Source organism: Ptychodera flava, chromosome 1 (assembly GCF_041260155.1).
Source record: "Ptychodera flava strain L36383 chromosome 1, AS_Pfla_20210202, whole genome shotgun sequence".
NCBI classification, from domain to species: Eukaryota; Metazoa; Hemichordata; class Enteropneusta; family Ptychoderidae; genus Ptychodera; species Ptychodera flava.
In genome coordinates this window covers 44,940,919-45,062,814 of record NC_091928.1, presented here as the reverse complement: position 1 = coordinate 45,062,814, position 121,896 = coordinate 44,940,919, and the positions used below count along the sequence as shown (strand labels likewise).

At 38.3% G+C, this 121,896-nt stretch overlaps 3 protein-coding genes across 3 annotated transcripts; 2 read left to right on the top strand and 1 right to left on the bottom strand.

The window, feature by feature from the left end:
• The first annotated feature begins 318 nt into the window (after positions 1-318).
• Positions 319-29,514, top strand: LOC139138941 (uncharacterized). Its single transcript, XM_070707569.1, has 3 exons — positions 319-685; positions 814-1,372; positions 29,037-29,514. Exons 2-3 carry the CDS (start codon positions 877-879, stop codon positions 29,099-29,101), a joined length of 561 nt encoding a protein of 186 aa, XP_070563670.1. The 5' UTR covers positions 319-685; positions 814-876; the 3' UTR covers positions 29,102-29,514.
• Positions 29,515-49,817: 20,303 nt separating this feature from the next.
• LOC139138932 (sodium/potassium/calcium exchanger 3-like) lies at positions 49,818-62,296 on the top strand. Its single transcript, XM_070707557.1, has 9 exons — positions 49,818-50,061; positions 51,452-51,775; positions 54,964-55,047; positions 56,281-56,384; positions 57,383-57,483; positions 58,525-58,763; positions 59,616-59,837; positions 60,471-60,572; positions 61,461-62,296. The coding sequence occupies exons 2-9, from the start codon at positions 51,565-51,567 to the stop codon at positions 61,853-61,855; spliced, it is 1,458 nt and encodes a 485-aa protein (XP_070563658.1). The 5' UTR covers positions 49,818-50,061; positions 51,452-51,564; the 3' UTR covers positions 61,856-62,296.
• Positions 62,297-66,982: 4,686 nt separating this feature from the next.
• On the bottom strand, positions 66,983-73,151 carry LOC139140526 (uncharacterized). Its single transcript, XM_070709891.1, has 2 exons — positions 72,940-73,151; positions 66,983-68,931 (listed from the first exon to the last, which is right to left on the bottom strand). The coding sequence occupies exon 2, from the start codon at positions 68,902-68,904 to the stop codon at positions 67,966-67,968; it is 939 nt and encodes a 312-aa protein (XP_070565992.1). The 5' UTR covers positions 68,905-68,931; positions 72,940-73,151; the 3' UTR covers positions 66,983-67,965.
• Between the last annotated feature and the right edge of the window lie 48,745 nt (positions 73,152-121,896).

Sequence of the window (121,896 nt, the reverse complement as noted above, 5' to 3'; positions counted from 1 at the left end):
GGTACTTTTGAGTGTCATTTCAGCGACGCTTATTTTCTGTGATATCTATGTGTAGTAATCACCGGGGCTAACTTGGTGTCTCTAGGGGGTTACCATGGATATTGAAATCGAAAGAGATGAATCATTGCTATTCATTAACGAATACACCACTGAGACAAAAATTGATTTCAACAATGTGCCTTCCATTTAGGCCAGGCCCATTCCCTCATTATGCATTGTTAGGCCCTGCCCACCCGTTCAGCCAATCGACGTTAACTATCGGGGATGACGAATAAGGGTGAAAATTGTCCGAAGATTGGAAGAACGGGCAATTTTTTTACGAGGTGCAAGTTTTTGTAGTCGTCGCTTCCCTCCAACCCTCGTGCAAAAACGCTGGGACCAACTTCTAACTGAATAGCCGTATTTTTTTTTTGTTTGAGACGCGCAACTCATCAGAGCCGTCGAACAATTTAATGCCATACGCCCGGCCCTAAATCGAGCGTCGCCTTGGAAACGCTCATTTGCATGCGCGGATGTGGATCGTGGGCTGGCTTGGCCTGTCAATAAATGCGTGGGTGCCGAGGACAATATAACACACCGGGTAACCGGATAGAGCGAGTGTGAGTGCAAGACCAAGCCGCAGACCTTTGCGTCGAGAAGATCACTTCCTTTCGCTGGGTGTCCAAGATCGACTCAAGAAGCGCAAGTACGTATGACCAAGTGTATGTTCAAACTTCATATGCAAAGATTTCTAAAAACACTTTGGGAAAACGGTCGTTGAGCTCCTATTTCTTTTTTCCTTTTCCGTGACCCTTTTCTGTCTTCTTTCAACAGACTAAAGTAACTACCTTAAGACGTCCCTAAAAGACGCAAGTTTTGAAAAAAGGACATTTCGAAATGAACTTTCACTCTTTGATTTTGGTGGCGTTTGCCATCTGCATTCAATGTTCGCTTTCCGCGGACGAAGACACTTTTAACAGTCTTGAAAATGCCAAACCGGACATTGAGGCGGCGGAAAATATGATTTCTGACTTCATCGACAGCGATGATGTGGAAAAGAGAAGTCCAAGAAGACGGCTGACTCCGTCGGTACGCTACGCGGGCTTCGGCAAACGCACCGACGGCGACGGCGCCGATGACGACGACGTCTACACAAGGTGGGCGAGGAAAGGCCGAAACAGGCGCCCACCTGGCAAAACTGTCTTCGGCAAGAGAAAAGAAAGCGAACAGACCGCCGGCAAGAGACGTAAATTCGGAGTGCCGTCAAGTAGACTAGCCTATTTCGGCAAGAGGGATGGCGACAAAGCCAACGAAGTGATAAACGCAGAGATGGACGAGGAGACGAGCGCTAGCGAATTATTAGACAAACTATTTCAAGTATACGATTTGAATGGTAAGTTTTGAAATGCTTTTTTACCCCCCGACAGAAAGCAAGGTTATTTCGTCGTTGAATTTGGAAAACGTGATATTTAGATGCAGTCGTGATGTTCTGTGAAGTTTGCAAAGGCTAATACTTCTGTTTTCTTTGTCACTTTTACAAGATGTTTTTCCCCGCTTCTCATTCCAAGTGCCGATGGCATTACAAATTCACATATATCTATGCATGTAGGCGTAAACTCAAGACATTTTGGGAGCTGGGGAGAGAACATATAGTTCTCTAATTGACTCAGCGGAATGTGTATTTTTTCGGGCTGATATATCGATTGGGGTACTTCAGATGATATGAAGACCAGTAAGTGTTCTGGAATGAATTGACAGATCGACAAAGCAGGCTTCACTTCGATCAGCCTTAATGATTTCTTCCTTTATAGCGAAAATGTGAGAAATAATGAGAGAGCTACGGGCAGGCGACGGGCACACGAAAATTAGTCCAATAAATACTGCGGTGGTTTCTCCTTCCACCCGCAAAGGGTCTTTGCGTGTTTTTTTCTTGGTCTAGTATCCTTAAAACCACGACAACACTGCGCGCATGTTTTTACATGAAGAGGTTTTTAGGCATGCCATTATTCTATTTCGAATTATCATCATAAGCTGTATCGTTGCTACAATCGGAGAGGAACGGACATGAAAGAAGATGAAACGTTACCGGTCGATCTTTCAAAACATTCTTGGGCGAACCAGCGAATAATTCTTCAAGCACGTTTCCCGCGTGTCTCACTTTCAGGAAGTTGTGTTCGTTTCAAACAGCAAAAATGTCAATAAAAATGTCAGAAGGGAGTTCTTGTAAAAAAACAGTAAATTGAGCATTTTAACTAAGAAAGTAAAATTGGAAATAGGATTTTGTATTTTTTAGACAATCTAGTTTTTCCCAAAGCTTGAAATGTTAAAGGATGAATTAATCCTGTGACGTCACAGCTTGCGTGAAAAGAAAATGAACAAAAATTTGTAATATCATTTTTCAATCACGGATGCATTGTATTTCGTCACTAAGTTTCATTTCTCTGCCACAAATATCCAACAAATCCCCGGCGAAGCACTTAAGCGTCTTTTAAAATCGAAGATAACTTTAATCAACTCGAACAGACAGCTTGGGTTTGGAAGTGTCTCTTTCTTGTCTTCCCGTCTTGATTCAGATGTGCCGATTGTATCTTAGCAGAATTTTTTTTTTTGGGGGGGGGGGAGGGCAGTCGACTGTTTTGAAGGCGAACCTCAATCCGACATGACAATTTCAAATATCAACTCATAGTATCACAGGCTGAAGCTGTGTGTATAGATTGAGTTTGCACACAACTGGAAACAGCGTAAGGTAATGTAACGCTCACAGAACTCTAGAAAGCGTCACGAAATCCATCATGTGCTTCTGAGGTATCTCGCTTTTAAACCGAAGGAAATTGTCCATTTCTTTGTTACTCGGTCGCGTATTTGTCATTTGTATAATTGTCTTCTTTTTGTAATAAATAACTCATCAACTCAAAAAATGATGAAAAAATCCTTTTAATAACTAAAATACGTAAAGCAGGTGTTTCTTCAAATCTTGGAGTCTAATTTGCATCTAGTTATATTGCATGGTGTCATCACTTCCATGTCCAATAACCAACGTGCTAATTATTGCAAAGACACGTCTCACGCCAAGTGTTCGCGCGTAACAAATACTACACCATTGCTGCTGTTCAAACGCGTGGAGTAATAGTGTGAACATTTCCAAGTTTAATCACACTGGAAATCACGCTGTAATAATGAATACTAGATTCTGCTTTAGCGAAAAACTCCCCGTGCCGTAAGCATGATTATCTGACGATGAAAATTTCGTCATTCAGCTCGATATTTCTTAATCATAACGCTGTTTTCAACTGTAATCTATATTTTTTGATCGTCATATACTCTTCGTACAATTTGTAGGATTAGTCAGAATCACGCGTTATGAATGAATGAATGAATTATTGGTTAGTGTGTCGTACTTTTCTAGAGACGAAATGCTTACGAGGGCATCAGTATAATTTAAAACCTCTATCCATAAGAGCATCCAGGTTGCCGTTGAAGATCAAGGGTAAACAGTAAACAATGGCAATGTTAAGAGCCATTGAAGCATATATAAAAGGTAGATTATTATCAATATTGAGTTTCTTTCAAGGAAAGTTTGCTGGTATGCAGTCAGCCTTTTACATGCATCTATATATTTTTGTATATGTCTGTTATCCCTTTATGCTATCTATTTTGATCATCTCTTGTCGTGCTCGTTGAACATGATCCATTATAATATCATCTTACACGCCAACTATTTCTCAATTAAGCCAATTTGTGTGACGCATGGAACCTACAAACGTACTTGTGAGTGCATGTGTGTGCGCACGTTTTTACGCGTCTATATGTTTTCTATATTTAGTTTTAAAATAATATTTAACATCTGGAATCTAAACCATTACCGAAAGACCTCTTTCGAAATTTGCTCTGCCTAGCCAAGCAGATTGCGAATTTCATCTATTAAAATATTTGGCAACAAAATGGCAATAAGACTGATTCAGAAATTTTAGACTTTGTTTCACCTTTCCTCACCTAAAGTCGAACTCCCTAATAAATGTACCTTTACATATTCCAATCTTTGACTAATTTTATGCGAGCTCTAATATAAATAAAGCGTCGAAATATTGTCGTAAAATTTACGCCAGTGATCACAAGAAGTTCAATTCATTGGCCATGTGCTCATTGAAAAAAAAATCTTCACTGTTTGCTTTGTTATTCCAAACAATAAATGCAATATTCCAATTTTCTGCTCTTTAACGTGGTCGTGTTGTGTATGTCCGAGTGTGGGCTGACAGTCTGTTACTCTGTAAATTGATTTCTTTCGGTTTAGACCCACGTGGATGTTGGTTGTGGACCAACAGCTCGTCCTCGGGGCTACATTTCTAACTGGGAGCATACCCCCGGGTTGTTGAAAGACAAGATACAATCTAAAGCACCCAAAGTCAGTTGACAACTATCTCGACATCAAACTTAATCCGTCAAAGTACTCTCCCATGGCATTGCGGCGCTAAACCTCAGACGATTCTCGGGTAAACGTTTGAATGCAAATAGGTTACATCTGACGCTTGTATTTTGTCGAGAGCAACATGTGGAACCGAGAAAAAACGATTAAAGTTCATCAGTTCGTAAATTATTCATTTGGCTCAACGATTCGTGAAGCGAAGCAGCTGTGCTTTACACAGAGTTCAGCCGCTGGCGTACTGATAAATCGTTGCTTCGGAAACTATCACCGTTCTCCCCCCTAAATTGGCGATATTTTGATCTAGTTGACAACCAGCAGTCGATGTGTGATATTTCGGTATTCATAATTATATTTTATTATATATCATAATTATTTCGATGCCTTTCGACAATCAACAAGTTAACGACGACCGCTAGAGCTAGTACAATTCAAACTTTGTGTTCTTCACATCGGTATTGACTCGTGTTTAAAATTTCATCTAACTACGTTTTAAACAGGTGTCTTTGTTACCTGTTCGCTACAGTTAAAATGACGAAATTACATTTGAGCGCTAAATGCGTTTTCAAGTGTAGCCGCAGATTGCTTAGTCGCAGCCTATCTACGGGACAGATCAAAAAGTGCTAACCAGCTGTTATAACCAAATGGTGTAAAAATACCACAGTCTGTCCACTTAGTAGTCTTAATTCCATCTGTCGATTCATGGTTTGGAGTAGAGGTCAGAGGTCAAACGTCAGCAGAAACTGTCATGTAATTTCCTCGTCAAAAGATATCAGCTTAGAGTTATTTAACTTAAATCTGGCAAGCTCGATGGAAACTAAACTTGCAAAAAGATCTTCAAGCCGCTAAAACTGAGACACAATAACTGTATGGATTATTAAATAATCGTGAAAAAAAACTGATCCTATCTTAAAATATATCATGTTATTACAGACAATCTTCCATCGGATTTTTTGCGCTTTTTCTGACCAAACTTATCGCCATTCAATTCTGTCTAAATGTGAGATCATCTGATGACTGCACAAAGGGGTCTTCTTTTCAATCTGTTTGAGTTTACCTTGGTCATTTTAACGCAAAAAAAAGTTTGCATTGTCTAGTATATTATATTAAACTGAGCAAACTGGTGGCTCTGAAGTTACGGGGATGCCGATTTGATGAATTGATGTCGAAATGTTCAGCGTGAAAAGTGACGTCACCAGTTTTGCGAGCAGCACTGCAGCAGACAATGCTCGCCTCACTCTCAACGGAAAATAACCAAAGAATCCATAACATATGTGAATGGTGAAAAATAAAACTTAGGAAATTCACACGGATGACGTGAGAAACGCGAAATAAACACAATGCAAAATCAAACTACGTAGGAAACCCCATTAAGGTAGTATGGTCCTCGAAAGTGAAACACTCTAACTTTTGCTCAAAATTTCCTCCATGAAACCTTTCAGCCGTTCTCTTACTTAATCAAGAATAAAAGTCAGGAATCGCGGCGCAAAATTGAACCAAAGAAACAAATTAACTAGCATTTGAGGATTTTTAAATCCACAATGTCCGCCACTCCTGTGTTAACTCTTTGAAAAAACAATCGATGTTTGGAAAAAGCCATGACGGTAAAATTGTTTCGCACTCCAAGAGCTTTTATATGATATCCCACAAGTGGTAGATCAGAAAAGAATTGTACAAATTAGGGAGTCCGAAAATCTGTCCTCGAGGTGCATTCTACCTTAAAGCATAATAAGTTTGTATGCTATCTTTAGGACTGGAGTACTTTCACAGATCTCTAGCAGCCACAGATAGACCACACACACCTAGACAATATTGATTTTTACTTTCTAATCACCATGGATGTGAGTGTCATAATCCACTTCATACGAATAAATCTGCACTTGCACTGAATGGTCATTGTTAAGTGCTAGACGCGAATATCATAGTATGGTGTGATGATAAGTTTTAAGAGGTGTCAGTTGTTTCCTTTGGCCTCTCACAACGAAATGTGTCTATATGCAGAGTGATAAGTTGATTTGTAAAGCATCCTCGTTACGTCAACTGTACAGAGTCATATATATATATATATATATATATATATATATATATATATATATATATATATATATATATATATATATATATATATAATATATAATATATATATATATATATATATATATATACATACTTACATACATATATATACATATATCACATACATATATATATATATATATATATATATATATATATATATATATATATATATATATATATATATATATATATATTATATGTGTGATAAATAGGTACGCTACTTGCATTATTGCGGACACTTTATTGCCACAATGACTTTCGATGTGTCAGGGTAATATAGGCTCCTGTTTGTTGAAGAGTTGACCTCTTAGGTCCAACACCCTCTTAGACGGTTCGATATTCTCTTAGGCGGCCCGATATCCTCAAAGGTGGGCCAATATCCTCTTAACTTCCCGATTTCACTAAGCTTCACTGCCACCATGTGTGAATCACTTGTCAACTTTAGTTTGACTTTGTGGGGAGGGGCAGATTGGGAGGCTGTTGTAATATGACCGTAGTTCTGTCGCCTGAACGAATGAAGTTGAGTGAAGCGTTTCGACTCACCGTGATTATTTCACCATATTGTCACACGTACGAGTCGGACAAAAAATGTAGATCTTAATTTTCTGTCTCTTAGTTTTTCTGACCTGCTCTTCCCTAGTGTAATTTATTTTATTAACAATGACTTCCACAGCCGAGGCCATTTACGGAAGACTGTTAGTAAAAATACAGGTACAGAGTTAAAACATGAAGACAAGACGAACAAACTTTAACAAATACTGAGAACACAATGCTTTAAAACATCCTTAAAACCATCCAAATTCACAGAATAAGGATCAATGTCATTGTATTCGTTTAAAAGCAAATTAAATTGTCTCGGTACTCTACTAAAAAGAGAGTCACGAACACAATTAACTCTACCAAACGGCACATGAAACAAAGTAGTACGCCGAGTTGAAAACCTCAAGTTGGTACATGAAGACTAAAAAATGAAACTAAAGCATTAACATTAAACTTTGCATTTATGCACTTGTATAAAAATATATGATCAAAAATAGTCCTCCTTGATTTTAATGACTGTAAATTGTAAATATTGCACAACGAGTCAATGTCATCACTGTAAAAACCAGTAATTCTTTTATGAAGAAATGTTAAAAATTTATGCTGTACTCTTTCAATTCTATCAGACTGGTGTTTACTTATACTGTTCCAAATAACAGAAGCATATTCAAGCTTAGACCTTACCAAGGTAAAGTACAATAATTTTAAAACATGCTCACTGTTAATACAATGGCTATTCCTCATAATAAAACCGAGAGCTTTTCTAGCACCTTGAATCATGTTATTTACATGGTCACAAAAATATAATTGGTCAATAATAACACCGAGATCTCTCATGCTACTGACTCTACTCAATGCATGAGTGTCGAGTTTGTAAGGGAAAATATGAACATTTCTTTTCAATGAAACTTTTCCTCCTTATCTCATTAAGGAAGTATTTAATGGAAAGAAAAATGTGTCTTAAATTTTGAGACTCTATGCGGCGTTCTCGCTCTTCACAAACAGGCATTACGTTTCACCTTAAAAAAACTTAGTGAAATGTGCGCAGTGCAGCTTGTTACGGCGTCATATGGATGTGCATGCGTGCACTTTTATTGTCCCGAGGTGAATCTATTTAGGACTTTACCCACCGCACAATCATGGTTTAACCCAAACTCATTGTTATCAATGCTAAATTTGGTCCCGTTTACAGGAAATGGGGTGAAGAGGTAAAATTATATGCAAGGTACTATACTACCAATTTACAGCACGTTCTGCTTCCAAAAGCTTTCACTACACATATCAAATGTGGATTTTAGATTGTAATCGACAATATTTGCTAGGATGAAAATGCAGATTATCCACCAGTTAAATTCCATTTAAAATTTCACAGCAGCAATACGCGAAACCCAGTCTACGGTGTCATGGTAGCAGCTGAAGTTTTCCATGATATATATCACTGACGTGTGAAACTTCTGACTCACTGCTACTCATGAATATTTTCATTACAAATTTCCTTTAATCTACCAACTGATTTCTACGGTAAAGCATAGTCTATCTTGAAATAAATAGGAAACTAATTTACATGAGGGTGGATCAATTGTCACTTACGGACAGGGAAAAAGTCACAAACGTACACTGCAGACTTTGGGTGTTGGCCCGAACGAGATGATTGCTTTGAATTCACTTTCGCCAAAACATATCGCTCTACGCTTCGAGTCCGCGCCTTTTTGAATAACTTTTGCTTGTGACTTGGCATAAACACAGGTTACAGGCGTAAAGGTTGTTGATTCTAAACCACTTCTTGCAAATGGTATTCGACACACCGCGTATATAGCTACTTGAGATTTTACATAATGAATGTTAACAGATAAAGAAACACAGTACAGATATCAACATATTTGAAAGAAACGTCATTCAGAGTCAGTCCATGTTCTTTTGAATTTCAACCAAGACCAACCACGATTTGCATACTTTAACGTGGTCTACAAATGCAACACAATTAACAGCAGGACAATTCCAGAAAGAAGATTATTTTTCGATGTGTGTGTCGCAACATCATAACCAATGTTGAATCAATTTTGAGCCGGTGTCTTAATATCTCTATTAATAAACAATGGACAAGTGGTTGTCGACTGATTTTTTGTTTTCTATAATAAATACATTATTGAACATGAAGCTAACAAAGTCTTCGTATTAAAGTATAATCTGTATTATGATCCGAAGGAAATGAATTTGAAGTCGTCCATTGTCTCCTGACTTTGTCATCAGATGGCGAGAAATATTCATTCGTAATGCGGAATAATGCCAAGGATGTATTGAAATTTATTGAAAAGAGTTTAATAGAGAAATTGGCATTTATTTGTTCACACTTGATATGCGTAGGTTTGTTTACGCTATCTCGATGTCTTACTTTTTGTCTGTTTCTTTGTACATGTTGAAATTGATATATCTATCAATGGGGCTATGAGCAATTATTTGTTAATATTTAAATCGGTGAATTCATGCATTTTTATATCTTATGTCACAACGATAAATTAACCAATTAATTAGTAATTATAAATTTAAGAAATGATTGATAACGACAAATATGAAATAAAGATATACACCTAGCGTTAATAATTTAACAACATGACCAATTATTAATGTTTTGTATTCCTCATGTTTATTCTTATCTGAAAAGAATGAAATGAAGTTGATAATATTTAATAACGTGTTATTTTAGCGTAAATGCATGCTAGCGGGTAAAAGGGGGCGGGGACAGATTTGCGATGAATAAATCTTTTTACAAGTTATTGCCAGAGTGGAGCGCAGTTAGATATCAACCATAAAATTTATGTCGTAACTTTAAATTCAAACTTTAGCAGTGACCGGTGTTGGAGAAGGGTCAGGTAATCCCACACAGCGTTGTGTGTTGGTCGACTTTGAGTGATTTCGTGCTGGCTCATTGTACCATGTTCGAATCTCGCTGTGAGCTGATGGAAAATTCAAGGTTGATATCTGCCCAGGCACAAGATACTTTATCGTAGCGATTTGAGTGAAAACGAAATTTCCTTTCTTTCGAAGGTACTTATGGGTTGATTTGAAAGAGTTACGTAATAGACCAAGACTAATGAAATCAGTCGACGCGCGCTCATATCACGTGAGAAGACGCTATGTGCGTAAAGTCCGAAGATTTTCGTGTCAAATTTCATTATAATGGCACTAACTACCATTTTTTGACGCTGTTAGTACTTACGGGATGTCTGTCGTGCGTTTGCAGGGATTATCAAGGATCAGAGAACAAAGCTATAATGTTTACACCTCGAGAAATTAGTACAGTAATAAAGGCCCATTCAACTACTGGATCTTACTCAGGAGAACAGTATTCGTGCAAAGGAGACATAATCACAAAGGTCGAGATTTCTGCACTTCGCTCGAAGACTTGACTCTCCGAAGCACAAGTATTGATCAGTCAATGAAACTTTTCTGCCGAAATGTAAACTCTAACTTTCCATATTTCTCAACTTCCATTCACTGATACTCAAATGTCAGAAAAGAAAATAATGATTTCTCTTCTTCGACGATTGCCCTTGGAAACGTAGCAAATGAAACACTTTCAAAACGGGTTAATTATCTTGACTTAACACCTAGGATTCATCCCCGTGAAGGACAGAGTCCGGTGCAAATTTAACCTGTCATTGATTAAACGGCGAAGCTGAGCTAATGCTTGCCCAGCAATGTACCCTGTTCTAAACTGTTTCCGAGATTTTCACATAAATAATGACGTCCAGTAAATGTACAGTACACAATACAGTCAGCATTACATGAGGTATATGCGCGCCGCGCTGCTATTGTTCGGTCTTTTAAATTTTCTTGCAGTAAAGAACGTCAACTTGTTAAATATGGCGGAAGTCATTTACATCTAAAAAAAGAACACGTTCTAGGTTTAAAAACATTCGGCGTCATCATTAAAAAATATTTACATGTATTCATGTTATATCTATCTATCTATCTATCTACCTATCTTTATGTATTCATGTTCATGTATTCATATCATATCTCTCTCTCATATATATATATATATATATATATATATATTGTATATATACATATGTATGTGCATATACACAGACAGATACAGACTCAGACAGACACAGACACAGACACACACACACACACACAATATATATATATATATATATATATATATATATATATATATATATATATATATATATGATCAAATGACAAAATACCAAAGTTAACATACGTATCCGACGACATTGGTTTTTTTACAAGTGATATATAATAATAGTCAATTGTGTAAAAAATATATTTGACATTAAAATTACAATAACGACACTTGATTGAAGTAGGAATGGGAGAAAAGTCAAAATTGAGTCTCGCAAAGGTCAAGCTTGAATTTTTCATCTCACTCTGGAACTTGTATGCCGAAGTCAACGGCCTATTGACTCTGTTTCGAGTGTCTTCGGCTGTGATCGTTTCCCGTTAACTGATGGGCTTGCTCTAAACCCAAATTATCTCATATAACCTCTAATGGACAGCGATCTGAAGTCCACAGCGAAACTGTTGGACCAGGTGATAACTTAATGAAAGGAAAATAGGCGCGCGATCAAAGCAAACCGACGACAGGCTGAAGTAGAGACGTACATGTGAAAAGCGTACCAGATATCTTGTATCAGAATTTCAAAAATTCTGAAGTCGTTATCGTCGGCGTTAACGATTACCCATTGTCGAGTTGCCGCCATTCACGATTTCGGTGACGTTTTATCATGTGTGTACATTTTTTTTCGGAGTCAGTGAATAGTGTCCCTTCAATCGTAGAATCGTGCCGTGTTCTTTGAGTTTCAGGTCTATTGAGTGAGGTATCACAGGCAGTATTCAAATTAGAGAACAAGAAGTCATGATGTTGTCGTCTGCTCTAAAAAGCTGTCTATTTGCCTCGTCACGTCTTACCTTTTGAACCAATGCGAAAAAACTACATTTCTCGCCGAGCTCTCTGGGATCACACCGTGCAAAGAAGAAGTAACATTCTAGATGAGCAGTGAAATAATAAGTTCGCCTCCTTTATGTTCGAATTCGCTGTCTAGTTCCGCCGACATTTTGTGTAGCTGCGTAAAATGTGATCTGCCAGACGACAACCCAAAATTCCCGCCAAGAATATGGCAGTCGAAACCAATGGGGAGTGGAGACAGTACTTCATTTCTCACAGACTGCAAAGGTTTTCCGCTTTCGGTATTTCAAGTTCGTAAGAGGAGCCGACAATAATGAAGTGCGTGACGAACTACCTATGACGTCACAAATATTCGGTGGATAAAGTTTGGAGAGGGACAAAGTTGCAGATAGTGGATCGCAGTGGGCGTAACAAAAAACTATCACTGGTCCCGATTCTTGGTTTGTTACTTAATATAGAATCGTCAGTGACATTGGATGCTGCCGACAGAAAGTTTGAAAATATGTGTCATTTTGCGCCTGTTCTTTTCGCTACAGCGTGACCCCATGGTTCGGACTCCATGACAAGTAAATTTTTTTTACAATTTTCGCTTTTAATTTCTTTAGTCGGTGAGACATACATGACGACTTCTATGATCAGGTCCCCAATTGTTCGGGGTCAAGAATTGCATGTGTCAACATAAAAACTGTACAGCCCGTTAGGGCTTACAGTTTGCTGCTTAACAGTCATATCTAAGCTTTAATTCGAAGTCTGAAATTGCTCGCCAAAATATTTGCACAGGTTTTGAAATAATATGGAAGAAATTGGACTGGGTAGAGCGTTAACGACGCAGGTTCATCTACCAAACTTCATATAAAACCTTTTCAGACAAAAATGGACTAACACCATGCAATAGTAAATATCAAGAAGAACTAATGCGAGAATCAGGGATTGAGCGGTGCGGCTTTAATATTTGAAAGTCAGAAAATTGATTGACAAATCGGTATTAACATAAAACGAACGCCACACAACATGTTTTAGAGATTTCTTGATGTAGTGTGTGTCAATATGAGTATGTTGATTTGCGCCGAACGAAAGCGCGTACTTAACCAGAAGGGTCCGCGTTATATTAATTGTTTTACTTACCGCGTGATGTTGTTTATAAAGGGCTGTGTTTTACGTGCTTCAGTCTATTTCAGCACGGTTTGCCGGCGGCATCGACCTATCAAGACTCTCAGTATTAGTAAACAGAATATGGCGAGTACCGAAAGATAATCAAGAAAAGCAAGTTACACTAGAAATCTAGACAATCTTGACTCGTCCAGTTTTTACAAGAATTTTCTGACACTGGCAGCGAATTTTTGCAAGTTTTCTTTTTCTTGAGATTTGAAATCTGAAATCTTCATACATTACAGAACAGCTAACAAATCAACGAAAATATCAGCCGCGTTTTAATTTATAGACCTATTCTTCAATCTACATCTGCACTATTTGGAGTTTAACTTTGAAATTCATGTGATTGTATTCATTTTCGAAGTGAAGGTAGTATGCACCTCGAAAGTGAATATTTGCTCAAACGTTCCCCAATGAAATTTTCAGCCATTTTGTTACCAAATCAAGAATAAAAAGCAGGAGTCGCCTTGCAAAGTTTGTCACAGGAGAAATAAATTACATGACATTTACCGATTTTTGAAATAAAAAATGGCCGACATCCCCGTACTTAACTCTATGAGGAAAAGTAAAATTTCGAAAATCTAAGACGATGAAAAACTTTTCTTATTCCAAGACCTTTAAAATAAACTCCCACGAAGGTTCGAATGTCTGTCCGCAAGGCATATTCTATATCAAGCAAAGAAAATGAAATCTCTACCATGTACCAATTTAAATAATGTGATGAATGAATGTTAAACCTAACTCCACTGACCTTTTACTTCGGGAAAAACGCGTCTCGGGTATAGCTTTTCGGAAAATACAATATAAGGTAGTATGCGCCTCGAAAATGAAAGATTTAGACTTTTGCTCACAATTTTCTCAACGAATCTTTCAACCATTCTCTTTCAAAATCAGCAATAAAAAATCGGGAGTCATCATGCAAATTTTGATACTAGAGACACAAATTACCCAAAATTATCCGATAATTGAAATTCAAAATGGCGCCATCTCTGTGTTAACTCTACGGGGTAAAATAAAGTTTTCGATTTTTGAAAAACTAAGAAGATGGAAACTTTTCTTTCCTCAAGAGCTTTAAAATGAATCCCCACAAGTGGTAGGTCAGAAGAGAATTGATAAAATTTGAAAGCCCGAATTTCTGTCCCCGAGGCGCGTTCTACCTTTAACAATACCTATTCTCGTCTACTGCCTGGGAATTCGAAGTTTACACTGTCTTGAGAAAGTTGGCTTATTCGCACAGAGTGAACGCAGGGTGTAGCAGCCATTTTGAATTTCAAATATTGGTAAATTATTAGTGACCGTGTCTTTGATCCCAGACTTTGCACAGGACCCCTAATTTCCCTTATTATGGAAGGGAATGGTCGAAAGTTTCCCTGAGGAAAATTTGAACAAAAGCTAACAGTCTTCTGTTTCGACGCGCACATTATCTTATGTTATTTTATTGAATAACGAAAGCCATGCCTGACAAAGTTAACGTTACACATCGTCCGCTTAGAGTACGATGACAAAATCCAGCCCCATGCTGGAGGTTGTTTTTCATCGATTGAGTATGAAAAGGCCCCCTAGCTAAGCAACTGGTATAATAGGGACAAAGAGTACTCCAGGGTCGCAACGAAGTATTTTGTCAGAGTGTGAGGGTTCTCAGAGATTTTATCATCTGTTTTAGTGCGGGTCAATAAACCATTTGTCAAATGTGCAGCTGTTTGCTGCAGGTGTCGTGGATTGGTATTTCACGTTGAAGAGGTGTTTTCTTTGAATTCTCTCGTCTAGGGTATCAACCAGCCGTCATAATTAGAGAAATCTGCCTTTAGATTCTTGGACGCTGGAGAGAGAGAGAGAGAGAGAGAGAGAGAGAGAGAGAGAGAGAGAGAGAGAGAGAGAGAGAGAGAGAGAGAGAGAGAGAGAGGATATGAAGCGTCCTTAATTGGAGATGATGTATACGGATATAAACGAAGAATGATCGACGTGTAGGGGAGATGAAAATGGTTTAATATAAACAGTAAAACTACAAAAGCATAAGCAAATAACCTCCTGTGCTCTCCTAATATGAAGTCACGTTAAACACACAGATTTACGAGAACTACATCGTACGGTGAGAAAAATCAGGCATGGGTTTCGAAAAATCGAGAGTTTGAGAGAAATAATAAAGTATCGATAAATCGGATGAAAACTGTCAACAAGGCTTATAAAGAAAGTATGCTCATCGCTTAAGTTTCAAAAATATACTTGTGATAACGTAACACAAAGTTCGTCTTGGAATGAAAAAAAGAAAAGAGGAATAAAGATCTCTTTGAAAGCTCCGAGTAAATAATTTTCCCACTACTAGAATTCGATACAATGTTTTCAATACAATTTACATCTTAAGCCAATGAAACCGCTTGTACAAATCATCCGATGAAAGACAAATGGAGGCGTAAGATCAATTATATTGAATATGTCATCGCTTACAGTCAAATTATATTGGCAAAAAAATAGGTAAAAAGTGTGCATGTGTGAATAACGAAGAGGAGATTATTGATCAACACGCATGTAGACATGGTTTCTTTTAGCAAAACAACTTCGGCGATCTACCTTAGCGATTTACATAATTACCGTTCGACGTACTTATTCTTGCACTTGCATATCTAGGGTGTCGTTCTCACAAACGCCTTCGGTTATGGAACTCGACAGTGTTAAAAATGTATTAGCTGTAACATTTGGTACGCGTATTTCATATGTCACACATATCAGTATGCAGACACTGGACATTGTTTTGGAAGGAAACGGTAAAGAGTTAGCTAGGTAAAACTTAATTCACAACATTTGCTTTGAGCTTCGATGGCACTTCGAATTACAAAGTGCGCATCCCAATTCGATACATGAAGCGTCTATTTGCTAAGTAACCTTGACTCGTGATTACGTCATTGATCCACAGTTAATATGCAGGAGTATATATATATATATATATATATATATATATATATATATATATATATATATATATATATATAAGTTGTACTTCAAGGAATTCTGAAAGCTACACTATTTTGCCATCAATGCTGTGATGAAAACTATATTAGATATACGTCAATGGACATACTAGTAAAAACTAGGAAAACGGGTGGAATTAGTCCGAATTTTTGTCAGCATAAATTTTCATTATTTTAAATTTCTATTTAGGAAATGTGGCGCGAAATGCTATATTTAGAAACAAACCTACAAAGTTCGTGTTCCCACGTTATACAGTCTCGTTCTCTAGGACTTTGAATCGCAGAGACGTGAAACTGTGTATATTGTGGACAATATACTAAACAAATACACTGAAAACACTTACAACACTTCAAGGCCATTTCACCTAAATACAAGATGTGCACAAAACTAATGAACAACAGAGAGGCAAAGCTAAGGCAGAAGTTCTGAAGGTCGTCAATTTTGATGCAATTGTGTGATATTGAAGGAAAAGGGACTTGGGGCTGATCGTTAACGCCCATTAATGGGGAAGGGCGAGAGGAAAGCCAGAGTTAACGGGCGAGGTGAACCCACAGACGTTTCTCAAAATTAATCTGTAAATGCGCTCGTCAAAGTCTGTGATACGTTTAATATGACATAACATTATGAAGTGATGCCAAATCATAACGTGATTTCATATGATATCATTATATTATATGATGCATCATATCACATCACCAAAGTTACATACAGTCTGATGTGTTACATATTATGATGTAGACTCTCCACAGTCGCTGTGCCTTGTTTTGTGCGCGCCCACGATGGGCCTGCATTCGGAGACTACGCTGTGCAGCTGTGAGCACGCGCTGCCAGACACAGCGACTGTCCGTTTTTGCAAGGGTATGAATATTCATAAGGGTAGTGACCTCAAAAGAAACACCTATCTAACTGGGCGGAGAGAATATATACTAGTAGCAGGTAGACCTATATACGTGGTATGTTTTTATTTTTCATTTTTCATTTTATTTGGCTATGCTACTTGTCATTTTTGTTTTGAATAACGGGTGTGTGGAGTTCTATAAAGTACCCGGATCAGGCAGAAATCCGACCGGTCGCTTGCAAGAACGTCCAGACCCTGGGATTCGCGTCGCGTCTCTGAAGGGCGTGCGTGTTCGAACAGGGGAGAACGCGAATCGCAGGGTCTCTGCCAGACTAATTATGATGATATGTTTAGAGATGACATAAAGTTATATAACATCGATGTGTCAACTTCGCCAATGTGCTGATTCTATTGGACGAGCGAGAGCTCACTTTGCTTTTGTGAATATAATATGCCGGTGCTAGGGAACGTGTTAGTAGAAAGTGTCGTAACGAATCGAACCGAAGCAAAATGAAGGTGTCATACCGAAACGAAGGGCGGTTAGATGAAAGGAAAAGTCGTATCTGGAAAAAATTAAAATCATGGCCATTACAGGGACAGCGTAGACCTTCCAAATTGTGTTTTAGAACTGCCAGATTGGAACATGTGCAGTACTGTTTGTCATACCAGAGACGTCACTTTTTGTTGTCTGCTTCGATGCTACTCTCATTGGATGGCATGGCCGACTGTACGTGTTGCATATCCTCATTACGTACGGGTTGTTAAGCTTCCAGTTTGACAACACTGGCTCCATTTCTGCATTTCCTTACTCCTTTCTCCCTATCGGTTGCTAAAACAACGGAAAAAAGCACTTTCAAATGGCAGTAACACATATGCTGCTATGTTATAATTGTTGATATAACGATATCAATACCCCTCCGCGGGCTGGTATATACTCGCATTGGGTACAATTAGCTCTGTAAAGTATGAACCGCTATGGGTGAGTGCTGTACATCGCACATTCTATCAAATCTCGTGTATACTCGCCTGCTGTGGGGGTGTTTGCTGAGCTATATGATAGATACGATATATGATGTGATGTTATCTTATTACTGACGACATGTGATGTCGCATGATGTAGAGTAATGTGATGTTATAGAATGCGATTTGATTTTATATGACATTTGTTGTGTACTATGTAATGTTGCGCAACCATATACTGATGTACTTGGACACGATATGATATGTATATGCTATTATGTGATATTTCTTGATTTAAAATGGTGATTTGTTATGCTGCATAACATGTTTTATGACAATACGCACTTCGAAACAGAAACTTTCACACGTTTGCTCAGACATTCCTATCGGAAACTTTAGAACAAACCCTGACAATTAAGAAAATAAAACGGGGTCACTGTGCAAACTTTGGGATTAGATGAATAAAAAAACATTTACCGATGTATGAAGACCAAAACGGTAACTATACCTGTGTTAACCCCGTGGGTTAAAATAAAATTTTCTATTGTCACAAAAGACAGTGAAAGTTTAATTTACTTCAGGCTTCAAAACGAGTTCAAAAGTAATAGAATAGGACAGTATTGTAAAATATTGAGTGTTCCAAGGACTTTACCGAGGCGTATTTAACACAGGAATGGCCGCCATTCTGAATTTCAAATATCGGATCTCTATTGCCCAACATCACCCGGTGATACCTGATTTCTATTCTTGCGTATGTAAGATAATGGTTGAAAGTTTCGCTGAGGAAATCTTGAGCAAAGGTTTCGAGACACGCCTCACAGTTTACTGTGATATATATTTCCGGTACGCTGCTGTTAACTGATTCAATGTAGAAACCAACACTGTATCTTAATAAACTTTTCGAGATCTCCGTATATACATCACCGTCCCTCTAACGTGGGTGGAGGGACGGTGATCGGAGTAATAACCTTCCTAGATCGACAGTGACGACTTTATCGCTAACCTTGCGATCCGAAGAAACGTATGTTTTGAGGGACAAAAATCTGGTAACTTCAAGTGCCGCGGTGTGTAGGAGTGACAGCTTGACAGTGGCTCTACTCTCGTCGGGGGTGGGGGGAGGATTATGCTTAATGTAGCGAGTTTATTAGAGAGCGGAAGTGTCGATGAAGAGGCGTTGAAAATATCTCCTGATGTCACAGAAGATTTACGCTAAGTATTTATTTCAACGTAGTTTTATCCGAGTCGAGAGATCTACAAGCGCAAGATCGCATTGCATAAACGGAGTGTTTGGTCGTGTTTCAAAGAGGGGTCACCACAAATTACAGGTCATTTTTCGATATAGAGAGTCGCTATTTCGGTTTGATTATCAAAACCTTTCCATATAATCTGCGCAAACAACCAAAATGATAAAATATACAAAGTAGAACCTTACCAATTGATGTTTTACAAAGTGATATGAAAAACTGCAAATTTTATAATCAAATATTTGTTCAATGTGACAACTTCACATCACATTAAAATGATTTTTATTAAGTTTTAAAATTCCCCTTGTGGTCGTATCTAAAAAAGTGTTAGTAAGAGAACGCATTTGCAAAGCAACACAGCTTACCAACTACTGTGTTAGCAGGAAAACTGTGAACTTTGATGATTAATGACATCAGCCGGCGATACAAAGGCACGGCAAGACACGTGACATTGTCATGACATCACCTAAACATTTTGTGATTCAAAAGTTGAAAGCTCAGAAACGAACTTTTGTGAAGCTTCGATCTTTTCAAAGCAGAATCAAATTTCACTTGTCGATCCTTTATTTGTCGATTTCCTGAAGTTTAAATCCTGTGAACAGGTCAAATGGAACAAAAAAGAAGTCCCATGTTTTGCTAATAAGCTCCGTCCAACTATGATCTTTGAAAATTTGCCGGACGTCAATACGTGAACACTCGACTTCATTCGACATCACTTCTTTGAAAGCACGATTCATGCTGTAAGTACTATAATCATAATACATAAGGGTGCTCCGGTATTCTTCAAACATTCATTTCTTTTCGAGTACTCCCCCTGCAAATTTTTATCAGATACAGGTAGTCTAGATATAAAATAAACCCAAAATTGGCTTTCTTCTTTAAAAAATGCAGTCTCTACGAATGTGGTCTATGTTTAAGAAACTTAACAGTTTTGTTCATTGACGCATACACAATTTAGGGTGTGATAAGGTCGAAAACTCTTATTTGACATGTTAAAAAGCTCTTCCTGTAAAAATAGGACTCCCAGCTACTCTATCTCATGAAAACCTTGAGTTAATATGCACCTCGGCGAAAACATTGTCTCCCTCAGAGTAAATTTAACCAGAGTAATTCTTATTTCATCCGCGTCAATCTTACACTACCACTTTCATAATTGCAATTTGCAAGACATTTAAAGAGATTTGAATAGGTGAGATGTAAAATAGTTGGATGCAAATTAAGTTGCTATGCTACAAGGAGGAGCTTCAACGAATGAAGGCTATTTAATTTAGAAAGTTACAATCTTACACAAATCAGGGTAAATATACAAGCACTAAGCAGAGAACGGGTACTCGGTGAACGAAAAATTGTTTCATAGTAACACGTATGATATGTCTCATTGTCAAAACATGTTTCTGAAGAATTGGGTATATATGTGATGTATATTCTACCTTACTTCAAAAAGCATAATCTATTTTAGGCCTGGGAGTAAACTTTTAGCATTGGAAGACGTAACGCTACTTTCAAATGATTCCTTGATATTTCAAGTTCAGACATTCAATCTCACTCATCGATTTGGTCGGAGTACGGGTCTGTATTGTCATAACTTAATGGCAGTTACTTTGAAAAGTGCAAAGGGTTAAGTGTTGGCTTACAAGCCATCAACTTAACAGAAGCATTGATTTCAAAATGTTGGGACATCTAAAGCAGTGCTGCATCATTGATCAATTCATTTATCATTCATTCATATATATATATATATATATATATATATATATATATATATATATATATATATATATATATATATATATATATATATATATATATATATAGATAGATAGATAGATAGATAGATAGATAGATAGATAGATAGATAGATAGATAGATAGATAGATAGATAGAGAGAGAGAGAGATAGATAGATAAATAGACAGATAGATGAAAAAGTTAAAAAAAGAACGCTGGCACTCTGATTATTTCGTCTAGTTTAGATGTATTTCTTGTGCACGACGTTTCGCTCAATAGATAGAGTTTCTTTAGGTACATCTTAAGAGAGTGATGAAATATACAGATCTCAGTGTACTTGTAAAGTGCAATGCAACGGTGAAATTTGGTCGATCTAGCGTACACAGGAGTTACAGGAATGTTTTCATTACTCTCTTTAGATGTTCCTGAAGAAACTCTATCTATAGAGCGAAACGTCGTACGCAAGAAGTACATCAAAGTCTAGACGAAATAACCACAGTGTCAGCGTTCTTTTTTCAACGTTTTGTCATCTATTAATCCGTTGCACTATCAAATGGAGATCTTCTGCCTACAAATTTTATTTATCACATTTTAACACCACCTACAAATAAAATGGTACGACCCAACCATATAAATGAGAGTGTAGAGCTATGAAATATATACATTTAGTTCTGTTTGAAGATTGCAGGATGCATAAAACTCAAATGACGGATATAATTGCTTTCTACTTGTAGTAATTTGTGTTTATATATAAGTGTAAAGTCTGGAGTTGTACCAGTAGGAACATATTTGTGGTTTTCTGTGTATAAAGTGTACAGTTTGGGCTTGTATAAATATGACTACATTGATGGTTTCATGTATGAAAAGTTCATGGTCTAATAAATGTCTACTTAGTTTCCATTCGGTAATTGCTTGCTCACCGATATGTTGCAAATTCCAATGATCTTCACTCTTGCCTAAACATGCGACAAAGCGTTTGCTTTTTTACATACGTTGAGCGGAAAACTCAGGGAGATTGCCGAATGCACATTTTAAAACCTAGGTTGTCACCATGGACAAGACGCAACTTGCCAGCAAAACTTAATGACAGTAACACGCTTCATATTAATATTAGCACAGAATGCTAGGAATTGGATCGTTCTGCAACACCCGAAAGAGGTTTTATATGTTTACATCTTGGATGCTTCATATTTGCACAAGCTTCGAGGTAGAATGCTCCTCAAGGACAGCTATTCGGACTCTCAAATTTGTCAATACTTTTATGATCTACCACTTGCGCGACTTCTTTAAAAGCTCTTGGAGTAAGAAACATTTTTACCGTCTTAGTTTTTCGTGAAATAGAAATATTTATTTTTGTCTATGTAATTAACATAGGAATAGCGGCCATTTTGAATTTAAAAAATCCACGAATGTCAGGTAATTTGTTTCGCTAATACCAAACTTTGCACGGTGACACCTAATTTTTATGCTTGATTTTTTTTGTAAGAGAATGGTTGAAAGTTTCGTTGAGGAGAGTTTAGGCAAAAGTGTAACTCATTCACTTTCGAGGCCCAAACTACTTCAAGGTAGGTTGTTCCAAAAATAGAAGGGGAGAAAATGCACGTATCTCTGATAACGTTTGCAGATATATGACTTGTTTGTCAACTTGATTACCGCCAGGTAAATATGACACTTAACAAGTACAAAGTAAATGGTCAGAGGAAGCAAGACAACAACTAATTTCACTACCTAAATACCCAAATTTAAAAATAAAATAAGAACACATTAGTGGCATGCTCGGTCAGTTGACGCGAGAATATTGCTCATTTAAACCCTGAATATGCAAATTTGCGAATTAAATTACAAAACTAGCAGCATATTCCAGACATCCTAGCAAAAGATAAAAAGGGCGATTCGACAAGCTGATTAATTCCTCGTGTCTCACAACGTAGGTTGAGTAGAGTATGTCATAAGCCATACATACCACACGACTGATATTTTCTTTGTTGTCGTTCTCCCTTTCCACACTGTAAACGACATTGCTGCAGAAACGTTTCAGTTCATTGCCTTTGTGTAGAAAAGGCACAAACGTGTCAAAAGCGACAATGCCTAATCGTTGCCAGCTAAACAGACTTTCTTCGAAAGCCGCACTCCAAGTTATCTTCCCCTTCTCGATACGTCCTTCCAGCAACATTCGAACGCCGGCCGTCAATTGATATTCAAATCTGTTCCATGCGAGTGATTTCCTAATGAAAAGGGGATCCATTTGAAATTGGCGTCATTACTAGTATATCATGTAACGTGTACTTCAATACTCGTCCAAACCATCAAACAGGAACTGCGGTTGCAGCTAGATAAACATATTGAAACAGAACGTAATGCGAGGAGATTGCCTATATGTCAAGCTGATTGAAATGATGTGTTTTCTCAAGGAGCATGAACATTTTTTTCTATTAAGATGGAAAATATCAGGGTTTAGAAAACTGAAATTTATAGGGCTACATAAGTTGCCATTAAAAGATTGAATTATGAAATTAATATCATAGTAAAAACGGTGAAATTGTGAATCAGCATTAGCTTCCAAGAAAATACGAATAAGCCTTGCTACCGGTATGCTCAAAACAAGAATTCACTTGCAGTCGAAATTTAGTCGCAGCCGTGAAAATGGCGTTGAGTTGCAACTGTCGCTGTCTAAATGTACTGGCAATGTACGTGTAAGTTGGCGAGCCATTCACACTCTTCTAAACAGTAGGAGTTATGGTTCTCGGAAAATTCTTCGGCATGATACTTCCGATGAGTAAACTGCCCCTTATTCCTGAATCAGGCAGTAGCAGCATGATATTCTTCACGTCCTACTGGGCTCAACACTTCACATCATATATACCGTGTTGAGTTTTGAACATTATATTGCCGATTTCTGGCTCTTTCCAAACTGAATGAGCATTGGTTTTTGCTTAGGACGCCTGAAAAGAAAAACACTGCATGACTGTAGGAAGACTTGTTTCGCCCGAATGTAATGCCGAAACGAATAACTATTACACTGCCCTTACTGACAACAGATGCACTGTAATGTTAAAAAACAAACTTACTCGGACAGACTTCATTCGACAAGTTTAGAAAGAAACGCGAAGGAACAAAAGACATTGGGGAAAATACTTCATTGAGTAGTGAATATTAAATAAGCTTTCAGAACCCCATGGGTTTGAAAATTGACTTGCGAAATTTTATTCATTAAATTGTCTTGTAACAATTTTATATGAATCTTTTCATTGTCATACTCAATTGACCTTTTTTTCCGAGGAGTCGACAAACACTTGTTAACGATCATACGCAGCTCGGCACATTTCAAACAGACTTGCAGCTCTCCAGTGAGTCTGGCTGAAAGAAATATTGTTATATTCTTATTTGCCTCTTTATCCCACCGTGAAATTTCAAACATGGCCGCGAGTCGTGGACAGTTATGCGTGATCTTTTGTGAGGCACGGTTAATTGATGGAGCGAATCGTCGAGAAGAACTTGCCTCGAGCTTTTTTCCTCCAATGTTACCGTCCTCTGTGATGCTTTGCAGCGAGTTTTGTATGACCGACAGAAAATGGTTAACAATATCTCTCTCTGGCGCGCTCGTTGCACAGTCTCCTGTCGTTCGCTTCGTAACAGTAATGCATTTTTATTCCCGCCAGCGCTTACTTGTTATACAGCTCTGTGTTGTCATGTGTCGCTAATTTAAATTATTCTTCAATTACAAAAGTCCTTCGACTCGGAAGCTGGATTTAATATAGAATCGTAGATAGTGTTCATAATTTAAAATGGACTCTTATACCTACAAGAATCTTTCACCAATACTTTGAATATGTGGCCTTCGTTCAAAATTACAAGTAATTGAACTTGTCATCACTTAAGAAAATTAGAAACATTTCTTTGATTCAGATAACACCTCTTAAGCTTCCGTGCCGTAATATACGTTAGCTCTACTTTGGACTTCAACCCTCATTGTACGGAAGGTCGCTTTCGTTATATCTCAAAAACATGAAACGATTAAATATACTGGACAGAGCAAACAACCTCTGTCAGACATGATCATTGGATGAATTTACTGATTAATCAAAAACCAAAGAAAATGTCAGTCACCGATACCCGCTGCGTTTTCGTTTTTATTTTTCATGAGTTCAAGAGTCCACCAACTCTGACGAATATTTCAGCATTGTGCCGAACAGTATTTCTGTCACCTCAGATTATAAACGACACGCCATTGCATGTTTTCATTTTTACGTCCAGTCTTTGTCCTGTTTTCTACGACAGTGACTCCCTTCTTGTTTATCACTAACATAACTTGCACGCGTCACCCGGTGTCACATTGTTAGCGCATCGATTTCTAGCAATCCATGTTATCGATTAAGGAAATGTCAGTGAAGTACTTGAAGCACGGTGTACGGTAACAACTCTCGTCTTACACATGCACTCTGTCGCTTATCTCAGCTCTACTTTGTAGCGTAAGTGGGTTTAATCTTAACACTTACTCTGATAATCACCGTTTCTTTCTCACCTAGCATCTTTTGCAATATATACTCTCCCCAGTTCATGTTTCTTGCTATCAACGTGTCGGCCTATCCTAGCCGGACCTTTTTTCTACGCTTCCAGTTCGGCGGTGCGGCTTGATACAAAGATAAGGACACCAACTGTTATATAGATATCGATCCGCCCGAGATCTATATTCGCTGAGTTCAACTTTTAGGAAGAAATCTCTCTCCTCAGCCGACACATATACAAATCAAACTCAAAAGTAATATATTATCACATCTAATTATCATTAAAATGTGCACGTATATGTTATTCATTGGTATTTGACTATACGTCTCTGTTCATTCCATCTACTAGTATTTTATATAGATTCACCTGCCAAATCTCTCTCTCTCTCTCTCTCTCTCTCTCTCTCTCTCTCTCTCTCTCTCTCTCTCTCTCTCTCTCTCTCTCTCTCTCTCTATATATATATATAAGTGTGTGTACATACATACATACATACATACATACATACATACATACATACATACATACATACATACATACATGCATGCATGCATGCATACATACATACATACATACATGCATGCATGCATGCATGCATGCATGCATGCATGCATGCATGCATACATACATACATACATACATACATACATACATACATACATACATACATACATACATACATACATACATACATACATACATACATACATACATACATACATACATACATACATACGTGTACGTGACAAAAACGTTACATGATTCTTACATCCCAGGAGAGTTCACGCGTAAGTCATTCGTTACCTTCACGGTAGGAGAGTTTGACACAGTTGCGCTTCAGGGTTTGTCACTAGAAAGGCGTGTCATTGACCATAGAGGTTCGTGCATTTACCAAGTTTCAGTTGCCTTGAACATGTCCGTAAGTGTTGGAGACAATCTGAAGTTGCAGACAATTCTCGTGCAATTCTCCTGCTTGTCCGAAAAGTAAATGTATCTGCAAGTGTCCCAATTCTTTTTATCACAGCCAGAATCGCCTTTATTTTGCTATATATGCTCTGTATATGTTGGGCTCAAAAATTCATCCACAGGGTTAATAATACACTTAAAATTTTTTTCCTCCCAGTATCCGCGTCTATGCTATTTTTTGTTTTCGCAAGATATCATCTCACTGGCTCTGAAAGACGTCTCTTCACTAGTGTAAGCTGTGCTAGTGTTGACATGTCCAGCTCCCGCTGAACACAGACTTACGTGAAAGTAGTGGGCAAATACTACTTCCTACCACCATCATTAACAGTGCCTAACAAAGATCTGCCTTTCTTTTATTACATAATTTGAATTAATCCACTAACGCTATTTCGGTGTTGGTCGGTTGGTAGAGAAGGTTCACCACAAAGCCTTTGTGTTCTCGCACTGAGTAGGCATAAAGCTATATATTGGCGGCAATATTCTAGGGTGCATCCAAGAGCCAAAGTAGTATATAAATTATTTTGTACATTGAAATTTAGTCATACATTACTATTACAAGCGATATACTTAGCAGGCACATATCTTGCAATTCGTACATAGTCATGGTGTATCATATGTTTGTAAATAAAACTATGCAAATATTGTAAAAAAAATTCAAAGATGTTAAGCATTTTATGTTATATTACGGTTACATTTAAATATGTTTCGTGTTCACGATCCATTTCACATTGCTAGCTAACTTGACCGTATTTAGTATGGCGCAACATGCTTACTTAGACTCAACATTGGCTCAGTTTGAACAATACACCTCTAACAATCGCAACGATAACTATTACAATGTAAAGCGCAGACCCGTGCTATCCGGCCGTGCTGGCTGATTTCGATTCATCAGACCGATAGACATCTTTTCTGTCGGTGAGAAGGTGACGTAATATCTAAATGATTATTTAATGGAGTAAGCTGGCATGGATTTCAGCTCAGCGTATGCAAATAGGCTGAAGCCTTTTTCTGAATAAAAAAAAATAACGCCTTTCACTGACACATTTATCAGAATGGTAATTGATGGAAATTGTGAAAAATGCTCCGGTTCTCGATTTCTGTATCTCTTTGTTGTATTCCATGAATGTTTGATGAATTGAGCTTAAAGCGTACTGTTTCCGCCTTAACGCAGTATGCACCTCGAAAGGGAAAGACTTAAACTGCCATTCAAACTTTCTCCAGCAAACTTTCAACCATTGTCTTTCATAGTCAAGAGTAAAAATCAGGAGTAACCTGCATATCCAGAGTTACAAATTACCTCCAAGTTGCCGATATTTGAGATTGAAAATGGCCGCCATCCCTGTGTGAACGAATTCCAACGATTTGCAGAGAGTATGGTTCATGCATATGTACGAAGCGATGTCTAATGGTTGATTTTTTCTTCAGCATAGCTTTATTTTCACAGCTGTATGTGTCAAGGTTACCCTTATTTGAGGTTTTTCTTTTCGAAAAAAATGAAACTATGATATTGGGAGAGAATTACAAAAAGTTCGATATTTGCTGAAAATAAAACGATCGACTTCTGGTTAATTTTTTTTCTTCAAATGTCATCCTGAGGAAAGTTTACGGTGCAGCAGTCGATAGAAAGGTCATTTCTTCGGCGACTGAAATTGGAATGAGAAATCAATACTCACATCAAAGTAATATTTTGGACAAAATAGCAGACGTCTTCGGGGCATGCGCGTGAAAGGAAAATCGATTGTGTCCTTCTTTACCGAAAAGACACAGATTTCTGTGACCTATCGCGTGATCTTAGGAGTGACCTTTGACATACCTTTCACGGGTAACATTATCAGTATACTGATTCGTCAATGGTACTTGTAATACATATGATACAGTTAGATGTTGCCAAGGAATCGTGAATATTTTCCATCTCAGCTTCATTGTTTTCATTGTCAACTCAGTTCTGACAAACCGTGTCAATTGTTGGTGTCAGCAAGTTGTTCGTCTGTCACTTTGTTCCCCTGTCTTTCTGTCCATTCATGTATCTATCGAGCTGTCTCTGTATTCAACTATGCCCATCAGTCAGTCTCTCCGTACCAAACCAGCCGCCTATGACCTTGTTACTTACTCTCTCTCTCTCTCTCTCTCTCTCTCTCTCTCTCTCTCTCTCTCTCTCTCTCTCTCTCTCTCTCTCTCTCTCTCTCTCTCTCTCAACTTTGAAGATGATAATTAAATCTTCTGTTGACAAGGTACTCAAGTTATGCTTAAATGAGCATTAAATTAAGTAGGGAATCAATTTACTTCATTAAAAAGACGAGAGTTGTGTAAATACGCACTACACAATTCCTCTACAGTTGAGCATGAGATTGATTGAACCTGACCTTTAAAAACCAGTAGGTCGATACGAAACAGAAAATCTCAAATACATGCTTGAATAATTTGTAGACAGACGTTCGATGCGTCATCGTGTCTGAATGCAGAATGCACCTACCAGGCTTTTGTTTTGATTTCAAACTTGGGAGAGACTGACATGCAATACCCGTATGTTCACTGTAATGGAAGGCTCTACAAATATTAGCATGTCTTCGCCACAGTCATGTCCGCGCATTGTAATACGATTATGGCGCGAGCTCACGCTGGTGCGGCCTGTCTCTGAATTCCCCATTTGCAAGTAATTTCGACAAATCCATCTAACAAAATCCTCATTATTTTATTTTCTTTCCTGTTTTTTCCCTATCTGTAGGTGACGGCTTCATCAGCAAAGAAGAGTTCTTTCTTGTTCAGAGTGTCGTCTTGCAATTCCCTTGACAAGCAGGTCTGCAGGTTTGAGAAGACACAGTGAAAAATCGAATACAGAGAAAAATGTTTATATCCTTAGATGTAGTCTCAAGTTCACAAGAATAAAGTGCTTATAGAATCAACAGAGATATATTTCAATTTGAAGAGAAGACTTTTCTTAGTTCGAATGTAGACGAGACACTGGTTGTGTATGTATTTAATTTAAGTGAATAATTCTCACACAAACATCGACGCGTCACTTGCCTCGATATTTTTACTCAGTCTTTCTCGATCGTACCCTTAAAATACTTCAAAACTATTGGTTTTGATGGTTTATGAATTTCATCTTTTTTCAGAAAATCCGAAATCCTTCTTAATTTTCATCGATTGTATATTTGATTGACTTTGTGGTGACGAAATAAACGCATTTTGTCCATTGCTAATTGCAGCTAGTCTATGTTTCTTCACTGGAATAAAAGGAAAATTAACTTTTGCGATTCTCTAGTTGGTACAATCTTTCCTGTCGCAAGACGAGAATTCATTTCATTTAAAGAGCCTGGCTGACCCATAACTCGTTTGAATTTTAATTGTCTGAATTCGAGTGGCTGTAGAATTTACACGCGTTAAGAAAAAAATCATAGAGACGGCATGAAGAAATTGACGAATCACAAGCGTCTTTTTAAAGAGAGCTGCGGGCATCCCGACAGTACCAGCAGGTTTGACCGTTGTGAGCTGTATTCTGATTGGTCGAATCTCATCTCCTAATGATCTGCTGCCTTGGTTACTGTATTTTGCCGAACAGTTAAACTAATCGGAATTTAGCACATATAATGTGACTAACAGAGGATCCATCGAATATTTGCTTACAGTTCTTTTGGCCTATTTAAACGCTCCAGCCTGGTCATGGTATGGAGGTTTAAGGTGTTGGTTTTGCCGGTAACTGTTTGGCAATGCCCTTATTAAAAATACTTGAGTCGGAGAATGCACAGGCTGTAACGAGTCCACATTGTTGCTGGAATAATTATAGGTGTGGTGAACGCGATGAACGCCAACTTAAAAATCATAGGGACATCGGTTACTATCTATTCACAGCGTACAGTCTGACAGTAATCCTTCGCTATGTTCTTACATTTTGCCCAAATTTCCCTGTACAGTTTTGTTCACTTCGAATCGTGGACTGTTAATGAAGTGCATTGCATTGATACCTTATATAAAACTTATTAGCAATGCCCCTCCCTTTGCCCTGTTTTATTACCCCATCTTTCCGCCAGTGATCGTCATGCGTCCATCTTGTCTGACCGTCTCTCCATTTTGTGGCGGGACGGTCTGACGTACTTGATTTGCATATGGCCACAGAGAAACATATGGACAGAGTGGCAACACTTGCATGCCTTTTGTTCCATGGTCGTCTCGGTAGACTATTGGCTTTTCATATTAAAATGAGCTTCAAAGGTGTTAAACCTTTTGGAGGCTTTGTTTGTGGTTGATAATTACACGAGATTATGCGAAAAATACGACGAGATGGCATCGTACTGCCAGTCGCGTAGCAACCATAGTTACTTTGTGAGCTCTCAGGCCAGAAACACTGCTTCACGCTAATCAAAACATAACACGCCAGCAGTTTCATAAACATGTCCTTCCTTGACGCACGTGTAAAAGACGGTATGACTGACCGTAAACCATTGAGTAAAACCAGACAGTATCGATAAAAGACTTTCAAATTTGGTTCAAATACACTCATTATATATTCATAAAAATATGAGAGGAATTTTTAAAACGGTAAAACTTATTTTCCTGAAGCTCAAAACACTCCCGTTTTCGCCAGCAAGTCAATTCTGCTCAGCACTACACGACAACAACAACACAAACTTTGCCGAACATACTTTCGCTTAAAAATTGGCGAAAATCCGAAAATTACCGAAGGATTCATGGTCAGCACTCTTCGGAAAAGCGAGGCGAGAGCAACCTGAGGCGAGGCGAACATGGATGGGTTACGTAACCGCTTCACGCCTTAAACAATACCCGTTGCCACTCTACCTATCTTTCTCTATGATATGGCCAAAATCGCTGAAAATCGCGAGGCCGGCATTTACGTGCGCAGTTGTTGATAAAGCGTAGTTTTCTTCAATCATGCATGCGTGTATGTGTTTACACGCTTGCCAGGTACAATACTTTGAAGCTATAAATCCAAACGGGGTGAACTATATGTTTAAAGCTTTCAGTGTGCATGTCAAATGTCCAGAGTTCTTTTCTCGCTATAGAAAATTTCGGGATACATTTTGAAACACAATTTACAACTTTGTCTATCATCGTTTACACGCCATCAAGTATTTCAGCCACTTATTCACACCTTGGATAAAATACGCGTGTTCCTGGAGATAATTTGTGAAAAAACCAAATCAACAATTCTAGGCCCGTCTGAACGGATTGCCGTTTCGATTGTCGTGCATCTTTCTCTCAATAATCACTGTTTCGTTTCATCATAATGGGAATAAAAGGCAGCAGTGCGATGATTATAAAGCTTTCTTCAAAATCCCCACGCTCCGAGGATTCCTAATTTCCCGCCATGAATATTGATCTCCGCATAGCGAGATTGACGACACGAGATTTCGCCGAGTCACGTTCAAGGTCTCGCGTACCCCTTGAGGCCGATTTAATGAAGTGGAGCGAATGAGTTTCGCGCATCGGGAAAGATTCTTTGTCTCAAAATATCGTCCACAGCCTGATTTCGTATTTCTATTTCGTCTGTAATCCATATGCTAGGGATTATCCCTCGGTTGCGATAATCACCACACTGCGTCGTATGGCGGCTTGTGTCGATACGCGTCGTCCGCGCAAAGCATAAATACCACGCCTGTAAAAAGTAGTCAGTCTGTCGCGTGCAGCCAGTTGGACCTCACATTTTTCCTTTCTAGCTCGGAGTTTCTTCAAGTCTAACCAAACTAATTAACCGATATAGTGATTACGCGCTCCAACCTTTGAGTCGTATAGAGCGATGCTTGAAGAGCTGCGCGTGTACTTACCCCAGGCATGCCGTCACGTTCGCGCTAACAGGCAGGTTCCACTTCTCGTTTCAATACGAAAGTCAGTAAGGCTCTTTAGGCTGCATAATATCTTAAAACGGCACCAGCGCGGTCCGTCGACTCGGGTCCAGTGACCGCAGTTTTCTGGACAACCCGCCTAAGGGAGCCTTCAGTAATATCAGGGGGGGGTGGGCCGGGGGGAATAAGGGGACTGTCACTTTTAAGAAAATTGTCAAAGAGGGAGGGTAACTTTTTATAAACCTATCTTTAGGGGAGGGTCACTATTAATAGAAGCTGATTTTGCTGCCAAACCTTTGATTGTCTATGTGATATTTCCTAAATAGGAATTCACCGACGAAATACAATGATTCTTTTAAATACATACACATTATCGACAAGCTTCTCAAGCAATGCAGATGCAGTGGTATCCCACATTAAACAAAACTGATGAAAAACAAGAAACAAAAACATATGGGGCAGATGGCAAAGTGTATATCATTTATCAAGGGTCTATAAATGCACAGATATTGTAAGTTTTATGTTTTATGTTGGAAAAATTGTTCATATTCTCTCATAGACTACCATGTATAGTGAATCAATATTTCCACACTTGTAACCACCCTAGTCTAATAAGTACATTAATATCAATAATCAAGCATATATAAATACACAGATTTACCTAGTGTTGTAGTAAAAAAAATATTCGTAGTTTCCTCATAGACTACCATGTACAATGAAGCAACATTTTCAATGAAATCCAAAAATCCAATTTCATGTATACAAATACACGTTTTACTTCCCACTTCTATTACCAAACATATATACATGTACAGATATAGCTTGTTGTGTGGGGAAAATTGCCAATAGTTTGCCTGATATACTGCCATGTATTATGATTTGATATTTTTGGGTGAAGCACAATATCAGCCACATATTGCCTCCTTATAATTACGCAAAATATGGTGATCCTCCCGCATATGCATGACCCTTCAAAAATGCTTGCGTGATAAATTGTGATCCTCCCTCCTAAAACGCCAGCCCCGCCCTCCGTAATTTCTGTCCGTTTAATACCAATTAAAACAATTATTATGGAAATTAGCTGATACTGTTTCAGTTATTCCTGGGGGAATATAGCAGTGATTAGGGATGGTCAAGTTTTGGAATGTCGGATAAGGGGGAGGGTCACATTTTACAGTACAGGTGCACACGGAATTCACCCGGCCCACTCCCTCTAACTACCGAAGGCTCCCTAACAAGGATTTTCTATCCATAAATATTTGATCCTTTGCTTCACAACGGAACATACTTCATGTCTTTGACCACCAAATAACCGCGAATAGAGTCTTTGCAGACTGTGAGGATACCAACTTCATTACGAATTCTTTTTACCTAAATATGTTCTAAAAATAAAAAACACGACAATAGCAAAACTTACGTTAAAGCAGCGTCGAAACTACGAGCCTCTTTACGGCAACAGCTAAGCGCTTTTGCGTAGGTTACGGAGCGGAAATTATGCTCTAGCTTGCAAGAATGCCGTTAAAGGGACATAAGCTGTAACTTGTGGCAAGTTTTTCAGTATTATGCTTCTGCATATCAACAACCGTGTGTGATTCTTATCCGTTTGTCATGCTGAAATTTCGAGTATTCTTTTTGTCAACGCAGCTCGTATGTGTGTAGTGATCATTGTTTATTGCTTACAAATGAATTCTAGTCCGGACCTGAATACAATATTCAACAATAACAATGGAGATTATACTCATATAGGTTGTGTTGATATGCTAAATACTTCGCATTAAATTAAAATTTAGGGATTCAATGCAGAAAGTGTAGGGAAACCACAAAACAAAAGTTCTGCAAAATAGCCAAAAGATACAGCTTATGGAGCTTTAAAACTGTAAGTTACCTAGTTGGATAAATTAATTTTAAATGAAGAATCTGATATACAGGAACAAACGATTCTATGACAATCAAAACAAACATAGTGCCTTTTTCCTGAAAAGTCGACGGTGACGTTTAAACAACGAAATATTCTGATACATAAGACGGTCAGATCACTTCAGTTTGATGATAACGATCGTCCCCTTAAAATACCTTACACGCAAAGTTGGTTTATAACTCCGTATAGTAATAACTTGCTGCTTTTCAACCACTCTAATGTATCTTCTATAGTGAATAACTTTAAGAAGTCATCGTTCACTTTCGAAAATATTTCAGGGATGATTATGTTGACAGGAAGTGAGCGCCTCCTATCGATAGTAAATGACGCGATGTTGATTGGAAAATCTAAACATTGTGGTGTCAAGTTCCATTGATATTGACATTGTTTGACAAGTTCGAACTGTGAGTGTAAAACTATCGACTGCTTGCTTGCTGCGCATTCTAAAAAATCACTCTTTTTGAGCTACAATTTCATTTCCGGTTATCTCCATCATTTTCTCGGATTAGGATTCGGAGAAGATCGACATTCCATCTTCGTGACGTCATCCAGTGGCACCGCATCGTCACTGCAATCTGATTCCAATTGATTTCGCAAATCCACTAGTTTTAATCGTTAGCTGTCGCTATATTTGGAAAACTTGCTTCTCACATCCTCACAAAATTTAAGAAGGATAACAAAATATTGAAATGAAGTGATGGATCAGAGTGACATTTTGGAATATCTTTCTGCTTCTCCTATTGATATTCAATGACGCAAGCGTCAAAACCGAATTCCGCCAAGTTTCTAGTTGTGAGACATGACTCTTGAATATTCTCGGTGCCTTAATACGATTGTGCCACCTAAGTGAGTCATAAAAGTATCAGGCGATCGACCGTATCCTAAATATGGCGGATTTCTACAGGCAAAACGCGTAAGATTATAGAAGAAAACGTAAAGTCTTAGGTTATACGGGAATTCAATGCCAGGAGTGCCTGAAAAGATGACTGAGTTCAGTTAGTTTAACGTACAAAGAGAACTTTCTGCCATGACAACGATTACATTTTTGTTAAGTGTATTTTTGAGATCACTATCTGAAACTCTTACTGTGTTAAGAAGTTAACTTTTTACCCACAATTCATTAAATATAATGTAATTTGCCCCCCCCCCGCTCAAGACAAAAGCGAGAATTGTATACACGTTTCCCCGAAGAAACAGATCTTGCATGTAGGTAAAAGCAGCTGATTATTAATCAGTGTCATTTCACATTCGAAAGTGATATGCTTTAAAGCCCTTTGACCCCTTCACGTACGACCTCAAAATGATATGTCAGTGCAAATTTCCATTCGCAGAAGTAGGCGTGAGCAAGTGTTGTATGAAAGACCATTTTCTTTCTAAAGTTTGCTGTCTGCGCTTACTTACATGGCCCGGAGGGAAGGGTACTGCACTAACGATCAAAGGATGGTGAGTTCTAGACCAATCAAACAACCCGACCCTGGTGTGGCCACTTCTTTCGCTCACTGCTCGATTGGGCAGTGGTGATAGTTTCCACAAATGTAAATAAGCAGCTCTCCCTTTGATAATGGAGTATATAAAACAAGCGCTTTCAATATATGGTTTTGTTGCTACTGTTTTTGTCGACTGAACTGAATGTTCATGCAAATGCTCCCTTTCTATAACATGAAGGCCGAAACCTTCGACCCTTGTACTGTACGTCACTTACAAGTACATCGACTTGTTAATTTTTCGCTTCGTTTCCTGAGAGAAAAAAGACAAATTGCCCGCAGCAAGTCACATGTCACGAACAAAAGCATGAAGCTGACGAAACCCAGATCGGTTGAATGGTAAGAAATTGACCTTTCAATCGAGCCCGAAAAGTAGTGGTCCCAAAGAATGACCCGCCAAAAACCAACAGCATGATAGTGAAGGATCTTTACGGTGTTGAATATTGTCGTCAGAAATTAGAAGTTATAGGTACATACGGGTACTCCTTTTTACAACAACAATACTACGAAAGACAGGACACGTCAGGTTTATACTGATAATACAAACTTTCTTTCATTACAAGGCCCTGAATAACAACCCTTTCGGCATGAAGTATTAATATAGAATGCCAAGATGTTCTCATCGTATTCGAGTCCTGGTCGTAAAAATGTTATTTGTCAGAAAAGACTCCTGATAAGTTGAGTTTAAGTGCAGATATTATGATCAACATCTCAGCGTGGTGAGTTGGTGTCGGCATGGAAAGTATGGAGCCGCCTTCAAAGCAAACCGACCACATTTCGGTTCGCCTTCAGTTAAAATATGTCATGTCCGTAAATTTGCCGCCGTTTGTCGCTCCGTTTAGCTGGACTTTCTGTTACAAAATCAATTTTTGAAATGCGTGCACTCCGAGCATAGTGGGGGTTTCCAGCCTATTTTGACACGTTTCTTTCGTAATAAAAAACTGAAGCGTGACAACGTTTCTGTGTTGTTTACTGGGTACAGAGCGAGGTTACGTTGAACTGAAATGCGCGATGTGGGGACTGTGGCCGAGCTGATGTCGCTTCGTTTCATCACCGTGACGGTCCCTACAAACACAGTCCCTCCACACACCGGTCTGGAAACAACTCCATTTTCATTGTTTCAAACCGCATTGAGGGTAAATATATCAATTTCACAAAATCCGATAATCCCTGGTAGGAGCAAATCAGCTCAGATACATATTAAAACGTGGATTAAAATATGCTTATTTTAGACAAAATGACCGGAATGCATTGCGATATTTATTGCTGTGCTTGTGTGTAGAGACTGTGGTTCCATGATTCACCATGCCGCTTGATCATGCTGTCATCCACCTCAGCCAATATAGTTCCAGGCTGGAATATCATTGACTCCTCTATGAGATAAATGAATGGTCTCACACCATCTTTACCCTCTCCATTTCCTTTCTTGACATCCTCCAATTACTCACATCTAGTCACACCTCTCTTCACGAACTCCTTCAGAAATCTTCACACGGCTCGTTATAGTCTAGACTTTGTTCAAGTCTGTGATTTGTTAACCAATAGATGAATGGGGTAAACGCGATTGGGGTGAACGCGATGAGTGAGATGAACACGAGACAAGGAAAAATTTCACTCGAAATATTATAAAAAATGACTCACTACTGCGCAGACTCAGAGGTAAAGCAAGGAAAACTTGATCTGGGCTGCCAAATTTCTAAAAGGTTTGTATGAAGAATAAGAGGCACAAGAGATACTGTTGCAATTGCTTTTTATTTTTTTAAAAATCACTTACTTGAGCCAAGTTTAGTCATTGTCCAATTCCATATCGTCGTCTACTCATCTACTCTCTCTACATCACTTTGTATCATCTTAATGTTGTGTATCCCAGTTCCTTACTTTGGGTATCTCCACTCTCATTTCTCATCACCTTTCCATCCGTCTTCTGCCTATCTTGATGACCTTGAACTTGATTGTTTTTTTTCTGCCTGCTATGTCCCTATCTCTGTTTCTATTTCTCCTCATCCCCTTGTCCCTATATGGATTCTCTCTCTCTCTCTCTCTCTCTCTCTCTCTCTCTCTCTCTCTCTCTCTCTCTCTCTCTGACTATCAAGCCGTCCATCTGCTTTTCACATCATCTCCTCGTCCCCCTCTCTCCTCTCTCTCATACTGTTTCAAGACGCACGCGTTTGCGGTATTTAGTTGCCTTTCTCAACAGAAGAACCGATCAAGGCCGCTCACGATTTCAATAGAAGTGATTTTAGGCTTGACGGTTGGGACTCAGCACACATAGAAGTGGACATAGCGTCACTCTTGGCAATATCAAGCAATCTTACGTAAAGTCCACTCAAAATATCTCGTTGCTGCTGAAAAACAATCTGTACAATCCTTGAAATCAACCGAACCCGATGTCCGTCGCCTGAAGACGTTTTCATTTCAACAAGACATTTCTTCTTCTTCTTCACTTCCGACCATATCATCCCATATCAAACTTTACAGACCTCAACGTATCTCAATTTGTCCTAGGATATCAATCACTCAAATCACAAAATTGCTGAATCTTTCGGGTGAATCCTCACACAAACCATTCAATTGAGTGACAACGATACAGCTTAATCAATCGATCAGTCAAGCTGGACTCGCCGGGTCATACACAAACCAAAGCCTGAATCAACAAGGTTCATGTGATTGCCGATAGAAACAACCTAGCTCTGATCAAACAAACGGACACGATTGGAATAGGTATGATATGGCACATTTCTGCGTAATTAACACAATGGTGAAAATTTCGGACATTCAAAACTTTACAGTCGCTTCCCTTCTCGTTTTGTCGCCGAGACTTGAATAGCACAGTGTGCGCTAATGACGTCTATTCTGCCCGCCATTTTGGGTAAGGTATCATTCGCAACGTAATTCCCGGCGTTCATTAAATCAGACAAAGTCGATTGTGGGCTCATTTGTCACGTTTCTGCGGAGAAGTTTTTCGCCTGGAATATTGATCAGCTAGCAAACCAGTCAAACCCTGTAATAATGGCAGTGTTCTAGCTGTACATATGTATCACCCTCACCCACCTCATTGACGATTTGTACTTAGTTTATTACCACCGTTGGTATGTGTGAGCAGAGAGAGGGGCGACTTAAGACGGATGTGCGTATTTTTAGGGTTTTTGGCTCTATGATATTTCTAATTAAAATATTTGTTCTTGCAAGACTTCGTTTTACCTCATCATTCTATACAATTTTTGAACGTCAATACACAAACACTGTTGTAATCTGCCGGCGAAAACTGCCTCGTGCACTGAGATATATCACGAAATACGCTCACATTGAGACACCTTGTTTTTCACGTTTTTTTTTCTATCTTATGATCAAGTTGGTACCCCAGCGCATCAAGCAATGTTTCTCAGCAGATTACAACGGCAGCTAACCGTGTACTTGAAGGTTATCATTTTGTGAGATTATCGCTATGATAGTATGAGGAATATCGCATAGCTGTGAAAAGAAAACCACGTCCATCCCAATCTCTTACCTTTTTGTAACGTCGTATTGACATACGAGTGTCAGTGTGTATTGTGCGGAGTCGTAACGTACATGCAAACATGAATCACAATATCTTGCCTCCGTTTGAAAGTAACTGAAGCGTGCATGAGAGAGAGAGAGAGAGGAGAGAGAGAGAGAGAGAGAGAGAGAGAGAGAGAGAGAGAGAGAGAGAGAGAGAGAGAGAGAGAGAGAGAGGGGGGGATGCGAATGTATATTCATTATTTTGTATATTTAAGGAGACGGTACAGTACCGTTCTTTCGGATTATCAATTGAGAATAACAGGAATTCTTTATGCTGTCAGGAAATCCGTGCCCGGCAGATGAACCTTATATCTGAATTGTGAAGTGCCATATTCGCGGTCAAGGGCTCTGACACTTACATCTTGACAAGATTAGGTAAATAATTCCAAGTGACTTTGGGCACTCCATGTGTCGATGGTATAATTCTGAGTCCTCCACTTGTATTTGTTTTGGAAAAAGAAAAAACTCTTAAATGTACTATGATAGGAATCTTAGCGATTTTTCTGTACACACAGAAAATCGCTTTTCACAATTTTGAAAAAAAAATCACATTATTCTGATAGCATGGAAATATTGTGTAATGCTACAGCGCGCTGCTTGAACCAGGCTGCAAGAGGGTGTACGAATTTTTTACCTTGTATTTCTTGGATATCATGTCACAAAACTGCGTTATGGAAGTTCCAACATATATACTTGTATCTTACATTCAAGCGTGTTTCTGCCAGTGGTCGGTAACTTTTCATCGAGCTAAACAACAAATTTGCCTTTTAGTTTGATGTAAGAGAAGTTGAGAAAAAAAACCGAGAATGTTGGCATTTATGTAGAGATATAAGCAACACACGTACACCATTGAACATTGATTGTAAGTTTAAATTTATTTAAGAAATCATGAAGGCAAATTTCACCCAGCAAAACATCCTTGTGCAGATGACTCGAATCACGATTTATTTTAGAGTGGAACATTAAACAAGAACTCTCAAATAAAACGGCTTTTATCGAAGTGAGTTCATATCATGAATGTTGCGATCATTGTTGAATGAAGCATTCGACTATCTCGTTCGGAGTTGCTCGTTTGTCAAAGTCTCTGGTCTCCTTTTTTCTGTACTATTTGTTATTTTGGATTTTGTAGTGGTCCCTCGAAATTGGTAAAGGTGACACTTGCGGGTCTTCAACAACAATTAATAGCGAACAGAGAAATCTTTAGTGGTCTTGCGAGCTTGTTGGGGACGAGAGAGACGCTATATACTATCTGTGTTTTGTGGTCATAACCTCTCGGTCGAATTGAATTCTGGGTTAATACTTGAACGTGTGGGTGATTGCTTCCAGGAAACGCGTGTGACTGTGAAAAAAGATAATACGTCAACAACTTACAGAAAATTATCATTTCACTGCGACAAATTGTTAGTTGGCGCCTTTCTTCGAGATAGAGCCAATGTGTAACATTCAGATGCGCACGCCTTGACCAGCTTTTGACTTCGTATGTACAGTTTAATCGAAGCCCACACTCTGCACTATTTTACACTGGATCCCCGTTTCCCTTGCAATGCCAGAAAGTCCATTAAAGAGATGTATTTATATTTGATAATCGTGCAATCGTTATCTTATTATCTCTATGTAAAAGGTGATGGATGTAGGTAATGGCGGGAGCAAATACAGTTTCCTTGGCATCAGTAGTCAATGCGTTTTTATTATCCTCCGAAAGGAAGGGAAATTAGCCAGGCTAAAGGAAAGAAAAAAGTGAGGTAAAAGTAAGAAATATATATATATATATATATATATATATATATATATATATATATATATATATATATATATATATATATATATATATATATACACACACATATATATATATGATGATATGATGAATAAATTTGCACACGTCCACTGCGCTGGTTATATATTTCTGTTTATTCTGTTGGTAATTTTGACAGTAGGACTTCATCAGGTTGAAGATGACTACAAAAGGAGAATACAAACGAAAACAGAACATTGTAAGGATAGTGTTGATCTTCATTAAATACTGAACGTACTTTATAGGCTGAGTAAATAAGAAAGTTACAAAAGATATAGGGTATGACAATTCTTACCGCGTATGTGTGGCGCAGATGGAAAGTGACAATTCAAAATTGGCGGTAATGGTTATTTATAGTGCCTGTCCGGCGGCGCTGTCAGCAAATTTGTCGAGCACAATTAGCTTATATCTTATATATATATATATAGATATATATATATTTATATAATTACTTTTTGTGTCTGATGCTAAAAGCACACTCGAGGGTTATAAATAGTAACACAAACTACTTGCCGTAATCAGTATTATCAGAGAAGAGAGAGAGAGAGAGGAGAGAGAGAGAGAGAGAGGAGAGAGGAGAGGAGAGAGAGAGAGAGAGAGAGAGAGAGAGAGAGAGAGAGAGAGAGAGAGAGAGAGAGAGAGAGAGAGAGAGAGACAGACAGAGACAGAGACAGAGAGAGACACAGAGAGAGAGATACATAGATCGCAAGCTGATATACGAACAGATAGATGGATTGCTAGATTAAGAAACAAAACAGACGCATAAACAACAAACGTACATGCAAAGAAAGAAATTAATCAATACATAAACGAATAAGCATAGACCCTTTAGGGTCTATGGAATAAGTAAATACATATTGCTCATTATCTCCTTTTCCTTGACGGAATTGAATTAATTTGCAATCACACGAGATACTACCTGCTTGTCGGTGGCATAAGCCTATACGGTTGCCTCTTCGACGGGCTGAAAGTGGGATGGTAAATTGTAAAATTCTATTTAAAAAATTGAATCGAATATGTCTATTAAGGACTGAAATAGTCAACACAATCAAACAACTAACAAAACGAACGAAAAATGGGGGCAAAATGACTCCACGAACCACGGCGTCTTTGTAATTCCTTATTATAAAAACATCAGATATTTATCGCTCTGTCCATTTTATCAAGTAATATTGGTGCGGCGAATATATATGTACATTATTCGATTTTTAATACCATTTTCACAATGAGATGAAATAATATCATTGATTGAAAAGAGAAACATTCAAAAATCTTCAATCCCGATACGTCTGGAAAGCTCGAAATGATACCATTTGCTGAAATTCGACACCGAACCCTGAAATGCATACGTTGGTTGTATAATTAGTCCGTTTACCTTATCCATCGATCGGAATGGCGCTTGGCATTTCAACACAACCTCTTTAAAATAGGGAGAGAAGGGGGAAGAAATTTGAGATTTTGAGCTTTCTCTTGCATCATTAGTGTTGTTGAAAGTGTTGTATAATTTTAAGAGATCGTACTAGCGTCAACGCCTACCTTCATTGGTTTAATAACGCTTGTATAGCTTCGTCTGGCCTAGTCACTGCTCAGATTTAGCCGTCGGTACTTGCTTTAGACACTGCGTCTGTTTAGGTGTTCTGTTACCCACCGGGAGCAATTTTGATCCGTCGACTTTCATAAATCCTCGCTATCTAAATTATTGATTGAACGATCTTGGACACCAGTCGCATGTTGGCCTTCTGGTCTGAATAAAACCTGGACGTTTGTAGCGCAGTTAAAGGGACCGCGAAGTGCGACAGGGTACAAAAAGATGTCTTGTTTATTTCGTTATCATATTTGTATCGAGTCGAAAAATTTTCCAGGTTTAGGACTTAATGGGCACAAATTTTCGATGGTTACCGTGGCAACCATAACGATTTTGCCATCGTAATGACGACAAAATAGTATAGGAATCTTCACAGGAGGGCCAAACTACGCAAGACACCAATTCATGGTCGGATGTGTCACATTGCACGGAGATGGATCTCTTTCGAAGTAAAAAAGAACTGAAATCAATTGATAATGTCAAAGAAGCGTTTCCTCATTACATTTCTTTATAAATAGCTTCCTACGCTCCATGGAAATTGGTTGAAGTGTTAACAGCGGAGTGAAAATGCTTCTTTAAAAAACTGGGAAATGAATTTTTTGCAATAAAATCGTTCGCAGTCTTCACGTCTGCGAAAAAAGCTAAAAAAGCACACGCTATACGAATCAATGAAACTTGGCCCTGTATGCCGTGTAGATACAGTTGCGATGAAATTCTTGAGTGGAAATAATTTCGACATAGTGCAAAAGTTAGACTGTGAACAAATATTTTCGAACTATACACTATACACCATGTGTCGCCACATTGGCTGTAAATAATTTACGAAAATAACAAAAGTGCAGATAGAACATCAAAGTTTATCAGTGTCTGTGTGTCCGCCATGATTATGCCGTTACCACCAATTATAATTCGTTATATTCTTTTATGAAGGTTCGATTCGAATTTTTGCAATTCAAATATTTACCTCTGTTTACTTGAGTTCACTACGGAGTAACAATTTTGAGTAAATTTTATGAACGAACTTTCTCAAATAGAATCAAAAGTAGAAATAATTTGACACTCGAAGCCGCTGCCCTCTGGTGGCGCTCGAACATTTAGGCTAAGCTCCGAATGACAGAAATTATTCTCGGTTGTGATAAACAACCCCACGCAGTTGCAAAACTAACCTAACGAACCCATCAAATGCGTGCATTCTCGAGAAGAAGTGTACGGGAAGAGTAATAAGAATGTGTCATGTTTCTTTTATAATGGAAATAATCTGAATCACGTCTACAAGTTGGCAATTTTCAGAGATGCCGCTTTACGTTGTATCGTCAGGCCTTGGATCAGTGTGCGTTTGCTGCAGTGTACTTGCGGCAGTGGGTCGGGTATGGTAAGATAGGATAGGTATGCTATTTATAACTAGATACAAAACCTATTACCATCTATAGCCTGCTAAGTTGACTTCAGTAGAGAGGTACCAATGTAAGTATTGTAAGCCTACAGCTAGGTATGTAACATAGATGGGTAGTTTTATTTGTTTGCCCCCACTTAGAAGATTTCCAATTTACGTGAGAGCTGTTGTTAACATATTTCCCGAAAGGTGACCACATTTACACCTACTGAGTCCAAGTTTCTTTTGATTGTCTAAAATCTTTTAAATCCAGCGGAATTTACAAAGTTGTCAAAGTATTTTTCAAATCTCGTGGGATTTCTGAATTGAGAAACAGGCGCACTATTTCACTGACTTCTTCTAACGGCGATCATGACAAACCAGTGTTATGGATGTACTTTGACGCGAAATGTACTCAAACAGAAAAAGATAGATTGTTAATATTCCATTCTCTGTGGGATCCGAATATCAGGGATTTTTATCTATGAGAGATGGCTCGACTGTTATTGGTGATATTCTCCCGTCGTCACTGATCGCCAGCATTCTTGCGAAGCCCTCAGCTAGATCATTTCTAACCGCAGATTCAACTTATTCCTGCTAGTCTTCAACTTGTTGGGGTCGTTGACATGTTTGACATCAAATGACCGCGCGCGGTTTATTGGTGAAACTTTTCAAGATGACTTAGAAATGCGGACAGCGATGAGTGGAATGGAGATTTAATACCGAGATCTGGTGTTGACAATATAGCTCGTCACAGTGTATGAGGTCATTGGCGACCTAGAAGTGACAGCAACATACTGACGCACAAATATAATTACTTTGTTCATGAATATCTACTGTAAAGGGCCAAAAAAAGAGAAGAAAAATAATCGCAATCATACCAATTCCTAATCCAATGACAGTAGGTCAGAATTCGTAAGACAATAGTTGTAAACATAGACACAAAACAGCACAGAACAGACGGTAAATAGACGGTACACAAACAAAGTCATATTCATGAAAGAAAGATATATGGACTTCTGGCCAGAAGACCAAGAAGTAATGTCAGGTGTTTCGAAACTTTTTTCTAATCCTTGACATTGATCAAAAGTGACGCAAGGACGCAGTTCTCTTTTCTTTCCTTCCTACAGTATAACAACACTGGTTTGTCACTATTGATGCAACAGTTATTGTCTTTTATCGCTGGCTGCAAAACACTTGAGTTTTCTTTTTAGCAGTCTTGGACATGCATCATAAAAACATTGAATTGAGGCCAGCCACCATGCGAAATTCTGACTCATTCAGAATTTTTATGAGGGAAAAGACACGACGCCCAGCTCCTGACCAGAAACAAATCTATTTTTTGCCTAAGAAGAGTTACAATTTTAGAATAAAAAGTCGTCTGATTTATTTTGCATTTCAAGGATTTAAGATTTGACATTGCTCTCTGTGACTTTGTTTGCGCCTGCGTCGCTACACATTTAAGACTCAGAGGCAGTTCCCTCGAGCAAATAGAGTTTGCATAAAGTGACAGACAGATTGAAGAAGGTAAATTTCCCCTAGATTGCATATAATAAAATGAGCCTGTTAGGGCGCAGTATCTAAGGGAGAAGCTACAGATAAGCATTAGCAACGAGTGGGTGTTATATCGCAATTTTCGTGGTAACACGCTCCATGAAACATAGAGGTGTAAAATCGGCTTAATCTTTCCTCAAGGAACCTATAAACATTCTATTTCATTTTCATTCATGCAAATCAGAATAAACGGAACAAGCAAACTAAAATTTACTAGATGTTCGAGGCCGATACAGCCTGTGTGAACCCTATGTTTGTTTTCAAATTTCCAATCAGAAAATTCTTGCGCGATTAGAGTTCGAAAAATTTTAAACGAAGCGTAAATTTAGGAACTGGGTCATTGCACTCATAAGTTAAAAAAAGTCGCGATTAACAACGTACGTGTCTGTCTGTCTGTTTGTCTGTTTGTCTGTCTGTCTGTCTGTTTGTCTGTTTGTCTGTCTGTCTACATGTGTACATACATATGTATGTATGTATGTATGTATGTATGTATGTATGTATGTATGTATGTATATTAGTGTAGCAACATATCGACATATCCAATCAATACATCTGTCAAGCTGTCTGTTTGCACCCAATATTTCGAATTTGTATATGCAAATATGTAGAGTTGTATACCTGTATGTTTGTTTTACATGTTTTCCATTGTAATTTGTACGCATTGTATGACATTAATAAATGACCTTCTACACACAATGATTTTACGATTGAAGATGACGATGCATTTTATCGACATCTAAGAAAGCCCCAATCTATAATTGTTCAATTGGAAGTGTTTAGTTTTGAACCACTTTCCAATTAACTTTACAGTAATAAGTGTTGGATCATGGTAAGATTGATATTGTTAATTTGGATTCTCATATTGATTGACGTTGTCCTGAATTCCCTACAGGTTTTAAAAAAGGAGCAACCACGCAGTAATACCTGACTGTATCATGCAATAATACTTGTTCGTGTGATGCAGGATACCTGTTTGTGCCATGCAGTCACAAGTGACTGAAGTTTGCAATGATGAGAATCTGTATTATACAGTAACACCGGCTTGCATTCTACAGTAATATCTAATTGTATTATGCAGTAATATCTGACTGTATTATGCAGTAATATCTGGCCGTATCATGCAGTAATATCTGGCTGTATCATGCAGTAATAACTGGCTGTATTATGCGGTAATATCTGGCTGTATCATGCAGTAATATCTGGCTGTATCATGCAGTAATATCTGACTGTATTATGCAGTAATATCTGGCTGTATCATGCAGTAATATCTGGCTGTATCATGCAGTAATATTTGGCCGTATCATGCAGTAATATCTGGCTGTATTATGCAGTAATATCTGGCTGTATCATGCAGTAATATCTGGCTGTATCATGCAGTAATATCTGGCTGTATTATGCAGTAATATCTGGCCGTATCATGCAGTAATATCTAGCTGTATTATGCAGTAATATTTTGCTGTATTATGCAGTAATATTTGGCCGTATCATGCAGTAATATTTGACCGTATCATGCAGTAATATCTAGCTGTATTTATGCAGTAATATCTGGCCGTATCATGCAGTAATATCTAGCTGTATTATGCAGTAATATCTGGCTGTATCATGCAGTAATATCTAGCTGTATTATGCAGTAATATCTAGCTGTATTATGCAGTAATATCTGGCTGTATCATGCAGTAATATCTGGCTGTATCATGCAGTAATATCTGGCTGTATCATGCAGTAATATCTGGCTGTATCATGCAGTAATATCTGGCTGTATTATGCAGTAATATCTGGCTGTATCATGCAGTAATATCTGGCTGTATCATGCAGTAATATCTGGCTGTATTATGCGTAATATCTGGCCGTATCATGCAGTAATATTTGGCCGTATCATGCAGTAATATTAGGCCGTATCATGCAGTAATATTTGGCCGTATCATGCAGTACTATTTGGCTGTATTATGCAGTAATATCTAGCTGTATCATGCAGTAATATCTGGCTGTATTATGCAGTAATATCTGGCTGTATTATGCAGTAATATCTGGCTGTATCATGCAGTAATATTTGGCTGTATCATGCAGTAATATTTGATCGTATCATGCAGTAATATCTGGCTGTATTATGCAGTAATATCTGGCTGTATCATGCAGTAATATCTGGCTGTATGATGCAGTAATATCTGGCTGTATTATGCAGTAATATCTGGCTGTATTATGCAGTAATATCTGGCTTTATTATGCAGTAATACCTGGCTGTATGGTGCAGTATTATCTGGCTGTATGGTGCAGTAATATCTGGCTGTATGATGCCGTAAAAACAAGCTCTATTACGCAGGTAATGCCTGATCGTCTTGATACAATACCTGACTTTATTACGCAGTAAAACTGGCAGGCAGGAATACCTGGCTCTATTGTATGGTAATACTAGGCTGTTTTATTAAGTATTACCTGTCTGCATTATGCAGTAATGCGTGGCTGTGGTATGCAGCGATATGTGGCTGCAAGCTAAGTGACCTGAATCAAGGATGATAAAGTGTACTAATTTGCAATAAAAGATTAAAAAAACATCAAAACTCCTGAAATCGCAGAGTATACACACGGATAGAACACGTCGAATGTGTTTAAGCCATACGGATGACGTAATTAATGAACATGTATGAACATGTAGTTTCTGTAAACAGTTAAAATCGCGCTGTGCAAACAGCTCCCCGTAAACAAAGCTTGCCACGGACAAAGGCGAACGTTCATCCATGAAAAAACCCCGAAAGACAAAATCGACACCCCTCTAAAGAACGCAAAACATGAGTGTGAGGAATATATTTCACACCATGGTTCGTCTGGATCTCTTTTTGTGTGTGATGTTATTATTCATTCCTACATTGTTGTGTTAATGCTCGGCTCTGTTATGTTGAGGACCGACCTACAAGCTCGTAATAATAAATATGTTATGCACATTATTTATCTCTTCTTTCGGTTTCTACACAAATTCGGAAATGGCGAGCATTAAGTATACTAGTAGACACTGTGAATCAGAAAAAGTGGAATGATAATCAAAAACTGGCATGGAATATTAAATATTTGCACTGGCCATTTGGAAGAAGACAATTAACGATTCGTTTTCATAAAAAAATCAATCATTTTCACACTGCCTGTACCCATTAGTTTTCGAAGGTCACATAGGCACGGCTGACACATTGTTCCTACTGTTTCCAATGCTGGTTGCCATGGTTACAGGTGCATCCTGCGGCGTCGGAACATATCCATTTCCTGAGTCGCTGGGATTCCTTCATCACCTGCGTTACCTGTAATTGGAAATTCTTGTTGTGCGATTAATAAAACATCACTCGTTAATCCGCAAACTGTCAAATCCAATTAAATCCGCCGTTTGGTAAGTCTGTTTGCACGAATTGTCAGTGAAAAAAATGACAGATCCGCTTACGTGGATGAATAACTTGATTTCAAATGTTTGCTTCTCTTGATAAGTTCCATCGTACCATTTGTCTCGATGGTCTTCTTAATTGCCTCCAGAACGTTGGTTTTTTTTTTCAAAGCTAAAGTGGAACGCTCACTGGAAGAATTGTGCCCCAAAGAAATATACTGGTACCTGCAGACAAAATTATACTAGGGTATAGATCTATAACGTTCAATGGTCAAAAAGCCTTACATCATCCTAACGTGCCATTGTCGTGTAATGTCGCCCCCCCGATAAAGACGCTAAAGGGGCAGCTTATTTATTAGCTTGATTTACATACAAATTGACCACCTTGCTCAACAAAAAATTTCATAGGAAAACAAAGGGCAAACACCATGTAAATACTGAATGTCAATTGCCAATAAAAAAAAACACAACAAAAAACAACGAATAAATAAATAAATAAATAAATACATATTCACACGGTAACTTCAATGCTACCATGATTTTCCTTCCGTCTAGGTAATAGGGCTTGACTTTGTTTCAGTGTTTGTTCACTTTTTCAGCCTCCCTATGCTGTAAAGAAAATGAATTTCTAACTTTTCATCTCAGGCCTATGAATCGATGCTTGACACACGAATTAACACTGAAGTCTTGATTGTATATAACAATCAATTGATCAAATAGTAGAGTAGTTGCATCAGTGTAGTGTCCCCTTATTAAACTCGACAACTTGAGAATGTTTCTCTAAATAAACTCAGAGAGTATTATTCTAATAAATTACATTAGAAACCACTATGAACACGGGCTGCGGGATTCTATTATGCATACAGGGCTTAGAATTGAAGGTTTATTTAATTTTGCGCCGTGACATTTGAAAATTAGCAGGAGTACTGAATTTAAATCACGAATGATAAATTAGAGCGTGAACTGTGCAGGTATTGTTCCTTTTTGGAAACGACTCAATAAATGTTTCAACGATGACATTTTATCCATTTGATTTATTTTCACATCCGGGACGGTTGATCTATTAGCCACTGCAAGCGGTATTGTATTATTCGACATCCAGATTGGCGGAGGGATTCTGCGTACAGCATATGTGATCCGTCGCTTGCGCCCTCAAATCTGACGATGACAGGGATACTCGCTCAAAGTTTTGAGGAAGCAAAGCGCGACTGCAGACGCTAACCGTTGATAAACTGATGAAGTTTGAAAGACAGCGCGACTTGAAACGCTTTCGCGTCAGATGTTTTGACGGTGTTAACAGCAAGAGGTGAAACACAATCATCGCAAGCATACATCAGGTAAGAGTATAATATTGTGTTTTGCTGTCGTCCAGTTTCACCATCAAAATATACATCCTAGCTAACTAGGAAAGTAACGTTATCAGATCCAGACGATGGAAATGGTCCTGAAAATTTTGAAGAAATCATGATCAATGCTTTGAAGACAATTCCAGGACTCTGGTAATACAGATCTATTTTTGTCGGAACCCGTTTGAACTTGCTTATTATCTCCGTAAACACCACACACAGTAGAAAGTGTCCATGGAAACGCGTTCATGTAACATGAGTCTAAATCTTTTGGAAAATGAGATATATGTCCAAGCCTATTTTTGTCCACAGTGACTACGATTCACATTTAAATATATAAATGCCATATTGACAATATGACACCGTACATTTCCAGAACACTTTGCGGTGTAGAAGCGTACATAATATTATCGTTTTTCAATCTAAAGTTAGAGAATCTATAAAATGCTGATTATCGCATCAAAGGACACCACAGTGTTGAAGCAATTACTCATCATTAAGTTAAAGACAGGAGAAACGATATTCAATATTCAATAAGATCGATTTCTGGGTTTTAAATCCGTTGAAACGTTCTTCATTAACGCCTTGATAACAGGTGCGAGCACCCCTTGTTTTTAATGAGTATCATTGACCAAAAACCTTCAAAATTTTAAACGACTATTCCCTTAATTGATATCTCTGCAACCTCGAGCGTTTTTTGTTGCTTGTATAATGAACCATACGTAAGATCATTTACAAGCCTGTGCCAGCATATTCTATAAAAAGGGACTTGACAATTAAAAATGAAGTACGCTGTACATATGAGTGGCAAAAACGACATCTGCTACCATTTTGCTAGTAGATGTCAAAGTTTGTGTTCAAAATAACACTTAGTGACTGTGAAACATTAACTTTTATCCCAAAATTTGAAGAGAAACACAAAACTGTGTGAAATACTTGTCCGAAGGCCAGAGCACAGGGGTGTAGAACAGACACACCTACAGTAAGCCTTCATATTAAACCTAAAATGGTGAAAATGGCGTAACAACGAGATTGGATAGCTTGGAGACTTTGTTCATCTGCACAATTTCTATTGAACTCGTTTATTTTTATGAAGACCAAAAGATCTACGATAGTGCCTGAAAACTACGTATTAACGCTCTTGCTTGCACACACACAGCGAAATTTCAACGTGGTAATGGCCAGGCCATCTGTAAATAATGCTACGCTATAGCTCATTTGAAAAACGCACGAAGTGACGAATGAATACTGCGACATGACCCCTATAACGTGTTACCATATGGTCAAAGCGCAACCATTAAATCGTTCATTTGACGGCACATCTGGCTTTTGTTCTCGTAATTTTTGAAGTATCGGCGGAAAAATTCTCTTTTCGATGCAGGAGGGCTGTCACTGGCGATAGCAGGCTGGCGGCACAGATATTGAAACATAGGAAAGCCATCACGGACATGTTTAAAGAGTGAAAACGAACTCTCATCCTCCGTTGACAACACCATGCAGCTTAACAATACGACTGGCCCCTTGTCAGCTGAACTGGAGTGCTTGAAACCACCGCTGGACAGCTTTCCACCCGATCTCTTCACAGAATTTCAACGACGGCATGGCGCTGTCGTCTTCCATATCGCCATGGCGGCATATCTCACATACGCCCTTATTCTGCTATGTTATCACTATTTTGTACCGTCGTTGAGATGCATCTGCAAAAGTAAGTTCAGTTTCCAACTATGATTTTAGTATTTGAATTACATACTGCACGTTTTAAGGTAGGATGCGCCTCGGGGACAGATATTTAGACTCTCATATTTTTACAATACTTTTCAGGTCTACCGCATATATGGGCTTAAATTGAAGCTGTCGGAGTAGGCAAAGTTTTCTACGTCTTAGTATTTTTGAAATTTAACTTTTTTCCGTATAGAGGTAACACGGGGGATGGCAGCCATTTTGAATTCCAAGTGTCAGTTAGTGGTACGTAGGTGATTTGTTTCACTAGTACCAGAATTACACGGTCATTCTGAATTCTTATTCTTGACTTCGAAAGAGAATGTTTTAAAGTTTCCTAAGGAAAGTTTGAGGAACATTTGAGTCATTCACTTTCGAAGCGTGCTCGATCTTAATTCGGAAATGTTTTACGCATTGTCGAAATCGTTTCTAATTTTGCCACCTAAGTGAGACATAAAAATATTAGAACGTTGACCATATTTTCAATATTGCGCATTTCTGTAAGTACAGATAGCGAAGTAAAATTTAGGTTACACAGGAATTTCATGATACCATGAAGGCCTAAAAAGTTGAAAAGATGAATGATTTTAGCTAGTTTCACGAACAAACGACACTTTATGTGCCATGAAACCGATTATATAAGTGTTAAAAGTATTTATTAGATCACTATCTCGAACTCTTGCTGAGGTGATATGTCGACTTTTACCCACAAAGCATGCAATATTATGTAGTTTGTCCCCTTAGCACAAGACAAACGCTTTTTGAGGTAGCTAGAATCAATTCTTTAATACAAACTATAACAGTTAATATATATGTGATTACGTTTAATCGAAACATCAGTTGTGCTCTGGTGTTGAATTCTTACCATGAAAGTCGGACAAGGATAAAAATTATAAACTATCCAAAACTATAATAACTGTGTCTATAGAATCGTGGTTGTGATCATGGTTAGGATCATGGTCGCCAAAACACCGACAAACTTCAATATTCTGACAAGTTTTGCGCGCCAACTTAGTATGAAAACGTGTTAGACTTTCCCTATTTCATGCAATATTAGCAATTTTACTTGTTCGAGAAAAATGCAAAAAAAAGAACGATAAATATTTTTTTGTAAAAATTTAGACCAGAGTTCGGGCGTTTTCATGAAAATCGTTCCCTATGATCCACTACATGAAAAGGGCGAGATACATTTCTAATGTGTCGTCTGGGACGAAAACAAATGTGACGCGCTATCCTGCCGTTTTATAGCATCGCAAGCAGTGATAAACCCGGCCTTGTTGAAACTACATATCGCACAAATGCTGAAGTAACATTATGTAACGTCAAAAATAACGAACAGATGACATCGACCAATATAGCCGAAAGAAAAATGTATCGCTGCTGTGAAAATGTTGAACTCATCTCAACGATAATTGTTTGCATTTTACGAATATTACAATCGATTCAACATATTCCGTTATTATCATCGCCGAGAATTCCACAAATGTTTGTTCATCGAAGTGTCCTGCAATTTCTAATTTTGCGTTGATGGGCAAACTCAATTTAGAGGGGCATATTTTGTTCAAAAGAAAACGCCGTCAAGCCAGTTAAAATATTATTGTGTGAGGTCGCATTTCTGAAGGCACCTTGGAGCAGTGGTTAGGGTACCAGTCTCACTATTAGAGGATGGTGAGCTTGAGATCCGGTAAGTCCAGGGTAACCGAGCAAAGTTTGCACAGTCTATAAATTTGAAACAATTACCCACATAAACCGATATTTGAAAAAATAGCAGCTACGTCCGTGTTTACTTAAATGGAATAAGTAGAATTTTCGACTGCCATAAAACAAGACGATGAAAAACTTCACTGGCTTAATAGGTTTCTAAATAAATCTTCGCAAATAATACACTAGAAGGTATTATAAAATGTGAGTGTTCGAAATATCGCTTTTGAGACGCAAATGATAAAGCACAATCGTTAGACCCGCCTTGAGGAAGTTAAAAGACAATACCGCTTCAATTGTTTTACTGTTGGGGGCGTTTTGTGCATACTTTTTACATGTTTTTAAGTTTTCTTCTGGGAGCATGTGAAAATGTTCAGAATTCGTTCTGTCAACAGTGCCTGTACATGTATGGCCTCTATTATTGTTAACAATTTGTAAAATCTAGACTCCAAGTTATAAGTAAAAACCAAACAAAATTCGCTGGCCGCCTCTGTTGCTTTGCAAATTCGAGGAACAATATTTCTTTTTCAGCGGTTGGCAGAGCGCCGTACGCAACAGATAGATGTTTACTATACTCTAGATACCCGACTAATGCATTGAAGATTAGGTATAAACAGTAAAAAAACATGCTGAATGGACAGAAACTTTAAATAATCCGGAAATAGAATTTAGAACTAGTCGTGCAATTTCCTTCACACAGAATTAAATAACCTCAATTTAGAATTTATCAAACATTAACATTTTCCAAATTGAAAAAAAAATGACAATGGCGTAAACTTAGTTCTTTCGTCGAGCTTAATTTCAAAATTCAGACAACAAAAGCTAACAGCTGGTGCAGAAATTTTGATTTCCAGAGTCTTAAACTTTGTCTCCGATAGCAGTGTGCCTTCGACGCATACCAATGTACGAGGTTATCGAAAGGGGGATAGCCGTTACTTCAGAAGATCTATCATTGCTTGCGTCAGAGAAGGAAATAAGTTATGTCCGCACGGGGCAGCTTAACAGGCAGATGGAAATTTACTGTCGTCTACCTGATTAGTAGGCAGAAATAATTTCCCGAGTTTTGGGTTGCCGAACTCAGAGTCGAGGTATACCAATTATCCAGTGTGTGAGACACAACTATCAGGACAGGTGCTATTTTGCTTCAGCGGGGAATTTTTAAGTTACTTACCCGGATGTATAGTTGTCGTTCACATATATTCTTGTATTCCGAGCGAGTAGTAGCTTTTGCAATGTGCACCGAGACGTTATTGCAGAAATGCATCATATAATTTGGAATAAATTAATCTGTCAACAAAAGAAAACGGACAGTACACACAGAGTCTGTGTTAACGAGTTAAACGCAGATGTTCTTACATGATTTGGGTCGTAAAACGAGAGACTGCATGCCTTTTTCACACAGAACAAAAATACTAAAAGAACATAAAAAATTAATGCTAAAGTTTTGTTAAATATCACACATCTTTCCTCCAGAATTGGATATTCCGCCAGAAGTTGCCGGAGCGACGTTCATGGCAGCGGGGTGCTCTGCTTCGGGATTGGTCATTTCTTCGGTCGGTAAGTCAGTCAGCAAGGATTGCTTGCTTATGTAGGTTATGTAGTATATATAAAGGCAAATGTCTGTATGTCCTTGTATGGCTGTTCAGAATGTGCACCAGGCTCATAGGTCAACTCCGTGGCTAATTTGCCAGTTGTTAACGGAAAGCAGAAATAACATAGAATATGAATTGACATGAGACGAGAATGCACATGTTGACTGGCCACAGAGAAAACAGTAAAACGTATGTTTGTTTCCCCAAGGGCCTGTGACTCGCCGAAAACAATTTGTTTCCCAAGATAGAAAGCTAGAGCCCAGACTTTCTCACCAGGGGTTTCAGGTGACCCGCGGACCCAAGGGGAAAGCAAATGCATTTTGACTCTTACATATGGCCAGTAACAAATTATTTCATAACGCACACCATCCATTTTCCCCACTGACAATCGGGAAAGACCTCAACTATAACTCACTTCGTTTATTTTCCTTGAATGTGACCATAAGCAGATGGTATTTTCAAACCCCTTCTTTTTTTCTCAAATGTCGTCTGTTGACCCTTCACTCTCTTTTCCTCCCTTGCATCTCTCACAACTGATAGAAGAACCAATTACCGGGTAACAGTTTTGATAGCTGTTACCCGGATAAGTTAAAAGGTGCCATCTACGCATGCCGGCAATTTTAAAAAGGCAAACAAAGGTGATGGTGTCGTCTGCGACCGAGACGGGTGATAACCAACCAGTGTTCTCAATTAAGGGAAAATAGATTTAAATCGGTCTTTAAAGTCGCTCACTCTTATTACTGTAAAACAGCAAACTTTCAATTTTTTATAATAGTTATGGTTGAAATAGAAAAATGTATGTTTCCATGGATATTGCTTTGGAAAATGGGTGAAAAGATTTTCTGTTTCCATTCGAAGAGGTCTCTGTAGCTTTTGACCGGCCTACTACGTATAATTTATGTAGACAAAAGTTTATTAGCATGCTATAATGCAGTCATATTAGAAACTCGATGACAGTCTTCAACTTGAGAAACAGCTGCTTTGCCTCCTGAGATAAGTACTCAACAAATACCTGACATGATGATTTAATTTATGCCCACAATTTTTCAACGATAATTTTTGCAGTCCGTGACCGATGGACACGTTCAATATTTGACAACATTTCTCTCGTTTTTCAGAACTTCTCAGGCTTGTTAATTTGGTTTTAATTACAAATTTACAAAATATGTTTATAATTCATTCTTTTTTTCTTCTTAAGGAGTCTTTGTCGTTAAGGATAATATCGGTATGAGCGCCATCATTGGCGAGTGTGCTTTTAGTATGCTGTTTCTGATTGGTCTGTGCGGAGTTTGCGCAAAAACGGTAAGTAAACAGTAACATTGCCGTCTAGTTGAAGTGAAACTCTTCATTTGTTATGTTCTATTATCATAGATTTGTCCTAGTGAACTATTCAAGACATTTTGTTGCGAAAAATATATGTTAATTTAAGTGTCAGGGTTTTTTTCATCAAGATAACATTGTCTACCGTAGGATGTAAATTCAAACTGTCAAGTTGCCATTGCATACACCTATCATCTCTTACACATAAACAGTTATAAATAGTCATGCCCTTAGGTTGTAATTTTTCTCTACAATTTCACAAGTTTGCCATTTTAAATTCACTTATTCCGCTTCACTGATTAACTTTTGATTTCGGTAAACAATTTTATTACCTCTGAGTGTACATACTACGTGTATCGCCTCCGAATTAGATTGACAGATCATGCACCTTCTCAGGACGCAGTAGCAGAGCGCGTGACAACTTGGCAAAAATGTCGCACAATATCTACATTATTCTACATCGTTGGGACGGTCCCAATTATACATAGCAGCACCAAAAGTTTAAGTTGAATTTCGTCAAACTCTGCAAAGTGATTTATTTTGCGTATAATCATGAGTTTCAGTCCAAACAATCAACCAACCTACCTGATGTACTTGAGTGGAAACTCGTCGTGAGTTAGGCGCGTGCCTCTCAAAGTCATTTTATACACCCTGATCTGCTTTATCACTAACATGACAGTCGTAAATTTAGATGTATAATCACTTCAAAACCCCTTTTAATGTCAACTACTTTTGGTTTTGCACATTTAATTGTCAACTCTTAAATAACCTTTTAGAGTAATGTTTTTTAGTCTGTGACAAATAAACCGCGCGCAATATCGTTTTCAAAAAATTTATCCTGTACACAATCAAAATAATTTTGTGCTCAGTGTCTGAGCGAAACTTAAATGAGCGAAAGCCATAAACAGATGAACTGCAACTTTTCTATCGAAATTTCTGTACTCCACGGCTAATAATCGATTATCGCTCATTTTTTCTAGCCTCTCCCCTTATCATGGGGCCCCATGTTGCGAAATTCACTGTACTTTTTGTTGGCAGTGGTTGCACTGGTCGTTGTCGTCTACGATGATAAAGTGTTTTGGTATGTATTCATGTATAGAGTCCATGGCTTGCTTTCCAGTGACTCTTTGTAATTCTTATCTGTATTGAAACCTCAAATATCTAAAAAAAAACTTGACAAAATTTTAAAATAGTCAACTGTATCCATTTACAGAATATGCATGCATAAATTATGTTCATTTTGCCACAATTTCGCAGGCCATAATTTACCTGTTAGCTTTCATAAGATTACAGTGAACGGTAGTGGTACAATGTCTATCCGGGAAAGACATACTCGACAGAGCTTCAGCCAATGTAAAAAAAGCTTCAAACACAGTTAATTTTCTATTTTAGAGATTATTGCTTTTCAACTCATTCAAGCTCGGAGAAAATCGCATTTTTTATGGCTGTACAACCAAAAATAAACTCTGGTACAGATATCAGTACTTTTGCTGGTCTAGCCTGTTTAACGCAGAAAAATGTAAAAAAGCTACAATAATGAGGGTACTACTGTATGTATGTGTGTCTGTGTGTGTGTGTGTATGTGTGTATGTATGCATGCATGCATGCATGCATGTATGTATGTATGTATGTATGTATGTATGTATGTATGTATGTATTTATGTGAACTTTCAGTGCGATTGTAATATGAAAGACAGTCGCCATAAACCCTGTGTCGCCCCGTACTTGCGGCGACTGTTCGGTGTACAAACTGCTCTTATTGTGGACGACTTTTACATCCTTTTACGGTATCTGTATTGTGTGCCAACATGCCTTAGGGAATGGGACAACAAACTTTAGTCAACACTAAAATCAAATTGGGGAAAACTGGTCAAAAGTTTCAGCTGCTGGATCTTAAAAAATATTCAATATTATTTTACAGTACATCTACACTTTACACTTTTTCTATTCGCAGTAGACATCTCTTACTTTAATGCATAATCCATTAACCGTGTTCGGTTGTCTGATAGCTGGCCTGTTATTTAAAATAATAATCTTGCATTTAACCGCTGAATTAAACATTCCGAAGTTAATCACACAAGAGTAGTAATAAATGATGTATCGATGTTTTTAATTTTCCCAGGTATGAAGCTATTTGTATGCTAATCATTTACACATCCTATGTGCTCGTAGTCATCTGCCTGCGAAAATGGAGCATTTGCTCGAGTAATGTGAAAACGTCGGAGTCGGAAATGGGCGAGGGACGGCCGATATCATCAGGGACAGAGAAGACAGAATATGATGCCTTGAAAGGCGGCGATGGAGAAGACAGCGACACCAACGTCGATGGTGATGTAACTGAAACTGCAGAAAACAAAGAAGGTAACATAGCTTGAATGAATGTCGAATACATACGTCAGTTTCTACAATCAGAGCAAATGGATAAAGTAGGTTTCCTTCGCAAAACAAAAATATGATCTTTTACATCCGTATGGTTGAACTTGCTTCAGTTGTGTCAAAACAGTCGACCTGTCTTTCAGAAGATACCTTTGAACATGGATCATACAGGAGAAGTCAGCAAGATAGTTGGCTGGGTTGTTTGATTTTACTTTCAAACCGACAGAACTCAACTGATTATCTATCGAAGTATCCACAAAGACCTGCAGGATAGGTAACATGTAATAGGGAGTTTTTCAATTTACCTTGCGTACTTAATTACTTAAAAAACACTAGATGTCTAGGTTTGCGTCATAAACATAATACAAGATAAATATACACAAATACATAGATACAGTGCCATACACAAACAAATAGATTCACATGTTGACAATACCCTACTACCTGCCCGCCTACAAACCAGCACACATGCATGTACAGATACGTTGATAGATAGACAGATAGATCAAAGATATATGTGCACATACATACATACATACATACATACATACATACATACATACATACATACATACATACATACATACATACATGTACATATACATACATTACATACTGATAGGGCGCTTATACATCTTATTGAACGTTTTTTCCGTTTACGTTTCATTCCTTCGAATAATACGCTTGTCCTTCGACAATATAACGCACAGGACTCCATGTTAAAATTATTCCAACGAAAATTGATTGCCGGATGTCATCTTGGAGTCTATACTGGGAGTCAAGCTGTGTGACTTATAAAAATAATAAACCTTTGGTCGTGTTTTTTTTTAATTTTAGATTCTAGTTCAGGAGATTTTAAACCCTTCAAAATACCAGTAAGTGGTTTTTGTCGAGGCATTCTATGGTTTACGTCACTTCCTGTATACTGTGTCTTATTTCTGACTGTCCCTGATTGTCGAACGGAGCGTTGGAGTAGTTGGTTCATCGTTACTTTCCTCATGTCTACCGTCTGGATAATGGTATTTTCCTACATCTTAGTCTGGATGGTGATAATCATAGGTTAGTGAGTTTCCAAGAATGAAATTATTTACTTTCCGCTAATTAGTAAGTCTTTCTATACGGGGAAAAAGGGGATTTTCATAATAAGGATTCAAATCTTTTTTTGTCCATTGATAGTCGACAGCACAGATTTCGTATGATTAATTATCAGCCGTACAGACACGCATCAAAACTATTCCCCTATAAGTGAAACAAAGAAAAAAAATCGCAATCACGAGAGCGAATCAGCCGAAGGATACTGCGACCAGGAAGGCTGAAGTCTAGTGTTTAAAGGCAAATACAGTATTTTGACCCGCTGGCTTGCAGCCGTGAGCGAGATCAAATATTTCAGGGTGTAGGCCATCTGGATAGAGTTATTCTTGGGGTTGCCTTAAATGTTATCTGCAAAATTTAAAATACATCAAATATTCAATTTTCAATATGGCCCTTGCTTCAAATTTATATTTAGAAACCCTATTCCAAGAAATATTACAGTGAGTAGCCTTATTAGGCCTTATTCGCCATATGTATGTTTCATTCGAATCAAATTTAGGCAAAATACAATAAATTTTGGCCGATATGTTCAGAATCAAACCTTAATGTGTGGGTATTGTGACACCTGATCTGTAATGTTCCTCGGAATTTGATTTTCAGGGTATACATTTCTGGTACGGGAAGAAGCTGTTGGCTTGACACTTTTAGTCGTTGCAATCAGCGCGCCAGATTTGATTTCAAGTATAATGGTTGCCAGGGCCGGTAAGGGAAGACTCGCTTATTTCGTCGTCTGTCTTGATTCCGTATCTTGACATTACATGAGTATTTATTTCTCAACGACTGCCGTTTTTGTATATTAATACGAACAGTATCTTATGACGCATAAGTTAAGATGGTTAATTTGGTCACCAAGACCTGTGCAATAGTCCTTTAATGAGGGACGGAAAACAATGTCAAGATTCTGCAATTTTCATTTTGTTTTTATGAAGCAGTCTCCTGAAGGAATGAAAACTTGCCAATGTCATTGATATCGTAACACCTAGTTAAGGGGCCTCGAGATTCTGTTCATGAGAACCACACCACTAACAAACTGAAGAGATCGACCACTGCTTTATAGTATCTACAAGATAATGTATATTTTATCAGAAAAATATTCAAGTTTCAATGTAAGCTGCCTACAGAAAGGAATGTTGAAGTGCGAGTACACCTAAAAGGCTGTCAATATATTAATATGGCAAAAAGCAAATCAAGGGAGAAAGATGAGGGATTATATATGACAAATGTTTTTCTTCCCGATTTGGAAAAGTTCACATGGATATCTGTCTTGATATGGAAGTTTAACCTCATTTGAGAGTTTCTTCGTAAGGCCAAATAAAACACGTAAGGCCAAATAAAACAATCTATGTGTTTCCGGTAGCCCGACTCACCCTAGGAAAACAACCCTACGATCTACACATTTCTTTTGCATTTTCAAAACTTTTCGAGTAAATTCTGCAGATATTATGGTATTTTATGTGTCTCAGCCACCAAAAAAGACAAAAACTCTTCCGACCCACCTACTCTAATTTTCGGAGATATATGTTAAGGGCAACGCACAATTTTGTACTTCAACTGTGTAATATTTCTATAATTGTGTTCCTTTGGTGCCAGGTTTCGGCGACATGGCAGTATCCAACTTGATGGGCGCCAACATCTTCATCATCCTGGTTGGACTAGGCTTGCCGTGGTTCATTCAAACTGTCATACTTGCCGCGGAGACATGCCAAGCGCCGGCCTTGACCATGAGAGAGACGGGGCTCACCTACGTGACAGTAATGCTGTTGGGCTCAACGACTGTTGGCGTGCTAATTGTAGCGATCAACAAGTGGAAATTAGACAAGAAAACAGGACTGACGTTGATGGCGCTCTATTTGGCCTTTGTGGTGGGAGCGCTGGCCTACGAACTCAATGTTCTTCAGTTTGAATTCTGTCAACCTCAGCGAATGACACCGATACGGTACAGGACAAATTACTATTATAGCAATGTACTCAGGAAGGTCGGCTAATGTGAAGAGCAACTTTCAATATTTCTATTTCACAACTCGTGAGATGGCGCCGTTCCAATGAAAACACTTTTGCAAGGACCATCTTTAAAAACGATGGGCTCCCATTTGAAAGCAAAATAGGTGCTGCGCCTAGTTTCTTAACTCATTCTTTATATATCTTAGGTAAAGAAACAAGTCTTGAATAAACACTGGAATATTTCTGCATTCACCGAATATGAACCAATCGGAGAAAGCCCATTTAATGTTTGAATAAATCACGCGTGACAAAGACACTTACTACATTGTCCTCCATACGTAAATTTTCATTCCAAACACTGAGAGAGGGTATCGTCAACTACAACATGCTGATTTCTGCCACAATTAACATCGAACCATAGTTTGATTCGCATCTCCAATTTGTCTAAAGAGTCTGTTGGGAAAACAATAAACGTCATGATAGTATTCAATGTCTTGATGATACGTTAACTTTGGGGTTAGGATAAGGCCGCCATTTCACCGACATTTAAATGCATGATACAGTAACAATTTAGAATTCCGACAAACCTATCATGTTCACCCAGAATCAGACAGATTCAATTTCAGACGCCATCATTTCCACTGGACATATTTACACAGGACGTTGAACGGAATGAAGAAAAATTCAATATTTTCTCTCCCGCCAGTGTTCTTTAGTGGTGTCCTTCTAACCTGCTTTGCACATGTCGCAGTGCATAAACGAATTAAACTTGAAAAGTTAAAAATTATGTCTTTCTGCGTAAAAATGGTAATAGTAGACAGTCAAATGCCTAGTTTTATGCGATCTTTACACAATTCATGGCATGTTTCAAAAGATCAGTCGTAGATTCTTATCCAGGCTCTTACAAGGCAGTGTCAACAGGCCGTTCTGGCCACTGAGTTCTGGCCACTGAAAGGAAAGTAGCAAAACTCTTTTAACACACGAAGTACGCAACAAACTTTTTGTGAATGGTCCGGTGTATCTCCGTAAGTATGCTGTGAAATTCGACAAAACTTCTAATGACTTTCATCATGTTGCTGTCTACTATTTGGTTGAAGGGAAAAACATGTTTGACGTATTTGACATCAATGCAATGAAGTTCATCGTTGGAAAAATGTTGTTAAAGAATGATTATTGTGTTCAATCAAGTCATACGTCAATCGCCTACTTGTCACGTTTTTGTTCAATCTGATTGGCTGTTTATAAAAGTGTCCATTATTTACATGAGGGGGAAAATCTCTATCAACCACGCCTAAATTCAAAATAGAAATTATGGGATTTTGAATCAAATTTGCATTTTGCTTTTCAACATGGCAAACGGTCACGTGGACACCGATAAGTTGAAATGCAATTTGACAAAAGACCTTTGGAGAGTTAATAAAGGAAAATGAATATTTGCTAATTTAAACAGAACTTTGAAATAGATAGGATTTTTATATATTCAATGAAGTTTTCCAAACAAAATTCTCATTGGCCACAAAGTGCCACCCTCACTAGGATTTTTTTACCATATCTCATAATTTGACTACCTTGGGAAACCTCGTCATTTCGTAAAGGGCTAAAAATCATTTTCTATTAACACAGCCAAAACGTTAAAAATTTGATTATTAGCCTAATTTCTCTTTCTATTTGAATGAATAAATTGAAATATTGACTGGCCACAACGTACCACGGATTATGGTACTTTGCAGTGAATCAATGTTTCATTTCCAAACATTATCGTAAATATTGGTTATCTTAGAATCGCACCCATTTTCATTTATTTTAGATAACTGTGTGCAGTGTTGTGGTTATCTTTCAAAACTGAAGGCGGGAATTGGAGACTGCAACCTTATTTCCAATGTCCCGTTTTCCGATTTCCTATTTGAGGGTAGGCGTGGTCAATGCTAAAAGAGGCGGAACACTCCGGGGAGGGGGGGGGGCAAAAGGATACATTTCCATATGGGCCGTGAATTTACACCAGTTCACTATCATACACGACCGGTGATCTTCTATCGTGCTGTGAACTCGTAGTTGATACAGAAACCACCAAGAAGTACCAAATATCTGTCTTTCAAATACTTCAGTGAAGAAAAGTTTCTTGACGATTTGTGCAATGCCCCTTGAAATGTACTCAATGACATTGACAAGTATGAATGGAATTGTCCACAGTATTTATCCAGCTTTTATTTACTCTCAACTGCAATTTGCACGACCATTATACACGGTGTGCGTATCGCCAGGACTGTTATGTACCAAGGTGTATTTTAAAAACTGGTAGGTTTCATTTCCGTGGGTCTAAAGTGTCGAATGCTTTACCTACAGGTATTTAAAAAAGTACCTTCAAATGTAACTTGAAAGACTATACCAGAAGGAATATTACCCTGTAGTTCCTCTCTTCTTGTATGTATTTCTGTAATATGTAGTTATTAAATATTTTTCGGAATGAGCCCGATGAAAATTACTATACACTAACTCGGCCGCTTGATAAAAGTGAAAATAAAAGTGTAAATAAATAAATAAATAAATAAATAAATAAATAAATAAATAAATAAATAAGCATTGTTTGGCCAAACTTTTAGGATTCGGCCAAAAATCAGGGTTTCAGCACCAGACTACCAGTTTCCAACTCCCTTCGAAAGTTTTCCTTGCCGAGCCGTGGAATCATAATGCAACAGTGTGAGACATTTTCAGATGAGTTTTTCAGAAAAAAGTGTATTGTGCTTAAAGTAGGATGCGCCTCGGGGACAGATATTAGGACTTCCAAACTTTTACGATTCTTTTCTTATCTGTCAATTGTTGCGGCCTCATTTTACATTCTTGACATAAGAAGATGTTCATCGTCGTAGCTTTTTGAAAATGGAAAATTTTATTTTACCTTTTAGACTTAACACAAGGATGGCGGTCATTTTGATTTCATGTATTGTTAATGTCAGGAACTTTGTTTCTCTAATACAAAAATTCGCACGGTGACACCTGACTTTTATTCTTGATTTGGTGAAAGTATGGTTGAAAGTTTGCTTGAGATTAGTTTGCGCAAAAGTTTAAGACTTTCACTTTCGAGGCGCATACTACCTTAATCGCATAAAACTCCACCTTTCCCTGCAGATTGCATGATTCTTTCCCAGCAATCCATTGAGTTTCTTCGGGGACATTGTGTCCTCGGGAAACTGCAAGAAGGTGTACATGAATAAGTGTTAAAATCATAACATTGTGTCAACGGCCTATAATGGTGAAAAATACCCTCCTGTGCACACACATGGGTATGGACCACGCAAATTGAGTGACTGTATCGACCACAAGTGCACAGGATGTGCAATATAGAGAAGCGTACAAGCTTACTTTTTTTGTACATACCACAATGGCGATCTCTTTTGCTTATACCACACTGGCAACTCCGAACAGCTGTGGTTCCTACACTGTAGACGGTCGTACTTATGCAGTCCGTCCTACTATTATAGCCGTCAGCGGCCGATGGAAAATTAATCAGTCTATCACTCCAAAGTCCAGTTTCCAAAATAATTAATAATTATAAACTACATACCATCTATTTATACAAAAACCACAGATTATGCAAAAAGACTTTGATGGTGTCTGTTTTTTGGTATAGTATAAACATTTCATTCCGAGTGGGTGCGCATGATAGTTAGAAAAGCCAAGCTGACCAATCATGAACTACACTTTATTTTGGCGACAAATTTAAAACCCCTCACTATCAATGTTTACCTTTTATTAGTTTCGGTATAAGAGGATGAGGAGTACAATATGTTTTGTCATAATTCGACGACTTTTGACCTTTGACTTTATATATAACGATGAATAAGCCACTCATTGAACGAAGGTCAGTGCAAAACCTGTGTACTGCCATGAAATGTTGCTGTTGCAATAAATTTCCTCAGATTACTGCACTGTACGGGTAGTACTTTCTGCGCACTTATGTTTGGCATTCTTAAAATACTATACTTTAAATTTTTCATGTACAATTTGACTTAAAGCGTACAATAATTAGGGTGTTTTTAAATATACACAGACTTATGTCCTCGTACGCTTTGGTGTTGTCCTGGATGCCACGCATCCCCGATTCAAAATACCTCACGCTGTACGACGTAATCAGATAATTATTCGCGCAAAGAGAAATGACACCGACACCGGGTTTGAAGGCAAGAACCACAAGGAAAGTTTAATGCTGGAACAACTGAATGCGAAGGCTCTTGCGAAGCCAACAAATCACGATAAAGGTGATAACGAATGACATTGCTAGTAACATACAAGTGAATTACAATGCAATAACAATGCTAGCTCAATGGAAGGGATGGTGGGTGGAAGAACGACTTGCTGGGTACTGTCAACCCACTGGCAACAAGGAGCAAAAGTGACGTGGAGGGGTCAGAAGTTACGCTCCTAATTATGCAACATTCCCATAAATGTTAAGTGTTGCCTAACACAATCACCCTAATATTTTATGAATACCCTTATATTATTTCACACAAACCATATTTTCATGTTATTACATGACATTAAGCACAAACAACACAAAATGAGATCAATAACAAAAGAGAGTCGATTTTACTTAAATCCATTTCAAAAAATCAACTTAAAAACAATTGATACGTTTTTTATCTGAACTACGTTAACATACAAAGAATCTGATTTGAAAGTTGAAGCTAATTAATGTTCTTATATATGTACTCTAATACATAAGTTTGTAGATATATTTTGATGGAGCATTTGATCCTCTCTATGGCATTCTAAATCCTCTGGCTTGTAGTACTAAAAAGGAAAGATCGATAAAAACGTCTCAGAGTCTGCATGTCTGTCATTGTATTCTGAGTTTTAAGCATTTATAGCTAAGCTATCTTGAATTGTTTTTGCTAGACGTTACCATTTTGTACGATATGATTTCTTGATACGAATTTATTAGTTCACATTGAATAGATTATCTAACAATCACATGATTATGACCAAATAATGAAATAACAATGACAACATCTTTTAAATATACCTAATATAATATACTTATAATATACATGCAATATACATATAACAATAAAGACATAAGATCGAAATGTAACATTACAACGTTTTGATGACCGCTGTAATCAAATCACAAATTAAAACCAAATATTGATATAATAAAGATGAAATGACGACCAAATAATATAATGTAGCATATCTTTGATGGTACCAATTAAAAATAAAACCATCGACACTGAAAATGAGCTAAAACAGCTGAATAATTAATAACTGAATTATGACGATTACTACAAAATAACGACATCATATAAACAAATAATTGCATGTTTATGATATGATATTAAGTTTCAAATAAAGACATCCAATACTATGTAATGAGATAATATCGATCGGACAGCTTAATTTTCATAGAATGTTATGATATACAAACCAAATAATCAAAAATTGACACAATAATAACCAAATAATGACTCAATAATGACGGAGTGATAAAAATGGTGTGTGAATGATCACACATTCAAAAATAAGAGATCAGGCTAGTATTGACGTTTTTCTCATCCCTTATGCCACTGCTTTAATAATCAGTATAAAAACATGTCAGTTTTTTCTAGGTCAACGAGCTTGAAATTTGTGAAAATTCTAAAATATATCAGCCTCCAGAACAAACCAACATCTGGATCGTATCGAAGATTGTTTATAGATTGTTTTGTTGCAAGATTTAAAAAACTGCTAATATATGTTTGACATTGACTTCAAAAATTTTGGAAGTTTACCTCCCAGTATAAGTTAACCCTTGTTCTGGAATAAAATACAGACAAGTAATAGAGTGGTGCTTTTTTACGTGTCACATCCAAGTGAGATCCATTGACACGCTTTTGTCAGGATGATAAATTCACATTGGTAGATCTGGCAATACAGACGAAGGCATAGAACTAGTTTAATATACCGGTTTTATACCAAATCGAGCAGATATCTATTATACAGACATAAGTTTTCGCAAGTTCAAGAAATTACTGATTTTTCTGACCTTGATGATAGTTCTGCCGAGGGCATAGAATTGTCTCTGATGCTATCTAAAGCCTACTAAACAGCCACCTATCTGTGCTCCGATCGAGCTTGTGTGCGATGTGTGTGTTCGTGTGCGTGCGCTTCACTGGACTCTTCAGCTGTGTCTAGGAGTCTCAGTGAAAGTTCCATCTATGATCAACTCGGTGTAAGACGGTTGTTGCATTCTCTCTAAGCGTCGTTTCACTCGCTCCCATCCTTTCTGTGGAGTACTTACCTTAGCAGTCACTGAACAATTTACTGTTTCACCAGGCTCAGTGGGCGTTTTTTGGTCACCGTCAATATAACTCTGTATGTACTTGAATAGTGCCACTTCAGATCCAACAAAAGGTTTTACAACAACTACAATGAGCTGTAATACAGCGGCAATTACAGATATCTTTATGAAAGTATAATATACCAGAAAATACATACTGGATTCTATATCTCTGCATATTTCTAAGTCTGTAAATTCGCACGAACCTTCCTTTGGAATGTATTTTTTATGTTTCTCTGCCAATTCCTTCAACATTGGTGAAAGTGTGGAATACGCACACCAAAATGACCACTTTTCACTTCTAATAACGTTTTCTTCAATTTCTGAATGCTTTGTGCTTATATGATTATATTTGAATTCCATGTCATAGCAAGGGGTACCCGTGTTTTTTCCCATCAGTGCATACAAGTCAGCCTTTCTACTCAATCGTTTCAGTTGCAAGCCAGCTGTGTTGTGCAGTTTGCTCTTTTCCGCAGGATTATACTTGACATCATCCTTCACTGTTGTTACAGTTGTGCTTGCAAGAACAGCCAGAACCAAGAATATTGCTGCAATGACTCTAATTTTCTCTCCAGAAATACCAATTGCAGCGATTATGACCCCACTGCTAACAACAGCCACTGTCTGACAGACAGAAAGGATGTAAACGAGACATCTATCCAGATCTTCATAGTAGTCAGCACTGACGTAATGTGCTCGACTATGAAAGTACAAGTCATAGGAAATACTTTCCATTCTGTCAACGATACCCTTCAATATCAAACATGATGTGTCATTCATGGTGCTTAGAGAATACGCTTGAGTGACCTTCAATAAAAGAATAAAAGAGAGAAATATGCATACAATCATTTAAATTCAACGTTAATATTACCAAAGCAGTAATAGATTTATTTGTCACACAATAAAGGAGTATCCTGAACAGAACTGATGGTGATATCAGGTGCTGGAAGTGGCTTAAAAAGAACCTGCTAGCAAATCCAAGAATGCCACACCTTTCAGGCATTGCCTATATGATGATGTCATAATTAGTTTAAGTGATCCCAACAGCAGCTAATGAATCATTGGTTTAAGTCATAACAAGGTGTGATGTCACTCGTCATGCAGGAACATATTATCATTATATCTACCGTGGATCTTTTACATTATGAGCATGTCTCAACGATTTTGCTATTAATAAAGTGAGTCTTCATGTTATTTGGAAGTCACTGTATGAATCACAGGCCCTACTGCATGTTTTAAGTTCGAAGACAATATACCAGGCACAAGCTTACATAGAAGGAATATTATTACGCAACTGGCCAAGTTAGAATAATTTGTAATATAATTATCAAAATCATCCCTCCTTTCATACAACTTTGTGCGTATGGCAACTTTGTTAGACTATCGAGTGTCTTACAAGCCTATTTGATTGCTTAAAATACCGGTGAGTTCGTTGTTGACTTTGACAAAGTTAATCTGCGCATGCGCAAGTGAGTCAAGGCAGGGGTCAGACTGAATTTCTGGCTGTAATTAATTTCTAAAAAGCTGTGGGTGATATTTTGATTAAATTTTGTACACATACGTAGTATTGATAGATCTTTCAGTTTATGTTCTTTAAATTTGCATAAAAAGTGTCATGTGATTTTTATACCGACATTTACCTGCCAAAATCGATTATATTATGTATCAGCGTATTTCATAATATTGTTAAAAACGTTTAAACTTTATTTTTTTTAGGCATATGATGACAGAGTAGACTCTGGTCAATCGACTAATATACTTTACCAAGAAAATTTCGGAGTTCATCACCTGATATTTCTGCCAAATACGTACAATTTGTAGGAAAAATCAATTCTCGTTCGAATTTCCTATTAGTGAAAGATACGGGGCAGATTAGTATTAATTTATGCAAATTATATTTATGAGCATCGTTTCGGTATTTAAATTTTATGCTTATGATTCTTTATCAATGTGGAATATTCACCTGCCAAACATTGTGCATTGTATATGAATTTCGGTAAAATCATACATGTTAAAGATATGGTTGTAAAGATAATTTAAGTGTAAGTCATAACCTACTTGCACGGTGATAATCTGGAGGTCGTTTTTTGTTAACTTACTCTTGCTTGCTTTCGCGCCTTTAAGGCAATCAAACGCATCAGATAAGAGACCCAAAACAATGATAAAACTTCACGTGAGATTGTCAAAGGAGAAATACATGACAGTGAAGAAGAAAATGTTTTTTTTCAAAATCAGTACTAACATAAGACCAAAGGTTATCATTGTGAATACACAGTAGCAAGAAGAAACCTGTGCTGAGACCAACACACTTCTAACCCCATCCCACCCCTGGCGACGGACATCCAAACAACCCGTATGATCTAGATAAGGGATGGCGGATATGCGGTGGGTTTTCCTGTGCCAGTTTAGTCACTATGAGATGGATTTGTTTTTTCGCCCAGTGATGCCATGCTAATTTTCCAGGCATGACAAAGTTCGAAGGCCTATAATGTGGTCTTGAAAATAATGAGACTTAGATCTAAAATCGATAATGGGTTTTTTAAATGCGTCACTCCCAAACCATTAAATTTCCGCCGATACGTACCGCCCCCGGCATTTAGACCTACTCATATTGACCCCTTTGGTGGCATTCACACCTATCAGTTACGCTTGAAAAGACCGTTCTTGAAGATCATCACTCCGACAACGCACAACACTTATGCAAACACGTCAGTTATGATATTGGATTGTAACATCCTAGACTGATTTCATTCAAAAGCTTTTTTTACGAACAACAAAGAAAAATGCCGATCGAACAGTAATTTTCAGATCACATTTTCCTAAAGGCGGGGAAATAAATGTTCGGCCCTGTACCCATGCTCTTAGTGTTCGGTACTCACAGCTGGGCTACCCATTGCCATTGTAAATAGTTCCAAGTGAAATATTGCCTTGCACGGTTAGTGGAAAAGTTAATATATTTTATCGTGTTTATGATCGTACTTGTGACTGAATACAGTTGATCTCGAGAATTGACAGTGTCTTTCTGTTGAGAAACACAAAGAATTTGCCCTGTTCAAGAAAATACAATAACATATTGCCCCGCAGGAAATATTCAAGCAGGACGTTTCATAGCATGCAACGTTCTTTGACATTTAAAGTCTGGCACAAAACTCGTTAACACATTTCAGAAGCAACCGGAAAAACACCATTCTCTTGTGCGAAGTTATTCGTAAATAGACCGGTAGCAACCACATTATTATGAAGGAGATGTGGTAATTTCAAGGGTAGCGCTAGGATTTCAAAGTTGTTAGCCACAGATTCCTTGCGTGGCGAATTGGTCATACATCTTGTTAGCCACACACAACTTTCTTTAGCCAAACAAAACTTTTGTACAATAAAATCAAAACAAAAATATTTTAAGGTCTCATCTTGTTGAAGTGCCATAGACTTCACATGCAATCCACCCCTAACCCCCCCCCTGAAGACAAAAACAGTTAACTAATTTTTTTATTGATTAAATTTGGTGTTTGGACCAACTGACATTAGTTTGATTCACGTACGTACAACATATGCTTTCGATAACTTGCCTTGATTTAATCGTGTCTCGTAGTCAAACTGTGTTACAGTCAATCTGTTTTCAAAGATGGATCACGTATTTTGACATCAAGCATACCAAAAGCGGTCTTTAGATAGAAAGAAACCACAAAGTAGTGAGATAAAAGTTTCATGCCCGGTTTCTTTCAGTTAAAAAATACAGTGTTTTCCATTGCCTTCGAACTCACAAAAAACGGTTTCCAGTCATCTTGTGGAGATGCAACAGACACATATCAGACGCGACGCGACGTAGGAAACAACACATAAATTTGTAAACAAACTAGGTCGACAGTAATAGCTCTCTTGCTACAGTCTGGATAAGGCTACGATATCAACAGTTTGCACGAGCTTATCGATTTTAAGTCGCTTGAAAATCAACAAACTACACTTCAGTTTAACTAAAATCTTGCAAATTTCTTCATCATGCACATTGAAAGAAAACCTCAACCACGGGGACCTTCTGGGGCGTTCAGCGTAACGCAATGATGGCCATGCTGCCATCCAACGCTACGTACGTTCAATCGCAATCAACTTGGCTAGCAAATTGCTCCATTTTTCCATAGAATATTATCAAAAAAGTGGTAAAATCTACCGTTTCTATCACTCAGAGAGCAATAACTGTACATGATATAATCGTCTTCTGTGTCTGAGTTGCGGAAAAGCTATCATAAGGTCTCTCGACTCTCGTTGAGTGCACGGCAGCGGAGCAGCCGACCTGATTAAATATTCACGTAAACCACTGACCCCTTCTCGGAAAGTTCGCATAAATTACTGGAACTCTGTATCGTTAGGGTGGATGATGTCTTTATTTTTAGTCCTTTTATGGTACTAAACTGGGTTCAAAGGGTAAAGAAAAACCTTTATGGCTTGCCGAGTTCGGCAATGCGCACCTAAGCTGGACAGAACGCATAGTACGCAACCACTGTCGAGTATCGTAAACTGACGTGGCGCTGAGAGCGAGAGTATAGTCACATTGATTTCATCACCTGATAGTATCGCATCGTCCACCGTGAATTTGACCGGGGTCTTTGAGTTTGAGGCCAGTTCGCCACACTTTCATGAGCGTGGCGAACCAAGACAGACATGTTATTCGCCACTCAGCACTTTCTGTCGCATTTAGCGAATGTGGCGAGCGCTAGTGCGACCCCTGCCGGGTAACTAGAATTTAAAGGACTCTCACATGCATTGTGCAAAGTATCAATCACTTGAAAAGAGATTAGACCTCTCATTACGTATACGTACCTGTGTTTCGCGTTTAGAAAGCTTGTATCTTATCCTCGCAGCAGATAAACAGATGATGTGTTGTACTCATCAGGAAAGAGAAGCTAGTACTGGTAGAGCTGTCAGTAAATGTCTCGTGATATCGGGGATGCTATGGAGGCGTGTCGATCTCATGACAAATGATCTACTGTGTTTCACAAATTTACATCACTGCCTACAGGATGTCAAATTGTGTGTGGTTGTCCTTCTGTCCAGTGTATTAATTAGTTTTAAATTGGCAGTAGTTACATTCCTCTTGAGTTTTGTGGTGGAATATTGCAAATAGTTGTGTTACAGCAGCAAATGTGAAACGTCGCATTCTCTTAATTGAATCCAAACTCAGCATCAAATTACCATATCTGACAAGCTGTCATAAGTATATTAACGCTACAAACACCTACCGCCACGGTTCGCCGATTTTGTTTACTTTTTCAGGTGCCTGGGGAAGTCTGAAAGAGTTAAAGGGAAACAATTGAATTGAACCAAAGGGCATGTATGGCACAAATTGGCAATCTAAGTTAAAACATATCGGTTGGTATCATTCAAGCTGATTCCAGACCACCCGCGACAAAAGAGATCATATCACTGACGTGGAAACTACAGATTTGTTGTGACGAGATAATGTTAGCAGGCAGAAGTGTCGATGAGGAATGAAAACAGAGGTTATAGACCATATAATTTTATATTGCAGAACTTCTGTTCACAATCTTTGTTTGAGAAGCCACACCCTCATATTTATTATATATTTGCGAGAGTTCAAATAAGGTGTCCATTGGCATTTTTGGTTTCCAATGGAAGATGAAGCAGTGACCCTCCTTAAAAAGGCAAATACATGCAGAAAAGTTCATGACCCTTCAAAAATCGCTTGCGCGAGAAATGGTGACGCCCCCGCAAATCCGCAAATACCGACAACTCCCCTGTAATTTATGTCCAATCACTAATTGCAATCCCTTGCTTCGCCAAGCCCAAATTTGTTGATCATTATTATTTTTAGTACTTCAGCATTTAATATTTCGGCATTTACATGTTATCTGTGAAGCATAAATGCAATACGAAAACTTGCAAATGATCAAGACCTTATAACAATTACACATTCCATGTTCTGCCTTGTTCTTCTTTCACAATCCTAGTAAGCTGCAATGCAATGCCCAAAAGGTGCTAGTTGTACTGAGTGTGAAGTAACAGCAGTGCGACGTAGTGAAATCAGTCAGTCGATAGATAATCTTTGCAATATGAAGCATAAGCTTAAAACACCAAGCACGATTTGATTTTTGTAATCGATAACGAGAAAATGCAATTTCATCAGTAAAATGTATGTAATGCAGTGATACATTTATTAGAGAGTATGTATCATAGTGAAGGTTAGTTGAAGGTCGATGACTATTTATTTCCGCAAAAAGTGACCAATAGAAATCTGTGGCATATAGAAAGATAGCGAAAGGTAGGCGACCATATTTTTCTCAAAATATTTACAAAATGTCAGTGCACAGAAAACGTCTACACTGTCGTTGCATTCTCTTATTTCTTGTGACAGCTTGCGTATACTAAGTGACGAGATGATTCTAAAGACATGATAAGAAAGAAAATTAGGTCCAAATGTTTCACTACCCTCCTCTTCCCAACGCTACTGATAAACTCATTTGAAAAAAGTCGACCCTAATGTTGAGCTCTTTGAATGGATGTTTACCAATAGCATTTTGACGGATTATTACTTTTTAGTTTTGTTTAAAAACTTATATTTAGGTTTGCAACGCTTCTGGATTCAGTTGGCCTGTTTTGGCTGACACCAAATTCGACATGAAAACATTAAACATCACCCACCGCTTAAACTGTGGCGATATACAAAGTATAAATTAATTCACTGACGTCATAAAGCCCACGCATAGAAACATACCCGCCTCTGAGCTGCATTCAAATAATGAACAATACAAACATTGTCTCCTTTTCTCTATACAGACGGGTAACGAGAAGCTTTGTTCACAACACTGTTGAGATGAGTAAAAAATTGTTGACAGGGTCTGTTGGGTTTGGAGAAGAAGACTTGTGTTATATGGTGCACAATATAATAGTCGATTGTTTGCAGCGAATCGTTGCTGCGCATCAATAGGTAGCGGGTATAGACAAAACAATCCTAAGAGTATTAGGCTAAACCCGTATTTTTCAGCTGAGAGTCGCATAGAATCATTCACTGCCTTTAAGCTTAATTTAAATAGTTAAACAATAATTTCTCTTTTTTTCTTTTTTTTCTTTTGAGCACATACACATCTTAGGTTTTGTCTATCTCCTTGTCAAGACTTCAGAACGAGTAAGAAAGGTTGGTTAACAGGTCAGACAACATCAATTAACTCAATTGGAATTATTTTGTGATTATAAGATCTTGAGCATTTTGTTATAATCTATTTAAAAATCATCCATCTAACTGTGTTTTTGAGTGAAGACGAGGGCAAATTTTATATATTATTGATAATTGCACAATCATCAAATACATCTCTAGCAAATTTTACATTTTGTCTAGCTTTTCGCACTCTCAGGAAAGGAGAAACCATTAAATGTAACTGATTTGTCAATTTTGTTTAGGTTTAAGTAAAAATACAAATTCCCTTTCCAAGGTTGATCTGTAGGCATTGCTATTCTCACCGAACGATGCATGATAAAATTTTAAATTTTTTGATGGTAAAATGGCCTTCTAACTCTACCCAAATCAGTTCTGCTGTAGTGTATGTTTTCTTGGTGATCTCTCTTTCAAAAGATAAATGACCTTTACATTTATTTATTTCATATACAAGGAAATGAGACCTGGTAAATTTGATTAAACTACCCTTTTCTTGTGAGTGTGCTAATTAATGCTGGAAATGTTTTAAAAATCACTGGACTATTTCAGCCTTCTATTAAAAATGAACTGTTTTTGGTACATGCAAAGAAATGTAATCAATATCATCTGTCTGTTGAAACCTTAAAATATTAACGGCAAAACCAACAGTTTTTGTCTGGAATTTTTAGCGACTGTGCAGAGATGTCTTTGTAGCTTTCAGGGACCACTCCGAGGAGACTCTAAATCTTTTAGAGACCACACTGACATGACCTTGAAAATTTCAGGGACCACCCAGATGAGTCCTTGAAACTTTTAGAGACCACCCAGATGTGATCCTCAATCTTTCAAGGACTATCCTGATGTGACATTGAAACTTTCAGGGACCACCCAGATGAGTCCTTAAAACTTTCAGGGACCACCCAGATGAGTCCTTGAAACTTTCAGGGACCACCAAGATGTGATCTTGAATCGTTCAATGACTATCCTGGCATGACCTCGAAACTTTCAGGGACCACCCAGATGAGACCCTGAATCTTTCAAGGACTATCCTGATATGACCTCCGCCGTCAGCTTGTGCATTCAAAAGCATTACTTGGTAAAGCTGACAGGCAGACGAATCACTGAAAAGATTTGGTCCAACTTCCTGCACATACAGCGTCAATATTCATGACGGTCGAAGATATGATTATGTAATGGCTTAACACAACTTAGACGAGCAGTCTTGACGATTAATGGTAATTTACTCGCTGGTTGGAGGGACTGTGGTTGAAGTATGCTGTGCCTAGCCGACGCGCCGCTGGTCTGAACAGTGAACAATTAATTATTCACAAACAATCAGTTCATGATGGCACATTCCATTTTAACCTACAGGGGCATCTAGGATTGTGCGCGATTGTGTAAGGTCCCGGGTAAGGTACATGTTGTTCTTTTATGCTGTAAAGTTTTCCCACCATTTAAAATACTGTGGTTGTATGTTACAATCTTCATGATTAATTTGGAGATGTAGTCAATGACACTTTTCTCATTAAGCTAGTCACTGAATCGTACACCAACTAAAATGGTCCTTGCTAATTAACATAGTAAAGGTCACGGGTCACATTGTTGTGAGGCTCTACATTGTTTCAAGTCGAGTGTGTAAACAGCGTGATGTTTGAATGAATTTTGACTTCTGCACTAATTCCTTCGTCGGGAAAGGTTGCCAATTCTGAGTGTAGGACGTCCAGTACCCCAATTATTTAATGACAGGACTACATGGAAAGCAACGGAATACTGGATATCTCCGACGAATTTGATGTCTGTTACCACGGTCCTTTGTGGAGTGACACTGACAGTGCTGTTCCCGATCTCGACAATGATGTCAGCAACTCAGTTGCCAACTGTGATTGTAGCGTGAACATGACTAAGACTATGAGTCCTTGAAACTATCAGAGACCAACCTGAGGTGTCCCTGAGTCTTTCAAGGACTATCCTAATGTGACCTTAAATCTTTCAAAGACCGCCATTGCAAGACGAGTCCTTGATACATTCAGGGACAAGCCTAATGTGTCCCTCGATATTTTAGGGACCACTATGATGTGACCTTGAAACTTCCTTGGACCACCCGGAAGAGTCCTTGAAACTTTCAGGGACCACCCGGATGAGTCCTCGAAACTTTCAGGGACCAACCTGAGGTGCCCCTGAATTTTTCAAGGAATATCCTAATGTGACATTGAAACTTTCAGGGACCACCAAGATGAGTCCTTGAAACTTTCGGGGACCACCCTGATGTGTCCCTTAATCTTTTTAAGGGAACACTTAGATATGACCCTTAAACATTTTTAAGGACTGGCCTAGAGAGGCACTTTGAAATAGTAAAGAAGCAATCAGATATGATCCCGAAACCTTCAAATGGATCCAGGTCCTCTAAACAATACAGCAATCATCAAGTTTTCACCTCTAATCACAGGGTCCGGCGAGCAATATTCGTCTAGAAATTATGAATATGATCAATAAATGTCTTGTATTAAACTTTTTTTCATTATACAAGCCTTACCTGTGTCTAGTGTGTGCCTATTACTTTACCCACAGTCCCTCCACCAAACGTTTACCCTAGCTATCTGTGGATAGTATTTCAAAGAAAACAGTCTATATCTGTTAATTGCCCTCCCTAATCCCCTTCATTAATTTGTTCTGCCGATCGCCAACGCGGGGGCTTATCGCCCTGAGGTACTACTACTTTATGAGCTGCTAACGAGGTATTTGGTCAGGGCGATAAGCCCCCGCGTTGGCGATTGGCAGAACAAATTAATGAAGGGGATTAAGGAGAGCAATTAACAGTTATAGACTGTTTTCTTTGAAATAATATCCACAGATAGCTAGGGTAAAGTAATAGGCACACACTAGACACAGGTAAGGCTTGTATAATGAAAAAAAAGTTTAATACAAGACATTTATTGATCATATTCATAATTTCTAGACGAATATTGCTCGCCAGACCCTGTGCTCTAATCTTGACATTTTCAAGAATGTGTATCAATGGGATCAATTATCCTTTAAAAATTGTCAAAAAGGATAAATTTACAATTTTTGAAAAGCTGATGGCTTTAAATACTACAATCTTTTAAATACTACTTTCACATTGAATTCAATAATTACAGTTTTGATGTTGTCACTAGAAAAATTGATAATTACTAAATCCTTTGAGTAAACCCTCTCTTAGAGAGCACATTCTGTGATTTTTACACTTCATCTTATAATCACAAAATAGTTCCAATTGTGTTAATTGAAAAAAGTCATATGTTTTCTTGCCGCAAAAGTTTCAAAGCCTTATTTGTAAATAAAGATGATACAAAAGTTCCTTCATGACATTTTAATTTGCATAATTTATTATGCCTTCCTCATGATCAGTTAGAACCAAATCCCTAAAAGTTTTAAGCAGAGAAGGACACACAAGTATGCAGTTCACCAGAGTTTTCCGTACATAATACTTACGATGCACCACCTTAAACCGGCTGCTTTAATCTCTCAAAAATTAATACTTTCATTATTCCAGGTGATAGCTTTAAGTACCTGACTCACTGTCAGTAAAGGGTACATACACGATAGAAAACAATACCTTATTATTAAAGCTTGCAGAAAACTTGCAAATCAGCCGCTAGGCATTTTGTTTGCCTGAGGGATAAAATAATCGCAATCATACCAATACATAATCCAATGACAGTAGGTCGGAATTCGCAAGACAATGGCTGTAAACATAGACACAAAACAGCACAGAACAGACAGTAAACAGACGGCACACAAACAAAGTCATATTCATGAAAGAAAGATATATGGACCTCTGGCCAGAAGACCAAGAAGTGATGTCAGGTGTTTCGAAAATAGTAAGCGCATCCTGCCCCACATGTGGCACCCGCCATATATCAATCTATAAGTCAGATAGGAGTGGTCACTAACTAAGGCCCAATGTCACCGATGCCATCAGTGATCATTTGTCGAAGAGAGATATTGTATTTATCTACCAGCTTGCGATACCTGCCAAAAAAGCGTTTGAATGTAGAGACAAGTCTTGCTCTGGTGTAATCTTGATTTAATAGTTTGTAAGAGAGATGGCCATGTCTCTCTACAAATTCACCATATGAACTGCATGCTCTAGCATATCGAATAAGCTGGGAAATGTATACCCCATAAGCTGGTGAGAGTGGAATATTACTTATTAGGTGTGGAAAATTGATGATACTAAAGTTAAAATCATCTCTCTTGTCATATAGCCTAGTAGAAAGGTGACCATTAGAGTCAAATTCAAGTAAAATGTCCAGATATGAAGCAGAAAAGGCCGTTTCTGTAGTTTCTTTAATCTCCAATTCTGGAGGATAAATCATAGCGAGATATCTACTGAATTCAGAGTTATTCATAGAAATAACATCGTCTATGTATCTATATGTTAGATTGAAAGTTCGAGCTACAGAGACCTTTTTCTGTTTAATTAAGTTCTGGATAAATTCTGCCTCATATGAGAACAGAAATAAGTCTGCAAGCAAGGGAGCACAGTTAGTGCCCATAGGAATTCCTATACACTGTTGGAAAATGTGCCCTCCAAATTCTACAAATATGTTGTCGATGAGGAAATCAAGCATACTGATAATGTCTTTCTCGGTATAAAACACTTTAGCGTTAGTTGTATTTTTAACAAAATATGTAGAATTATACCCCAATACCACATATTTGTAATGGCGTGAACCGTTTTTGTAGAAAAATGCTTGGTTGATGATGTTTTTCAAGCGTTCTTTCAATTTATTATGTGGTATTGTGGTATACAATGTGGAAAAATCGAAAGTTTTAATAGATGTTATTTTTGAAACAGATCTTGATTTCGAATTTTCCAAGAGTTCCTTCGAATTTTTTAATATCCACATTTGATTCATACCGCTTCGAGAAAAGACAACATCACAGTATGCTTGAAGTCCCCGTTTAACAGTACAAAGAACAGAAGTCAGTATCTTCGATAACTCTGTAGTTGAACATTTTGAAGATCCTGCGATAAACCTAGCTTTGTAAGGTGTTTTGTGGAGCTTTGGTATCCAGTATAAGCTAGGCAACTTATTATGGTCATCCTTTATTGCAACATTAAAATTATCCATGAATGACTTATGGTTTGCCAAAATTTCAGATTTGCTGAACATTGATTGTCTGTAAGTGGAGTTGGTGGAGGTCTTAGTTACACCAAGTTCGTCTATAAGACATTCAAAATAATACTTCTTACAGACAAATACAATGTTATTGGCAGCTTTATCAGCAGGAACGACAACATATTTGTCATGGATATCATTCAATCACTTAACTGCATCAGGATCTTTAAATACAGAATAGGGTCTTCTGCAAACATGTGATCTTAGTCGACCAATACGGCCACGAACTATTTTCCTCACAGATTTGACCCATTCTGACAGTGTGTCCAACTCTACATCCTCCCTTTTAGCCCATTTCCTGGCATATTCTTCAACAGAGTCCATAACGATCTTAAAATTATGGTTCCAGTTGATCCTGCGAGGTTCTCTGAACTTGGGTCCACAAGATAATATCTTACGAAGGTGATGATGTTCAACCAAGTTCAGATCACCAGTGATGACATGGCCAACTGGAGTGTATTTGAAGGGAGATGTAGAGCAGTCACAGGATGCTGGTGTTTGAAGGAATTCATCAATTTTTAAGTGCCGCAATGCCTTATTGTAATTGAATATTTTATTGGAGATTGTCTTGGTGTATTGATATGACAGAATAGGTACAGACTGGTTCTTAAAGTATACAGGTATAGTTGATGTTACCTTTTTGTTGTGAAGTATATTGCTGATATTAATGGCATCGATTCCTTTGTTAGTAAACGGAAGATGTATGAAATGACGATGATCATCAGTCATAGGTTCAGCACGAACAGGCTTGTAGAGTCTGTATAGTGCAATATCAGCAATAATACTGACCAGTCTGTACGATTGTTTGTTCGGATCTGTCAAAGACAACCCCAATGCATAGGCATGCAACCTTCTCAAGTCCTTGATGGAAAGAGCAAATAATGAAGTACGAATGTGATAGAGACCTAAAGGCTTCTGTAATAAAAGAAGCAGTTCATGAAATGTGTCATGGCAGTTGGAGGTAGATGTATCCAATTTAGGCCGATGGAAACGCCTATGTCCATGACTATGTCTTCTACGGACAGAAGACTCAAATAGGCCCATCATATTCACTTCTGAACAACCAGGGCTTGAGAGATTGCCTATATCTTTGATGTTGTCATTACAACCATAAGGCATTGCAGTACCTAACTGTCTAATCCAGTGGTATTCTCTCTGTCTACGGAATGGTGAACTAAGTGTGGGGCTGTTGGTTGGATGGTATATTTTTTCAAGAATAAGGACACGCATAGACAAAGTGGAGTGACCGTCCTGGTTAAAATGCTAATAAAGTTGCACATCCAAAGATCGATTCACTCCACTGCGATGTCCGTTCATTCTAGATCGTAAGCTGTTTCCTGTTTCACCAACATAAATGAGCCCAAACAATAAACACTCAATTCCATAGATTACGTTTTTGCTAGTGCAATTCAGAGGTTCCAGACATTTGGTAGAATAGGTCTTCCCTGTCCAACTTCTACTGAACTGTTCTGTAGTGATGAGCATACTACAAGTTTTGCAGTAAATAAATAAATGATTTTTATTTTCTGTTTGAAGAAGAACATGTCACAGATCGTCGCATGGATGAAGGAAACGTGATTCTCCTACAATTATATTAAAATTTTGACTCTTCCAAACAACGAAACTTTGTAAGTTTGAAAAGATCATGTGAGACTGAACATACTATGTAATATTTTGGATATAGCTATGAAATAATACATTTATGAAAGCAATATGCATTAACATAAGTGGTATAAAAGGCTGAGTCTGAAACACTCTAACGATTTTGAGACTTAATTTACAAAACAATAAACGACTCATCACATGTTTGGTTAGAGGGACAAGGGGTCTGCTGGTCCTATTTTGCAGTGCAACCACCAGCAGCCTCACTCAACAGGTGTCTCATCATGGCCTCCAGGCCCACTGGCAGCATCACAGTGGGCTTGGACGAATAACAGGACGAATAGCTGGCATCCAAATCTCCTCAATGAGAGCTGTGGTGGAGGACGAGGCCATTGGCTATTGGCTGCTGCCGACTTTGGCTTCTGCATATGCCCCATTTCCTGGTAGACATCCTGACGATAGATCTGGAGATAGATCTGGGCCCCTCCAGTGCTGCAACAAAACCAGCAATACCAGAACATTTCTGATCTATGCAAGAAGCCAACAAACCTGCCATACACGAACGCAGGGGTGCCAGCTGATCCAAAGCAATAACTCCTTGAGACCTTCATCTCTCAGGTAGTGGAGACAAAAGAAAAGCAAACGGCTTGTGGACTTCTCCTACTAGAGCAACCCACCAAGAGGCTGGTATACATGCTCTCCAGGACTGGCCGAGAGGAATGCCTTCTGGAGGTGGATATTTCTTGTTAGCAATACTTCTCCATGGGGGTTTCTTCAATGTCCACTTTCCCTCTGCGTCGATAGGGTAGGGAAAGAAAATCGTCCTAGGCATCCCTCTTACACCGTCTCTGTGTTGGCATGACAGGCATAGTCCCACTCTTGAATGTTGAGGGCCTTGATGCAGTGCTACCATTGCAAGGCATCCAGGAAGACCAATCGTCTTTCCCCTCTTCTTCTTGCCTCCTTCTCCAGAATGTCTATCCTCTGTAGGATCTCGATCTCTTCCTTGTTGGGGTTTCTAGGATATGGAGGGGCTTCCAGCAGATCTCTTTCCCTTCTCTGTTGCACTCCAGCTTTTAGCCATACAAATTTTGACGTGGGCACTATACGGTCTAGGCCCCGAGAACCGTATAGTGCCCACGTCTATGAATATTCAGCGTGAACGAGGGCGATAAAACTAGAAAGAATGCTTCGGATAAGGCTGACAGGAACGCAAACAAATTATCCCCACTCTATCCCAAATTCTACACTTGGCTCTTCTAAGTATTTCTCTGCACTCCCACCTGGTCAGTCCACAACAATTTTCGGTAGTTGAGAACGGAGACACCAAACGATGTTTCCATTGTCCATTATGAGATGAAATGGATACTAGCAAACTATTAAAAGTGCATGTAACGTTGTAAAGTACCAAAGTCACCATTTTTGACCAAAATGAAAAGAAATGCGTTGCGACACTCGATAATTTCGAGTATTTAAGCCCCATAGTCCCTCAAACCATGGATGTTACAAACATGCTCAAACCACGGCCATAAGCTTATAAGTCTGTATACGCTCTAAGCTGACATTGTGGGTATGCATTACACGTCAGCGACGAGTGTTACGCTTGCGATCGTGTCGATCGGTACGACGGTATGACATGTATCAATGGTCCAGTTCAAGTGACTTGAATGACTACAAAACTGATGTTTTCTCCGTTGTTATGGACAAGGGTCCGGCATTCACAGGTGCAGAACATTTCGGCCTGTGGGACATAACACTAAAACAAAAACTGACCAACTTAGCCTGTTTGTAAGTGCTAGCGTTCCCGGGGACAAGGATTCGCTCCGCCCGTACCCCGGCCTGTACCTCGATCCCAGCTTTGTACTTAGCCGGCGGTTAACTGTTTTTATCCTTTATGTAAGCCTAGTGTATGGTCAGTCGTTCAATTTTGATATATTGAAGTCTAATTTTGATATGCTGACTTATTCACAGACAAACAGAAAAAATGCTAACATGCCGGCTGACCCGTGTAACGTCGGGAACACACGGAGGCTGTACGCAACTCACGGATAACATTGCCGGCAAACTTCAAGAATCATGTCTCAATTTTCTCCATTCTCCTCCAATGAACCCGAGTACAATTTTACTGACAGTATTACACTATTGCCAACTAGTCATGTTATGAGGGACTATGTATACACTAAAGTTTTCGATTTCTTAAACCAGAATTCAGATCCCTCCATTCATGTGATGAAGTTTCAACCAACAATACTCAAATTATGATGATCGTTCTTTCTCATATGTTGCTGTAGCAGCAGTCATAGCTCTTGTACGTTGCGGCGCGAGACTCTTTTTCCGTTGCACGACTCGGAGTTTTGCTGTTGCGATCCAAATTCGACCGGGAAAAACGAGAGCTTCGACTTCACAGATGAATGCTGCTGCTTCCTTGTGGTATAGACTTTCTAGTCATATTCGTTCAGCATCAAGTACTTAATGAGATGCACTGAGGCTGCACTCAATGTTTTGTCTGTCCTATGTTCCTTGGATTTTGTCATGTTCAGTGCAACATTGGTTTTTTTTTTGGGGTGGATACCTGCTCGTGAATGTTTGGTGACCGGCACTGTTCATCCAGGAGGTTCTCTGCTGGTGTCGTCTTCTGGTATCTTGGATTTTGTTTTTGTGTTGCCGTTGTCTTCTTCAACAGGGCCGCCATTGCTTGAGTCATGCCGTCATTAGCATACACTGTTTCCACCTTGATGAATATTGGAAGGTCTGTTGTCAACAATGCCTCATTATCAAGAGTTAATTCTACCACATGGAAGAGATTGAAGGAGTTTAATATATGCAAGACTCCGAATACTAAGAGGGGTTGCATAGCTGGCAGATTGAAGCAACGGCCAATCAAAACTATTCTTACACCTCACCATCTGTTCAATCATCATAGACTTGCCAATCATCATAGACTTGCCCATTGTTAGCTTGGCAAGAGAACTGACAACCTTATGTTAACTGCTGGTGTCAACAATGGTAATTTAGTAATTGCTGATAGGACCGACTCCATTAAATCCATCACAGGGTATCGTCCGAAACCAGCATCACACGGTCATCGTCAGGTAAATCCGGATAACCTGATCAAAATAATTAGATCGTCATCTTATGATCAATGTAAAAATCTTTCTATTGGTTGTGGAATGCAAGATCTATCAACAACAAAGTTGCCACTGTGTGTGGACACATCCTTGAAAGCCAGATTGATGTATTTGTGGTGACTGAAACTTGGATAGCCAAGTCCAATCAATGTGCTGAGCCTCAAATCCGCTCAGGCCTCTCTGGATATAAAGTTCATCAAAATCCAAGGTCAGGTAGGAGAGGAGGTGGTGTAGCAGCCATCATGGGTAAACATCTCACAGTCAAGCCAGATAAAGCCATTGCGGCTTCGTTCCGATCTTTTGAACACTTGAGTATTTACATAACTCTTCCACGTGTTCTTGTACACCTTGTTATCATCTACCGCCCACCACCATCCCAGAAAAATGGCGTAAATGTGACGACCTTTATGACCGAGTTTGCAACATTTATTGAGAGTATTGTAATTTCACCCGGTCGCCTGATTTTATTAGGTGACTTCAACTTTCACGTAGAAGATAAAAACCGGAAGGATACTCAGCAATTCATGGACTTTATAGAAAGTCTTGGTCTTAAACAACACGTGCATGGCCCTACTCATGAATGGGGCACACACTGGATTTAGTTATTACTCGTATAAATGAACCATGCGTCATGGAATTTCAGTTCAGTGACATTCTTCCATCGGACCATAGTTTAAACAGTTTTGTTACAGATCTATCACGTCCGCGTATACCCCCTATTAAGCGCATTTCACGGAACATCTCATCGGTGACCTCTGATGACCTCAGTCAGGCCATTAACACTATTCAAAAACTCAAACTAACGGACTGTGCTACAGTTGATGAATTGGCTGAGCGTTTCCATGAGGATATTTCATATGTATTTGATATTGTTGCTCCGGCCAAGGTGAAAATGGTCTGTGACAAACCACACACCCCTTGGTATGACACGACCCTGCGTGAAGTCAAATGTGATCTTCGGCAAGTTGAAAGGCAATGGAGGAAAAATCCGCTTGAAGTAAACAGATTGATCTTTACGGCAAAACGTGCGAACTATAATAGACTCTGTACTGAAGCACTTGAATCTTATCACAGGAATCGTATTGAAACAGCTGATCAGACTAAACTATTTAGCATCGTTGACGATTTAATAGGTGAAAAGAAATCCTCTGCTTCAGTTTTACCAATTCATGATGATAAAACTCAATTGGCTCAGTCTTTTTCAGACTTCTTTTCAAACAAAATTTCTAAGCTTAGGGACCAATTTCCAAAGTCCTTGGCCTTAGAAAAGGTTAATGAGTCACTACCGTATTCTTTTAACGAGTTCACTCCTGTTACTAAAGCCAGTCTTATTAAAATCATTGATGCCATGAATTCTAAGTCTTGTGCACTAGACCCTATTCCGACTAAACTGTTGAAAATGTGTCTTCCTAATGTAATACATGATTTAGTCAAAATAGTGAATGCCTCATTTCATTCTAGTACAGTTCCTAAAATGTACAAGCAAGCTCTAGTTCGCCCTTTATTAAAAAAGCCCAGTCTTGACTCAAATGTTTTATCCAATTATAGGCCTGTTTCTAATCTGTTATTTGAGCATAAATTTCTGGAGAGAGTTGTTTTAATCCAACTTGATGTGTATTTTAGTCAGTTTTCTTTGTATTCTAAATACCAGTCGGCCTACAGACATAATCATAGCACAGAAAGTGCCTTACTGAGAGTTCAAAATGACATTTTACGTGCACTTGACAGTCATAAAGAAGTTATTCTTTCACTACTTGATTTGACCGCTGCGTTCGACACTATCAATCACAAGTATTGTTGTATCGCTTAGAGTACAGGTTGGCATTAAGGGCAAGGCACTTGCTTGGTTTCAGTCCTACCTATGTGATAGAACTCAGACTGTGTGTATTGATGGTATACTGTCAACCCCAAGTGATCTTGATTGTGGTGTCCCTCAGGGAAGTGGGCTGGGCCCATACTTTTCACGCTGTACGCGGCACCATTAGAAGACATAATTATCAAACATGCACTGGATTTGATGTTATTTGCAGATGATACTCATTTGTATCTGATATGTGAGCGTGCTGTTGACTCAGCATTCATAGTTGAACATTGTATTGATGATATTCGTCAATGGATGATTGAAAATCGGTTGGTTTTGAATGATGCTAAGACAGAAGTGATCCACTTCTGTTCAAAGTTTAAGAAATCAGTTGATCTGTCATCTCTTCGAGTAGGGACCACTGATGTTACTACGTCTAAATCTGTTCGTGATCTTGGTGTTTATTTAAATTGCTGTGCAGATATGAGTACTCAAATTTTGAAATTATGTCAGTGTGCATCGTTCGCTCTACAAAAAATTGGTCGTATTAGAAATGTTTTAGATCGCACAAACACTGAAAGACTTGTGCATGCTTTTGTAACATCACGTCTCGATTACTGCAACAGCTTGCTGTTCGGTATCGAAGACAAATACCTCTGTAAACTTCAGTTACTTCAAAATTCCGCTGCTCGTCTAGTTACACGCACAAAAATGCATGAACACATTACACCAGTGAGACGTGAGCTTCACTGGTTGCCTATCTATGCTAGGATTAATTTCAAAATTCTTCTTTTTGTGTATAAAATTTTGCATGATCAAGCACCTGCTTATCTTTCTGATCTTATTACAGTTCACGTTACTAAACGGTTTACACGCTCAGCGTTCACACCAATTTTGGAGCAGGTGAACTGGGAACAGAAACATTTTGGTTACCGTTCTTTTTCTAATGCTGCTCCCACTTTATGGAATGCCTTACAAACAAAAATTAGATTGTCACCATCTGTTGCCTCTTTTAAAACATCTCTGAAAACATATCTCTTCAGAAAGTACTATAATGATTAAGTCATCGTTTTGATGTTCGTATCATGTTGCATTGTAGAGTTTGTATTTTTAACGGAGTTTTTAATGTACTTGTTTTAACCAGAGCATTTTTATGGTACTTTTATTATTATTGTATTTTCATCTTGTATTTTATTGTAAAGCGGTTTGATATTTTATTGATGGAAATCGCTTTAGAAAAATAAATTATTATTATTATTGTACTTGGGCCTCAGCCCAAGTACATTTGTTTTCATTCCGTGGGAAAAAACTCTGTAAGGTATAACCATTCCTGGCTGAGACCAGGGAGGGCAAAATGTCTTGGCTTCATCTTTCTTGGCATAATAAATGGCGTAATGATGTTAACTGAATGGAAGTGCTGCTCTCAGCCAGTCTTGAATAAGTGAGATGTGAATATTAATGCTTCCCTATCTGAGTTTTTGCCACAAAATCTTCTGAATATAATCAAAATGTGCATCGAAATGCAACAATTAATGCACCCTCCGTTTCCTAGGCGATGGCACGACCCTTGCTACACCCACTGGACGAGCCAAAGTGGGAGGGGTAATTTCAGTTTGGTCGAACAAGAGGGCTAGAGACCAGAATTGAACATTTTAACTTGAAACATGTTTAATCGCTGACAAGATGTGGACTAGTGTTAATCGAAGTAAAATTGTGAAAAGGAAAGGTTTTATATCCCGGACACAATGAAAAACATTACGACTGGAAACTGTACCCCCAGTTGAGAATAGTAATGCCCACAGCGATGGAGAACACTTATCCTTGAGCTGAGAAAACCAGACCATCATTTCGAAATAGAGCTGCAGATTCGAGAAGCTCGTTCAAAATAGCTAGGTACACCCCATAAGGGGTGGTTACGAGTTTTGAGGGCAAATTTCGCCTCCTTCATATAGAAATCGTACGTTTGTTTTTCCAGGAGAACACACCATTTGACACAAAATTGCATGTAAAGGGGTCGCCAGTAAGCACATGGTCAAATCTGGCATAAGAAACAATATGAAATGTTGGTTAAAGCCAGTCCAAAATAAACTGATTTGAACTTTTGTGTTTTGTAATTTATACCACTGCAGTAACATTACCTTTTTTGACAACATCACACAATGTAATACGTTTTGAAACTGAATACTCCGACGTATTCTGTGTCTCCTTTGCTAAAAAATACGGTATGCCGATTACCATGTAAGGAGATGATGACGTCAAGACAGATTTGTAGTGTGTTTGGTCCTGGATGGTGCACGAAGTTTTGTCAAGGTAGCTTGTGTATTTATTTCCTAAATGGATGAGATTAGGGTCGATCTAAACGAAGGCCGAAGAATGTTATGATCCTCGAAGCAAGCTGAAGTCTAACGCGAATGGTTGGATAATTTGGAGGATGTCTAGAATGATCTCGTCTCATTAAGATTATTTGGCGGTCAGTATTGAATTTCAACTGCGTCACAAGTTTGCGAAATGAGTATTCCGTCGAACGGTCAACGAACGATATTTTAGAAATCTGGAGACATGGCACATCGCATTTTTATTTTAATATTTTATATTTTACAAAAGATGTAAGAAGCAATGATTTTGTCGAAAATTCTGAAAAAAATATAGGAAGATTTGATCGCGAACACATTTTCACTTGGGGTCAACTAGCTCTGCGTACGATGCTGTGTGTTCCGCTACAGCTAATCGCCCCGCTCACCACAGCCCTGCAAAGACCCGTACGCGTACGTAGGGTCGGTGACTTCAAATCCATTTTGGGACTTGACGTAAAAAGCCAAATTACTGCCGAAATTCAGCGTTCTTGGGCCCAAGTCGTATCCCAGCCTACCTCAGCTACTCGATCGCTTCCAAAAATGACAGTCTTTTATTCACTTCTCGTAAATAACCGTCGATGTCGGCAACTCTCTCGCTAGCCCTGCGTACGATGTTGTGTGTTAGCTGTAGCACATAGCATCGTACGCAGGGCTAGGGGTCAACATGGGGTCGCAGCCATGTTGCCTCAAAACTTATTTCTGTCTGCCCTCAAAACTCAAAAATGTCGGATATGAACCTGAAAAATCGATGCAATTTTGTCAAACTTCGGCGAAATTTCAGCATATAGACAAAATTTCATCTAGGTAAGGTAAATTTACTGAAATTTGATCGACAAATAATCCTGAGCTTGAACGTGACAGCTCGCCTTCTCCGGGAAGTCAAGCATCCAGCTGCTCATACACAGTTGCCCATATGGCCAGGTTTATGAGATTGTTTTCAAGCGACGGCGGCAGACCGTACGGGGCTCTGGATATGAACCTACCGCCGGTGTAGCTGTAATAACTGTTGCGTTGTTTTTAGTGCCCACGGACGAAGTCCTGGGGGAGTTATAGGTTTGGTCATGTCAGTCCGTCCGTCCGTCCGTTCACGCAGATATCTCAGACATGCCCTGGTCAATTTCTTTCGAACTTTGCACAAGAATAGTACCCAACCCCATACAGATGCACGTCGATTTGTTTCACAATGCGATCGAATTTGGCCGTGTTAGAGGACTTTTTAGTTTTCACCTCCATAGACTCCCATGTATAAGGCAGTTCTCCATAGACTTTCGTGTATAAGGCCAAGAAAAATAAAAAAATAGTTTCTCATCGTATTCATATTGCCTAAAGGATGCAGTGACACAGTTTTTTGTCCCCACGGATAAAGTCCAGGGGGCTTATGGATTGGGTCATATCCGTCCGTGAGTCCATCAGTGAGTCCATCGGTTCACGCAGATATCTCAGATATTTTGACAAAATATCATGTGACCTTGGTGACCTTTGACCTCAAATATACATTATTGTCCGCAACTCAGTAACCACAAGTGCTAAACCTTTCATATTTGGTATGATGGGACACCTTATGACGCCACATATTGTACCTCATTTATTATGCGCATATCTAATTTTGAGCGAGCCAATAGAGCTAGAGGTCTGATTTTTGGTATATAGGGATAAGTTAACAATATAATTTGTTTGACAAAATGTCACGTGACCTCAATGACCTTTGACATCAAATATACATATTTGTCCACAACTCAGTAACCACAAGTGCTACACCCTTCATATTTGGTATGATAGGACACCTTATGACACCATATATTGTACCTCATTAATTATGTGCATATCTTATTTTGAGCGAGCCAATAGAGCTAGAGGTCTGATTTTTGGTATATAGGAATAACTTAGCAATACAATTATTATGACAAAATGTGACGTGACCTCAATGACCTTTGACCTCAAATATATATATTTGTCCACAACTCAGTAACCACAAGTGCTACATCCTTCATATTTGGTATGATAAGACACCTAATGACACCACATATTGTACCTTATTAATTATGTGCATATCTAATTTTGAGCGAGCCAATAGAGCTAGAGGTCTGATTTTTGGTATATAGGAATAACTTAGCAATAAAATTATTTTGACAAAATGTCACGTGACCTCAATGACCTTTGACCTCATATATATATATTTGTCTTCAACTCAGTAACCACAAGTGCTACACCCTTCATATTTGGTATGATGGGACACCTTATGACACCACATATTGTATCTCATTAATTATTCGCATATCTAATTCAGAGCAAGCCAATAGAGCTGGATGTCCGATATATAGGGATAACTATAGGGTAGAAATCTAAATATGCCCATCTAAATATTAGACATCTACCATCGAGAACAAAAGAAATTTGCTGTAATTTGAATATTTAAGGAGTTTAAGCAATGTCACTATAAATAAAGAACCCCTGCCTCAAACTCCACAAAAGTTGCTAGACATATTTTGCCGTTGTCATGCCATTGCTTCGTTTAATAACCAGTTAACCAAATGCCTAATTGACAGGAGGAAATTCAAGACCATATTTGAATAGTAGTATATATTGTTCTCAAAATTACTCTATCTCGGCCCAAGTACTCATTGCCTTCAGCAATACTGCCTTGTTATTATTATTATTATTATTATTATTAAGTACTGATGTTTTAAAATCTTGACTAAAGACCTGCTTCTGTGAGAAAGCATATAGTCATGCGACACTGTGTAAACCACCAGTGGAAATTTTCTTTATGCTTTGTCTAGAAAACTTAGGTGATTGTGATCAGCTCACGTCTGAACTTGTACTAAACATAGCGTTTAGACCCGATAAACAAAATGTTACACTTGGTAGGGGTGTTCGTGATAAGTGGAACGGCGTTTCTGACCATTCACTGGCCATGCTTGGTGTAGGCGCAAAATTTAAAATTCATTGTTTATCAGTGCGTACATATTGACACACACACCCACTAACTCATTAAGCTGGCAGAAGCTCTCGCAGAAATTTGTATGGCAAAAAGCTGTCATGTGTGGAAGGTGTCGCTCTTGCCAACCTCTAGGCGAATCTGGGTTTTGTCACTCGCTGGCAGTCAGTAGAGTATAGAGATTTTTTCTGAGGGCATTCTTGCTGGAAGTCCCCGCACTTGGCTTCCAGCTTCCCGGCCAGGCCTTTTGTCACAAAGTAGCAGCCAAGGGTTGCAAAGTCTGGCCTCTTCTGCAAAAGGAGCAGCTGCAGCACAATCCAAAAGCCTCGCAGTTCCCATCCTGTGTGCTCCTTGGTAAAGATTCACACCAGGACCTGCTTGCCTGCGATGTACCCAATCTTTTCTCCGGGGCTGTGCACACTATAGGGAAAACTTGCGAGACTAGAGCGAGAAAATGACGCTTTCTCGCAATCAGTAAGAATCTGTTCTTGTTCTCACCGCTGTCGGTGAGAAAATGTTAATCTCCACTGGAGATTGGTGAGAAATGCACTCCTTGACGAGAATCAAGTGTGAGAACAAATTCTCACCGGTGAGAATGGAAATTCTTACCAAGTACAGTGAGCATTGAAATTCACTGGCTAGAATCATCAAGACTCCCCATTCATCGGCAAGAATCAGAATTTCAAACAGGTGCACATGTACTTCCCCACAGAGTCAGTGTTGGTGAGGATCATGGGGGCCTCCCTTGGTGGGCTGCTGTGGGCTTCCCTTCCACCCAGAAACCCTTTACCTTGCAGAGGTACTCGACCAGTGTGTTGCTGTCCGGAGTGTCTGAGACGTCGAATGTGCAGCCGACGCTGTAACGCCTGTAGCCCAGGGCTAGCAGCTCCCACTAGAATTTTGCCTATGTATCTTCTACACCTGCTTACCGTTTGAATTATTTTTTGAAACACTCTTTCTGCCATTACTATTACAGTTATGTGTATGGGCCTGATGTTCAACAAATCACTGTAGCGTCAACAGTTTAAAGGTTTGCGGTAGTTCCCTGCATTTTTGGGCTATTTTCTTAATGTTACTATTTTTGCTAAATAGCCTGAAATCTTGAAAAGACTACTTTGGAATACGTATGTCAATTATACTGAGAGAATCGAGCAATAGGTTTTCCCCTGGTATATTGTAAAAGTTGAAAACTATGACCACGAGTGTTTCGTAAATAAGTCAAATATCTTAACTGGGTATATCCTTAGGAATCTTACAATAAATCTTCAAGGCTGACGAAGCAGAACAGGTTTTTCATCAAAAAGGGGCAAGATATTCATAAAAATGGGCGTATGTAGATTTCGTAATTTAGCAATATATGTGCCAACTATCAACTTAATGGAAGCACTTTAAAAATCTGACAATTCACCTATTCCCATTTTCTCATTGACGTGAATATATTTCAGCCTAGAAACGCAAAGCTGTACGTACGATTCTGAGGGGAACTGAAAGACAACTTCACCCTAATTGTCTAGCTCCTGCTATTCCTTGGAAACGTGGCTTGGGACAAATGTCATCTGTGACTATCACTTCATAGTTGTGTCAACACCAACAAAGAGAACAGTTGGCCTTCTTCAGGCATTTTGAGTCCTATGGTCAATCATGTGTCTTTTTTTTTGTATGAAGGGATAAAGTGCTGGTCAACAAATATAGGATATTGTACTAACAAGCCGCACTACATTAGCAGTGCATAATTTTTGGGTTCCGTATAATCCTTCACGACACCGTCTATAGTTTCCAGAGATAGTCACAAAGCTAAAAATAGATTGACATATAAGAAAGCGACATTATATTATGCATCACCTGAGAGAGAGCAATATCAAAACAAAAGGGACACACAGTAACGCCGCTGGCGTTTTGTGGCAAAGTGAAAAAATACTAACGTGGGGCTTTGTACAACCACAAAAGACTTGAAAGGATCTTTTTATTTCCTCCATTTCTTTTAGAAATTAGTCAAGCGCTTCGATGTCTGTGGGTGCATCGTATTTTGTTTCTTCCAGTCATGCCTTAGATCGCACCTTTCAGTTGGACAGTGTGATGTAAATTTATCTGATAGAATGTTCATGAAGAAGGGAAAATTGGTTAGCATATTGAACGTCGGTGTCTCCTTCCAAAGCATTCTATTCATGGACCAAGAGCTTAAACTTGCTGCATTTCTCAAACTTAATATCTGCATTACTCCAGGTGACAGCTTTACTCAACAGACGTTAAGCAAAGTGTAGATAAACAATCGAAAATGATATCTTATAAACCTCGGCAAAAACAATCATTTTCTGAGCAACTGTTTCATTGCTTGGGCAAAAACTATGCCTTGTTTGCATATTTATAATATGGAAAACATTGACTCTTTTGAAAACCTTAAACTTGGCAAATTCTGCGAAATGGCAGCCAGGTATTTTACTTCACTGATATATGAAGTGCATATTGACCTTCCATTTGAATCGGAACCTGTCAGGGACCGCCTACGAAATTTTGTCGTTTGGATCAAAGTCTCCCTCAAACAACAAATGTCCTTAAATCAACAGATATCAAAAGTCCAAAGTCGAGTTGATATCAGCGTCAGACAGAGAGTATGATGTAATGCTTTGGATATAGCTATGGAGTAGTACTCAAATGTAACGACACAACATCATTAGGAACACAACAATGAAATTTTGTAACGAACAAGGTATTAGCAGTAGACAATCCCAAGAAGAAATTTAGTGTTACTGAAGTTCAAGTTTAAATTTGTTTTCCTTTCTTTTCTTCCATTTCCTTCCATTCCCTTCCCTTTTCTTTCCCTTCCTTTTGTCCTGCCTTGTTCTTTACAAGTATCTGACATGCATTTTGCAGGGGTTGAACATTTGGATTTGGCCGAGCGGTTTTGTCTGTGGCTTCTCCGCTAGGCAACTGGTTACCATACGTTGTGAGTTCGAACCCTGTTGAAACCACCGTATTCAAACGATACCCTGCTCATGAGTTAGTAATTACATGTATAGACTTCAGTGTTTGTCTTTCTTGTCATTTCGGACCCAGCATTTTGTTTTCGGCCCTAGTGTTTATGTTGGCATAAAGAAAGTAGCTTTGTTCTCGCTCAGGCGTGTTGTGTGCGGACACATTAGATACAGCGCTGAAAGCTAGAATGCAAACACGGTCCACTAAGTTTTGACCAGAGTGATAAATTTAGAAAGGGCCTCATTATACTCACCACCTGTAACATTTCAATGAAAATAACGAGATCACCTGCATGACACCACCAACACTAAATCATGGTTTACTCCACAAAGAGGGCTCTGCAGAGCTGTCTATTTAAATGGAGCTGTTTGACCTATTGTGTTTTGTTTTTATGACTAAAGCTAAGGTTTGGTCTTTTACTGACCTTTGTAGGCTTCTTTTGATTTCATGTACGTGTTAGAAGTCCAACACTTTACAGTGTTCAGGCTGTGATTTTTTTAGCAACACTCTGTGGGGTGGCAAATCTAATAAAACAAACTTCAGCTACAGCCAAATCAAGTTGGATATTGAACTAAAATTTCAAAGCATTATATGTATATATATATATATATATATATATATATATATATATATATATATATATATATATATATATATATATATATAAACAAACATGACACAAGGAGTATCATTTGGTATCACCTTCATTTACATATACAATAAAGGGAAAGAAACTCAACACTTCGTTTATATCTTGGTTGTTTATTTGTAAGTGCATATTATATTTAGCTCTTTTATGTAAAGACTTGATTGGCTTTGGTTAGTGCAACAGCAAACGTTGTGAACGAAGTACATAACTGGTTTTCATTGGCCTAACAAGGGCAACAATACCAAATGATCAACACATGCTCAGAAGGGAAAGGTACAATATCAACACCATGCTAAGCCTAAAAGTAGGGAAGTCATTTTTCATTTTTACTTCAACTATTACTAATTTGTTTGTTTAAGGAACTTTCCTAATTAGGAATAAATATCTGAATAGATCAAAATTGAGGAAACTTGCTATGCACATCGCAGATACTATTACATGAAAGTCATGAAAGTTATGTCATCATTTTAACGCCAGCAAGTTACTAATTTGCATCACTAACTAACTTTGCAAATTGGGGTCATAAGACTTTTACAAGTGATGAGGCAATTGTATAAGATATTTTGCATACTCATGGCATACGATGCCATATATGGTATATAATACCATATATGGTATATAATGCCATATATGGTATATAATGCATGAAGGACTCGACAAAAGCAATCACATATTAAGTGATGATACAATGAAAGCAGTTATAGAAAATTACAAAGTTACATGTTTGTATACTTAATGACCTTTAGAATTAATCAATGGTGAATATTGTTCATGATGTTTATCATCATCGATGCAATAAAGTTGGACACTTGTGGCAACAGTTCTACTTTAAAGACAACTATAATGTAAGGCCTTTACTGAAACACAGGATTATATTCACTTCATGTCCGGTCTTTTAGTATAAATTTCAAAAATCATGTTGAAACTCTTCAAGCTTGTTAGTACAGCTTTGGTGTGAATATGCAACAGTGTTATTATAATATCAGAATTTCAATTTTAATATGGCTAGACTGAATAGGAACTGCCAGCAAAATAGGCAACACGATTGCAACTAATTTAAATTGATCTTTATGCTGTTCAAGTTTGTCAAAAGTGTTAGGTACCCTTTAGCCGAAAGTTGCAATGTGACAAAGTACTCATAAAAACAAGTGTATTGCATAAAAAAGCAGATGAGCTTACACTTGCAGCTTAAACAAATACGACTTCACTATGGTAATTATCCCAAATTAGTCAAATTGTGTTAAGTGTACATAAAACATATGCATTCTATATTGATAATCTGATTATCTATGTAAAACAAGATATTAGAGTTCGAAAAATACTGGGAAAAAGACATGAAAATTATAGTATACTATTATTACCCTAATAAACGTTTGCCATATCAGAGTGGGAAACTTGAAAAGTTTTGATCTTGTAGAGAGGTATTGAGGGGAGATCTGAAGCTGACTACGATTTCAAATCCCAATTTCCAAGGCCGCCCCTGTCCAGCATACGTAAATGTAGCCTTATGTTGGTAGACATGTACTATAAACGTTTTATCAGCGTTGTATGTAAACGATTTAAAGGTCAAGGAAGGCTGGAAAAATGAATTTACCCGAGTACTGTGGGACGTACATAGTCATTTAAGTGTTGTATAATCGTTACTTCCACAGTATAAGGGGAACGCTCGCCGTAATATATGGGAATCACTGATCATTTTTATTTCTCTGCACACGGTACACCGCTGTTCGACAATACGCATCACCTCCCTCGTTCTACCAGATGCATTCTTCGATACAAATGTCATTGGATGTCATGGCGGCTGTCACACTTGTTCAAGATTCGATGCACTCTAACTCTGAAACCGCAAGAATTTCCAAAAATTCCATTTCTCCATCCTTAAAAACAATTTTGAACTTGTGCTTTGCGTACTCGTGAGCCCCAGTTAACCCGTTTATAAGCATACGAATTCGGTAGTGATCTCATTCAAGACTCCTTCATGTAACCCTTGAACCTTCGCATTTGACAAGAAATCAAAATCGTAATTAGTGTCCTGGGGGCGCCGCAATGCTCATGTAGATTTTTCGCAATGGCATTTGCTCGAACTCAAAAACGAATATGCTTCTCTACAATTAAATTTAATATGCTCTTACTCAAAAAGAATGTACTTCTCTTCATATACAATGTGCTTGAACTGAAATCGTTTCAATTTGAAACGAAATCGTTTCAACTCAAAACGAATGCACAACTCCTCTAAACGAATATATAAGTTTGTAGCCAAAACTTCTGCGAATCAAACTGATGGTGGAGACTTAATTTTGGCGTTGAATACGCGCCATATGTAAAAAACTCTCGCTAACTACAGTGGATCTCTGCTAAGTCACGCCCCAATTAATCGTGGTTACGGCTAAGTCGAGTTGTACGTTATGGCTCCCATTGTTTTCTTTGTATTATTTACAAAATTCACTCTGTCGGCCGAAATCAAACGGTTCAAGCATTTTGTTTTCCATGCGGCTCGTGTGACGCGTTAAACAAATCAACATGTTTCGGCGTGTAAAGGTGGTCTCACAAAGCCACTCTTCAATCGTACAAATTGTCACCATCTACGCCATAATATGGTGTCGCGGCCCCCTTTCAAGCATTGTTTATATCGTCTGGCGCGTCAAACGAGTCCAACATGTGAACTGAATGATCCTCGGACAGTCGGCTACAACCAGAACAACCAGCGCATCACCGCAATGCTGACGGCGAACAAATTGGGCAACCACAAACTTAGACCACTCATCATCGGTAGAAGTCTGAAACCACGTTGTTTTTATCATCTAAACATGGACAGTTTACCTGTAGTGTGTATGGCTTCGGGAAATGCGTGGTTGACGCAGTTTCTTTATCTCGGATCGAGTGATATTTCAATCACTTCGTCCACAGTGTGCGTTGCCATTTGGACTTGAACCCCAAGCGCTGTTGAAGACCACTTGAGAACGCAAGATGGAAAGAGCAGAGCGCTACATATGCCGGTAAACACGGCCAGTCTACTGCAGCCCATGGATCAAGGCTTCATAAAAACTTTCAAAGCAAATTATCGCCGCGAGCTAATGGTGCATCTGTTGTTCGACCCCGACTATTCATCGCTGGTAACAAGCCTTCAGCAGTACAGCGAAGAAGACATGTGTTACATGGCTGGCAAATCATGGAGACAAGTGACGACTTCATCTGTCGAAGGACTCGGAGCAGCATTCAACGTACCAGACGACATTTGTGCAACCCCAGAGACAAAGTCAGTAAACGCCATTATCAACACCTTGGCTAAACATGGATTCGACACTGAATACAGCGAAGGCGTGCTGATGGACTGGATATCCAACGATGACAGCGGGCCATAATTTAACGATGATAATTCGCTTTCGTGTGATCGTCTTTTTAATAAAATAAGTACAGAAATAGGCAAGAAATTACATAAAAGTTGGTACTATAGTTTCCAACCTTTATAGTTTTCTACAGTCATTGTACTTCACTGAATGCCAATCCCTTCAGACTGTACAGACCATCAAGAGTCAGAATACAAGATTTGTCGTCATCAGGGGTCTTTGTCGGTAAGCACCCTCATTGTAAAATGCCCCAAGAATAAACTCGTTCGACGTAGGAATATTTCCATATATAACGGCCGGCATTGCGGGAGTTACAAAGAGTTTTCGTGTCCTTCACTTCAAAAGTCTAAAATGGACATGGCATGAAACTTTGAATAATCTAAGGCCTGCGATACGCTATTCCTAGAAAATCATAGTTGCGGCATGTCTGATGTGAAGATGTTCTTGAATATTGCGCATACTTTTTCTTTAAAATTAGTTTAATTATCATCGTATGCCACCAATAGAATCAAATCTACTGATATTCCAGATTGACAATGCCGCCCAACCCGGGTTCGACACATTCGGTCGTTGGGGGCGTTAAGCAGCCCATGAGCGCTGTTGGTCTACCAGCTTGAATGGTGGTGATCTCTATGCACGAATAAGTTTAATGGAGCAGGACATTTATCAGCTTTAAAGTAAATTGAAGATGTTTTGCTGAATGTGGCAAGGACCAGAAAGAATGGGGAGGGGGGGGGGGGCTTAGTAGTCTTATTCACGCCTTTGTTTAAGGGGAAAAAGAAAACTTCAGAAAACAGATGCATTACTTTTAGGGTTGGAAAATGACGATATTTTTTTGTATCCAAATTTCAATTCTAGGTCCAAAATTCCGTTCTGTTTCGCTCCTAAACCCAGTGGGCGGATAAAAAGAAACAAAGAGAAACTAATATTTTATCTGATGTGGCTATTCCGTTCCGTTCCGCTCATTCCGTTCAGCAAATCAGTGTAAGCTTTCTACAGTTATTGTACTTCACTGAATGTCAATAACCCCTTCGGACTGTACAGACCATCTAGAGTCAGAATAAAATATTTATAATCAGGGGTCTTTGTCGGTAAGCACCCTCATTGTGTAAAATGCCCCAGCGTAAACTCGTTCGGCATAAGAATAAATACATATCTAACGGCCGGCATTGCTGGAGTTACACGGAGTTTTCGTGTCCTAAATTCAAAAGTCTAAAATGAACAGCGCCTAGAAACTTTGAATAATCAAAGACCGGCGATATGCTGTTCCTAGAAAACCATAGTTGCGGCATGTCTGATGTAAAGAGGTCCTTGAATATCATGCATACTTTCTCTTTCAAATTAGTTTAATTATTATCGTATGCCCCTAATACAATCAAATCAACTGATATTCCAGATTGACAAAGCCGTCCAACCCAGGTTCGACACGTTCGGTCGTTGGAGGCTTTAAGCAGCCCGTGATTACTATTAGTAATCCGTACCAGGTACAAATAGAGGTGCAAATAGGCATGTGCAAGAGGAAATCAAGACAGAGTATGAAACACCCCTCAATGCTATTCCAGATTCCTGGAAAAAATCATCTCTTCAAACATCAAAAATGAAGAAAACTAAAATATTTTAGACTTAGAGAATTATGGTCTGACAAAAAGTGATGTCAAAACCAAGTCACTTTATTGGAAATTAGTTAATAAGAAATGGCATGCAGTCAAACGTCAGATTGGTCAAAAATGGGCTGAGAATCTAAGTCTCACTGACAGTTACAAAGCTACTCTATTCAGCCGTCTTAATTCGACAGGAATTGTCAGCAATTCAGTAAATGATTTAAATTGGAAGATTTTCCATCGAGGCCTAGTCACAGGAAGCTTGGCCAAAACTTTCAATTTAAGTAATGGGAAATGCCATATTTGTGGCCAAGAAGAAACACTGGAACACATCTTATTTGAGTGTAAATATGTTAAAGAAATCTGGATAAAATGTATTTGTTTCTTTGTCAGTATCAATATCAAAAGATTAGCAATTGCAGGAATCGAAAATGATAATAATGCAACATCTGACATTATTTACTGTATTACTTCCTTTGTAAAATATACAGTTTGGAATATTCGAAATTCGGTTACTCTTGATGGGATTAAAGTTTCCCTTCAGTCCTATGTCATGCAATTGAAATGTTATCTCTCCTCATGGATGAATACATTGTATTTCATTTATAAGATGATGAACGAAACTGAGGATTTTATCACAAAGTTTTCAAGCCTCGTAAGACTTGAAGGAGAAGAATGCATCCTGAATGCATTCATATGATGATCTTTGTAATTAAACAGCTAATTATTTGGGTTTTTTTTGTTTTCAGACAAGACGCATTGTAATTTTAATGCACTCACAGTTATGTAGATTTGTTTTATTTGTGACTATGTGGAAATAAATTTATTTTTTTCAAAAAAAAGTCATCCGTACCAGTGTGATGGTGGTGATCTCTATGCATGATTAAGTTTAATGGGACAGGACATTTATCAGCTTTAGCTTACAGTAAATTGACTGACTTGTTAAAAAAGTAATGGTAACAAAGGGCTAGAGAGAGAGAGAGAGAGAGAGAGAGAGAGAGAGAGAGAGAGAGAGAGAGAGAGAGAGAGAGAGAGAGAGAGAGAGAGAGAGAGAGAGAGAGAGAGAGAGAGAGAGAGAGAGATATTCAGTGTTCCAGCCAGGAATTTTAAACCAGGGGACATTTTACCCCCTACCGTATAATTCTGGGACATTTTGCACTTTTTGAGGACAACATGCGTCAGTTGTTAATCAAATTTTGTATTATTGTGTAAAAATTAAGTTCTCAGAGCAAAATGCCAGCTACCGAGACCGCTTCGTTGTGCTTAGATTTCAGGTGAGTAATCGTAGCAGCTAGTTTACCGTAGCTGCCGCCAATCAGAGCTCAGTCGGACTACAAGCAAGTCATACTATCAACTGCAACGTTTTAATTACTTCTAATCACAGCCCTGAATATACGAAAATACGCCTCAAAATAATCTTACAACACAAAGGTCATCGTCAGTATCAGATATTACTTGCAGACTACGCCCGACACAGTCGAGTCATGAGTACACCTGAGGTGACCCGCAGTGAGCGAGAATGCTGGGGAACGGGTTCGATTTTTGGGACATTGTCGCAAGCCTGGCGCTCGATCCCTGGCTGCACACACCGATTAAATTGCACCTTTCATTGATTAGCATCAAACAATACTTTCACCTTTTTCTAAATAGTCAGTGGGGGAAACCGATAAATGTCACGATCATTTCACTCAGAAATGTTTTAGGGAAAATTTTAATTAATATGGCCCGAGCTGATTTTTCTTCAAATATGCTTGGCCAACCCAGATAAAGCTATCGTTTTAAGGGCATGCTATGCATGAGACAGCAACAGCATAGAGTTCTGACCTGCCCCACTTATTCTATCGGACCACTACAGTTTAAGGCACCGTCACTGGGCTGGCATGTGAAGATGACATAGTGATGACTGATGAAGTTGCATTGAATAAAACTTAACGATTTCTCTCCAGTCTCTTTAAGACGTAGTCTGCATATCCTGCCATGAGTACCCTTCGAAGCTACAGACATATTTTGTCTTTGCAAATGTTGAAAACTTCACGATAATGGTTGTATAATTGTTGAAATATACAGCCAAAAGTTGCCTACCGGTGACTCTTACAGAAGTTTATTGAAGGTTTCCAAAAGCACCTTATCAGATATTTTCGCTGGTACGCAATAATAATATCAACAAGCAGTAACATGTCAAGGATACTCTACTTGGGCGCCCTCGGGCGACGTATAACTAGGAAACACCCACACATTACCTGTTGTGCAGAATCGCATAATGTGGACGGACTCAGCAAAACGCCACGTGCTGTTGATTGAACAAACACATTAAGTATGTAATGAGAAAAAATCAACTCAGTTGTCCGTATTTGGGAAGCGAACAGATATCGTTACAGGTGGTCAAAGTACGCGTGGCATGGATTAGATGATCTGAGAATAGAATATCCAAAGGTAGGTCATTACCATTTCTTTGTCGACCCCTTAGGGATTTTCTCCTATAATTGTAATATAATATTTTTTCCTGGAAATGAAATACGATCGTTCTTACGTTGCAACCCCATGTACGCAAGCTTCCGTGTGATTTTTCCATTAAGAAAGCAAAACACAAAAAACAGAAATGAAACAATTTAGGTTGCGAGGTTGTTGCCAACCTTGATCGTTTTCTAGAGTAGTTTTATCGTCAGTTTAACTTTGCAGCCAACCCCTGAGTCTGTATAATCACCCGCGAATATGAGTCAGAGTAGATTACGACTGTATCTAAGCCCGTTCGACGCAGGGGTTCTTCTGTGTCTCGTATCTAGCACGAATAGAGTACGGACTATGCCTGTAGGTGTGTTTCTCGAAGTCAGTATAGAAAGTGGGGACGAACGACAAATGGGGACGATGATGTTCCTCTGTTAGAAAATTGATTATTGCCGAATACCTGAAGTTGAAATTTATTTTATGCTTGGCATTCTCCGCCCCCCCCCCTCAAAACTATCAGTGAAATGATCTTTTATGCCCTGTCGAATGGAATCGAGTCAGAGGAGTCGAACCCACCGACATTTGCAAAACATATCAGTCAGGTTTGACACGTTCGGCCGTTGAGGGCGTTGGAAAGTAAAGGCGCATTACAATTAAACTCTGGAATACTAGAAATCTGTCGTTTAAAGGCAGAGCAATAGTAGCTAATATGCTGGCTGCATCAAAATTATGGTACCTGGCATCATTTGATCACGTACCTAAGGAAATTATTAATGAAGCAAATAGTAAATTATGGAAATTTATTTGGAGAGGTAAACGAGAAGTTATAAAAAGGGGTATTTTCATTCAAAGATATGATGACTGTGGCAAAAAAGTTGTCGACATTGAAGAAAAAATTAATGCACTCTAATTAAAGTGGCTTATGAAACTATTTGAGAAAAATCCAGATAAGGGGACCCCTAAATGGGCCAGCTTATCAAAATATTTCATAGCAAGTTATGACAATAAACTTAATAGTGATTATCACTACCTCCATCTCAATTTCAAAGTCAACAATAAACGAACCCCAATGGTGTGTGGGGATATGTTAAATACCTGGAAGTCACTTAGACTTACAAGAGTGAATCTGCCAACATCAAAACAGAATCTTCTTAGAGAAGTTCTGTGGTATAACGACAATATTAAGAATGAAGGAAGTGTCCTCTTTTATGACAAATGGTCAAAGAGTGGAATTTTAAGGCTTAGGGACATCTGGAATGATGACAGAAATGACTGGCTTCAACAATGGGAAATAATTGCAAAAATTAGAGGAGGTACAAATAGACATGTGCAAGAGGAAATCAAAACAGAGTATGAAACACTCCTCAATGCTATTCCAGATTCCTGGAAACAAATCATCTCTTCAAACATCCAAAATGAAGAAAACTATGATATTTTAGACTTAGAGAATTATGGTCTGACAAAAAGTGAGGTCAAAACCAAGTCACTTTGTTGGAAATTAGTTAATAAGAAATGGCATGCAGTCAGAGGTCAGATTGGTCAAAAATGGGCTGAGAATCTAAGTCTCACTGACAGTTACAAAGCTTCTCTATTCAGCCGTCTTAATTCAACACAAATTGTCAGCAATTCAGTAAATGATTTAAATTGGAAGATTTTCCATAGAGGCCTAGTCACAGGAAGCTTGGCCAAAACTTTCAATTTAAGTGATGGGAAATGCCATATCTGTGGTCAAGAAGAAACAGTGGAACACATCTAATTTGAGTGTAAATATGTTAAAGAAATCTGGCAGAAATGTATTTCTTTCTTTGTCAGAAACCACAACTTTGATAATAATATCAATATCAAAAGATTAGCAATTGCAGGAATCGAAAATGATAATAATGCAACATCTGACATTATTTACTGTATTACTTCCTTTGTAAAATATACAGTTTGGAATATTCGAAATTCGGTCACTCTTGATGGGATTAAAGTTTCCCTTCAATCCTATGTCATGCAATTAAAATGTCATCTCTCCTCATGGATGAATACATTGTATTTCATTTATAAGATGATGAACAAAACTGTCACAAAGTTTTCAAGCCTTGTAAGACTGGAAGGAGAAGAATGCATCCTGAATGCATTCATATGATGATCTTTGTAATCAACCAGCTAATTATTTGTTTTTTCACACAAGACGCATTGTAATTTTAACGCATTCACAGTTATGTAGATTTGTTTTATTTGTGACTATGTTGAAATAAATTTATCTTTTTTCAAAAAAAAAAAAAAAAAAAACTCTAACACTAACAGCTAGAATAGTTGTCATGGCAATCTTTATGCAGGGTTTATGATTTAGGTGGTAAACCCTTGCCGGTGATATATTCACAGCTAAAACTTTCAAACCGATACAATGACATCGGACGGACTGTGGACAAAGGCAAGATTCCAATGATGTGACAATCAGAGACGTTTAAAGTTCTCTTCATAACGGATCCATTTGGCTCACGCCGATACGACGGCATCGACGTACACTTACCAATGTTCATACTGACAATATACCAAAGACTCAAATATCAATCATTCGTTTGATCTATAATTTTTTTTCAATTTGAGAGAGAGAGAGAGAGAGAGAGAGAGAGAGAGAGAGAGAGAGAGAGAGAGAGAGAGAGAGATGTAGATGTACACATTATATATGACGATGGCGATGCACCTAACTGGTTTCCTTCGCTGTCATGCGATGGAACGCGATGGTGCTGTCGATGATCCGGTCAAGGATGTTAACTTTTGCTTCGTTATTTGGATCAACAGTAAATTTACAACAAAGGCAACATATTTTCACTATGAAATCAATGCATTTACTCAAGGTACTGTACACATATGCGTACATTCAAGCATCCTGATTTATCCACTTCTTAGAACATTCAAGAGAGTGCTCGCGAACGTTCACGTTCCTGCGATAAAACAACTACTTTATGCGTCTTAGCTTCGACTTATAAACATACTAGGTAGGAGGTTGTCATGTTTCTATAATTTGTATCGGTTACTGTAAATCTTCATTCTAGTAATTTGCCAAATTTCAACATTTCGCCACTTGGGCTTGAATTCTCACGATTTACCGGAGGTGTGATTCTTCAAAATTGGCAGCAAATTACATTTTCAAGTCTCTTTTGTTTAAATTCAATGGCAGCGCCATTCCAGGCACCCGCGTGTCTCGTGAATTCCTATGATTATGCATTAAATGTCTCACGCAAGGTTGGACAATAGAAAGACAATTTAGTCGATTTATCAGAACTGTAGCTTTTAAGTATCGCTTTTCATATTTTCACAGCTTGGATCCTGATTCCAGAACAGCAAGAACATTTCCATACAATTTGATAAGGTTATGCACAACTGCTGCTGCAATTTTATATCTCAAAAACACTTTACATTCCTACACACTGCAAAATGATTCATCGCCGTTAGAGATTAATGACCTTGTGTATATTGTCCATGTGTGACAAAAGTGAGCCAGTAGATTGAAATTGTTGATAGAGGTGGTATTTATTCTGCATAATAATTATGTTAAAAGTATCACTATCGTTGAATATATTGTCTAGAAATACAATAAATTTGAAGAGTTTTAAACATGACTCTATTCGACTTAAGACATCATTTTTACAAAAAACGTGCAAAGTCCGTTTCATTTCGATCAGGGCCAAAGAACATTACATTAACGATATATTAACTTGCATCGCCTAGATTTCACACAGTCGATTTTAATGACGGCATAAGTTATGTTTAAAACACATTGCACAGAATCTTATAGAGATTCTACAAAAAGTACACAAGAAGTGCCAAGTATGTTTTGTACAATATTCTCAAATACATAAATTTGAAGTGTTTTAAACATGACTCTATGAGTATTGAAATACTATTATTTTTTACACTTTCAAAAATGAAAACTAGAAGAATACCAAATATATTGTAAGTTTGTATGTTTAACCAAACGTGTTTTATACCAATCAAAGTCGGCGGCCGACGAATTATTTTGCAATGTTTGATTTAAAAACAAGTACAAGTCATGTTTAAAACTTCAAAGTATGAAAATTAATATTGTTGAAATTGTTCAAGAGAATAATGTTAAACACAATGGAACACTTCGGAAACTTTGCTAAAATATCTATATATTTCCGAGACCTTATAGATGTTTTGAACCATTTTACGTTGATTTGATTTGATTTGATTTGATTAGTTTCAATTTGTGAAGATCAACAAATATGAGAGAATGTTTCACCATTTTCAGAATATTAGGAAAACTTCAAATACCTAAAGAAAAAAATGTGGCTAAATTGTGTTCCTCTGTGGAAAATAGTTAAATCGCAACAATTCGTTATTCCGTTTGGTTCTGTAACTTCCGAACTATTTATAAATGACATCTCGTTTTTTTATTTTGTATGCAACAAAATCTGTTAAGGGACTGGTCAGTTTCTTCGGCCTGGGGGGGGGGCAGTGGATTAAAAGTGGCTGACCCCCCTACTCAAACTTTTGAAACAGGGTGACCCCCCTTTGTCATGATTAGTATCTATGAACACCTGTCAGTCTATTCATTTGAATGACGTCATTGTCAATGTATGCTAATGTCTTGGTCTTGAATGTTGGTCTTGAATAAATCAGTTCAGTTGAATAGCATCTCTGAGTCAGTGTGGTCGATTCTTACATGGTGTCAGGAGTGGGATTGCCAAAATGGAACAGCTTACACCACCAGGTAGTTTGAGTTTCCAAGGAAATGTTTCGGAGAATTGGAGAAGGTTTAAACAACATTTTGAAATCTATCTGGTTGCGAGTGGTATTAGTGCCAAAGATGACAAGGTACAGGCCATGACGTTTCTCCATGTGGCAGTTGAAGTATATAACACATTTCACTGGGACTCTGAAGGTGACAATGTAAAACTTGACAAGGTAATGGGCGAGTTTGAGAAATATTGTAATCCACGCAAGAATATAACCTACGAGAGGCACGTTTTCAATATGAGAAATCAAGGTCCATCAGAACCTATTGACATGTATGTAACAGACCTGAAACTGAAAGCAAAATCGTGCGAATTTGGACAACTTACTGACTCTCTAATTCGGACCGAATAGTTTGTGGAATCCAAAATGATCAAGTCCGAGCTCGTTTGTTAAGAGATACCAATTTAACTTTAGAAAAAACTGTTGACATTTGTCGTGCTGCAGAAGCTAGTGAAACGCAGATTAAGAATTTGACTGAGACTCACGATGACAGGGTGGTAAATGCGCTATCAAGTAAAGATCCAACCCAAAGTACACACAATACGTTTGATAATATTAATAAGCCTAGCCGAGGTAAAATTCCAGCAAGAAATAATCCCCTGTTGTACAATGTAGAAACTGCGGTTGGAGACACGAGCGAATGCAATGCCCTGCCTATGGCCAAATTTGTCATAAATGTGGGAAGAAAAACCATTTTGCGAGAGTATGTCGTTCTCCGTGGTCTAAACAAAAGATACACGTAATTAATGAAACTGATAAAGAAAGCGATGATGACGAAGAGCAACTTATCATAGATTCTTTGAACTCTAACAGTTCTAACGAGAATAAAGAATGGAAGATAAATGTCATAGCAAATGACCGAAATATTGCATTCAAACTTGACACCGGAGCACAATGTAATGTAATCCGGAAAAAGTTATATGATAAAATCTCGGCAGAACCATTAAAACGTTCAAAAGCTAGACTTGTAACTTATTCAGGTGACAAAATAAAAGTACTTGGGAAAGTAAAATGACAAATGTTATAAGAATCGCTATCATGTGGCCGAATTTCATGTAGTTAATGCTAATGTTACTCCAGTTTAGGACTACAAACGTGTTTGGAAATGAATCTTATTAAGAGATTGTATGAAGTGACAACAGATAAAGATGGTAAAACTTCGATTGACCCAGTAGATATCCTTGATGAATATCCGGATGTATTTGAAGGATTGGGATGCGTGACAGGAGAATATCACATTAAAATTGACCCGTCAGTGTCTCCGGTCGTGCATCCGCCTCGGAAAATTCCATTTGCCCTTCGAGACAAAGTGAAAAATGAGTTAAAGAGAATGGAAGAAATGGGAGTTATTACAAAGGTAACAGAACCGACAGACTGGGTGAATTCAATGGTTGTTGTTCAGAAAGGTGAAAAGGTCAGAATATGTATCGATCCAAGGGATTTAAATAAAGCTGTTAAAAGAGAACATTATCCAATGAAAACTGTCGAGGAAGTGGCGGGAAAACTAGCAGGTGCTAAATTATTCAGCGTTTTGGATGCAGGTAATGCCTTCTGGCAAGTAAAAGTCGACGACGAAAGTTCAAAATTGCTAACATTTAACACGCCATTTGGTCGGTATCGATTTTTGAGACTTCCCTTTGGAATTTCATCTGCTCCAGAAGTTTTTCAGCGAATTGTTTCACAAACGTACGAAGGCCTTGATGGTGTAGATTCTATAATGGATGACGTCATGATATGGAGTTCAGATGATAAAAAGCAACACGCATCGAAAATACGTAGTGTGATGGAAAGAACGCGTGAAAGAAATTTAAAGCTAAATAGAAAAAAATGCAAAATCGCTTTACCACAGGTGAAGTATGTAGGCCACACATTTGGACCTGATGGACTTAGACCAGATGAAGAGAAAGTAAAAGCTATCAATGATATAGAGATTCCCAAAAATACTCAACAATTACAAAGATTTATGGGTATGGTGAACTATTTGTCCAAATTTATTCCAAACCTATCTACCATTAATCAGCCACTGAGAGAATTGATTCAAAATGATGTTGCTTGGCATTGGGAAGAAAAACATGACCGCTGTTTTAACGAATTAAAATCGGTCATTACCAAAGCACCAGTATTGAATTACTATGACCTTAAAACCGGTAACCGTGTCTGTTGATGCATCATCGGTGGGTTAGGAGCTTGTTTAATGCAAGAAAATCAGCCAGTTGCTTATGCTTCTCGTACTCTGAATAAATCTGAACGGAATTACGCACAGATAGAAAAAGAAATGTTGGCTATTGTCTTTGGATGTACAAAATTTCATCAGTACATATACGGTAGAAATAACGTTTGCATAGAAACGGACCATAAACCACTAGAAAGCTTGTACAAAAAGCCTATAGCGGCTGCACCACCACGTATTCAACGAATGATGCTAAAAATTCAAAGATATGACTTAAATGTTGAATATAAACCAGGTAAACAGCTGCATATTGCAGACACTCTGAGTCGATCACCAATTAAGATTGCATTTGAGGAGAGCACAGATGAGTTCGAAGTTCACACTTTATCAAACATGCCAATCACTGACAAGAAAATATTGATCTTCAAAGAAGGAACAAAAAATGATCCAATATTACAGAAATTAATATCTACAGTAATGAACGGCTGGCCACATAAAAGAGATGTTGATCCTGATATCAGAGAATATTGGCAATTCAGAGATGAAATAAGTGTTGAGGATGATTTGTTGTTAAAACGGGAACAAATTATTGTACCAGCATCATTGCGACGGGAAATGGTAGAAAAGATTCATAGTAGCCATTTAGGAGTGGAAAAGTGTAAGAAACGAGCTAGAGATGTGTTGTTTTGGCCCGGAATGGGTGCACAAATAACAGATGAAATCGCCAAGTGTGCAACATGTAATCGGTTCAGACGCCGACAACAGAAGGAACCGCTTATCAACCACGATATACCAGATCGACCATGGCAAAAAGTGGGCTCTGACATTTTTGAATGTAACAAAGAAAAGTACTTACTGCTTGTAGATTATTTCTCAAAATACGTTGAAGTGTCAGAAATCACGGATACAACTAGTAAAGGTATCATAAAACAACATAAGGAACAATTCGCAAGGCATGGTATCCCCGAAGTATTCAAAGCCTCATTACGCAGCGATATCATTACGCATCTCATAAATATTTATAATGCATGAGTATAAATAGGGCAACATAATTGGTACACTTAGTTTGTCACTCGATAACGGAGGAGCCACAGTAACACGACAGAATGGATCGTCCTAACACTGTAGCAGATGCAACCAGGTCTTTTGCTTCGGCTGTGTCCCGTCCTTCAATTTCTGGTAATGCTGCTACTCAGGTATCGACTCAAGACAATCCTGGTGCTGCGAGGACTCCGGCTCAAAACCCTTCTACCAGCGCACAAGTTCCTACACCTGTAGTAGTTACTGAAACAACCTCTAAAGAGTCTGAATCTCAGGTGAGACTCAATATCATGTGTTTCTTTCATTCTATTCAAGTTTTACATTGCCTGATTGTCGAGTTACCCTTTTTATCGTGCATATGCGGTCGGTCAAGTTTCAATGTTTCTGGGGTTGCGTTGAGACACGGTTATTTGTTATCTTCGTTGAGAACACGAGTTTTCAGTTTTGAACTGTTTGGTTTTTTAATTCGATCGTAGTCGTTCTGTGTACGTTGTTTATTTTTTTTTTCTCTTTGTTCCATTGGTGTGTGCGATAAGTTTGAAAATTTTCGATTTTGAAATTCTCCTTAGCTCCTGTTTTATTTTATTTTCTTGTTAGTAATTATTTGTAGCATACCTTTGTATTCTGTCTTGTTGTATTCTTTTTTTCCTTTTCCTTTTCATTCAGTTTTTCTTTTGTTTTTGTATACATGTGGTTGTTATATAGCAGCTTGTTACATGTGCTTTTAGGTGTTGTAAATTAGCGTTTTATACCTTTTGTTAGTAGTTTTTTCCCTTTCCTTAGTTATGTCTTTGTTCACCTGTGCGAAGTTACGGTTTTTGCTCAGCGTTACAGGGACACCATCTTTATTTCCCTCCATTTTTACTTTTTTTTTTTTTTTACTTTAATTTTGCTTACGTTGAGGGACGCAACTAGCGGTCTTGCTTTGTAAAATTTGCATACGTTGAGGTATGCAACAGGTGATCTTGCTCTGTGAAAATTTGCATACGCCGAGGTATGCAACAAGTGGTCTTGTTTTGTGAAAATTTGCATACGCTGAGGTATGCAACAAGTGGTCTTGCTTTGTGAAAATTTGCATGCGCTGAGGTATGCAACATGTGGTCTTGCTGTGTAAAATTTGCATACGCTGAGGTATGCAACAAGTGGTCTTGCTTGTGAAAATTTGCATGCGCTGAGGTATGCAACAAGTGGTCTTGCTTCGTGAAAATTTGCATACGTCGAGGTATGCAACAAGTAGTCTCGCTTTGTAAAATTTTGCATACGTTGAGGTATGCAACAAGTGGTCTTGCTTTGTAAAATTTTGCATACGTCGAGGTATGCAACAAGTAGTCTCGCTTTGTAAAATTTTGCATACGTTGAGGTATGCAACAAGTGGTCTTGCTTTGTAAAATTTGCATACGCTGAGGTATGCAACAAGTGGTCTTGTTTTGTGAAAATGGTGCTAAGAAGGGTAATTGCATAACTTTAAAATGAAAGGAAGTGTTATGCTTGCTCACGTGTTGAAATAATTTTAAGCACTATTTTCAGATGCCAGTGGCGTGTGCTTTGAAACAATTGGAAGAAAAAGTGGAAAAGCTACAGAAAGCGGCAGACTCTGCGAATGTCGATGAAGCTCTGCAAAAAGTTATGGATGTGGCACATTCTGGCGCATCGAGATACGCTATCATAAATGCCCTGAGAGTGTTGGTAGATAGGGCTACCTTGGTGAATCACTCGAAACTTCAACGTTTCAGAGCTGTGCTAGCACAATTTGAGAGTAATGATTTTGGGAGTGACGCGGGAAAGTTAGTCCTCCTTCTACTTGGCAACAAAGAGGAAGAAGAAATCGCGTCAAAAGTGGGCAAATTTCTAAAGAACACGCGCAGTTATCCTCGTCCTTATCAATTTCAACGCCCTCAAGGCAGAGGAAGAGACATTAAGTGTTACGTTTGTGGAAACAAAGGTCATATAGCCAGAAATTGTCCAGATAAGAAGTAGTCTGAATTATGATGGAATGACTGACTTGTACAGAATTGTGAATTGGCCAGTTCAGATGTATTTGATTCTCACTTAGAGTGTCATTGTTATGAGTGTGTAAAAGATAATTTGCCTGTGTAAAAAAAAAAAAAAAAAAAAAAAAAAAAAAAAAAAAAAAAAAAAAAAAAAAGCTTTGTCTCATAACGTTTGATGTTTGCATAATAAAACAAGGGTTTAACATGATGAATGTGTTTGTTTTGTCTTGGGTATTCTTGCCTATAATGTGCTCACCGTTAAAGCAGTCCATTTTTCATAGTTCAATAAACTCCCGGATAGGGGGGCCACTCTCGTGCCCTCTGCATTTTGCAGGCCGGCCTTTCGCATGGTCCTGTCCGGGGGTGTCCCCTTATGTTATCTAGAATGCACTGTTGGTTTATATTATAGCCCTAGTTTTCTGTTTGTTCCTCATTAGATTGTTCAAGTTTGGGAGTTAAAGAATCCTGTCAATATCAAGCTACTTCCAAAAACTTCGTATGATTGGACAACGCTTGGGGGCACCCCCGGACAGGCTCCTGATGGTAACATGTTCGAAGTGTTATCTTTGGTCTCCAATGGTTTGAGAAAAGTATCTCTTAGTGAAATGTCATTCAGAAACCCAGATCAGTTTATTGCTGGCGAGCTGCACAAATACCCAGATGCATGGAATGAGCTTACGATGGATCTGGTAAATAAACATGAAATCATGTCTTGGATTTCGAATGGTGTGAAAGTGTCTCCATATCTACGCCATTTCTCAGGAGGTTTTAAAGGACAACAGTTTTTCCATGATCTGCCTCCTCCTAGACAGTTTAACAATCCCCTAGCAACAAGGATTTTGCTCCATTTATAGCAAAGACGATAGCTGACCGATTAAAAACAGGTGCTGTTTCGGTTTGGGGTATTGTCGGTCGTGATCCTCCTCCTCATGTTGTGATGCCAATTGTTGTTGAGCCCAAGAAGCCAAGGATGTGTATAGACATGAGGTACTTAAATCTATGGATTCAAGATATTCCGTTCAAGCTCGACAAGTTGGTTGATGTTAGTCGTTACCTGCACAAAGATGACTATCAAGTCAAGTGTGATGATAAAAGTGGTTATGACCACATTCTTGTATATGAACCGGATAGAACATACTTTGGTTTTCAATGGGGGGGGGGGGGGAGTTTGGTTTGGTGTAATACTTTGCCGTTTGGTGGAAGCTTTCAGCTTATGTTATTTATCATACTGTTGGTTACGCCGTCACTAGTTATGCTAGAAAGCTTGGGGTTCCATGTATCCAATATATTGACGATCGCCATGCGGGACCTTTACTGGTATGTCACGCCCGGTTAGAAAGGAAATTGTCTCCTTTTGAACGCGCAGAAGCTTCGGCTTTTATATTAGCCTCTATTTGTGTACTGGCGGGTTATTTCTTAGCGTTACAGAAAAGTATCCTAACACCCGTTAAGTCTTTAGTTATGTTAGGTATGCAGGTTGACTCGTCTTTAGAGGCGTTTTTTGTTCCCCAGATTAAGATTGATAGATTTTTTGGAATTAACGAATGATATCTTAGTAAACGGGCAGTCCCTCTCCCTCTGATTCAAAAAGTTATGGGGAAGTGTATGTCTTTCGCGCTTGCAATTCCATCTGCAAGATTATACATTCGTCAAATGGCTCTATCGGTGTCAAAAGCTCAGGGAAAAGCAACATTTCTTGTTCCAATAAGGCAAGAGTTAGCAGAAGAGCTAAGGGAATGGCAAAACATAATTGTTAATGCAGGTCCGTTCAAATGGCTTAAAGAAAGACACTATGCTCTTAAATTGTTTACAGATGCTAGCGCTTATAAATGGGGGGCTGTTTTACATCCCGATTCCACCGTTAACGAGAGTATGTCAGTTGAAATAAGCGATTTCTGGGAGGATTCATTCCGGAATGAGTCTATAAACGTAAAAGAAGCAGAAGCTCTACACCGCACTTTGTTAGCTCTTGGAGATAAAATAGATAATCTACGATTAGATGTGGCTGTAGATTCACTTGTATTAGTACAAGCGTGGAATAATGGTTTTCCTGGTTCAAAGTCATTAAAACTCAATCAGATCCTCAAGAACATATTTCACGTAGCTGTAGAACGAAATGTATGGTTGAATTATCCCATGTTAGATCAGCAGCCAATCTTGCTGACTATGTATCGAGAAATGTAAACGAAAATGACACCACTCTTACTAGTACGGCTTGGCAGAGAATAAATGATCAGTTTGGTCCATATGATGTAGATGCGATGGCCATATGTTCCAACGCAAAATTGTCTCGTTTCGTAGCTCCTTATCCCCAACCTAATTGTGAAGGGGTCAATTTCTTTGCACATACGTTTCAAGAAGCCGATAGGTTGTTCATATTTCCCCCTGTATGCTTGCAATTGCCAGTGGTGAGACATGTAATTCGGAAGGTTTATCAGCCACTGTTCTATTAGAAGTCCACAATTTTACGCCTTTATGGTGGCCATTAGTTAAGAAACATGGATCAGTCTGTGTGCAAGTTGCGTCTAAAGGAGAGGATAATTTCATTCTTGTCCCATCAAAAAATGGCTATGTTCACGCGAAAACTAAAGGAAAGTTATTTGCAGCAACTTTTGGCAGTTAGGCAATTACTATTAAAAGCTCCATCTATTGAATAATACAGCTGTTTCAAGATTAAAGTTGTGTACTTCTACATTTTATATTTCATTAGGAATGTGGTTATGTGGTACTCAGTTACTCTGCAATTCTCTTGGTCAAGAGGACAAAAAACAGTGCCATATTTGCTCAGCCAAAGTAGTCAGCTCAGTTCCTTATCCGTCCGACAGAGGGCGCACTCAGGTTGATCTTGATATCATCGATGCTCGAATGAATGAACTACTGGGTTCAAAATCAGCTTATGAAATCCAGAAAGACAAATTGGTACAAAATCTGGAATCTTTCTTAAGTGGACTCCCTCAGCCTAAAGACCTTACTCAAGCGATGCCAGTAGATATTGTCAGATTTCTTATCCATAAAGACAAACATGCTCGAACTCAGGTTCATATAAATACATGTCCGTTCCTGGTAGTGTTACCAGAAAGTTTGATCAGTGTGAATGTCCTAAACGTCTACGTTTAGGCACCTTAAAAAATATAGCTGCTAAATTAAAGTCCTTTATGGGTGATGCTAAATCTGGGTTTATGTAAGACAAACCCAATCGCTTCTACCTTGGTTGACAGATATATTAAGAAATCCGGTGAAGAGCAGGCCAAAGCACATATAACTCCTAAACAGGCCAAGCCGATTTTACTAATAAGATAAGGATCCTTCTAGATTACATTTTAAGTAAACTAGTGTCTAGCACTTCACGTGTTGAAGCATACGTCTATGCTAGAGATATTACCATATTTAAGGTATTAATGATGTCCGGAGATAGGGCAGGAGATCTTGGCCAGATCAAAACTCAGGAAATCGTAAGGTTGCCAGATAATTCTGGTTTCATATTTAATCATACTTTTGGTAAAACTTTAAGAGGTGAACAGAGTAATTTATTCGCAATAAAGCGTTGTAATGACAAGACGTTATGCGCCGTGAGTACGATAGAGGAATACATTAAGTTAGCGAGAAGTTTTGATATAGATTTACGGTTTGGTTATCTTTTTCGTCCAACAACCCCATGTGGTCAAGTTGTGCACAAACCCATATCCTCTCAAGCTATTTACCAACGTCTGAAAACATATTTGCAAGTGTTAAATATTGACCAAGGTGAAACTCCTCACAGCTTAGGAGTGCATGTGCAATAATTTTAGCATTGGCAGGTTCACAGATCTCAGATCTCATGGACCATGTTGGTTGGAGATCAGAAAAGACTGCAAACCACTATATGCAGCTTCATAAGGTTGGAAAAGCAGAGGCTCCTGCTTCTAGGTTAATAGATGCTATTGATACTCGTGATGATATTACTCTTAAATATGAAAATTTGGAGAATATTGTAACTTCTTGTAGACCAGCCTTTTATCAGTAGCTGGTTTTTCTGTGAAAACTGTTACATTTGGATTTGTAATTTGACTGTACAATGTACGTGGTAGTATAGGGTGAATATTTGCCACTTGTTTGTTCATCTGATATTTTGTGTCTGGAGACTGCTATGAATTTCTATTAGTTTCATTAAATATCAATGTGATTATTTTAGAGATGAACCTGTTTCATTTTTCAGTTTGAATGTGTATGGTTATCACTTTTATTCTTTGGATGTAATGATGTTCTCATATGTTAATTGCTGGGAATGTTTCTATTGTTATGAGGAATGGGGGAATTATTTTGAATAAAGGTTTTTGATTTATTTAGGTATGGGTTGTGTGTTTTATGGTTTAGGTAGAATTTTTACGCTTTAGGCAGTATTGGACGGTAAAAAGATACCCTTACCCATTCCTTATAACAATAGGCTATATCATTGAGCTAAGTAATAAGGCTTTAAATATTATATTATTCAAAGCCTCATTACGCAGCGATATCATTACGCATCTCATAAATATTTATAATGCATGAGTATAAATAGGGCAACATAATTGGTACACTTAGTTTGTCACTCGATAACGGAGGAGACTCAGAGACAACGGTAGAAGCGCGTACATTTGGGGGTAGGCGTGGGGTTGTGGAGGTACTTTATTTAGCCTGACCCTCCCTCCCTCCCTAAAGCTTGTTAACGCTATTTGGCGCATGGTTTAGCCTATTAAAAAGATACCCTTACCCATTCCTTATAACAATAGGCTATATCATTGAGCTAAGTAATAAGGCTTTAAATATTATATTAGTGATATCGGATAATGGCCCACAGTACGCCAGTGTAGAATTTAAAACATTTGCTCAGCAGTATAATTTTGAACACATCACATCATCCCCGATATATCCACAAAGCAATGGTATGGTGGAAAGAGCAATACAGACTGTAAAAAAATTGCTACTGAAAGCGAAATATGATAATAAAGATCCGTATCTTGCTCTACTTGCACTTAGAAACACTCCTTTAGAAGGATTAGGATCACCAGTTCAGTTGTTAATGAGTAGACGGACAAGGACATTGATTCCCACCAAGGCATCACTCCTTGAACCAAAAGTAGAAAATAAGATTGTGAATGTGAAACGTAAAATAAGAGAAACCCAAGAAATTCAGAAATTTTACTATGACCGCGGATCGAAACCACTGATAAATTTAAAATCAGGTGATCAAGTGCGCGTGCGCACACCAGAAAAGATTTGGAAACCTGGAACCGTGATACATACTACTACAAAACCTCGGTCATATATTGTACAAGCCGAAAGCAGGCAATATAGGAGAAACCGTAGTGACCTGCTATTTACTCCAAAGGAAACTCTAGCTGTACCAAAATGTGAGTTACCAGATGATACTACTCCAACTTTGTTGCCAGTTCAACCACATACAAGTCCCGTCAAGCTGCCGCAAAGAGAAATACTATCTGGTTCAGAAAACAGCACATCGACCATGGGGCCAATCACCAGTCGCGTCAGTGGACGGATCATCCGAAAGCCTGTTCGGTTTGGATTTGATGAATATTCTTCATAAGACAGGGAAAGGGATGAGTTAGAACGAGGCAGAATAATCCTCAACTCTCCCTGAAGCTGGGTAGTCCACCCCACGCTTCAATAGTCAGGCAGTTAAATAATTTGATATTTTGTTTGTTCTTGATGTTGTATCGTTGCTGTAACAATTGTTATTTATGACGTCACCAATATATTGCAATGTTAACATATTTCTATCAACACAACAAACAGTTCAGTCGAGCATTTCAGACTCGTTTACAAAAGAAGGAAGATGTCATGATTAGTATCTATGAACACCTGTCAGTCTATTCATTTGAATGACGTCATTGTCAATGTATGCTAATGTCTTGGTCTTGAATGTTGGTCTTGAATAATAGCATCTCTGAGTCAGTGTGGTCGATTCTTACACCCTTGCAGCAACAAAGATAAAGCAAAATTGGTGGAATATAAATTCTATAATATTTGTATATATATATATATATATATATATATATATATATATATATATATATATATATATATATATATATATATAATTATATAATTTTAGGGGTATATTTTAAACATTCAGTCATTCTGTGTTTTAATGAAATTGTTTTCATGTCACACTTTGTATGCATAACCAGATGTCCAGAACTGTTTGTAAGAAAAAATTTGATCGTAAAAAAATTGTGCATGTTGCTTTCTGGTACTGAATTCTCTTAGAGAAAACAGGGAAGTATCAGGAACATGTCACGGTTTTTCATATGAACTGCAGATTTCATGATGATTTGTACACTTTGCAAAACAGACTTTAATTTACAGACATCAAGATATTTCTGACATATAGCTCTGACATAGCAAAGTACTGCGCCAAAAGGGCGTGCCAAAATATTAAACATACAGATATTTCTGATATATATCTGATATATGAAAGTCATGCGGCTCAAAGGCATGGTGAAAAATATTTTTGATATTTTAAAGTAACGCGCCCAAAGGGCGCGTCGAAAAATTTTAAACATTCAGATATCTAATATATATATATATATATATATATATATATATATATATATATATATATATATATATATATATATATATATATATATATATATATATATATATGTTTGATATATTAAAGTTTCGCACTTTTAGGGAGCTCTGAAAGATATGTCTTAATATTATTAAAGTTACGCGCACGAATGGCGTGTTGAAAAATGCAACTGAATGATGAAATTTGTGGCTGGCACGATGCATTTTAGACAAGTATGAGCCATTTCGAAATTCAAAAACACACTAACCCCCCATTGGGCATTTCAAAAACATGGTGACCCCCTATCACCAAAGTCAAAAACAGGGTGACCCCCCATGAATGCACCGCCCTCCCGCTGAAGAAACTGACCAGTCCCTAAGATTTAAAGTTTTTGTGAGGAAATCCAATTCAGAATTAATGGCTATGCATTGAGAATAACAAAAAAAAACAACACAAAAAAGACAAAATAATATACTCAGTATGTAGGACTATACAGCGTATGAATAAAGAGTATTGAGTTGGTTATTTGCTCACGTGTGAACACGTGAGCATATGTCGCAGCGATGTCTGTCTGTCTGTCTGTCTGTCTGTCTGTCTGTCTGTGTGTCTGTCTGTCTGTGGGTCCATTTTCTCAAAAACGGCTGAACGTATTTCAGTCAAATTTGGTAGACATCTTCAGAATTCAAATGGCTAGAACTGAAAAGGTTTTGGTGGGCGTGGCTTGGATATTAATGAAGTTATGAAAGTTTTAATTTTTCTGTTACGCCGCGTATGACAAGTGAAAACAACGCTGTGCATTCCCTGTGTGCGTTCCTAACACACAGCGTACACTGCGTACGTACGCAGGGCTAGCGAGAGAGTTGCCGACATCGACGGTTATTTACGAAAAAAGAATAAAAGACTGGCATTTTTGGAAGCGATCGAGTAGCTGAGGTAGGCAGGGATACGACTTGGGCCCAAGAACGCTGAATTTCGGCAGTAATTTGGCTTTTTACGTCAAGTCCAAAAATGGATTTGAAGTCACCAACTCTACGTACGGGTCTTTGCAGGGCTGTGGTGAGCGGGGCTATTAGCTGTAGCGGAACACACAGCATCGTACGCAGGGCTAATACGTTCTCTACCTAGCCTCATGGCATGGAAGTGCTGATGAATAATAACTTTGGGTCAAAGGTATTGAAGTGTCCAATCCGGTTCGTGCACAGAGTCCAAGGCCATGACCTACTTCATGTACTTCTGCACTGTTTTGATTTTGCTTCGCCAAGAAACGTATTCGTCATTGTCCATAGAAGTATGTTTGCTCTCCTTTGAGGTTGTTTGTGAAACAAATTCCGGGATAGGCCTTGGAATGCATACGATCGGCATCGCGGCAGTGCATGTAGCTAGCCCTACGAGTATGGCGAGAGTGTCCGGCTTTGGCTACGCCGCCTCCCACCTCCGGTAGGCGGCGTAGCCCCCGGCGTAGCCAAAGCCGGACACTGTCGCCATACTCGTAGGGCTATGCATGTAGCGTACCATGCTTGTGTAACTGCCGAGCTCAACGTGCATTCACGGTTGATACTCGTGTACAATCATGATGTGTTCAATTCTGATGAAGATTCATAAGTCTTACTTTTGCAGTCTTTTTTCCGTACGACAATACGTGTTACTGTTAGACGAGGTGGCCATTTTATGATAAGTTTCAATACTGCACAGCTACATAGCGTCACTATCGTGTGATCGAGGTACAGCGTTGTTGAACGGGATACAGAACTCTGCAGAGGGAGAACGATCGTTGACATGAACAGTCAATGTACTTCAGCACGTAGTCCGCAGATAGCGGATCGAGAAAATAAACGTGTCCCAGTAAATAACGGAATATTATGTACATTAACTCGATATTAATCAAATTTCCAGCTCATCGCAAAAAATGTATTGCAAAGATTAATTTGTCACTGACAAATACTGCACTGTATGGAAAAAACAGTCTGTAGATAGTTCAAGTGGTATTACCCGAGACAAACACTTGTGTTGTCAATTTTGATTTCATTCATAAACTTCATACTTCATCGAGTATCGTGTATTTCAGCCTTTGTGAAGCCATTTTATTGATATTTTCAATTTTTGTCTTGGCTTTGTTGT

Coding starts and splice junctions, on each gene's coding strand:
- LOC139138941 (XM_070707569.1), top strand. CDS start 877: ATGAACTTTCACTCTTTGATTTTGGTGGCGTTTGCCATCTGCATTCAA. Junction 1,373..29,036: donor TCAAGTATACGATTTGAATG/GTAAGTTTTGAA, acceptor CCCTATCTGTAG/GTGACGGCTTCATCAGCAAA.
- LOC139138932 (XM_070707557.1), top strand. CDS start 51,565: ATGCAGCTTAACAATACGACTGGCCCCTTGTCAGCTGAACTGGAGTGC. Junction 51,776..54,963: donor GTTGAGATGCATCTGCAAAA/GTAAGTTCAGTT, acceptor TCTTTCCTCCAG/AATTGGATATTCCGCCAGAA. Junction 60,573..61,460: donor TATAATGGTTGCCAGGGCCG/GTAAGGGAAGAC, acceptor CTTTGGTGCCAG/GTTTCGGCGACATGGCAGTA.
- LOC139140526 (XM_070709891.1), bottom strand. CDS start 68,904: ATGAATGACACATCATGTTTGATATTGAAGGGTATCGTTGACAGAATG.